This window comes from Elephas maximus, chromosome 12, assembly GCF_024166365.1.
Source record: "Elephas maximus indicus isolate mEleMax1 chromosome 12, mEleMax1 primary haplotype, whole genome shotgun sequence".
Taxonomy (NCBI): Eukaryota; Metazoa; Chordata; class Mammalia; order Proboscidea; family Elephantidae; genus Elephas; species Elephas maximus.
In genome coordinates, this window is record NC_064830.1 from 59,614,794 (window position 1) to 59,730,740 (window position 115,947).

At 49.9% G+C, this 115,947-nt stretch overlaps 3 protein-coding genes across 6 annotated transcripts; 2 read left to right on the forward strand and 1 right to left on the reverse strand.

Moving 5' to 3' along the window:
* Positions 1–1,571: 1,571 nt before the first annotated feature.
* On the forward strand, positions 1,572–75,281 carry PDPK1 (3-phosphoinositide dependent protein kinase 1). 3 transcript variants are annotated; one of them, XM_049902638.1, is made up of 15 exons: positions 1,572–1,714; positions 2,993–3,205; positions 42,925–43,191; positions 46,392–46,434; positions 46,686–46,823; positions 49,198–49,342; positions 49,983–50,080; positions 60,281–60,356; positions 62,927–62,995; positions 63,242–63,338; positions 64,160–64,333; positions 64,449–64,666; positions 69,184–69,241; positions 69,870–70,022; positions 70,346–75,281. In XM_049902638.1, exons 3-15 carry the CDS (start codon positions 42,982–42,984, stop codon positions 70,460–70,462), a joined length of 1,596 nt encoding a protein of 531 aa, XP_049758595.1. In that variant the 5' UTR covers positions 1,572–1,714; positions 2,993–3,205; positions 42,925–42,981; the 3' UTR covers positions 70,463–75,281. The 3 variants fall into 3 exon arrangements, with proteins under 3 accessions (XP_049758595.1, XP_049758594.1, XP_049758596.1); XM_049902637.1 differs by lacking the exon at positions 2,993–3,205; XM_049902639.1 differs by lacking the exons at positions 1,572–1,714; positions 2,993–3,205 and adding an exon at positions 28,307–33,541.
* Positions 75,282–75,512: 231 nt separating this feature from the next.
* On the forward strand, positions 75,513–104,211 carry KCTD5 (potassium channel tetramerization domain containing 5). Its single transcript, XM_049902641.1, has 6 exons — positions 75,513–75,813; positions 83,115–83,223; positions 83,724–83,815; positions 96,192–96,287; positions 97,723–97,848; positions 100,953–104,211. The coding sequence occupies exons 1-6, from the start codon at positions 75,562–75,564 to the stop codon at positions 100,980–100,982; spliced, it is 705 nt and encodes a 234-aa protein (XP_049758598.1). The 5' UTR covers positions 75,513–75,561; the 3' UTR covers positions 100,983–104,211.
* A 1,241-nt stretch (positions 104,212–105,452) lies between these two features.
* Positions 105,453–112,933, reverse strand: PRSS27 (serine protease 27). 2 transcript variants are annotated; one of them, XM_049903562.1, is made up of 6 exons: positions 112,850–112,933; positions 109,318–109,344; positions 108,330–108,492; positions 107,026–107,297; positions 106,499–106,674; positions 105,453–105,878 (listed from the first exon to the last, which is right to left on the reverse strand). In XM_049903562.1, the coding sequence occupies exons 1-6, from the start codon at positions 112,893–112,895 to the stop codon at positions 105,573–105,575; spliced, it is 990 nt and encodes a 329-aa protein (XP_049759519.1). In that variant the 5' UTR covers positions 112,896–112,933; the 3' UTR covers positions 105,453–105,572. The 2 variants fall into 2 exon arrangements, with proteins under 2 accessions (XP_049759519.1, XP_049759520.1); XM_049903563.1 differs by lacking the exons at positions 108,330–108,492; positions 109,318–109,344; positions 112,850–112,933 and adding an exon at positions 107,541–107,565.
* Positions 112,934–115,947: the final 3,014 nt, after the last annotated feature.

Sequence of the window (115,947 nt, forward strand, 5' to 3'; positions counted from 1 at the left end):
TTTTCTCCGTTCACCATGATGCTGCTCATTGGTGCAGTTGTGAGGATTTTTGTTTTCTTTATGTTGAGGTGCAATCCATACTGAAGGCTGTGGTCTTCGATCTTCATTAGTAAATGCTTCAAGTACTCTTCACTTTCAGCAAGCAAGGCTGTGTCGTCTGTATAACACAGGTTGTTAGTGAGTCTTCCTCCAATCCTGATGCCCTGTTCTTCTTCATATAGTCCAGCTTCATGTATAATTTGCTTAGCATACGGATTGAATAGGTATGGTGAAAGAATACAACCCTGATGCACACCTTTTCTGACTTTAAACCGATCAGTATCCCCTTGTGCTGTCCAAATAACTGTCTCTTGATCTATGTAAAGTTTCCTCATGAGCACAATTAAGTGTTCTGGAATTCCTATTCTTCGCAACATTACCCATAATTTGTTATGATCCACATAGTCGAAATTAGTAAATGAGAAAGTAGTAAGTGAAAATTCCTCATAGTTAGCACTGAATAAATCCTAGCAGCTATTACTGCTATTCAACGATTCATTCTGGCCACTTGGGATCATGGATGAGTCTATCTTTTTGTTACTTCTCCGTATTGTCTAAACTGTTATTTAAGAAATAAATAAACATATATTCTGTTTGGATATAGAAATAAAAAAGGTTATTTTAAAATATGCAAACCCTTAGGTAACCAGGATGATCCTTATTTTGCTTAAAACAACATCATGGTCATCAACAACAAATAAATAAAAAAATGCATTTCTACCCGTGAAGCCTTCTTAAAACCAAACAATAGTTTAGCTTAACTAGTAAAAAATGTCTGCCTTGAGCATTATGCTCTTTCAAGACCTATCTATCTGGGTTCAGATTGACAACAGCAACTTGAAAGATTAGATAGGAACCTTAGGTGGCTGTGGGGCTTATGTCAACTGGGGAGGAATAGCTCAGAGAAGGAGGGTAAGAATGGTTGCACAACTTGAATGTAATCAATGTCACTGAACTGTATATGTAGAAACCGTTGAACTGGTATACGTTTTGCTGTGTATATTTTCAACAACAACAACAACAACAACAAAAAAAATCCTAGACACAAACGTTCTGAGGATGTCCTTGGGACTACTAACAGAGCTGAGATGCTTCGGTTTTCTGTCTCATACCTGTGTCTCTGTAGCCTGAATTTCCTTCCGTGAACACTTGGGAGTTTTGTAGCTAAAAAAGTTGCACATCTTCGTGTTTACGCAGACCGGGGCTCCAGAGTCCCAGTCCGGGATTCCCTCGGGCGTGACCTTGGCCCGGGCCCCTTGAGCCTCAGTTTCTGTGTCTGTGAGCCGGGGATGACAGCTCGCCCCTTCCTCGCCAAGCCCCGCCCCGTGGGCCCCCGGATTGGCCGCGCAGGCCCCCTCTCCCCGGCGGGGCCGGTCCGCTCCCGCCCGCCGTGCCCCAACCTGGAAATGTGTCTCCGGGGCCGCGGCGGAGCGACGGCGGGCTCGGCCAATGGGCGCGGCGGTGGCAGCGGCGCGACGGAAGTCCCTCCCAGCGTGCCGCGGGGGCGGGGCAGTGCCGGGGGCGGTGGGCGGTGGGGCGGGTGCAGGATGCGGGCGGCCATTGCTGGGGCTCTGCCGCTGGGAGGAGGACGCTGAGGAGGCGCCGAGCCACGCAGCGCTGCGGAGGAGGCGCCTGCACCAACGCGGGGTCCATGGCCCGGACCACCAGCCAGCTCGTGAGTGCGCGGCGGCGGCGGGGAGGACGCGCTGGCCGGTACTCCGGCCACCGCGGCTGCCCGGGGCCCGGCGAGGCGGGACGGCCGGGGTGCGAGGCCGGGCGGCCGCGCGGGCCGGGGCGCGGGAGCGGGCCGGGCTCCGCTCGTCCGCGGGGAGCGCGGGCCTCGGCTCGGCGGGCGCCGGCCGGGGGAGCTGACGTCGCGCGGCGGGCGGGGGAGGCCAGGGAGGTGTCACCGGCCGGTCGGGTGGAAGTGCCGCAAAGTTTGTTTTCGGCTCGTTGCTGCTCGGGGCTGCGCCGTTGGGCTGCTTTTCGGGTCTGCGCGGAGGAACCGCCACGGGCCTTCACCTGGAACCGGGTCCCGCTGTCTCTAGCGGCAGGAGGAGCAGGTGGTTCGAGTCCTGGCTCAGAGCACCTGATGCTCCCGGGACCCCATTTCCAAATTGCTAATTAGGACAGAGCCCAATAAACTGTGCCCACGGCCCGGCGGAGGGCGTTTGTGTGTTTTTCCTGGGGCTCTGCTCCCGGGTACGTGCATCCTTGTTGCGGGAAACCCCTGGGAGGCCACGGTGGAACACATCACCTCAGGGAAAGTGAGCTTGACAGGTGAGAGGGGATTTTAACCGGGGCGGGGGGGAGTGCTCCCACACAGCACTTGTTGGGCTCTGTGTTTTGCTAAAAGTATCATTAGTGCTTCTATGTTTTCTCTCTGTTGCTGAAAGTATCGCTAGTATTTTTGTTTTTATTGTTAGATTCTCGAATCTTGGAAAGATGGCTTAAGAACTTATATACCTTGTGTGCGAATGTGAAGTGGGTGGTAGAGAAACACTTAGACACCGTGTAAATTCCATTCAAAAGGCAAATCCCTTCAATGACGGAAAGCCCAAGAAATTTTTTGGTCCCTTATCTTCCACGTATGACTTTATGGAAGGAGCCCTAGTGGTGCGGTGGTTAAGCGCTTGGTTACCAACCGAAAGATTGGCAGTAACCTCAGGAGAAAGACCTGTTGATCTGCTCTTGTGAAGATTACAGACTAGAAAACTGTGGAGCAGTTCTGGTCTGTCAGATGGGGTCACTATGAGTTGGAATTGACTCAGTGGCACCTAACAACAGTGTGGCTTTATGATGGAGGATCTTAACCTTTTTTGGGCGTCATGAGCCCCTTTGACAATCATAAGAAAAATGCAGAACTTCACCAATTTTTGTAACTATTTCAGGAGGTTCTTGAACTTTCTGCAGCTCACCGGTGGCTCCAGGTTAAGACTTTCTTGTTTTGTAGAGATGGATGATACCAAATGAATCCAGAATCTAAAAGAAGGAAGACCTGTTCAGTTGAGAAAAATGGTGAAAGGCGAAAGGGATGTCATTGACTATTAGCCCTGGGCTAATGCACAAAAACCTGAATCAGGCTGCTTGCCGAACCTCCGGGTGGACATCTGTCGGGGTAGTTTGTGAGATGAACTTTCACACAGCAGTGCTGTTGTGATGCAAGGTGCGTGCTGCTTAGACAGCATCCTGGGAAGGGAAGAGGGCACGTTTTCTCATGGCTTGGGAGCTCTACATGATGGACACTTGACATCTGCCGTTTTCTTCACATATGGCAACTTTTTAGTGCAAAAATGCAGAAATCCAGTGGCGGGGTTGGGGGTGGGGTGGGGTATTACAGACCTCCATGTCAGGAAGTGAGAGGAACTAGGTTTGTGTCCTTGTCAAACAGATTCCCCCACATGTATATATATATATATATATATATATATATATATATATATATATATGTCTGTCTGTCTTATCTGTCTATCTGTTTATCCATGAGATGTGCCACTGCTCCCATCAGTCGTGGTAGAGACGCCCCCAGCACAGGTAGTCTCTGACATATGATGGGGCTCTGTTCCAGTGACTCCATCATAAGTTGGTTCTGATATAAGCCAAATACATTTTTTTTTCATTACTGTCTTTTATTATTATTGTCATTAGGGGTCGTCGAGTCAGTTCCAACTCACAGTGACCCTATAGGACAGAGTAGAACTGCCCCATTGGGTTTCCTAGGATCAGATGGTGGATTTGAACTACTGACCTTTTGATTAGCAGCTGAGCTCTTAACTACTATGCCACCAGGGCCCTGTTGCCTTTTATTATTAGTATCTTTATGAATCCAATCTTTATGGGTTGGAAAGATTACATATAAACTTAAGGATATATTTTAACATTAAATGTAGTACATATTACTAACAATAAGATGTACAAAAGACAGACGATCGTTAAGTGAGGTTAGTCTTAAGTTGAATAGGTTATAAGCTGTACTTGGTTTCTTGTCTAAGGATAGGTAATGGTGTGCCTGGTACCTGTGAATCTGCATCTGGATCTGAAGGTGGCCCTGAGGCGCTGTCCTGTGATCACTGCCCAAGTGTCTCTAGGTGTGTGTGGCCCATTGAAGGAGCAGTACAAGGGCAGGTTAGGAAGCGGCTGGCCCAGCCTGGTGCTCGGGGGGCCGATTGCTGTCAGTACCGTTCATGGAGCACTTACTTTAAGGCAGGCCTGTGTTAGGTCCTTACACCATGCTGACCTGCTTTGGGCAAGAGGGTTGTGGGGGAGGTATCTTTCTCATTCTACAGGTTTGGAAACTGAGGCACAGAGAGGTTAAGTACCAGCCTCTTAGACAGCAGAGCGCAGCTTGGAGCTGAGTCTGGGTGGTGGCAGAGGCTGGTGCCACCCTGCCCCTCATGTGCCAACTCCCAGAGAGGGTGTCTGCTGGAGCTCAGTGAGCACTCAGCCTAAAGCATTCCTCAGTGTCCCCATGGAAGGCAGGAGGGACATCTCAGTGTAGAAAGACAGCACACCTGTCCTTTGGGCAGATGTGGCCCAGACTTTGTGACCTGAAGTCTGTCTCAATCCCATGCTGTCAGAAGGCAGCTGTCTGGAAAAACACTCTGGTTCATTCTTACTTGAGGGCTGATCTTCTGAATGGATGAGGCTAGCGTCCTCTCTTTGGAAAAAAGAGCTATGTGATGATTTTGTTCAAGGTGGACTTGAGGGGCTAGGCATGCTGGGGTGGAAGGACTGCTGGATCCACGGGGGATAACAGTGGGAAGAGAGGAGAGTGTGGAATGAAGTGGCGTCTGATTTCCTGAGTCCTTCTGGGTAGTAGCTCCTCTCCTGTGGCTGCTCTGGTTTGAAGTGGCAGGTACTTCTGTCTCCAGTGAAGCCCCCACAGCAGTTACTGAGACAAGTCCAAGGCTGGGAAGGTGAGGTCCCAGTGCTAACAGGAGATGGAAGTGCTGAGGAGTCCCAGCAGCTGCCCTCAGGATGTGGGGCCTGGAGGAGACTTGGGCAGCTGGCAGGCAGGTCCTTGGCCTCCAGGCTACTTCAGGATGGTTTTGAAGGAGGCGGGAAAGGGGGCTCCTGGGTGTCTCCCCTTTTCAGTCTGCCCCTCCTCCTGTCGTGTTAGCCACCTAAGTCAGTGCTAGGAATGAGCAGGCCAGCTGAGGGACCCTGTCAGGAAGTGCCACAGAGAAGCCAGGCAGGGATGTGGGACCAGGTGCCTTGTCCTCCTGAGATGCTGGGTTTGGAAGAGAGCTTCACCAGGAGGAGAATCTGCTGGGTAAGTGGGCCCTGACAGGACCCCTTGTGCTGACTCAGCTCTGCGGCGAGGCCAGGTGGTTGCCGTAGAGGGCTCTTGGCACGGTGGTGACTGTTGGCAGGCGGAGGGCGCTCGGGGGCAGTGGTAACTCTCAGTAGATGGTTGCTGAAGAGGGTGGTCAGTGCAGCGGTGACTCTAGGCAGGTTCGCGGAACAGAATGTGCTCGCAGAGGGCGCTCGGCACATTGGTAGTTGCTGCAGAGGGGGTTCAGCACAGCGGCTACTTTCCACAGGTGTCTGCTGGGCGCCTCCCTGTGGTCACAGGTGGCAGCGGGTGCATAACACAGTTGTTTTGAAGGAAGGTTCAAAGGGCAGCCGCTGGGGAGGAAATGGCTGGTGTGGAAACCAAGCTTGTTGGACACTTGTTGCTCAGGCCCCTTCAGTGGTGTGTCCTTCTGTAACTGGGTCACAGTCTGGCTTAGCTCAGTGGGAAAGCAGGTCTTTGGTTTTCTTTTTTTTTAATTTTAAATATTTGAATATTAAGAAACGCTTGTGTATTCAATCTCTAGCTGTTTGTCAGATAAACTGCGTTTTCTTGAAGGGTAACCATTTGAAGAGTCACTGCATCATTGGGTGAGTCTGTACCTGAGTGAGCAGGAAGACCTGTTTGGGCTCATGATGGTCCTCAGGGCTTGTTTTCTGTGCTTGATGCTGGCTGCATTTACATAGTTCCACAAAGTCATGCTTTCATCCCTTAGCCTAGAAAATTTTCCTAAGGTTTAACCTGAAATTTTTACTCCCAGAAGTTTCCAGTCGTTTTTAGCTACAGCTGACCGTTGTTAAGAGAGATACTTGGTTCATTGTAGGCCACTTTTACGGCCTTCAAAGCCCTTTAGAGAGATGGTTTAGGCTTCTGTTTGAGCGTGCACAGACTCACAGGAGCTAGAGCAGACGAACTACAGACTCTGTGTATAAAGAAATGGGTGAGTCTGGTGTTAGCAGTCCACTGCTGAGCAGGCCCCTGAAGGATCAACACGTGGTGCTTCTGGCTGCAGATTGGCTGAGGGGCCTGGGGAAGGTGGGCGTGAAGTGTCAAGCCGCTGAGGAACACCCTCACCCGCACATAAGGTGGCTGCACTCTACCAGGCTCTACGGGGGACTGCCCTGCCCCACCAGGCTTCATACCAGCCTGCAGGGAATCCAAGTGTGTAAAGACAACAAGGATGGTGGTCCGGGGCATGCTCCTGTTCTGCATGGTTGTGGAGCTGGTAGCAGGTCAGCTCAGCCTGGAGAAGGCTAGTGAGAGGCTATGTGTGTTTCTCAGCAGTGTTTCAGTCAGAATTCATCAGGATAAGGCTTAATTTTTATGGTAAACTCATTGTTGAAGCCCCATTCTTCAATCTGTTTTCCTGTTGTGGAGTTCATCTTACTGCAGGAAGTGCAGTACAGGACAGCTGTATTGGATGCCGCAGTGAGGGCTAGTAAGATTTGCAGTGAGGACTTGAAGGTGCTCCAAAATTCTTGTTAGGGGCTTTGACATGCAATGGAAACTTGTGAGTAAAGGTGCCTAGAGTTGGTTTCTTGGTTCTCCCTTCCTGTTTCCAGGTGGTAGGGAGGCCAGGGCCTGTAGGTAGGCCTAGGAACCCTGTCCTTACCCAGGGGGGAGCAGGCTGTGTCTTATAGACCCTGCTCCTGAACCTGAGTGTGGACCCTGCTCTTGAGGGTCTGTAGTGCCCCATGGGCTCAGCTGTAGTACATGAAATGGTTTCCCTCCAGTGCAGGACCTGTGAGATGAGGGGTGTGACCTTGCATCTTCTCCTCCCTTGTCCAAGCCTGGGGTGGCTCAAAACACAGACGTGCTTTACATCCTAGCTCCCCCTTTCCTGCTGAGGGAGGAAGTAACGGTCCCAGCACTCCTGTCACTTTCCCCCTTGTTTTCAGGCCTAGTTCCTTCTGGTGAGGGTCCCTGCCTCAGGAGCCCTTGCAGCCTGGCCTCTCTTTCTAGTCTGCACGGCCCAGGATGTGTCCAGGATCTTCTGGGCTGCCAGCTTCTCTTCTTCTCTAGGCCCTTCCTCTTTGCTTGGAGAAATTCCCCTCAGTGGAAACCCCCTGCCCCCTGGCTGCAAAGCTTTTTCTGACCAATCTGCTTCTTTGTGGCTGCCCCCTTGTTATAGACTTGGTCTTCTGTTTTTCTAAAACAGGTTCTGTACCTCATTATGGCCTTATCTTCCTGAATGTTGAGTCTCTAGGTGGTTTCTGCTGTTATTTTTTTACTGTTTGTCCTCATGGTTCTCGTACCTGGGCTTCCTGTATGTGTCTGTGACACACACCTGTGTCTACTGTTTTTACTTCTTATTAACAGAAACTTGTCTGAATCCTACGTGGACATTCTCTGCATTCAGATTTCTGTGTATGTTTGAGGGATGAAGGATCTTACCTTAAACTTGTTAGCTTCCAGTTTAGTGCCAAACACAAAGACATTCAAAATTAGGAAGAAGTCAAACGGCCAACAATGTGGAACGATATTCCACTTCTTCAGTATCTAAGGAAATATAGCTGTAAAGACGATATCTTTTTTGTATATTATACTTTAATAAAAAGTTTTGAAGAATGGATAGTTTTAAAACACTTGGCAATAAAAATGGCAATACCTCACATTTGAAGGTGCAGGGAAATGATACTCATTGAGAGAGTGAATGTACACTGGTACCCCTTTTGGTGGGGATGAGGATGTGTATAAAAAGAGAGTGACACGCTATGTGATTCAACAATTCAGTTTGAAGGATTTTAAGCTTAAGAAATAAGGTGTGTGCAAAGATTTTGCTGTTAGAATATTTATCACAGCTTTTTTTTTTTTTTTATGAAATAGGGGAGAATTGGAAACATCCTGAAATTCCCTCAGTTAGAGGTAGGTTAGGAACATTATGGCCAGTCCCTGTTTATTTTCTTGAGAGATGGTTACAAAGTGTCTCTAAGTCTTGAAAAGACCTGGTTGCTAAGCAGTATGCCCAATATGACTTTTTTAAGGCACAGAAAAAAGCCTAGAAAGAGGTCTCCTCAGAAGCAGCGTCAGTGAATTCCTGGGTTGGGAGGAGCACTCAGCATTTCCACATTCATTGGTGGGCCAGGCCTTCAGCCAGCAGGTGGAGAACTGCTCTGGACAAGGGAGGGGGGTCCAGAACAGAGCATCATCCTTTCTCCCCGATTTGCATTCATTTATAGTGTTTCAGGTACTCTGTCTTCTTTAATCCTTCCAACATCCCTGAGATACATTTTTTGGGTGAAAATATACATAACAAAGCTTACACTCATTCAACATTTTTTACATGTGCAGTTCAGTGACAAAGGTCATGTACTTCCCGTTGTGTCACCATTCTCACTGTCTCCCCCACCCCCGTTTTTATTTTGAAAAATTTCCAGACTGCAGAGTTGGAAGAATAGTATAGTGAATGCCGTACCCCCTCCCCGGGAGTTGCCAGTCCTTAGCTTTTGCCTTATTTGCTTATGCATACTCCTGACCTTGCACGTTTTTTAATCCTGTTCTTTGTACTGGTGCTGAATTTGAAAGTAACTCGCAGAAGTCATTCTTCCACAGGTGCTTTGTGAGCACAAGGGTGGTCTGCAGAGCCACACCTGCATGGTCACGACTGTGGCATGGAACACTGATACAGCATTATCTAATACACAGTCTACATGCCATTTCCTCCAGTGGGCCTCTCAATATTCTCTACAGCTTTGCTTTTTTAATAGTCAGGATCCAAGCAAGGGTTACTCATTTGCATCTGTGTGTCTCTCTCATTTCCTTTCATCTAAAATAGTCCCCTTGCCTTTTTCAAAAACGACATGGACATTTTTTGAAAGATCAGACTAGTTGTCTTGTAAAAGACTGAATTTGTCTGATGGATTAGGTTTGTCTCCTCAGGCTAAATATTTATGTCAAGAAAACTACTTAGAAGAATGAAGAACACCACAGACACAAGGTAATTATGAGCCTAAGAGACAGAAAGAACCACATAAACCAGAGTCTACATCAGCCTGAGACCAGAAGAACTAGATGGTGCCCGCCCACAACCGATAACGGCCATGACAGGGAACACAACAGAGAACCCCTGAGGGAGCAGGAGAGCAGTGGGATGCAGACCCCAAATCCTTGTAAAAAGACCAGACTTAATGGTCAGATTGGGACTAGAAGGACCCAGGAGGCCATAGTCCCCAGACCTTCTGTTAGCCCAAGACAGGAACCGTTCCCAAAGCTAACTCTTCAGACAGGGATTGGACTGGAATATGGGATGGAAAATGATACTGGTGAAGAACGAGCTTCTTGGATCAAGTAGACACATGAGACTATGTTGGCATCTTTTGTCTGGAGGGGAGATGAGAAGGCAGAGGGGGCCAGAAGCTGCCCGAATGGACATGAGGAGAGAGAGTGGAGGGAAGGACCAAGTCGTCTCATTAGGAGGAGAGCAATTAGGAGTGTATAGCAAGGTGTATGTAAATTTTTGTATGAGAGACTGACCTGATTTGTAAACTTTCACTTAAAGCACAATAAAAATTAATTAATTAAAAAAAAAAATTAGTTAGATAACGCGCTAGAGGGTGTCTTAATTTCTTTCTTTTTTAAAAAATATACCAAGAAGAGTTTTAGATTTACAATGAATGAATTGATACAGATACCTTATTATTAAGTAAAGTCCATACTTCGATTTGCTTAGTTTTCACCTTATATCCTTTTTCTGGATTCTACATTAGTTAGTTGTCATGTCTCCTGAGGGTTGTCTTGGTGGTGACAGTTTCTCAGACTTTCCTTGTTTTTGATGACTTTGACAGTTTTGAGTACTGGCCAGATATTTTGCAGGAATCCCCTCTGTTGGTTTTTTTTTTTTTTCCCTCACGTTTAGACTAGGGTGATGGATTTTGGGAGGAAGACCAGAGGTGAAATGCCTCTAACATGTCCTGTCAGGGTACCTGCTGTCACTCATCACTGTTGACATTGACCTTGATCTCCTTATCAGCCTTTTCCACTGGGAAGTTACATTTCCCCTTTTCCACACTGTGCTCTTTGGTGGGGTCACCAAGCCCAGCCCAGACATAAGGAGTGGGGAGTCACGTGCACCCTTAGTGTAATTTTTATCAGCATATACTGATTTTTGGGAAACCCTGGTGGTGTAGTGGTTAAGTGCTACAGGTGCTAATCAAGAGGTCGGCAGTTAAATCTGCCAGACACTCCTTGAAACTCTGTGGGGCAGTTCTCTGTCCTATACGGTCATTATGAGTCGGAATTGACTCAACGGCAGTGGGTTTAGTTTTGGTTTCTGGATACTGATTTTTATGACGAGCACATTTTTTAATCACAGATAGTTGAGCATTCATCCAAAGCTGCATGGGCACTGATTCTACACAGGTTTCGGGTGCACTTGGGTACTTGACAATCACGTCACAGGTGTAGGGTGCACATGTGTGCTTGAAGATCACATTGTGTTTTCATAGATTTAGGGTGCATATGTGTACTTGAAGATCATGTTGTTGTCACAGGTTTAGGGTGCCCAAGTGTACTGGAAGATCATATTGTTGTGTTTTCACAGGTTTAGGGTGCACGTGTGTACTTGAAAATCACACTGTTGTGTTTTCACAGGTTTAAGGTGCATGTGTGTATTTGAAGGTCATGTTGTCACAGGTTTAGGGTGGACATGCGTAGTTGATGATCACATTGTTATGTTTTCACAGGTTTAGGGTGCACATGTGTACTTGAAGATCATGTTGTTTTCACAGGTTTAGTGTGTACTTGAAGGTGATGTTGTGTTGTCACAGGTTTAGGGCATATGTGTGTACTTGAAGATCACATTGTTATGTTTTCACAGGTTTAGGTGCACGTGTGTATTTGAGGATCACATTGCAACACAGTAGAACTGCCCCTTGGAGTTTCCTAGACTGTAATCTTTATGGGACGAGATCACCAGGTCTCCCATGGAGCTACTAGGTGGGTCTGAACCACTGACCTTTCAGTTAGCAGCTGAACACTTAACCCTTGAGCCACCAGAGCACCTCAGGATGATACCCTAGGGAAGGAAAATAATGATATTGTTAATCTGTTTTTGAACTTTTTTCATTTGGAAAAGGGAGATGACTAGGTTTTGTTTGCATAAGTGAGTTAAGGAAATATTTGGTTATGCTGAATTTAAGGTGAAAAGTAATCTCTAGTTCAAGATGATGCCTTTGATCTGTCTTTGAAGCAGTGTGTTTCGTTCTGGGGTCTCGGGACCTGGTGTGTGAAGGTCAATGGCTGAGCAGCTGCCTTCGGCTGTCATTTCCACACCAGCCTTCTGGAAGCGCGGGTGCTGTTCTGACAGTTGGGAACATGCCCTTTGTGGGCAGTAACTCACAACCTGACCTCAGAGATAGACACACGGGATCAGCAGGCGTGTGACCTCTGCTTCCAGCATCAGTGTGAGTGAGCGGGGGTGTCGCCGGTGTGGCCTCACCCGAAGTGCATCTGTCTTGCTGAGGGGAGTGGGCCCAACCACTGAATCTGAGCTCACCAGTGCTTGCAGTCCTTCATCACCTAGAATTTGTTTTTTTACTTGTCAGAACCTACTTGCAAAAGGCTAAATGTGAAAGCCCTTGGCTCCTTTTTATAGTATAGCCTTTGTTGGGAAGTTTTGAACCATCAAATGCTGGATTAAATCTGGGTTAGCAGAATATTGGGCCACATGTGCAGTATCTGAGCTGGCTCCTTGCTGGCCCTGCTGCCATGGTGGATGGCCTGCTAATGGACACTCCCCTCCCTGGCCTGGCCCTCCAGTCCCTAACCTGCAGAAGAGCAGCGTTCACACAGACCTTTACGTGGAAGTGTGGAAGGCCTGGTGTGATGGCTGCCTCTCCCAACAGGAGGGCTGTTCTTTGAAGATCCTAATTGAGGGCCAGGACCACTCCAGGGGTCCCTCCCCTCCCCCCACAGGCAGCAGAGCTGCCCTTGCCCCTCACTTGGAGGGCCAGTGGGAGCAATGGCAGCTGCGGCTCCTCAGTGCACCTCTCGCCCAGGCCTTGACTTTGCTCCAGGTTCTAGCGCTGTCCTGTGGTGCGAATGTTGCTTAGCCATTTGTGTTCCCGGATGTGAGAGCTGCCAGCGTTGGGTCTTGCTTGCCCTCCTGGCATGGTTGTGTGGCTGGCGGTCCTGGAAGACCCCATACACCATGTCAAGCAGCCTACTTCATCTTGAGGTTCCCCACTGCCACGTGCCCAGCATACTTCCTGCACGTGAGGTTCAGTAAGTGTTTGCTGAGTGAGAAGAGCCACAGCCTAGGGAGGGCAGGACTCAGAACCGTCAGCCCAGTTTGGGCAGACACTGGCTGCAAAGCGGTACGGCAGCTGCTTTTGGGGAACATGGTGGGGAGATTGCCCGAACACTGGCTGTGTGCAACATGTTCTTCGGCAGGAGGGCGACACAGGCCAGGTCCTGGGAGGCAGGGGGACCCCTAGAAAGCGGGAAGGCCCTGGGAGGCAGGGGGCCCTGAAAGCAGGCAGGCCCTGGGAGGCAGGGGGGCCCCAAAGCTTGGTGCCTGCCTGTTTCCAGGGGCAGTGTGTGTATTCATGAGCGCTTGGCCGTGCTGCCTTTTTCTCTCCAAGTGGGCCATGACTTATGGTGGAAACGAGGCTGAGAGAATAAACTTGCCTCTGCACAGTCTCAGGCACTCACAGCACTCGCCATTACTTTTTCTCTTGTTAACTTGTTTTTCTTCCTGCAGCTTGACATTTTTCTTTCATGGTTTTTTTCTTCTCATCTGTCAAAGTGACAAATTATAGTCTCTGCTACTGATTATTTATACGTAACTGGTTGTTATCAGATATGTAGTTTTAAAAATGAGCATCTAAATGTAGGTTGTATTTATGAGTAGATTTCATTTGTGAAACAAAAACAACACCTCGTGGTATAAATGAAGCTTTTTTGGGGGGGTGTTGTGGCGGTCAGAAGACTCCTGCTGAAAGGCTTTCACTGGGGTGGGAGGGGGTTAGAGTGGGTGGGTGGTACTCAGCGTTGGAAGAGGCCCCTGTGCTTAGTGGTTGGTGCAGCCCTTGGCGTCCAGGTCAGCTTTTGGGGTGCTCCCAGCCCCAGGAACCCCACCAACCAAGGCGCGCGATCCACGGGCTGGTGGGAAGCTGTCAGCAGCATGTGGACCAGCCTGCCAGGGGAGGGTGGCCGGCCTCCGGAGCTGCTCCTAACAGGTGCCCAGGGAGACCCTGGGGCCCCAGGTGGGGAAGCGCTCTCCTGGCTGGGCGGGCTGTGGGGGAGCCAGAGCAGGGCTGTGGCCGAGTGTGGAGGAGGTTCTTGGGAGGGAGGGCCAGGCAGGTCTTTGTACTGAGGCCAGTTGTGTCCAGACCTGACCTTTTTTGGACAATGCAAGAGGAGGACGTTGGTCATGTTAGGAAGTTCCCATGGAGCTTTGTCTGTGGTGGTGCCCTTTATTGAGCAGCGCTACATGTTCCAGTAAGGCCACTGAGTGCCAACTCAGGCACTGGTGCTCTCAGGTCCTTCAGGTTTGCTTGATTCTGTCAAAATAGCCCCCAAACCAAATTATCTGTAAAATAAACTTGATTTTTGATAGGTAGAAAAGTGGCAAAGACAATACAGAGACTTCTTCTCTCCTTCAGCAGCTTCTCCAGAGGCGAACATCTTAAATAGTCACACCACTTCTGTCACAACTAAGACATAGCAGTGTTAGCTAGCCCACGGGTCATTCCTGGATTTCCCATTTCCCACTTGGTCGTGGAGTCTCATTCTCCCCTGTCTTCAGGACCTCACATTCAGAGGAGCACTGGTGGGTGCTTTATAGAGTGTTCCTCAGTTGGGGTTTGTCTGACGTTTTCTTGTGACTGGTCTGTGGTGATGAGTTCCAGAAGAATCCCACACAGGTGTCCTCCTTAGTGTGTCTTACCAACGGCACATGGCATCCACAGACGGGCCTGTGTGACCTGTCACTGGCCGTGTTGAACCTGCGGCCCCACTCTGTGCTTTGATGCTTGCTGTGTGTGTCGTAGACCCTGGGTGACCACAGTGTGTTTGTATTGAGGGGACCTTTGTGGTCACCCAGCCAGATCCTTCCAGGCTCCTGACTCACATACAGGTCACATTTGGTGACTGCCAGGCAAACTGGAGGCTGATCCTTCTGTCCTGACCCCTCTCTGCAGCACAGAGTCCTCCCTAAGACCCGAGGGACTGCGTGGTCCCCAGGAGTGCAGAGATCTCACTTGCAGGGAGAGCAACTTTCTATTTGGGGGCCGCTGGTGGCACTGCAGGGTCTGAGGCTGCTCTTTCTGACCTCATCGGCCTTGGCTGCAATCTGCTCTGGTTCTGCTCACTTGTCTCCTGAGCTCTCTTTGTAGGTGGGAGGGTAGATTTGCATCACTGGCCTTTGTGAAGGGAGTGTGGTCAGCTTGATAAGGTCTCCTCTGGCCTTTTTTCTTTCAGGTAAAGTTACAATGTCGTTTATTTTCTAAAGGCCTTTTTCAGACTCACAGAGGAACCTACGGGTTGTTACTTTGTTTGAGGTGTTCATGTTGAACCAAGAAATTCTAGTGAAGAAGTTAGAAGATAGACACTTCAGGGAAATCATTACTTTGGTCCCTTTTCTCACCCGTGGACAGATTGGCCCCTGCAGCCTCCTTTCCACACAACCACTGCCAAAATGCCAGAGTGGTGACGGTTGTGGTTTGGAAGGAAGACAGGACGTGGAGATATTGGGAAAGGACTTTGGAAACAGTGGTGGTAGGGTCTCCAGCAGTTGGTAACGTGGGGCCTGTCCTGGCAGTGCACAGCTGGGCCTCAGAGCGCGGGGTGACCCAGGGTATTTAGGTTCCCAGAGTTGGCTACGAGAAGGTGCAGTGCCAGAGTGGTCCTCTCTCCTACCCTCCTTGCCTGTTTCTAGTCACTAAGCTCCACACTGGGGACTGGTGGGGCTGAACAGTGGAATGCTGACCTGAATTGGCCTTTCTTTGCACCGATGGTGTGAGGTTAGTCCTGCTCCGAAAGGTAGCTGTTGACATACTCAGTTGATGATACTGTCCTCGATAAGAAACTCTTGATTCAGAATTTGCAGATAGGGAGCCTGCGTAGAGAGGGCAGCTGTTTGTGGTGCTTTTCAGGCAGAGGGGCTGGCAGGCATGGTTAGGAGGAGATGCCTCTCCTGTACGGTCAGAAACCACCAGCGATGGAGAAGACAGGCTGCACTCGCCTACCAAAGGGGTCCCTGCTGGGTGACATTTACTCACGTGACCTGCGGCTTTCTGGGGCTGATTCCCCACCCCACTAGTTTAAGGAGAGAGTCGCTTCTGAGAATTAGTGCCACATTAACCTGGCATTTTCCTTACAGAATGACCATTAGAGTTACTAGAACTGGTGCCCATTGACTGGCTGCCTATTTCTATGCAGAAACGAATTTACGGAACTCTGTGTAAAGCTCCAGCAGATCCAGTGCTCCTCCCTAGGATCCTGCAGCTTGCCTGGGAGACCGTGTCCATGTGCCCCAAGAGGACAGAGAGCCACGCAGGCCACCCTGAGACGGAAGTGGCACCGAGGGAGGGGACGCAGAGTTAATGGGGGGCCGGTTTGGGTGAGGGGTAGGTGACAGGGGCTAAGGGTCCCCAGCCCACAGATGCGTGGCTGTCTTTGAGTGGGGCAGGGGGAGGGCAGGCGAGCCAGTAGGGACTGGAGGGGGGCCTGGTAGGTGGGGACCCTGATTGAAAGGGTCTCATTTCATGGCAGCGCCTGTGTGCTCTGGGGTTTTATTTGGATTTGACCCTTCAGTCTGGAGGCCGCAGGAGTTTTCTTGTGAGGAGCTGGGGCTGAAGCTGCAGAGTGGGGCCAGTGGCTATGGCAGACTCCTCTGGGTGGAAGAGGAGACAGCCTTGCTGTACCTGAGGAGCCGACATACTTCCGATCAAGCTAGAGAGTGCTCGTATCCAAACTAGACTGTGGGGAGATGTTTGCTGAGGAGTTTAATTCCCAAGGAGAGATTTGTATCTAAGTGATGTATAATTAGTGTGACATTGGGTTCGTGACTCCGGTTTTCTGTCTTTGTTGTCACTTAAATCTGTTAAATTATTAATTTTAGCAGAACAGAAGGCAAGAACCTATTGATATTATTGTTTTCTGACTAATAGATTTCACTGAGTAAAGCTTTTAAATGTGTATTCATTCTAAAATTTTATGCAGGGTTGTTTGGCTGTGAAATGGAATCTTAAGTATATGTATTGGACTAATTATCTTTAAAGTGATGCAGCTTTTCTGATGCAGGCCCAGGGTGGTGGGGTTTGGAATGCAGAAATAGAATGTTCACCCTGGAGCCCCACTGTTGGTTAATGACTTCTGCCCCCCCCTCCCATATGGTCTGCATCTAGAAATAGTAGCTCCTCCACTGCTCATCAGCAAGCAGGTGTTATACACCAAGAGTTCTGAATGTTCACAAGGTGTGTGAGCCCACGTGGTATTTCCAGTGTCCATAAGGTGGGTGGGTGCTCGGTCAGGCCTCTCCTCTTGCAGCCTCTCTTTGCCTGGAGAGACTCTCACCCCCACTTTCAGGTGTTCAGCCCCTGTCAGCCTAGCCATCCTTTCAGCAGGGAATGATAGGGAATGGGGAAGAAGAGAGAAGCAGTCTCACTCATTTCTCAGAGATGCTCACTGTGGGCAGGCTGATGCCTTTCCTTTCTTTCTAAAACCAAATGGTGATTTCTGTTGTATACAGAACAGAGTTTTCTTTCCTGCTAGTTCCACTTCACTTTTGTACATGAGCCTTTCTTTAAAGCTCCACTTCTGGTGGCTGCCAGTGACTGTGGACTATTCCTTTCTCCCGGGGAGCCATCATTAGCCATTTTGCTGTTGTTGGACACAGAGATAGGTTGTTTTCACTTGTCATGAGTAATTCCTTTTTTAAATTTTGTTTTATTTTTATTGTACTTTAAGTGAAAGTTTACAAATCAAGTCAGTCTCTCATACAAAAATTTATATACACCTTGCTTTATACTCCTAGTTGTTCTCCCCCTAATGAGACAGCACACTTCTTCTCTCCATCTTGTATTCCCCGTGTCCTTTCAGCTAGGTTCTGTCCCTCTCTGCCTTCTCATCTCCCCTCCAGGCAGGAGCTGCCCACATAGTCTCATGTGTCTACTTGAGCCAAGAAGCTCAGTCTTTGTCAGTATCATTTTCTGTCTTATAGTCCAGTCCAGTCCCTGTCTGAAGAGTTGGCTTTGGGAATGGTTCCAGTCTTGGGCTAACAGAAGGTCTGGGGACCATGACCTCTGGGGTCCTTGTAGTCTCAGTCAGACCATTAAGTCTGGTCTTTTTATAAGAATTTGAGATCTGCTTCCCACTGCTCTCCTGTTATATCAGGGATACTCTGTTGTGTTCCCTGTCAGGGCAGTCATCGGTTGTAGCTGGGCACCATCTAGTTCTTCTGGTCCCAGGCTGATGTAGTCTCTGATGTTTGTGGCCCTTTCTGTCTCTTGGGCTCATAATTACCTGTGTCTTTGGTGTTCTTCATTCTCCTTTGTTCCAGGTGGGTTGAGCAATTGATGCATCTTAGATGGCTGCTTTCTAGTGTTTAAGACCCCAGACGCCACTCACCAAAGTGGGATGCGGAATGTTTTCTTAATAGATTTTATTATGCCAATTGACCTAGATGTCCCCTGAAACCATGCCCCAAACCTCAGCCCCTGATACTCTGGCCTTCAAAGCATTCAGTTGTATTCAGGAAACTTATCTGCTTTTGGTTTAGTCCAGTTGTGCTGTCCTCTCCTGTATTGTGTGTTGTCTTTCCTTTCACCTAAAATAGTTTTTGTCTACTATCTAATTAGTGACTACCTCTCTTCCCTCCCTCCCTCTCCCCTCCCCACTCTTGTCACCATCAAAGAATATTTTCTTCTGTGTTTAAACTGTTTCTTGAGTTTTTATAATAGTGGTTTCATACAATATTTGTCCTTTTGCAACTGACTAATTGCACTCAGCATAATGCCTTCCAGATTCCTCCATGTTATGAAGTGTTTCACGGATTCATCACTGTTCTTTATGGATGCATAGTGTTCCATTATGTGAATAAACCATAATTTATCCATTCATCCATTGATGGGCACCTTGGTTGCTTCTGTCTTTTTGCTATTGTGAACAGTGCTGCAGTGAACATAGGTGCGGATGTATCTGTTCATGTAAAGGCTCTTATTTCTCCAAGATATATTCCGAGGAGTGGGTTTGCTGGATTGCATGGTAGTTCTACTTCTATTTTTTTAAGGAAGCGCCAAATCGATTTCCAAAGTGGTTGTACCATTTTACATTTGCACCAGCAATATATAAGTGTTCCAATCTCTCCACACCCTCTCCAACATTTATTATTTTGTGTTCTTTTTGGTTAATGCCAGCCTTGTTGGAGTGAGATGGAATCTCATTGTAGTTTTTTTTTTTTTTTAATAACTTTTATTAAGCTTCAAGTGAACGTTTACAATTCAAGTCAGTCTGTCACATATAAGTTTACATACATCTTACTCCGTACTCCCACTTGCTCTCCCCCTAATGACTCAGCCCTTCCAGTCGGTCCTTTCGTGACAATTTTGCCAGCTTCCCACTCTCTCTATCCTCCCATCCCCCCTCCAGACAGGAGATGCCAACACAGTCACAAGTGTCCACCTGATATTATTAGCTCACTCTTCATCAGCATCTCTCTCCCACCCATTGTCCAGTCCCTTTCATGTCTGATGAGTTGTCTTCGGGGATGGTTCCTGTCCTGTGCCAACAGAAGGTTTGGGGACCATGACCGCCGGGATTCCTCTAGTCTCAGTCAGACCATTAAGTCTGGTCTTTTTGTGAGAATTTGGGGTCTGCATCCCACTGATCTCCTGCTCCCTCAGGGGTTCTCTGTTGTGCTCCCTGTGAGGGCAGTCATCGATTGTGGCCGGGCACCAACTAGTTCTTCTGGTCTCAGGATGATGTAGGTCTCTGGTTCCTGTGGCCCTTTCTGTCTCTTGGGCTCATAGTTGTCGTGTGACCTTGGTGTTCTTCATTCTCCTTTGCTCCAGGTGGGTTGAGACCAATTGATGCATCTTAGATGGCCGCTTGTTAGCATTTAAGACCCCAGACGCCACATTTCAAAGTGGAATGGAGAATGTTTTCATAATAGAATTATTTTGCCAATTGACTTAGAAGCCCCCTTAAGCCATAGTCCCCAAACCCCCGCCCTTGTTCCGCTGACCTTTGAAGCATTCATTTTATCCCAGAAACTTCTTTGCTTTTGGTCCAGTCCAGTTGAGCTGACCTTCCCTGTATTGAGTATTGTCCTTCCCTTCACCTAAAGTAGTTCTTATCTACTAACTAATCAGTAAATAACCTTCTCCCACCCTCCCTCCCTTCCCGCCTCGTAACCACAAAAGTATGTGTTCTTCTCAATTTATACTATTTCTCAAGATCTTATAATAGTGGTCTTATACAATATTTGTCCTTTTTCCTCTGACTAATTTCGCTCAGCATAATGCCTTCCAGGTTCCTCCATGTTATGAAATGTTTCACAGATTCATCACTGTTCTTTATCGATGTGTAGTATTCCATGTGTGAATATACCACAATTTATTTACCCATTCATCTGTTGATGGACACCTTGGTTGCTTCCAGCTTTTTGCTATTGTAAACAGAGCTGCAATAAACATGGGTGTGCATATATCTGTTCGTGTGAAGGCTCTTATTTCTCTAGGGCATAATCCGAGGAATGGGATTTCTGGGCTGTATGGTAGTTCTATTTCTAACTTTTTAAGAAAACGCCAGATAGATTTCCAAAGTGGTTGTACCATTTAATATTCCTACCAGCAGTGTAGAAGAGTTCCAATCTCTCCGCAGCCTCTCCAACATTTATTATTTTGTGTTTTTTGGATTAATGCCAGCCTTGTTGGAGTGAGATGGAATCTCATCGTAGTTTTAATTTGCATTTCTTTTTTTTTAATGGCTAATGATCGAGAGCATTTTCTCATGTATCTGTTAGCTGCCTGAATATCTTCTTTAGTGAAGTGTGTGTTCATATCCTTTGCCCACTTCTTGATTGGGTTGTTTGTCTTTTTGTGGTTGAGTTTTGACAGAACCATGTAGATTTTAGAGATCAGGCGCTGGTCGGAGATGTCATAGCTGAAAATTCTTTCCCAGTCTGTGGGTGGTCTTTTTACTCTTGGTGAAGTCTTTAGATGAGCATAGGTGTTTGATTTTTAGGAGCTCCCAGTTATCGGGTTTCTCTTCGTCATTTTTGGTAATGCTTTGTATTCTGTTTATGCCTTGTATTAGGGCTCCTAGGGTTGTCTCTATTTTTTCTTCCATGATCTTTATCGTTTTAGTCTTTATGTTTAGGTCTTTGATCCACTTGGAGTTAGTTTTTGTGCATGGTGTGAGGTATGGGTCCTGTTTCATTTTTTTGCAAATGGATATCCAGTTATGCCAGCACCATTTGTTAAAAAGACTATCTTTCCCCCAATTAACTGACCCTGGTCCTTTGTCAAATATCAGCTGCTCATACGTGGATGGATTTATATCTGGGTTCTCAATTCTGTTCCATTGGTCTATGTGCCTGTTGTTGTACCAGTACCAGGCTGTTTTGACTACTGTGGCTGTATAATAGCTTCTGAAATCAGGTAGAGTGAGGCCTCCCACTTTCTTCTTCTTTTTCAGTAATGCTTTACTTATCCGATGCTTCTTTCCCTTCCATATGAAATTGGTGATTTGTTTCTCTATCACCTTAAAAAATGACATTGGAATTTGGATCGAAGTGCGTTATATGTATAGATGGCTTTTGGTAGAATAGACATTTTTACTATGTTAAGTCTTCTATCCATGAGCAACGTATGTTTTTCCACTTAAGTATGTCCTTTTGAATTTCTTGTAGTAGAGCTTTGTAGTTTTCTTTGTATAGGTCTTTTACATCCTCGGTAAGATTTATTCCTAAGTATTTTATCTTCTTGGGGGCTACTATGAATGGTATTGCTTTGGTTATTTCCTCTTCGGTGTTCTTTTTGTTGATGTAGAGGAATCCAAGTGATTTTTGTATGTTTATCTTATAACCTGAGACTCTGCCAAACTCTTCTATTAGTTTCAGTAGTTTTCTGGAGGATTCTTTAGGGTTTTCTGTGTATAAGATCATGTCATCTGCAAATAGAGATAATTTTACTTCCTCCTTGCCAGTCTGGATGCCTTTTATTTCTTTGTCTAGCCTAATTGCCCTGGCTAGGACTTCTAGCACAATGTTGAATAAGAGCGGTGATAAAGGGCATCCTTGTCTGGTTCCCGTTCTCAAGGGAAATGCTTTCAGGTTCTCTCCATTTAGAGGGATATTGGCTGTTGGCTTTGTATAAATGCCCTTTGTGATGTTGAGGAATTTTCCTTCAATTCCTATTTTGGTGAGAGTTTTTATCATGAATGGGTGTTGGACTTTGTCAAATGCCTTTTCTGCATCAATTGATAAGATCATGTGGTTTTTGTCTTTTATTTATGTGATGGATTACATTAATGGTTTTTCTGATATTAAACCAGCCTTGCATACCTGGTATAAATCCCACTTGGTCGTGGTGGATTATTTTTTGATATGTTGTTGAATTCTATTGGCTAGAATTTTGTTGAGGATTTTTGCATCTATGTTCATGAGGGATATAGGTCTGTAATTTTCTCTTTTTGTAATGTCTTTACCTGGTTTTGGTACCAGGGAGATGGTGGCTTCATAGAATGAATTGGGTGGTATTCTGTCATTTTCTATGCTTTGAAATACCTTCAGTAGTAGCGGTGTTAACTCTTCTCTGAAAGTTTGGTAGAACTCTGCAGTGAAGCCGTCCGGGCCAGGGCTTTTTTTTTTGTTGGGAGTTTTTTGATTACCGTTTCAATCTCTTTTTTTGTTATGGGTCTATTTAGTTGTTCTACTTCTGAATGTGTTAGTTTAGGTAGATAGTGTTTTTCCAGGAATTCATCCATTTCTTCTAGGTTTGCAAATTTGTTAGAGTACAATTTTTCATGATAATCTGATACGATTCTTTTAATTTCAGTTGGTTCTGTTGTGATGTGGTCCTTCTCGTTTCTTATTCGGGTTATTTGTTTCCTTTCCTGTATTTCTTTAGTCAGTCTAGCCAATGGTTTATCAATTTTGTTAATTTTTTCAAAGAACCAGCTTTTGGCTTTGTTAATTCTTTCAATTGTTTTTCTGTTCTCTAATTCATTTAGTTCAGCTCTAATTTTTATTATTTGTTTTCTTCTGGTGCCTGATGGATTCTTTTGTTGCTCAGTTTCTATTTCTTCAAGTTGTAGGGACAGTTCTCTGATTTTGGCTCTTTCTTCTTTTTCTGTGTGTGCATTTATGGATATAAATTGGCCTCTGAGCACTGCTTTTGCTGTGTCCCAGAGGTTTTGATAGGAAGTATTTTCATTCTCGTTGCATTCTATGAATTTGCTTTTTCCCTCCTTGATGTTTTCTATAACCCAGTCTTTTTTCAGGAGGGTATTGTTCAGTTTCCAAGTATTTGATTTCTTTTCTCTAGTTTTTCTGTTATTGATTTCTAGTTTTATTGCCTTGTGGTCTGAGAAGATGCTTTGTAATATTTTGATGTTTTGGACTCTGCAAAGGTTTGTTTTATGACCTAATATGTGGTCTATTCTAGAGAATGATGCATTTGCGCTAGAAAAAAAAAGTATACTTTGCAGCAGTTGGGTGGAGAGTTCTGTATAAGTCAATGAGGTAAGTTGGTTGATTGTTGTAATTAGGTCTTCCGTGTCTCTATTGAGCTTCTGACTGGATGTCCTGTCCTTCTCCGAAAGTGGTGTGTTGAAGTCTCCTACTATAATTGTGGAGGTGTCTATCTCACTTTTCAATTCTGTTAAAATTTGATTTATGTATCTTGCAGCCCTGTCATTGGGTGCATAAATATTTAATATGGTTATGTCTTCCTGATCAGTTGTCCCTTTTATCATTATGTAGTGTCCTTCTTTATCCTTTGTGGTGGATTTAAGTCTAAAGTCTATTTTGTCAGAAATTAATATTGCTACTCCTCTTCTTTTTTGCTTATTGTTTGCTTGATATATTTTTTTCCATCCTTTGAGTTTTGGTTTGTTTGTGTCTCTAAGTCTAAGGTGTGTCTCTTGTAGGCAGCATATAGACGGATCGTGTTTCTTTATCCAGTGCGAGACTCTCTGTCTCTTTATTGGTGCATTTAGTCCATTTACATTCAGCGTAATTATAGATAAATAAGTGTTTAGTTCATTGTAGTTTTGATTTGCATTTCTGTAACGGCTAATGAATGTGAGCATTTCCTCCTGTATCTGTTAGCTACCTGACTGTCTTCTTTAGTGAAGTGCCTGTTCATATCGTTTGCCCATTTTTTAATTGAGTTATTTGTCTTTTTGCAGTTCAGTTTTTGCAGTATCATGTAGGTTTTAGAGATCAGATGCTGATTGGAAATGTCATAGCTAAAAACTTTTCCCTGTGTGTAGTAATCTTTTTACTCTTTGGATAAAGTCTTTGGATGAGCATAGGTGTTTGATTTTTAGGAGCTCCGAGTTATCTAGTTTCTCTTCTGGTGTTTGTGCATTGTTAGTAATGTTTTGTGTACTGTTTATGCCATGTATTAGGGCTGCTAGCGTTATCCCTATTTTTTCTTCCATGATCTTTATCGTTTTAGATTTTATATTTAGGTCTTTGATCCATTTGGAGTTAGTTTTTGTGCATGGTGTGAGGTATGGGTCTTATTTCACTTTTTCCCAGATGGATATCCAGTTAAGCCAGCACCATTTGTTAAAAAGACTGTTTTTTCCCCATTTAACTGACTTTGGGCCTTTGTCAAATATCAGCTGCTCTTATGTGGATGGATTTATGTCTGGATTCTCAGTTCTGTTCCACTGGTTTATGTATCTGTTGTTGTACCAGTACCAGGCTGTTTTGACTACTGTGGAAGTATAATATGTTCTAAAATCAGGTAGTGTGAAGCCTCCCACTTTGTTCTTTTTCAGTAATGCTTTACGGTATGAGTAATTTCTTAATGATTATTTTTATGATCATCTTAGTCTGCGGTTTTCATTGTTTTGGCTAGATTCCTAGCGGGGGATTTGCCGGGTCAGGATGGTGTGAGCTGAGGGCATGGTGATGGTGCCGTTCACTGAGCGCCTTCCAGGGGGCACTGCCCACTCAGGGCCCTGCCCTGGCACACGACACCGTGGCCTTGGCTGGCTCACAGCCCAGGTGAAGAGCATGAAGTTCACGGTTCACCTTGCTGTGATGGAATATGGCTTTCCCGCTCCACAGTGTGACTTGAACGAATCACTGCCCTGTGACTCAGTGTCCCCACCTGTAAAAACACCCTGTAAAGTTGTTTTGAGGATTAACTGTGATAATACGTTTAAAATGCTCCGGATAGTAGACACTCAGTAAATGGTTGTTCATTGCCTTCAAGTGCATTCTGACTCATGGCTTCCCTACATGTGCTCCATAGGGTTTTCAAGGCTGTGACCTTTGGGAAGCCCATCACCAGGTCTGTCTTGCTAGGTGCCTCTGGGTGGATTCTAACTAACAACTAACATAACAGAGCCCTGCCCTGGTTGTAATCCTTCCTTCCCTCTAGTCCAGAGGTCACCCCCAGCCTGATTTTCATGTTAATGAATTAAAGGTGTTTAACATTATACCTTTAGGCAGTTCCAAAGTGCATGAAGTGAGCTAGGCCGGTGCGCATTCATTGAGGGCCTGGAGTGCAGCTCCTGGTGGTGACCTGTGGTCAGTGTTGGAAGTGTAGGTTAGTAAATTCAGAGAAACCCTGTTCCCTGAGCCCTGCTGTCAGTGATACGGAGGAGTAGGCTCAGGAGCAGGCAGCCCGGCCTGTCCCTCTGTCTGCTTCTGGCTCAGGGGAGTGCTCCAGAGGTGCCGGGAGAGAGTGGACATGGGCAGTGGCGGGGGGCAGTTGAGGATGCCACACTGACCACTTCTTCCCTTTATCCTTTCCCCAACTCGCCCATGGAGCAGTAGAAACCATCTTATTCTCAGGGTCTTGTGTAAAACCAGCACCCAGCCGCTTGGCGCTGCAGCCCGGAAGCAGGGCTCCCATCACTGGGACAAGCTGCGTGCAATGGTGTGTCCCGTCAAACGAATGGTGGTCACCACTGTGTGGTATGACTGAAGGCCAGTGCTGGCAGAGCCACGGCAGATGAGCCTGGGAATTCGCCCAGTTACTATAGTCAGTAGCCACGGGGCAGCCATGGACCGGTGACCCTGATGCTCCTGTCTTATGGGGCCACCCAGCAGCCCTCGGGCAAGTGGATGCGATCCGCCTCATTTTGTAGAGTTGTAGATTGAGGCTCAGGGAGACTGTGGCTTGTGCAGGTCCTCAGTGCTGTCACTTGGCCACAGCTGTCCTCTTGGTGGAAGTTTCCAGGATGTGGAGGGCCGCAGTGAGGCAGTTAGTCTTCAGTCTCTCCTCCTACTTGGTAGCTGGCTGGGCCTGGCTGTGTGCGCTTTCTCTGGGCTGGTGGGATTTGGTGGCAGGGGCCTGGGAGCGGTGCCTGTTGCCAGGTCAGCACCCCAGGGCACCCTGCCTGTGCCAGTTTTTCGCTGAGCCTTGGAGTTGGATTTCTTTCTCCACTGGCCACCTGGGAGCCAGCCTCTTGACCCTACAAGGCCTGCTTTCCATTGGATCCCTCCCATCGCCTGTCCTTCACAGCTCACGTGGGCCTCCTCATGCTTGATTTGATGAGTAAACAGCCTCTGGGAAGAGGGTAGGCTTCATTTTTGGCCTCAAAAGGCTCATTTTAGGATCTGATGACCCTTGGTTGGGAAAGGTGTCCGCGTGCGCACATGCTTTCTGTGTTATTCAGGCATAAAACAGTGCTTATGCTGAGCCAGGCTCTGCTGGAGGGCCTCACAGTCAGCCCACTAGGCCCACCTTTCCAACGGAGAGGCTGAGGCACAGAGGGGTTAGATAACCTGCCCTTGGTGAAACAGCCAGTTCCTGGCAGAGCTGGCCTCACTGGGCAGCACTTGGCCAAGCCCCACCTCGATGCCCTGTGCATGCCAGGGTGTTTCACAGTAATCAGAGTTGAAGCTTTTGGATCTGTTTATTCCTGTGACATCATGGAGTTAGATTCTTCCTTAGCAGGTTTTTAAAAATTAAAAAAGAAAAAAAATCTTAAGAGCCATAAGTTGTTTAAGCCTATTTGTGATTGCTTAAGTGCTGGGTGTGTGAACCCAGCCCCTGCCCCACCCTGGCGGCGCCCTCCACCCTCAGGACCCGCTGACTGCATCACCCCCAAGCTCATTTATAGAGAGACCTTTACTCAGTTTGCACTTTATCTAAAAATATAGAGACAAAGAGATAAAGATCCCAGGTCTGAGGACTATCACTCTTTCCCTCTTTGGCCTCTGACCCAGCTTCTTTTCTTTTTTTTTGTCCCTAGGGCTCAAGGAATTGGGCCCCTGCTAGGTGCCCAGTGACTATGTTTGGGGAATGAGGGGTTAAATCATTTTTCGTTGTTCTAAGTCACCTTTCAGAGCATTTTGAAAATAGAAGAGGAAAAACCACCCTGACATAACCAACCCCTCTGAGGCATTTCTGAGAAGAACCCGCCCCTTCACCTAGGCTCCCCCTCAGCAGCCTCCCAGGAGCCCTAGGAAGTGGCCAGAATCAGGGGTGAGGGGGTGGGGTGGGGTTGAAGAGTGTGGGGAGGGGTGCTGCCCAGCCGAAGGCCCTGCATTTCCCCATGGACACTTGCAGTGGCCTCGAGCACTGGGGTCGAGGTCCCTTCTCTACTTCCTCATCTTCCAGATGCAATACTGACCTCCTGCTAGATAACTAAGGATTGTGAGGTGTGCTTTCAAAATGTGTAACTCTGTATTTTAAAACCCAACCTTCAGTCTGCCTGACACTGAGTTTCTGAAGGGTAAAGGGTGTTGGAAGCCACGGAAGCCAGGAGTCCCAGCATGGGAGGAGGTGGGGTCTGGCCTTGTGGGACCTGATGGAAGAGAGGAGGAGTCTGTGGTCCACTTGTTTTCCTTTGGCCCCAATTTGTTTACAGTTTTAATCTCTCTGCCAATCAAATGTCTTATCACTTTCAACAGTTTTGACTGTTGGTTACTGGGTATTTTTCTAAACAATCTTTAGTGAGTGAGACATGTGCTAAGTATTTGAGCTTTGATGTATTTTTGGTGGATATGAAAATGTAACTAGATCGCAAACGAATTTTCCCTTGGGAGAGAGATTCTACTTCTAAGAGGAGACTGCTGAACTCAATACCTAAAAAAAAGTCAAAGAGCTCCTACAACTCAACAACAAAAGACAACCCAATCAAAAAACAGGCAAAGGGCTTGAATAGACATATCTCCAAAGAAGATATACAAATGGCCAGTGAGCACATGAAAAGATGCTTATTAGCCATTAGGGAAATGCAAATCAAAGCCACAGTGAGATACTGCTTCACACCCACTAAGATGGCTCTTACCAGGAAAAAAAAAAAAACAGAAAATAACCAAGTCAGAAAAACAGAAAATACAAGTGTTAAGGATGTGGAGAAATTGGAATCCTCATCCATTGCTGGTGAAATTGTAAAATGGTATAGCCGCTGTGGAAAACAGTTCTATGGTTTCTCAGAAAGTTAAACGTAGACTTACCATTTGACCCAGCAATTCCGCTTCTGTGTATCTACCCCAAAGATTTGACAGCAGGGACTGAAACAGATGCTTGTACACCAATGTTCACTGCAGCACTGTTCATAATAGCCAAAAGGTGGAAACAACCCAAGTGTCCGTCAACAGATGAATTAATAAAATATGGTCCATCCACACAATGGAATATTACTCAGCTATAAAGAGAAGTGAAATTCTGATGCATGCTATGACATAGATGAACCTTGAAAACATTAAACTGAGTGGAATAAATCAGATACAAAAAGGCTAGTATTGTATGATCACACTTATCAAGAAAAGGCAAATGCATAGAGACCAAAGTTTATTAGTGGTTACCAGGGGTGGGAGGGAGGGGGAAATGGGAAGTTATTGTTTAAAGTGCACTGAGTTTCTGTTTAGGGTGATGAAAAATTTGGACATGGATGGTGTTGATCGTTGTACAGCATGGTGAACCCAATTAATGTCACCAAATAATACAGGTAAACATGGTTAAAGTAGCAGATGTTTTGTTACAGATCAAAAAAGCCAAAGAAATTCTTACGTACAAATTATGTGAGACACATTGACCTCTGCAGAAAATGCCCCGCTTACAAATGGGCTGGGTTTTTTTTTTTTAATTTAACATCTTAGGAGAGAATTTATTTCCAACGAAACCCTGGGCTTACCATACAAGTTTTTGTGTGTGTGTGTGTGCTTTAAGTGAAAATTTACAGCTCAAGTCAGTTTCTCCTACAAAAATTTATACACACATTGCTATGTGACCCTTATTGTTCTTCCTATAATTTGACAGCACACTCCTGCTTTCTATCCTATATTTCCCGTGTCCATTCAACCAGCTCCTGTCCCCCTCTGCCTTCCTATCTCGCTTCCAGACAGGAGCTGCCTATTTAGTCTCATGTTACCTACTTTAGCATACTCTTCACAAGTATCATTAAATGTCTTATAGTCCAGTCTAATCTTTGCCTGAAGAGTTGACTTCAGGAATAGTTTCAGTTTTGAGCTAACAGAGAGTCCAGGGGCCCTGGGGTCCCTCCAGTCTCATTCACACTGTTAAGCCTGGTCTTTTTACAAGAATTTGAGATTTGCATCCCACTTTTCTCCTGCTCCATCAGGGATTCTCTGTTATGTTCCATGTCAGGGCAGTCATTGGTAGTAGCTGGGCACCATCTAGTTCTTTGGTCTCCGGCTGATGGACTCTCTGGTTTATGTGGCCCTTTCTGTCTCTTGGGCTCATATCTTCCTTGTGTCTTTGGTGTTCTTCATTCTCCTTTGCTCCCAGTGGGTTGGGACCAATTGATGCATCTTAGATGGCTGCTTGCTAGCTTTTAAGACCCCAGACGCCACTCACCAAAGTGGATGCAGAAAATTTTCTTCGTAAACTTTGTATGCCAATTCACCTAGATGTCCCCTGAAACCATGGTCTCCACACTCCTGCCCCTGCTACTGTGTCCTTTGAAGTGTTTGGTTGTATTCAGAAAACTTCATAGCTTTTAGTTTAGTCCAGTTGTGGTGACTTTCCCTGTATTGTGTGTAGGAGTCAGTTGTTCTCCGTCTGACCAAGGGCTCGGTTGTAGAGGTGCGGCCTGGGCCTTATGCACCCATGCAGAGAGCCGCTGAAGCCGGCCGGTATGGTGTGGCAGCTCTGAAAGAGGAGGAAGCATTGCTACGGGACTACGGACCAATTCAGCACAGCAGTGGATAAACAGGAACCAAACCAAACACAGTGCCGTTGAGTCGATTCTGACTCATAGTGACCGTATAGAACAGAGTGGAACTGCCCCGTAGAGTTTCCAAGGAGCGCCTGCCGATTCAAACTGCTGACAGTTTGGTTAGCAGCCGTAGCACTCAACCACTACACCACCAACGTTTCCTGGATAAACAGGGAGCAAGGAATTCTGCTGAGTGTTGAAGTGGCTAGAGCACAGTGGAGTTAGAGGAGGATGTGGTGACTCCCACTTGCCCAGAGATTCCAAAGATGCCATCCGGGCAGCTTCAAGGACTGGATGCTGCAGGCACGGATTCTCCTCTAAATTCACTTTAGGGCATTGCCCTTTCTTGTTCTTGTTGGGGCCACACCATGAGCCTGCCTTCCATGTTTGTCAGTGTCAGGAAGTTAACAGAAGCCTGTCCCACAACTGGGTACAATGCTGCCATCCCCGACAGAGGAGAGAGACTGGTGGCTGGTGTTGGGAAGCCAGGCGGGGGGGGAGGGTGGGTGGCTCCTGGTAGGGAACGAGCATCAACCCTAAGTATGCCTTGGCCATGGGCGGCCACAGCAGCCTCAGGTGTGAGGCCACCCAGCCTTCCCTTAGGTATGAGGGCCTTGTGTTGGGGGGTGTGTGCATGTGTGTGTGTGTGTGTGTGGTGTGTAAATGAAAGGCCAGCGGTCCTCAGGGGGCTTCCCCCGTGATCCTCACAATAACACTATCTGCAGGACTGAGCAGAGGCTGCGTGCCCAGCTGCTGCTCTGTTAGGTAACTAATGAGGACGGATGGTGGGCAGGCATGTCAAGGGCTTCGTTGCTTTAAATTTCTCCAGAGATTTAAATTTCAGAAGCTATTGAGTAAGCAGGAGTATTTACTTACCATAATTTTGGGTCACGAAGTGGGTGGCATGCCGGCTGGGCTCTGCCAGGAGATTGTGCCTCACTGCGGTGAGTCTGCTGGGCTCTTGCAAGCAGGGCTGCATCTGGGTGGAGGGCTAGGGTGGCACTGCAGGGGGGGTGCCCAGAGCCTGGCCAGACGCCTGACTGACGGCAGGGGCTGCTGGGCAGCGAGGGCCCTCCAGACGGTGGCAGACGTCCGCAGAGAGCTGGCTGTACAGCTTACTTGGTGCCAGAAAACTCCAAAGAGTTAGTCATTTAGCATTATTACAGCTGTCATTTCAACGAACACTTGAACTTCTCACACTCAAAGAGGTTTTTTTCCTTAGGCCTTTCATTTCACTGTTGATGTGTAAAAAGTGCTCTATCAGGTAAGACTGCAGCCAGCATTTCTCTCACTGCAGTCTTGAATTTGCTTATTGAAACATCCCCCACGCCAGTATGTTATGGCTGCCCTGAAGAGAAGACCAGAGCCCCTTGCTGACCTGTGTCAGGTCTGAAAGCTGGTCTTGGCTGAGGTGGTGACTGGGGACCGTGGCTGTGGCAGGAGGACATGCAGGACTCTTAGAAGGAGGAAGGCTACCTGTGGACAGGTGCCCACGTCATATACTAGGGCTGGGGGTTGCCCGATGTGGCCAGGACACTTCCAGAGTCCAGGATGAGGGACTTGAGCCTGTGGTTTGGCTGGCACAGGAAGTTGAATTCAGGGGGCGCCTGGGCCTCTGTGGCCAGCTGCATTTATCGGGCTCCCCATCCCTGTGGTTTGACGTGCCCCAAGGTTTCTGCTCAGCACCCAGGGACGCTGTCTGGAAGTGGCCTGTGATGTGGGCTAGGCTGGACAGCTGTGAGTCTAGAGCTGCTCCTGCCACGGGGTCTTTGCACTGGCCAATCCTTGCCTGGAAAGCTCCCTGTGTGAGCTTTCCCCACCTCCTCCTGTCCCCTTCTCAGAAAGGGCTTCTTTGGTGACCTCTCATCCAAATGCAATCGATTCTCTTTACCTGAGGTGGTTCTGTTCTGCAAAGCTGCTGCCAACATTGAATTAGGGAATACAGAATCATTGCTCCTGGGAGAAGACAGGGCTGGGGTCCTGTGAGCCTCTGGTCATGTTTTCATCAACTGGTCAGTATATAACCTTATTTTATGTGTGTTTCTGTTTAAAGTCACCTTATTTAATATATATTGTTGAATCATCAGCATTGAACTCAATGGCCAGCAACATTGTAACACATGTCTACATGAAGCTGGTCTAACTCGTATTTTCTCATAAGGCACACAACAGCCTTCTTGTGCCTAGCAACATGAAACAGCACTTCAGCAGGATGCTGGGGGCCATTTTAAGTAAATCGCCAACAAAAAGCACAAAAATGCAAAAAACGTGGCACCATACAGACTGTGGAGAGGACACTTTTTTGCAGTCTGAGAGCTGAGACAAGAGCAGAGAGTGTTGGCTTGTTCGACCTCAGTGGTGGACGTGTGCATTGGCATCTCACCTTGCCCACTCTGTGGGTGTCTGCAGGTGACCAGCAAAGTGCCACGGGTATTGATTTTGGGGTTACAAATAAATTTTAACAATGAAGCGAAATCACAGATATGGCATCTGCATATAATGACTGTATTCTTGTCTCCCTTCCCTGTTTTTTCTGCACAGTTTATCACTGTCCAACATACGGTAAATTTTCCCTCTGCGTGTGTGTGCGCGTGCACGCGCATGCACCCGCCCCACTGGAATGGGCCGGCTTGAGGGCATGGGCTTTGTTTTGTTCTTTGCTGATTCCCCGGTGCCCAGAGCAGTGTGCAGTGTGCGGATGTGGTAGGTGCTCAGTAAATATTTGTTGATGGAATGAATGAAGTGGATAGGCTTGAGGGTGTTGTGTTTGCTTTCAGTCAATGAAGCTGCTTTGAGATGGCTGGTGGAGGACCTACAGTAGTTTCATATAAAGCATGTGATGGAAAAGCGCATGTGTGTGTGTGTGTGTGTGTGTGTGAGAGAGAGAGAGAGAGAGAGATCATCATCTGTTATTGCTATTTTAAAAATGCAGAGTTCTTTTTACACTTACTTTGGATGTTGATTTCAGAACAACTGGCTTCTTTCTGACTTGTGAAACTGCTGTCTTTTGAATGTAAGCCTTAGGGGAGAGTGACACTTCACGCCGTGTGGTGGGCGTGGAGGTTTTAAGTCGCACTGTCTTCCACATGGGACTATTTCCCTCTCTACTTTTTTTACTGCATGGCGCTGTCTGAGCCGTCCCCCCCCCCCGCCCCCACCAGCGTTTAGCCCTTGACTGTACCACCTGAAGCCACTCCTTGCCCCTCACCACTCCAGGCTCTGCCCCATGGCAGCCAGGGGTCTGCTCTGGACCCTCCCAGTACCTACCTGCCCGGCCTCAACTGGGAAATTCTGTAACAGATGTCAGGTTCCCCAGTGGTCATGCTTGTTGAGTCATTGGGTTCGTAGTGTAGTTAATTTACCTCCTGTAAGAGACTTTGACTAGCTTACTGAGCGGATGTACGGTCGTGACTTCAGAGAGTTGGCACCCTTGCAGAGACGATTCCGCATCTCGAGCTGCTCAGTGGGCTGGTCCCAGGTCTAGAACTGCCCTCAGCTTTTCTGGGACCAGTGGAAATGGGGTTGCGGAACATGCCCTGAGCACTGGCAGACAACAGACATGGGCCTGCTGGCCAAGGTGGAATGAAGATGTGGCCGCTGAGATTCTAGATGAAGGGGAGGAGGGTGTTGGACGTTGTGGGTTCTCAGCAGCCATGCGCTTGTCAACACACCACTTCCTCTCCCTTTCCCCCTGTGGTCCTGCCTTCCGGCACCCTCCGGAACATGCACTTTTCCTCCCCTCTGACCACGGAGGGCCCTACCTTCTACCTCAGGGTCTCCCAGACCAGAGCACACACAGCTTAGCTCGGCCCTGAAGCCTTCTGCACCCTCTCCTCTCATGCCAGAGGCCAGCAACCAAGTCGGAGAGAGTTCACCTCGGTTGATTCTAAGGTGAGTGTGCACCTTCAAGGAGAGGCTGGTCAGCGCCTTAGAGCCTTCCTTGGAATTGTGCTTTTGTCCTGGGCGTGCTTGCCAGGCAGCCCCTAAAGGTCAGAGTTAGCTTTAGGTGCGGTCCTGTTTGCAGATGAGAACCCGCGCTTGACCTTTATCTTGGGCTGGGCTCTGTGAGTTCTACAGAGTGCCCTCCCATCATGGGTCACCCACAAGGCACACATGCTAAGAATACCCTCACAGCAGGCTGTCTTAATGCCTGGGTCGTCTGTAAAAGGTGGCCCGTCCCCTGCAGGAAAGCAGTGGCCCCAGTTGGCTCCTTGGTGTGACTGTGACCGCTGCACCCTGTTGTGGGTCAGCCGTGCTTGGCCTGCAGTTCTCCTTTTCGTGCTCTGGTTTCCTGCCACGGCAGCGTGTTCTTTCTCTGTAATGGTTGCCTTACTGTGGGACCAGCAGGGCGTTCCACACAGGAGCTGAGGCTGGGCTTCTAGTTGTGGTTTTCATCCCTGCTTGGTGTTGAGAATTTGCTTCAGTAGTAAAAAAAAAAAAAGTCTTAAATCAGAAAAATTGCTGGGTGTAACCTTGCAGCAGTGAGCTGTCAAAGGCTGGCCTTTGGGCACAGTGTTGTCAGCGGGGCCCCTGTGCATCCCTGCTCTTCTGTCACGAGGCCCGCCTCCCTGAGACTTTGGGATTAGTGGCATCTTTGCCAGGTTAGTGCTTGTGACGCTCTGGGAGCTGAATGTGGGTCACAGCTGTGAGGATGTTGGGTGTCACCACTCACCACTAGAGCTGTGTCCCCCCCCTTCCGCCTGCCTCCACCAGCTGCCCCAGCAGTGTCACCAGCGCTGCCCCCCTGAGCCCACAAACAGGCATAAAGCTCAGTGCACTTCTGCTCCAACTCAGTGCTCCTCAGTGAAAACTTTCCCCTCCCCTCGTCGAGAGCTTGTTTGTGAAGCCACATTGACATTGCTGTTTGCACAGTTTGTATCATGGAAATAAGTTGTTTGTTTCTCAGATGCAGTGCCAGGACTTTTAATATGCCTGTTTCAGCACTGACCCTCTCTGTGGACCCAGTGTCTGGCATCTGTCCTCTTCCCCCAACTCTGATGGCCCTTCCTGGGGAGGGAGGTCGAGTGTATGAGAACGGAGCAGAGCTTCTCACCTGCGTGACTGTGGGTGATCGGGCTCCCTGTGGTGGGGCATCCTGTGCACTGTAGGGTGTTGAGCAGCATCCCTGCCCTCACCCACTAGATGCCAGCAGCACCTCCCCACCTCCCAGCTGTGACAACCAGAAATGCCCCAGATACTACCTAGTATCCCTGGGGGTCAGAAATGCCCTGGTTGAGAGCCACTGGATAGGATACGTGAGAGGTGGGGCGGGTGGGGGGCAGGTCCCTAAGACTGGTGTGGGACAAGGAACTTGGTTTGGCTTCTGTCTTTGGTTTCTGAAAACAGCCCCAGAATGCTCAGCAGTCCCAGGTGTCTTCGTTTTTCTAAAAGGACCAATGAGATGGGACCCCAAGGACCACACCTGGTGAGCTAACTTAGGAAAGGGAGGCATATGGAACCAGTCGTTGGGGATTCAGCCAATTGCCCCTATGCATTGAGGCCCCAACAACCATTTAAAGGACCCCGGACCTGGCAGCTTTTTTTTGAGCTTCTGGATTGATGGTGCACATGACAGACCCTTCTAGACCTCGCATGGGAATCTCTTTCTGCATATGCTTTTGTGGTATATTAAAAGGGGTATAGCGAGAATACCCCTTCCTGGGAGTTCTGTAAATAATTCTAATGAATTTTTGAACCCAGCGGGGGCTGCCTGAGCCCTGGGGGTGCATTGGTTAAGAGCTTGGCTGCTACCCAAAAGGTTGGCAGTTTGAATCCACCAGCTGCTTCTTGGAAATCCCATGGGGCAGTTCTGTTCTGTCCTGTAGGGTCACTGTGTGTCAGAATTGACTCCACTGTAACGGGGTTTTTTGTTTGTTTGTTTGGTTAGGGGCTACCTGGCCTCTGCCTGTTTGTCAGTTGACTAGCGGGACAGAGTCCTGACTTTTGGAGACCCCAGCCTTGGGTGGCTGGTGGACAGAAGTGAGCTGTGGGAAAGTGAGATGTGAATTACCTTTGCATTTGGGGATCGGCCTTGTGCGGGTTATTACTTCAGCAACAGGGAACACGTGGTGGTGTTGGTAGTAGCTGTGTCTGCCCTGACTGGCTGTGCAGCAGGGGGGCCCGAGCCCCTGCAGCTCCTGGGCAGGGACAGGACAGCCAGGCCTGGCCAAGCCTCTCCTGATGGGGCTGGTGGGGGAGGCCCTCCGGTGTCTAGTTCTGGGCACCTGGCTGTTGAAGGGTTCTTGGATGCTGACGTTCTGCAGTGAAAACGGCTGTTCTGTGGTGGTTTTTCTGAAGGAATTGAGTCTTACTCTCTGCCACCCCCTCCCCCAAACAAAAAACAAGAGTAACAACAGAACACTTGTCCTGTCCTTCAGAACTCGGTCCTCTCCCACACCTGCTTAGGTATCTGGCTAAGTCTGCCTCTTCACTAACACAAAGCTCGCAACCTTTGAGTTCAAATGATGTTTGTTTATTTTTTTGAGCCCTAGTGGAACAGTAGTTAAGCGATCGGCTGCTAACGAAAAGGTCGGCAGTTCAGATCCACCAGCACCTCCTTGAAAACCCTAAGGGGCAGTTCTATTCTGTACTATGGGGCCGGTATGAGTTAGCATCGACTGGACAGCCCCGGGTTTGAAAATGTAGCACAAAAGAGAAATTTATGATCCTGCCATGTTCACAACCTCATTTCATTTTGTGGTTTCTGGTCATTCTCTTCCCCCAGGTAGATTTGTTACATTTTTTCAGTGTTAGTATTTCTATACTCTGCATTCTTTTATACATATGTTTCACTTAAAAAAATTAAAAAAATTTTTTTTCATTGTGCTTTTAGTGAAAGTTTACAAATCAAGTCAGTCTCTCATACAAAAATTTATATACACCTTGCTATGTACTCCTAGTTGGTCTCCCCCTAATGAGACAACACATTCCTTTTCTCCACCCTGTATTCCCCATGTCCATTTAGCTAGCTTTTGTCCCCCTCTGCCTTCTCGCCTTCTCATCTCCCCTCCAGACGGGAGCTGCCCACATAATCTCATGTGTCTACTTGAGCCAAGAAGCTCACTCTTCATCAGTATCATTTTCTATCTTGCAGCTCAGTCCAACCCCTGTCTGAAGAGTTGGCTTTGGGAATGGTTCCAGCCTTGGGCTGACAGAAGGTCCGGGGACCATGACCTCTGGGGTCCTTTTAGTCTCAGTCAGACCATTAAGTCTGGTCTTTTTAGGAGAATTTGAGATCTGCATTCTACTGCTCTCCTGCTCCATCAGGGATTCTCTGTTGTGTTCCCTGTCAGGACAGCCATCAGTTATAGCTGGGCACCATCTAGTTCTTCTGGTCTCAGGCTGATGCAGTCTCTGGTTTATGGGTCCCTTTCTGTCTCTTGGGCTTATAATTACCTGTGTCTTTGGTGTTTACTCGCCTTTGCTCCAGGTGGGTTGAGACTAATTGATGCATCTTAGATGGCCACTTGCTAGCATTTAAGATCCCAGACGCCAGTCACCAAAGTGGGATGCAGACTATTTTCCTAATAGATTATGTTATGCCAGTTGACCTAGATTTCCCCTGAAACCATGGACCCCAGAAGCCCGCCCCTGCTATGCTGGCCTTCAAAGCATTTGGTTGTATTCAGGAAACTTATTTGCTTTTGGTTTAGTACAGTTGTGCTGACCTCTCCTGTATTGTGTGTTGTCTTTCCTTTCACCTAAAATAGTTCTTGTCACCTATCTAATTAGTGACTACCCCCTCCCTCCCTCCCTCCCTCCTCACCTTCTCCGCGCCCTCATTACATCAAAGAATATTTTCTTCTCTGTTTAAACTGTTTCTCGAGTTCTTATAATAGTGGTCTCATACAATATTTGTTCCTTTGCAACTGACTAATTTCACTCAGCATGATGCCTTCTACATTCCTCCATGTTATGAAATGTTTCCTGGATTCATCATTTTTCCTTATTGATGCATAGTATTCCATTGTGTGAATATACCATAATTTATTTATCCATTCATCCGTTGATGGGCACCTTGGTTGCTTCCATCTTTTTGCTATTGTAAACAGTGCTGCAGTGAACATAGGTGTGTATATATCTGTTCGTATGTTTCACTATTTAATTAGCAGTAATTTCAAACCAATAGGAAAGTTGCAAGAATACACCCTTAAACCAGAATCACCAACCGCTTTAATTTTTTTTTAACCATGTTTCCACAGCTTTTATATTTTTAAGGGGTGCATAGTATTCCATTACACCTATATGCCGCAGTTTACTTCATCATTCTCTGTGTGTGCATCTGGGCTATTGTAAGGTTTTTTTTTTTTTTTAATAACTTTTATTAAGCTTCAAGTGAACGTTTACAAATCCAATCAGTCTGTCACATATAAGTTTACATACATCTCACTCCCTACTCCCACTTGCTCTCCCCCTCTTGAGTCAGCCCTTTCAGTCTCTCCTTTCTTGACAATTTTGCTGGCTTCCCTCTCTCTCTATCCTCCCATCCCCCTTCCAGACAAGAGTTGCCAACACAATCTCAAGTGTCCACCTGATATAATTAGCTCACTCTTCATCAGCGTCTCTCTCCCACCCGCTGACCAGTCCCTTTCATGTCTGATGAGTTGTCTTCGGGGATGGTTCCTGTCCTGTGTCAACTGAAGGTCTGGGGAGCATGGCCGCTGGGATTCCTCCAGTCTCAGTCAGACCATTAAGTTTGGTCTTTTTATGAGAATTTGGGGTCTGTATCCCACTGATCTCCTGCTCCCTCAGGGGTCCTCTGCTGTGCTCCCTGTCAGGGCAGTCATCGATTGTGGCCGGGCACCAACTAGTTCTTCTGGTCTCAGGATGATGTAGGTCTCTGGTTCATGTGGCCCTTTCTGTCTCTTGGGCTCTTAGTTGTCGTGTGGCCTTGGTGTTCTTCATTTTCCTTTGCTCCAGGTGGGTTGAGACCAATTGATGCATCTTAGATGGCCGCTTGTTAGCATTTAAGACCCCAGATGCCACATTTCAAAGTGGGATGCAGAATGATTTCATAATAGAATTATTTTGCCAATTGACTTAGAAGTCCCCGCAAACCATGTTCCCCAGACCCCCGCACTTGCTCCCCTGACCTTTGAAGCATTCATTTTATCCCGGAAACTTCTTTGCTTTTGGTCCAGTCCAATTGAGCTGACCTTCCATGTATTGAGTGTTGTCTTTCCCTTCACCTAAAGCAGTTCTTATCTACTGATTAATCAATAAAAAACCCTCTCCCACCCTCCCTCCCTCCCCACCTCGTAACCAGAAAAGTATGTGTTCTTCTCAGGTTTACTATTTCTCAAGATCTTATAATAGTGGTCTTATACAATATTTGTCCTTTTTCCTCTGACTAATTTCGCTCAGCATAATGCCTTCCAGGTTCCTCCATGTTATGAAATGTTTCAGAGATTCGTCACTGTTCTTTATCGATGCGTAGTATTCCATTGTGTGAATATACCACAATTTATTTACCCATTCATCCGTTGATGGACACCTTGGTTGCTTCCAGCTTTTTGCTATTGTAAACAGAGCTGCAATAAACATGGGTGTGCATATATCTATCTGTTTGTATGAAGGCTCTTGTATCTCTAGGGTATATTCCGAGGAGTGGGATTTCTGGGTTGTAAGCTAGTTCTATTTCTAACTGTTTAAGATAACACCAGATAGATTTCCAAAGTGGTTGTACCATTTTACATTCCCACCAGCAGTGTATAAGAGTTCCAATCTCTCCGCAGCCTCTCCAACATTTATTATTTTGTGTTTTTTGGATTAATGCCAGCCTTACTGGTGTGAGATGGAATCTCATCGTAGTTTTAATTTGCATTTCTCTAATGGCTAATGATCGAGAGCATTTTCTCATGTATCTGTTGGCTGCCTGAATATCTTCTTTAGTGAAATGTGTGTTCATATCCTTTGCCCACTTCTTGATTGGGTTGTTTGTCTTTTTGTGGTTGAGTTTTGACAGAATCATGTTGATTTTAGAGATCAGGCGCTGGTCGGAGATGTCATAGCTGAAAAATTCTTTCCCAGTCTGTAGGTGGTCTTTTTACTCTTTTGGAGAAGTCTTTAGATGAGCATAGGTGTTTGATTTTTAGGAGCTCCCAGTTATCGGGTTTCTCTTCATGATTTTTGGTAATGTTTTGTATTCTGTTTATACCTTGTATTAGGGCTCCTAGGGTTGTCCCAATTTTTTCTTCCATGATCTTTATCGTTTTAGTCTTTATGTTTAGGTCTTTGATCCACTTGGAGTTAGTTTTTGTGCATGGTGTGAGGTATGGGTCCTGTTTCATTTTTTTGCAAATGGATATCCAGTTATGCCAGCACCATTTGTTAAAAAGGCTATCTTTTCCCCAGTTAATTGACACTGGTCCTTTGTCAAATATCAGCTGCTCATACGTGGATGGATCTATGTCTGGTGTAATTTCTGAAACTGCTGCAGTGGTATATTTTATAAATGTGGCCTCAGAGTAAGGCAAAAGATGATTACTTTATGCCCAAGGGGTTTTTGTATATGGGGGATACTTACTAGCTGAGCTTTCTTTAATGTTAAACTATTAAACTTCTACATCTGTTAAAGATTTTACTGAACACTTAAACACTACTAACAACTAGAAAATGAAAACTTTGTTTTTGCTAAGATTTTCTTAAATATTAATTACAAAGTTAACCATGTGCTCCTAAATATTTTATTGATATTGTGTGACTGATTAATTCCTTCCTATTTTTACGTGTATTTTTGTGCCTTGCCTGGGGTTACAATGATCGGAGCAGCCCAGCCTCACAGCTGCAGTCTACTGTGATGGCTGCTTGGCTGGGATCTGGGGTGGGCTCTGTCTCCCTGGGGCTGTCCAGTGGAGCCAGCCTCCTGGGCGCCCCCAGGCAGAACCGAGCTTTAGCGGCTGCTTCACAGGCCGTCCCAGGCTCTGCCTGTTCTTACCATCTAGTGCCTCCTTGCTCACCATGTTTGGGTCACAGGGTGTTCCATCTGGATTTGTTTTTCCTTTGTTAAGCACATTGCAAGTATGAAGATGTGCACTCCTGTTAGTGCTTCTCCCAGGGTGGCTGCACTGTCATCCTGCTGCACCTCATAAGGTACCGTGTGCCTACTAGACGGACCTGTCTTTCCAGTACTGGGTACAGTTCCTGCTTTTTCCAGAACCCTTGGCTCCCTGTGCCTACCCTTGCCCATTTATAAGGAGAGAGGAAAGTACTTGTCTATCCTTTATAAAGACACATACACACAATACAAGAAGCAAGCCTTGGAATGCCCACCCACCCCTGTTTACTCAGATTGATAAAATTGGGCATTCCATTGTGTTTACCTTGCTTTTATGTTGCAGTATCGATCACCTTTCATTATAGACTCTTGGCTTCTCCCAGCTTCAGCTTACTCTGATTACCTGTCATTAATATCTCCTTTCAGTGTTGAAGGGCCACAGTGTTTAAGGGCAGCCTCCCTGCCTCTCACCACTCCATGGGCCTTGTTTTCACACATAACAGGACATTCTAGGGCCATATTATTTTTCCCTGGTCTAAGGCCTGGAGCCAGGTGCTCTCCTGGATTCTTTTAGTGGAGAACTGTATTGTCCGCGACTCCGTGGGTGCAGAGTAGAACTGCCCCATAGGATTTTTGAGACTGTGACCTTTTGGAAGCAGGTGGTCAGGCTTGCCTTCCAAGGCGCCCCAGATGGGTTTGAACTGCCAACCTTTCAGTTAGAAGAGTGCTTAACTGTTTGTGCCACCCAGGGTCTCCTGGAGAACAGAACTAGAACCCAAAATCTGGGTGCTGGGAGTTGACTTCACGTTGTCGCACAGCAGTCTGGTGGCCAGTAGCTGTCAGGACATTTCAGTGTCAGAGCTGCACAAGCCAATTCTTTCTCCTGTTGTGAGTTCCACTTTTATATTTCAGCCCTTTCTTAATGCCCACTTTTAAAGTTGTAAGGGTGATTCTACCCTGTTTTGTGTCTTACGTGGCTCACTGACAACTGTCTTGTAGTTGTTTTTGTTGACAATTGCCAGTCTGCAGCGACAGGGGACAGGGGTTTCCTGTACCAGCCGAAGTTGTATGAGTGCACTTGCTGCCCTGGTCTTGCCAGCATTGGGTGCGCCTGTGTATTGTAAACATATTCATTTATCATTCTTATCTACTAGTTCATCCCCCACCTCTTTCCAATAATTAAAAACATCCAGTGCTATCTCTAGTTGCTTTAACTTGTCTTTGAGTACTGTACACATTTCATCTTTTGGTTACTTGAGCTTTTTGGTGACTACTCTTTGCCCATTTCTTTATTGAAAGTCCTGATGACCTGTGTGTCTGTTCTTATGCCAGTACCACAGTTTTGATTACTGTAGCTTTTAGTATGTTTTTATTTCAAAAAGTATGAGTCCTCCTACTTTGTTCTTTTTCAAAATAATTTTGCCTATCCTGGATCCTTTGCATTTCCATATGAATTTTAGGATCAGCTTGTCATTTTCTGGTGGCGTAGCTGTTAAGTATAATGGCTAGTAACCAAAAGGTCAGCAGCTCTAATCCACCAGGCACTCCTTGGAAACTCTATGGGGGCAGTTCTACTTTGTCCTGTAGGATTGCTATGAGTTGGAATCGACACAGTGGCAACGGGTTTGTTTTTTGTGTGTGTGCGTGTATCAGTTTCTGCAAAGACGTTGCTAAGATATAGATAGGGATTGCATTGAGCAATGTTTTTTAGAATTTTACAATCTATAACCTTTCAATTAGTTTGGAGTTACTTTGGTGTGTGGTCAGCAGTTTGACTCTGAATAAATTATTCCCAAATTGTTAACCAGTTATTCCAGTACCATCTTGCTGAGAAGCTTACTTTTTATCAAATGTGATTTTGATGTGTAGTTGGCGGTTCTTGAACGCTCTCTTTCCTAACATTATGTTTCTACTTCTGTTTCTGGCCATCGAGTAAAGTCCTAATTTGGGCCTCCTGTGTGTCCAGCCTGATACCAAGTGGGTGGATGGGCAGGGCGAGGGGCTTCTGCCCGGGTGCTTGGACTGGCAGCCACAGCAGACAGGGTTGGGACAGAGTGGCTGGAGCTTTGTGCAGTGATGAGGGAGGGCATGAGCACAGGGGATTGAGGGGAGAAGAGGGACAGCCTCTGGACTAGGGGCACAGTGTCTGGTGGGCTGCAGGGTGGGGCCGGCGGGGATTCTCCAAATGTCCCAGCAGACATCAAGTGGTCTACTGTGTCTCAGGCTTGGCTGTAACAGTTCCAGCATGTAGGATCTGACTGCTCTTGTGTGCCCCCAGTATGACGCCGTCCCCATCCAGCCCAGCGTGGTGTTATGTTCCTGCTCATCCCCATCCATGGTGAGGAGCCAGACTGATGCCAGCAGCGCCCCTGCTGTTCCCAGCAGCAGCAGCAGGCAGGGGCCCAGCATGGATGGCACCATGGTTGAGCCCAGGCCTGGCGCCAATGCCCTGCAGCACGCTGCTCAGCCGCCGGCCCAGCCTCGCAAGAAGCGGCCCGAAGACTTCAAGTTTGGAAAGATTCTTGGCGAAGGCTCTTTTTCCACAGTGAGTACCGCTGCTGCTCTTGAGGCAGCTGACCCTCCATGGAGCCTCGAGCTAGAAAACCTGGACGGCAGAGTGGTCCCCCTGGGAGAAAGCGTCTGTCCTGGGGTCTCTAGCCCCTCGTGGGTCCTGTCGTGAAGGTGACTGGAGTCTCCCACCCAGCTGCCCACCTGCTGCAGGGCATATGAACCCTAAGCTGGTTTTGTAGATGAAAGCTTTACAAAGTATCTCTTGATTTCTTTTTTAATGCACTAACTTTTCATTCTAGCCAAATACTAGCCAGATATATTCTGGTTACAGTCTGTGTTCTTAGGTCCCTTTGACAGAGGCCTTGGGAGGCTTTCTGTTCCTTAGATTGAAAGTCAGTATCAGTGTTCTTATTCCTTCAGAGATTTCTGGTACCATTTCATGACCTTAATTATTTCTCTGCTCTTTTAAAAGTGTGGAGCTGTGGTGGCTCAGTGATTAAGAGCTCGGCTGTTAACCAAAAGGTTGGCAGTTTGAACCCACCAGACACTCTTTGGAAACTCTATGGGGCAGTTCTGCTCTGTCCTATAGGGTCGCTGTGAGCTGGAATTGACTCAACAGCAACAAGTTTTTTTCTGTGTGTGTGTGTGTGTATTTTAAAGTATGGACAGAACAGTGTGCCCTTGATGTGTGTGGGGGTGCACCCCAGCATCCCTGAGCCCTTAGGCCTGTGTCCTCAATTTCATAAACAGAGAGATTTGCCAGGTGCTGTCTAGGCAGCACCGGGTTTGGACTGGTCTAGTCAGTTGTTAGCTCTCTGACAACCTGAGTGACAGTTTTGTCTGTTATGTGATTTTTTTTTCCTTCTTAAAGCAAAGAAATGCACCCCTCTACTGAAGAGGAAACAGCTGGGCCCCAGGCTGCAGTGCAGGCAGGGAACCAGGCGCACTCATCCAGCCCCAGAGCATAGTCTGCACCCGTGCCTCCACAGAACATGGCCACTGCCTGCTGGGATTCCGTGGTGGCAGCCGAGTGTGCTGAGGATGCCCCTGACTCTAGAGGCCTGCTTGCTGCAGGGGTGCCTGAGTGCCCTAGCTCTGTGGAGAATCCATAGTTGAATTGTTTTTCTCTTTTTGACATTTGTGAAATACTCCAGAATAGAAGAACGTGAAGAACACCCATGTACCCAACATCTTGTTTAAATTAATGTTAATTTTTTGCTCCTCTTAAATTTTCCTCACGATGGAAACACATAAGCCGTGAGCCTGCCCCCAGTAGCTCTGGAATGCACTGCCCCATCCTGTCCGAAAGAAGGCCTCTGGTTTGCAGAGAGCCTGGGGCAACGTACAGCCACTGACAGCAGCACAGCCAGAGAAGACGGAGCCTCCGTCTCTTCACTTGTGCTTTGCCAGATGTTTCCCTTGGCTGGAAAGCGAGGTGGCCCTCGGTCTCCACGGTGTGTGGGAAGGCAGCACGGCACCACTTTCTCCTCGTGCTGAGAAACTGTGGTCATGACTCATCACCCCTGTGCCCTATGAGTCCTGTGCTGGGGGTGCCCTGGAAAGCCGTGTGAGCAGGCTCATTCCTGGGCCCCTGGGAGCCCTACAGGCCTGGGTCTCTGCATCTGCGTGTCCCCTGCAGTCCTGGAATGGAAGCCACTTAGGGTTAGATTTCAGAGGAGGGGGCAGTGACAGTTACAAGCTGGCGGGATCTTTGCTGACAGATCCTGGTGCCAGTGCTGGACTGTCTGGAAGGCCCCCGGGGACGGTCATGATGTCCAGTCTGCCCTGCTATCACCCCAGTGGTGTGGACTGATGCGTCATGCCCTTTCCTCTGGAAGAGAAACCCTTCCCTCACGGGGAAACCTGCTTTTGAGCTGCTGGATTTACATAACAGAAAGATTAGGGAAAAACCTTGTTCAGAAAGGGACCCCGGTAAACTCCAGTGCTCACTAACAGCTAACATAATTCTTCGTTTTTGCTATTTACAAAGCTAGCACATGCTCCTGTGAAGAGACTTAAATATGCAGAAGTACATAGCCTGGAGAAGAATGCGCCTTCCGCCTCTCTCCTCCAGCTGCAGACAGCAGTCTAGGGTAGAGCTCTCTGGAAAGATCTCTGAGATTTTTCCACTCCAGTGTACACAGTCTGTCCTCATTCTTCTTCCTAAGGTCTGGTGTTCCACCAGCACTGTTCCAGGATGCTTCCGACGAGGCCTAAAGGGATCCCGTAATGGGAGAGCATGCCTAAGTGTGGGCAGCGGAGTTTGCAATGATGAGTCCTTCCATCTGGCTGGGGGTCTCTCAGGCACAGGGACAGGGCTGCATCTGTTTGGGGTCCACAGGCCACCCCTCTTCAGGTGACCAGCTGCAGGGGTGCCTCCACGGGCAGTGCTGGCACAGGGACAGGGCTGCATCTGTTTGGGGTCCACAGGCCACCCCTCTTCAGGTGACCAGCTGCAGGCGTGCCTCCACGGGCAGTGCTGGCACAGGGGGGTCATCAACTGTGTCACCTCAGGTCGCTCCCACGCAGCCCCAGGACTACTTGTGGAGAAAGGCTTCCTCCACTTGAGGGCATGCTGTGTTGAGGCTTCTGTCTCGAACTGGGATTTGAATACAAGACTCAGGTGTGCTACCCAGAGGTACTAGGTGGGCCTCTGACAGAGCTGTGGGAAGATAGCCCGCTCTTGGCTGGGGCTCCAGGAGGGCACACCCAGGGCGGACAGCTTCTTGTCCCTTCATAGCCCAGATAATACTGATGATGTCTGAGAGTGTCATCAGTAAAAACGTATGGCAAAAATTTAATGGAGAAAGCCCAAATTCAGGGTGGCATTTTGCAATGAACATCTACCAGAAGGACATAGCCTTGAATTTCTTTTTGGAAGAAATTTCCAGTACTCACTTGTGGTAGTATTAAGTACTACTTCTTCCTAATCTCCGAAGGTTCCATTAGTCTGGGATGTTCCTGAATTTATACTTTCACTGCCCCATGGGAACTATTGGCAGCAGATCAGCAACGTTCTGAAAACACTTGAGAGATGACATGTTTGCTGTTAATGATTAGAACCCACTCTCGTGGCACTCAGCCACGTTTGGTGTCATAGGACCAGAAATTGTACATGCGACGGCCAACCTTCAATGGGGGCAGGGGGAAGCAGGGTGGGGTGGACCCAAAAGTGAGGTAATGAGCACAGTGCCCAGTTACATGGTATGTCTTTTCCCTTCTCTCCACCACCAGGTCGTCCTGGCCCGAGAACTGGCCACCTCAAGAGAATATGCGAGTAAGTAAGAATGCCCAAGCCCTGTGTCGGGGTGCAGGGATGGTGTGGCCTTACGGCCTGTGCAGCTGGTTAGTGGGCATTCCGGAGTGCCATGCTGATAGCAGCATGTAGGACACTGTTGGTCTCAGAGACCAGCCAGTTTCCTGAAGAGCCTCAATCGTATCTGTTACATGTATGAGTTGTGTCTTCAGTATTTTATTTTATTTTTTACTGTTTCCAGTGGTAGTAACTCGCTTCTCTTTCACCCTAAGTTAAAATTCTTGAGAAACGTCACATCATCAAGGAGAACAAGGTCCCGTATGTGACCAGAGAACGGGATGTGATGTCGCGCCTGGACCACCCCTTCTTCGTGAAGCTTTACTTCACATTCCAGGATGACGAGAAGCTGTGTATCTTTTGAGTGCTCAGAGCAGTCTGGGACCCCTGACGTTTGGGAATCATGACCCTGTGGTCTGTTTTCCCAAGTAGCCCCTTCTCCTAAAAGGAAAAGGGCGGCGTATTAGAAATACAAAGTTGATTCGATGTTAACTGTGCTCAGGGAACCTCTTAGTTGATGTGTCAGGAAGCAGCAAGGGAGGCCTGGGCAGCTGAGGCTCCTGTTTTAAGGCGACGTTGGTAAGCACAGTTTCTGGAGGGTGGTGGTTATCTGACCCAGTGGTTGCAGGCATTTGTTCAGTCATTCTGTCTCAGTAACCGCTGCCCTTGGAGTGTCTATAGGTGTCAAGTCCTGTGCTCAAGTCAAGTGGGGTGGGAGAGGCACGTGGAGGGGCGTGTTCAACCCCCATTGAGCAGCCAGGGGAGGACCCTCAGGAGCTGAACACTTTGTGTGCCCCAAGAACCTGGCCTTCCTCTGCCCTTGCTGCTTCTGGTGACTCAGTCCCTCTCTTCTCCTGGGCTGTCTGGGCTGCTTCTCCTTCAGGGACCCCACGTTCCCTGTGCCTCCAGGGGCCCTCTTTCAGCCCAGGGCTCTCTGGTTGTAAGACACTGGGGAGCAGTGCAGGGCTGGCTTCACCAGAACCCACGGATGGTCGTCCTGCTGGCCGTGTGGCTCTGAGGTACCTCCCATGCCCACCTTGTCCTCCCCCAGGGCCACCTTCTGAGGGTAGTGCAGTGTCCAGACCAAAGTGACCACACTTCTTAATGTCCAGGTAGGGTGGCCGGGGAGTGATCGTGGTGCTTTGTCCAGTGGTGCATGCTGCCCTTGGTTTGTAACCCCGCAGCCTCTGTGGGGTCACATCCAGGACTGCTGCCCACTGGAGATGCTATGGCGTCTGTGGTGGGGTCCAAAGACAGGAACATGTGCAGAAGAGCCCGAAACGACTGCTGTCCTCCCACTAGCCTGATTTCCACATGACAGAGCTGTGGGAGGGTACCCTTCCCATCTAGCACGTGAGAGCTGGGCAGATCTAGGTGTCCGTTGCTCGGGCTCTTCCTGCACCTCCCTTGAGTATGGTCCTGCACCTTCTTGTCCCCTGTTGCAGTGTCCATCCTGAGGCCTCAGGTGACTGGGCTCCAGTCTTCTCTCTCCTTTGTTCTGTGACCTTGAGGAAGTTGCTTAACCCTTTGGTTCGGGGTTCCTTTTCAAAGTGCAGGCAGTGGGCTCACCACACTCCCAGGTTCTATGCCTCAGGGCTGCCTTCTCACTGCCCTGGGGCCTGGGCTGTGAAGTGTGCTAGGGGGATTCTGGATGAGTAATTCGGGCTGAGGCACGTGTGTGTGTGCGTGCATGCGTATCTGGAGCATTTTTTGGTGCTCTGTTCTAAGCAGAGAACTAGATGGGTCTCATTCAGGAACCAGAACCCGGTGAATAGTCAGATAAGGGCCCAGACTTGTGCCTCCATGGCCATGGCTGAGCCCACACAGGCTTCACGTGAGGCTCTGCACCAGCCCAGGTGGAACCATCTGCCCAGAAGTGCTTAGCTGGGTTTGGGGTCTGGCTGGCCAGAGCTGGGGGCTGCGAGGGCCTGAGCTGTGGAGGCCCTGGTGTAGGCAACCTGCTACCTGACTGGTGGCCTAGGCCCTCTTTGCGGAGTGAGTGGAACGGGGCCTGGCCAGACTCTGTTCCCTGGAAGTGATTCAGTGTTTTTGATTCAGGTCCTGTTGAAAGGTGTCTGAGCTGGGGGGCTCAGGTGGCCAGAGGTGGGCTACCAGGGCAAGCTTCCTGCTGCTCTGGGTGTCCCTCCTGTTCTCCTGGGCTTGTCCTCACCACACTGCAGCCGGGGAGGCATCTTAGTAAACAGAGACTAGAGCAGAACACAAAGGCCTCCTGCGCCTCAACCCAGGGCGGCCACTTCCTGGGGCAGTGAGGATGGGATTCACAGCTCCAGGGTGCTCAGGTGCCCAGAGGTGTCCCTTAGTAGATGTAAATGTTTGGTGCTTCTAGGAGGAAGCAGTTATATGGAACCCACATACTGTCTAACCTTAATCCCTTTTTGGGAAAAGGAGAATAGAAATAACCCAAATCACAACACGTTGGTGCCCGAGGGAGGGATGTCTGTACATCCGTCCCACTCCCAGTGTTGCCTCACAGATGGAAGAGAAGGTGTTGGAGGCAAGAAGCTGATCACATGGCTTTACTCTCACAAGATGTGCCACGGCGTAGAAAGGAACATTCCTTTGGGAGATGTTTAGCACAGCACATGGGGCACAGCAGGGGCTCAGTAAACATCAGCAGTGTTCTTTAATTAAAAAAATTCTTATGAGGGTTCTGAGGTAACTATAAAAGATGAATTTTACACCCTTCCTTAACGATACAATGTTCAGATTTTGGCCTTAGTTATGCCAAAAATGGAGAACTACTTAAATACATTCGCAAAATTGGCTCATTCGATGAGACCTGTACCCGATTTTATACCGCCGAAATCGTGTCTGCTTTAGAGTACCTGCATGGCAAAGGCATCATCCACAGGTAACCCTCAGGCAGGGACTGGACCCACAGTGATGACAGACTGTGAAGACTAACACTAGGCTAGGCTTTAAAAGGACCGCCTTCTGCCTTTGTTAAATCAGGGCCAAGGACTTTACTGCAGTTGATGCCAAAACAGGTGGTGCCCTATGGGGTCAGCTCTAGTTTATGTAATGAAGGTGTGACTAAGCTAACAGGTGATGCCTCAGGTGACACAGTTGTGGAGAGACACACGGGCTTTTAACCAGCACTGCCGAGCTCACAGCTCCTTGGGCCATCTTGAGTGGGATTTTATTCTGTCAGTTACAGCTCTATGTATCACTACTTCTGATAGAGTCAAATAGAACCTTCTCAAAGCTCTTGATTTTATGGTGAAAAACAATAGATCCTATGTCCCTCATCAGAAGTTCATGAAGCAACAGGTGCAGTCAGGAAACGCATAATGGGAATGTCCCCTTGGTTGCACTGGACGTTTGTTCGGGGTGGGCTTTCAGCCAGACTCACACACTTGGCTGTGACTCTTGGTTTTTAGTAAAGATGATAAGTATTAATCAGTCCATTTTGTTTTCAGCAATATTTAAAGCATGTAATAATGCAACTGCTTTAAAAATTTCATCTCTAATGTAGAAATCTACCTTTTCAGGGACCTTAAACCAGAGAACATTCTGTTGAATGAAGACATGCATATCCAAATCACAGACTTTGGAACCGCCAAAGTGCTCTCCCCTGAGAGCAAGCAAGGTGCGTGCGGCCGCGTGCCAGGCTGCGTTCATCCTGATGACAGGTGCTTTCTCAGCGAGATCTGCCAGATGTCTGGGGGTGGAGGGAGGCACTGCCTGTGGGGGACCGTCCCTGTTCTGCTGTTGCCAGTTCTGGTGCGCACCACTGGGGCTGCTCCCAGAGCTGCTGGGTGCTACCTGCGTTCCTGGTCACCAATGCAGGGCCATGGGCTTGGTGCAGCCCACGCCCACTGCCTCCTCCTTGGCGCTGGGGGTCTCCCAGTGCCCTCTGCTCCCTGTGGCCACACAGGTCATGAGACACAGGTTGAGGGGCACTGTCACGGGGTATAGGTCATGGGCCATGGGTCATGAGACAGTCTTGGGGTGTAGGTCATGGGACACGGGTTGTGAGACATAGTCATCGCGTATAGTTCGTGGGGCATGGGTCATGGGGTATATGTCGTGGGATGCGGGTTGTGGGATATAGGTCGTGAGACATGGGTCGTGAGACACAGTCATGGGGTATACGTCATGGGACATGGGTTGTGAGACACAGTCATGGGGCATAGGTTGTGTGGCACGGATTGTGGAGCACAGTCATGGGGTATATGTTGTGGGGCACGGTCATGGGGTATAGGTTGTGGGGCACGTGTTGTGGGGTATAGGTCATATGTCCTGGGATGCAGGTCATGGGATATAGGTCATTGGGTGTAGGTCATGGGGCACAGATCATGAGACATAGTCGTGGGGTATAGGTCGTAGGGCACAGGTCATGGGGCATGGTCGTGGGGTATAAGTCGTGAGGCCCAGTCATGGGGTATAGGTTGTGGGATGTATGTTGTGGGACAAGGGTCGTGGGGTATAGGTCATGGAGTATAGGTCGTTGGGCGCAGGTGGGGCATGGGTTATGAGACGCAGTCATGGGGTATAGGTTGTGGGACATAGGTCACAGGGTTTATGTCATGGGACACAGTCATGGGGTATATGTCATGGGGCATGGGTTGAAGGGCATGGGCATTGTTCATTCAGTGAGGTTCTGCACGGTTACAGAGTGAGTGTGCATTTACCGGTGGCTCATGTGCACACTTAACATCGCAGACAGACCCTCCCTCCAAGTCACTCTTCCCCGGGATGGTTTCCAGCCCCGGTGGTCTATGGTGACAGCTCCGTCACCCGAGGCGGTGTTGCCAGAAAGCAACCTGGGTTGTCTCAACCATGCAAGATCCTGACTGTCCTTCAGGTGTCTGCTAGATGAAAATCACAAGCAGAAGGGGTCAAGAGTGGCACTTTAACTTCTGGAGACTGTTTTAAAGTGTTGGGTAGAAGATGAAGCTCTTGACGATGATGTTCAGAGGAAACCGGAAGCTGCTAGGTGAGTTACTAAGTGGCCTCAAGGACAAGCCAGGTGCTGGGGAGGAACAGCATGGCGTTGGGCAGCCCTCAGCTGAGAGGCGGCCGCAGGGCCTCTGTGGGGTGCTTGCCCCTCTGCGTCTGGGCTTGCGGTTACTGCCCTCACCCGACCAGGCCTGTGAGCAAATACGCTGGAGACTGGTTTGGACTGGTGAGTCTGGGTGCTGGTGTGCTGAGGGGAGCAGGGTGTGAGCAGGGCGGCAGCAACAGCTTGTTTTGGCTGGAAAACATTCCTGGGAGGGATGGAGAGTAGTCACAGTGAGTGAAGAAGGTCTTCAAAACTCAGTCCCCTGATACAGCCACGCATCATCAGGGTTTGTTTGGTCGTTGTGCGAGTAGTAAAGATTAGTGAGTTGTGAGGACGTGGCTTGAGTGGTTTATTTTTACGTAGGAGACGCATGCTTGTGTGTTTCTGGCTTACTTTATCCTGCCTGTCCAAATTGCACCTACATGTGGGCAGTCTCTGAGCCATGCTTCACAGCCGTGTCCCTGAAGGTGGCGGCCTGGTGCCAGTGGACCCGGCCGCCAACCTGGAGCCACAGGAACTGCCGTGAGGCCGCCTTAGAGGTCTAGAAGGGTGCGCGTGTCCAGTGCACGTGGACTCCTCTAATGTGTGGGGTGACTTTTGTGTTGTCTGACGTGCAGAAACCTAAAGGACAGCAGCTGTTGTGGGGGCAGAGGCTGGATCTTGGGAAGAATCCCCTTGCTCAGATGGGCTGGATGAGTGGGGCCTGCTCAGCGACGAGAGTGCAGTAGTCGTTGTAAGTGCATGGCTGGGCGGCCGTGCCCAGGAGTCCATTCCTCCTCAGCTCCTGGGCGAGCGGCCCCCCGGAAGCCCTCTGGCATTTGTGAGAAGCCAAGAAATGTTGATGTGATCGACAAGGCATCGCTTTACTATCAGGTGATCCCACTTGTATGCATATGGTCCATGGGAACGTCGAGTCACGTGGGAACAGCTGTGTCCCCAAGTTTTCTCATTATGATTTGTTTGCTACTCTGTGTCTTATCTGCATACTCTTTTCCTACCATGGAGACTGACCACTGCTGTCTGATGGTGGTAGTGAGCACGAGGGTGCCAGGGATCCGCTCCCCCCACCCCCCGCCCCCTGCAGGGATCTGCACTCAACCTTTTTATCTGCGTGTAGACTGTCTTCAGAATCTGATACTTGGCATAGGGCTTGTCCTGTGGCCTGCAACCATTAAAAAATAGAATAGTTTGTGTGTATTGATGAAATTGTGTGATAAACTTGCTTTTCTTTCTGAAACTAGGCTGAAAGTTGCTTCAGGAATTACAGTTGTAAACCAGGGACAATTGCTTGTGTATATAGATAAATTGGTGTTTTTTATTCTTCTTAGAAGAAAAGAGAAATGCATGTCATTAATTGTGGGCAAGGTTCATTTTAATTCTTGCTCTTGTCTTGTGTTTGAGTAAACCTGAGGGCTCAGGGACTCAGAACCCCAGGAGTTCTTGCTGCATTGGCTGTTTCACTTTTCTGCAGAGATGCTTGCTGCAAAACAGCTTCAAAGCTTCCAGGAAAGTGCCTGTGGTGGCGGTGGCCGCAGTTGCTCCGGTGGTCGGGGTAGTGCTGTGTCTCCTCCTGGGGGGCAGCAGGCCGTCCGTCCTCACGGTCACTGTCCCAGAGGCTGCTTCAGAGCCCAGTCAGTGGGGGCCAGTGGAGGGAGAGAGGCTAGCAGCTGCCCAGGCGCATGGAGCTGATGAGGGCTGTCTGACTGAGAGTGCTCTGACTTCTGACCTCTGACCTCACTTGTGGGTCCCATGGCCCACCTCGGAGGAGCTCTTGTCTGTGCTGTGTCCTTGCCCTGTGCTCTCTGGGCCAAAGCTGCTCGGGGCTCCACAGGCTTGAGGTGCAGACTCAGGGTCTGGGTCTGGAAGCCCGTGTTCTGACCTGTGCCGCCAGGGTGCTCTGAGAACAGCCAGGTGCAGAGGAGAGAAGGGCTCAGCAGATGGGAGGAGGCTGTCCCTCCAGTCACACCTCAGTCCCCATCTGTGGGCACCATTGTCCAGACGTAGCCTGTTCAGAGCATTTGCTGCCTATGACAGAGGCACCATCTCAAAGCAGATGCCCCCTGAGTGGGACGTTTCAGAGTTTGCCAGACGGGGGTGGTCCAGACTTCCACCACTATACACGACTCTTCCCATAGTGATGTATTTGACTCTGGGCATCTCAGTATTTGTGTTTGTTTATCTGTAGCTGGAATGCAGATTTTTCTGTTTTTTGTTTTTTCTTAATCAGAGTACCTGCATATTGTAAAAAATTCAAACCGTACTTGTGACCTGACTTCTACCCTTGGTTTGTTTTCCCTGTAAATATTCCAGTCTGTATCTCCAAAATATAAAGCTTCCATTTCAAAAGGATAGCCACGATATCATACAATTTGTATGCATAAAATTAGAACAATTGCTTAATATTCAAAATATTCAGTGTTAAACTTCCAATTGTTTCCACACATTACATAATTTTTTTTTTTTTTAAATGCTGTTTACTTGAATCAGGATCCATTAAAGTTCACGCACTAAGCTTGGCTAATTTGTCTCGTAGATACTGTTTTACTCTATAGCTTCCACCATCTTGACATTTCCCTCCCAGTTTGTTGAGGAACCAGGTCACTTGTCCTTCTGAGTTTTGCAGATCTTGCTGATCGCGCCTCATGGAGTCATTTCATGTGGTCCTCTGTGCTCTGGTTGTTTGTAAGTTGGGAGCTGGCTCTGGCCGCTTGATCTCATTCAGGCAAGTCTGGCCGGGGGAGTGCTGTCCATGCGGAAGCACCCAACCTCAGTCAGCTGTGAGGCCAGCAGCCATTTGTAGCCATGATGGCCTCCATGCACTAATTCAGTAGAGATTGTGGAGTGGTCATAGTCAAATTTCATTCATGAGCTGGAAATTTTAAAGAGAAACTTCCCCTTGTCAGCTTTTTGGTTATCCAGTGGTATCGTTTGTAGAGGAAAAGCAGGATGAATGCTTGCTTCTTTCCCTTTTATTTGCCACTTTTGAAAACTGTGAATTGGTTTACCAGCATTATCCCATGATGACCAGTTCATTAAAAAAAATTATTACCGCTATTCCGTGCCATATACAAAATGGATAAGCGACCCGAATGTAAGAGCGAGTTATAATACTCTTCAGAGAAAATGCAGAGGTAAATCTTCATGACCTTGAGTTAGGTGATGGTTTCTTACATATAACACCAAAAGCACAAGCAACAAAAGAAAAAACAGATAACCAGACTCCATCAAAATTAAAAAACTTCTAGGTTGCAAATGATACCATGAAGAAAGTGAAAAGATAAACCACACAGGTGGGGGGCAGTTTTGCAACTCATGAATCTGGTAATGCACTTGTATCCATAAAGTATAAGAACTCTTACAACTCAATAATAAAAAGATAGATAACTCAATTAAAAAGTAGGCAAAGGATCTGAATAGACATTTTTCGAAAAAAGATACACAAATGGCCAATAAGCACATGAAAAAATGCTCAACACTGTTGGCCTTTAGGGAAATGCATATCAAAACCACAATGAGATGTTATTTTATACCACTAGAAAGGCAAAGAATATTGAATGTACCATGGACCGCCAGAAGAACAAACAAATGTCTTGGAAGAAGTATAGCCAGAATGGTTCTTAGAAGCAAGGATGGCGAGACTTCGTCTCACATACTTGTGGACATGTTATCAGGAGGCAACAGTCCCTGGAAAAGAACATCATGCTTGGACAAAAGAGGAAGACCCTTAACGAGATGGACTGACACAGTGGCTACAATGATGGGCTGAAGCATAATAATTGTGAGGATGGCACAGGACTGGGCATTGTTTTGTTCTGTTGTATGTAGGGGTTGCCCTGAGTTGGAATCGACTTGACAGCACCCAAAAACAACAACAGGAAGGCTATAATAAAAAAGATAGATAGTAAGTGTTGACAAGGATGTGAAGAATTGGAACTGTCCTAACACTGCTAGTGGAAATGTAAAATGGTGCAGCAGCTTTGGAAAATAGTCCGGCAGTTGCTTAAAAGATAAAGCGTAAAGTTAATGTATGACCAAGCAATTCCACTCATACCCAGGAGAAATGTTAAAATGCCCACACAGAAACATATGTACGTGAATTGAAAACATGTTCACACAAAAACATGCACACAAATGCTCATGGCAGCATTTTTCATAACAGCCAAAGAGTAGAAACAACCCAAATGTCCATCAGCTGATGAGCGGATAAACAGCATGTGGTCTGTCCATACAATGGAATATTATTTGGGAATTAGAAGGAGCAAAGGTCTGATACATACCGCATCATGAACCTTGAAAGCATTATGCTGAGTGGAAGAAGCTGATCACAAAGAATGACATCTTGTATGATTCCATTTATATGAAATGTCCAGACCGGGCAGATCCTAGATAGAAAGTGGATTAGTGATTGTCGAGGGCCGAGGGAGGAGAGGCTGAAGGAACGCTGTTTCAGTGTTTGTGGAGACAATCTGTGGGTTTGGTTCTCTATTCCATTGATGTGGTGTCTTACGTTGCATTGTATTTGTTGACCCAACCTTACGTTTTTGGGATAAATCCCTCTGGTTCACAGTGTATGACCCTTTTTATGTGTTGCTGGATTTGGTTTGCTAGCATTTTGTCCAAAGAGTAAGTCATGTTTTGTGGTATGTGGTTTCTGGGCTTCAGGTGTGGGTAAGGCAGGTAGCTTTTGATGCCCTTGGCTTTAAAGAGAGTTTAGACGTCTTCTGAACTCAAGTATATGCCTTCAAGTCCATCCTTCTCACTGGCTCCTCAGGGTTGACTCAGTCTGTGGTGACCAGGTGGGGTGGACCCAGCACACTGCTTGGTTTTCCCAACCACTTTGAGGCTGGAGATGACAAACCCACCTAAGACCCTTCTTTCAGGTAAACTTCTGTGTGTACTATTGATGAGGCAGTGGCCGTGAGAGGCAGCGCTGGGCTGGGGTTAGGTCTGGTTTCTAATAGCTGGTGAGGTTTGACCTTTGCCTGATCCCTGATCTTACAGGGGGGTAACTAGATGATCTCTGTGGACTTCCTGATGCTCCCTGTCAGGGGTTCTCAGCTTGGGTCTCATAGATGGACAGGGATCCATGAAGCCAGATAGGAGAAAAGGTGCTGACTCTCACCAGCCTTTAGCATTTCTTCCAGTCAGGGATGCAGCAAGTGCCCGTCACCCCAGGAGAACCCACACATGTCCTCATGTGCCATCACAGCTGGCTCGGAGATCTTAAAATGCTGTTTATACCCATCACTGCTTCAAAACAACTGTAGCTACCAGACCTGCTGCTCAGTCTTTTTATTGAATGCATTAATAAAGAACCATATTAACTGCATCACAGATGTGTTAGTTTGATGTTTTGACACTTGTATTTCTATGTGTTTTACGTTATGCATTTGAGACCTTATTAATTCTGAGAGGGTCATACATGTCATCAGCTGCCAGGAGCATGAGCTCCAGGTGAAGGAGAGAAGGTCCATTCCCAAGGGAGCGGGCTGCATCTCCCCAGGGCCAAAGGCCACCCCAGCTGCTGGGGAAGAGAAAGGGGGCACCCTTGCAGAGCCCTGAGGAGAAAAGGCCGATTTGGGGCCAAGGTTCTGGGCTGGGGCAGGAGGACGAGGGGATGTCACTGGGCTGAAAGGAGCTCTGTGGGGCCGGGACTGGGGGGCTGTCGCTGGGAGAAGGGCCTCTGCCTGGGAATGGAGTGGAGGACAGCAGGGGAGAGCGGGTGTTGTGGAGACACGCAGCCCAGGCCAGTGACTTGGCTGCCGGAAGCCTCAGACAACAGCAGCAGCAGCAAAACCATCTTCATAACACGATGGTTCCCTGCTAAAATGCTTTCACGGGGTGGGGTGTACATCCTTCTAGACTTTTATTTTTGTGCATAATGTAGCTGGCTTTATGGACCATTTTATAGCCAGAATTATTAATGATGCACAGTATACATCTTTCTACATGAAGACATTTTTCTAGAACTTGTAAATACTGGGATTTAGAGAAATAGCACAGAGAGCAGTGCCAAGGACATGAGGCCCACATGGAGGTACCAGCCCCTCGCAGCATGCTGGCAGCCTGCGTTCTTTCCCATGTGATGTGGCAGGCTCTTCTCTGAGGCTCAGGTACTAGACACGGAGGGCTGGGTCACAGGGCAGGCCCATTCTCTGTGACCTTTAGGCCTACGGGCAAGTGGCTCTCGAAAGTTACACCCTGGTGTACTCCACCTACCGTGCTGTGAGCACAGCTCCCCAAATCCTCACCTGCACTCTGTGCTTTCATCCTGCATGTCTGCCAGTGTCATAGGATATGGATGTCAGGGCCATGAGCTTGACAGCTTTGGATGTGAATTTATCAGTGAAATACTCTACCCAGGATGCGTTTGAGTCGGTTTAGGAAGGTTTATCCTTAAAGACAAATTATTTCCGGAATGTCAAATGGTACAGCCACTTTGGAAATCGATTTGGCGCTTCCTTAAAAAGTTAGAAATAGAGCTACCATACGATCCAGCAATCCCACTCCTTGGAATATATCCTAGAGAAATAAGAGCCTTTACACAATCAGATATATGCACACCCATGTTTATTGCAGCACAGTTTACAATAGCAAAAAGATGGAAGCAACCAAGGTGTCCTATCAACGGATGAGTGGATAAATAAATTGTGGTATATTCACACAATGGAATACTACGCATCGATAAAGAACAGTGAGGAATCTGTGAAACATTTTATAACATGGAGGAACCTGGAAGGCATTATGCTGGGTGAAATTAGTTGCAAAAGGACAAATATTGTATAAGACCACTATTATAAGAACTTGAAAAATAGTTTAAACTGAGAAGAAAACATTCTTTTGTGGTTACGAGAAGGGGGAGGGAGAGAGGGTGGGAGGGGGTATTCACTAATTAGATAGTGGATAAGAACTACTTTAGGTGAAGGGAAAGACAGCACACAGTACAGGGGACGTCAGCACAATTGGACTAAACCAAAAGAAAGTTTCCTGAATAAACTGAATGCTTCAAAGGCCAGCATAGCAGAGGCAGGGGTCTGGGGACCATGGTTTCAGGGGACATCTAAGTCAACTGGCATAATAAAATCTATTAAGAAAACTTTCTGCATCCCACTTTGAAGTGTGGCATCTGGGGTCTTAAACACCAGCAAGCAGCCATCTAAGATGCATCAATTGGTCTCAACCCACCTGGATCAAAGGAGAATGAAGAACACCAAGGACACAAGCTGATTATGAGCCCAAGAGACAGAAAGGGCCACATGAACCAGCGACTACATCATCCTGAGACCAGAAGAACTAGATGGTGCCCGGCTACAACTGATGACTGCCCTGACAGGGAACACAACAGAGAACCCCTGAGGGAGCAGGACAGCAGTGGGATGCAGACCCCAAATTCTCATAAAAAGACCAGACTTAATGGTCTAACTGAGACTGGAAGGACCCTGGTGGTCATGGCCCTCAGACCTTCTGTTGGCCCAGGACAGGAACCATTCCTGAAGCCAACTCTTCAGACATGGATTGGACTGGACAATGGGTTGGAGAGGGATGCTGGTAAGGAGTGAGCTTCTTGGATCAGGTGGACACTTGAGACTATGTTGGCATCTCCTGCCTAGAGGGGAGATGAGAGGGTGGAGGGGGTTAGAAGCTGGCAAAAAGGACACGAAAAGAGAGAGTGGAGGGAGAGAGCAGGCTGTCTCATTAGGGGGAGAGTAATTGGGAGTGTGTAGCAAGGTGTATATGGGTCTTTGTGTGAGAGACTGACATGATTTGTGAACTTTCACTTAAAGCACAATAAAAATTATTTAAAAAAAAAAAAAGACAAATGATTTCCAGCCACAGTGTTAAAGGCATTGAGGGAAAGGACAGCTCCATCTGCTTCATAAGGGCTTAGGTGAAAGGGGCTCATTTGTCATGGGGCACGAAGATTTTAAACCTTGGAGTCTTGTCTCCTGTCTGGTGGGGGCTTGCTGGGGTGGAGACAGGCAGTGCTGCTGCTGTCAGGACCTGCTGGTGGAAAAGGTGGTTTCCTTTCAAACTGCACCACTGTGGCAAGAGGGAGGCTAGCACCTGGTTTCAGGTGGAGATGGCTAGTACACGTGTGGAAGGGCTGTGGAAGTCACTGGGGAATCTTGGGTGATGACGCATGTCACGGACTCTTAGAGAAGCGATGTGCTGTCTGGGCATCTGGCTCTCAGAGCCTCAGAGCCTGCGGACAAGGCCACTCCACGGGGTGCTGCGGGAGGACAAGGGCTGGCAGCGGGCTGACTTGCGCATGGGCTGCCCTATCGGCTGCCTCTCAGGGAGGGTGGGTCTTCAGGGCTTCTGATGCCACCCAAACCTGAGAGCCTGCCTGTGAACCTGGAGAGACTGCATGGTTGGAGAGGGTAGGATGAAGGGACTGGAGGCTCCTTGGACCCTTGAGTTGGCGCTTATCCTCAAGAAGTGAGCTCCTCCCACCCTGGGGTCCTGCACCTTCCCATATTCCACAAGTGGTACTCACCTGCTCCCTGCATGTCCTTTGCTGGAATGAGCAGACCCCCATGGAGCTTCACTTTGGTGGTGGTGGGGCACAGCTGACCAAGGCTCAGTGGGTGCACCTGGGGCAGGTGGCAGGTGAGGGGGAGGGCCTAGGGGAGGCCGTGGACAGGGGACTTGGAGTATCAGGCCAATGAGGGGTGCCCACTGCTGTGTAGACGAGAACCCGTTACAGTCATACCATCTCAGGGTGTTTGGGGAGGTCATGGTGTTGGAGCTGTGTGTGACCTTACCCCTCTGTCTTCTCTCCAGCCAGGGCCAACTCATTTGTGGGAACAGCCCAATACGTCTCTCCAGAGCTGCTCACAGAGAAGGCGGCCTGTAAAAGGTAATCGCTTTGCCTGCTCTTGTCACAGTGAGAAACCAGTATTGAGGAGCATGCTTTGAAAGAAACTCGAGTTTTGCTTCTTAGCCAGTATCTTTCCTTTAATGCACGTGCCCATGGCAGTCCCCACATGAGAACAACCTGCCCAGGTGTCCACAGGGCCCCCGGGTGAAACCCTCCTGTGGTGGGGCACTACTTACAGGTTTTCAAAATGTCCCACCCATTACCTCAGAAGGAGCTTTTCTTTGCTTTTAAACTTTATTCTGGAATGAAGCAGCTCTTTAGCATTGACATGGAAAGATCTCCCATGTCCATTCAGTGAACTGAAAGATGCAGACTAGCATGTGTAGTACCTACCTTTTGTGGAAATAAAAGGAGGAGGTCATGTATGTATATTCTATTTGCTTGTGTGTGCATTTAGCATTTTCTAGAAGTATGTATCAGAACCAGGCTGCAGAAGTTTCCTGTGTGGGTAGGGGGGCAGGGTCTGTGAGAGAGCCGTCATTGTTTATCTTTTTATGCTTTTTGACTTTTTTAAAAATGTGATACCTACTCAAAGATTTTTTTTTTCTCATTTAAAAAATTATACCATTCATTGTCAAGAATTCTTGGAAAATCTACAGACTGAAAACAAAAAGCACCCCTAGTCTCCAGGCCCAGGAATAATTGTGGGTAGTAATTTGACATCTTTCCAGTCCTTTATGTGTACACTTTGTATGTGCTTACATAATTCTTATATGACAGAGGCCATCGTGAATAACTAGTTTAACGGTGATGATATAATGAACACTTGGCAGTTATTTATAGACTTTTGTAATGCTGTATGGTTTCCCAGCAGATGGCTTTGTCAGAGTTCCTCCAGCTCTTCCCTCACTGTCAGGTGCTGAGATAGTTCTGGGTTATTAGCAAACTTTGGCCTGCCTACCGTGGGCCACGATCAGTGGTGATGACCAAGGTGGCCCTGGCCTTGCTCCGGCCACGTCCGCAGGTGGCTACCCTGAGCTGTGGCACAAGTGCTGCCCGCCCGGGCCTCTGTTTGGACTTAAAAGTCGAATGTCTTTGTCCAGCTGTCTGAACATTTTACAAGTCTTTAGTACTTAATGCTTTTCAGAAGAGTTATGCTGGCTTCCCCTTTATTTTTTATTGTATTAAAAACCATCCTAAAGGATAAAATACATGCATATGATAAAACATTCCAATAACTCACAGAGGTAGAAAGTTACCAAAAAGCCCTTTGCTCTCGCAGCTCTCCTGTCCAGAAAGAGACCCCAGCCAGCAGCCCTTCCCCTGCCTCTACCCTCACGGGGGGAGTTTCTGTCCTGCCTTTCCTAGCTCCTCTTTTAAACTAGACTAAACAGTATAGAAAGCCAAGCGTGAACACCAGTCACTGACTGAGTGCAAGCTTCTCTTTAACTACCCACTCTGCTGTGACTCAGGTTTCCAGTCCCCCACACTGAGCACCTCGCCCGTTGAGGGCCTGCGGGTCCCAGCCTGGCCTGGCTGCCATCTCTTGCACTTACTTGGACCCCATCCTGTGACTTGGTTTCCAGAAGGCCAGGCTGGGGTGGCCTTGGAGGGTGGCCACTGGAGTGTGGGGCAGAGTTGCATCTTGATGCTTCACAGGGTTGAGCTGGGCGTAGAACACAAAATCAGAAAACCTGGCTATGTTCTGGAAATGATTTAGAGGAAATCAGAGCTGCAGTGTACCTTCTGAGATGTGTAATTAAGATGTTTATAAAGGAGGGGCAGGGTTTTCACCACCAGGCCAAGCAGGGCAAGGTAAGCCTGCTTTTATGCACAGCCTGTGGGTGCTTGGATTCAGCTCCTCTCAACACATGTTTACATTGGCATCCTGAGGGTCAGCACTGAGGGGGTGAGGGAATTAGAGTGTATCCATAACGCTGCCAACCTTCTCATGACATGGGCAAGTTCTTGCAGCTCTCTCTCCCCTCTGTCTTTCTCCCTCTCCAGAGCGTGCTCTCTCTCTTTCAGTTGCTCTCTTTCCCTCTTGTGCTCTCTCCCTCTTTCTCTCCTCGCACTCTCTCTTGCTCTTTCTCTGTGTCTCTCCCTCTCTTGTCCTCCTCCTTGCTCTGTCTCTTTCCTTCTCTCTCTCTTACTCTCTCCTCTATCTCCACCTCTCACTCTCTCCCCCCTCTTTCTCTCCCTCTGTCTCTCCCTGTTTCTCTATGTCTCGCTCACTCTGCACTGATGGAGGTGCTGAGCTGTGGCCCCCCACAAGCGATCATCACTGGAGTCCATGTTGGGACTGTCCTAGCTCCCCCGCCCCTGCTGTCTCCGAGAACAGGCATGTGAGGAGGTTGGGGGGCCCCTGCTGGAAGGGGTGAAGTGAGGGACTGCAGGGGCAGCTGTCTGTGGGTGCTTTCGGCCCAGACCCAGGAGGCCCCCCCTCTGGAACGGGCCAGGGCAAGTCCCCCCGCCAAGTCATTGATTTTCCAGGAAAGGAGGCTAGGGGCTGAGGCAGTGTGGGTGACAGTACCCAGAACCGAAGTGACCCTGCTGGTTGTTCATGTTTTACAAATGTCCTTTTTCTTTGTTTTTCCTCCACCCTAAAGTTCAGACCTTTGGGCCCTTGGCTGCATAATCTACCAGCTTGTGGCAGGACTCCCACCGTTCAGAGCAGGGTAAGAGACTCCAGGCACTGTGTACAGTGATTGCAGCCGCCGACACGACTCCAGGGAGGGAGGGACTGAGGGTGGGAGGTCGGTGCCACCTGGGAGTGTGTGTGACTTTTGCAGCAACGCTGAACTCCAGCCTGGAGCGTTGTGGGCAGCTGTGTGAGTGAGCACGTGGCAGGGAAGGGACAGTGGTCACCACACTGAGGGGCTGAAAGGACCCCACCAGGAGTGACTGCTTTTTTTATTTTGCAGAAATGAGTATCTTATCTTCCAGAAGATCATTAAGTTGGAATATGACTTTCCAGAAAAATTCTTCCCCAAGGCCAGAGACCTTGTGGAAAAGCTTTTGGTAAATATTCTGAATTTCTTCTCAGCCCCTGCGTCTCTCTGCTCCTGTGTGCAGAGCAGGTCTCCTGGAGCCCCCTGTGTCTGATGGCATGCGCCTTCAAGTTGATAGTGACCGTGGATAGGCTCGTTCCTGACGTCTCATCCCAGAATGAGTTCTTTTCCGTTTCCAAGTCCCTGGTCCTGACCACTTTGCGTTTGGTCATCCGTTGCGATACAGCACTGGAATGCTGATGCTGGAGCAGGGGGCTTGTTAAGGTAGAGTCACCTGGGAAAGACACGTTGGTTTACGTTCTAGAAACGGAAGTGTCTGACTATGGTGTGCTTTTGACCCTGGAGAGGGAGAGGATGGCCCAGTGCAGTCTGGTGGAGACAGAAAGCTCCGATCACCTTCCTCCTTACCCTTGGCGGGGGAGGGGCTGGTCCTCGTGGGAGCTGGTGGCAGCGGGTCACTGGGGAGGAGACCACTCAGCAGGTGTTGGCGGTCAGGTGCTGGTGGTACACGTGGGTGCGTCATTCCACGTCCGTGTGAGGCACTATTCAGGCCAGTTACTTGTGCCCTGGTTATCCAGGCCAGCAAGTTAGGTTTTCCACTGTATTTTAAGAATACAGTCACAAGGTTGTGATTCATTTTCTCCTAAGAGGAAAGTGAGATACGGAGGGACCCTGGGGGCTGACCCAGGCCTCCCCCAGCCCATGGCGGGGAGGGGACAGTCAGGGGCCCTTGCTATCTCCGGGCAAGAATTGAGCAAGATTCCTCAAAATCATTTTCGATGCCAGAATGGCCTTTTAACCCGGCCTGCCCTGTCTTCACCTCTGTCAAAGGTCTTAGATGCCACGAAGCGATTAGGCTGTGAGGAGATGGACGGTTACACGCCTCTGAAAGCCCACTCGTTCTTCGAGTCTATCATATGGGAGAACCTGCACCACCAGACGCCCCCAAAGCTCACAGCCTACCTGCCAGCGATGTCCGAGGACGATGAGGACTGCTACGGGAACGTATGCAGCAGTGGGGGGTGGGGGTGAGCCCTGCGTGTGAGGGCTTGCTGTGCACAGGGCGCTCACGAGGGCAGGTGTGCTGGCACTGAGGCACCTCTCTCGCTCCCTCTCACAGTATGACAACCTCCTGAGCCAGTTCGGCTGCATGCAGGTATCCTCATCATCCTCGTGCCACTCCCTGTCAGCCCCGGAGCCAGGCCTCCCACAGCGCTCTGGCAGCAACATCGAGCAGTACATCCACGACCTGGATTCGAACTCTTTTGAACTGGACTTACAGTTCTCTGAGGATGAGAAGAGGTTACTGTTGGAGAAGCAGGCTGGTGGGAACCCTTGGTAAGGACTTACCTGCACGTAGAATGGTGGAGGGTACCTCCCCTTATGGTGAGCACAGAGACTCGGGCCGCCGTGCCCTCCTTGCTGCTGCCTGTGAGTGTTTGGCAGCCCGTTAGACTTCCAGGACTGCCACTAACGCGCCCCAAGGAGGATTCGTGGGTGCAGTTGGGGGTGTGTCGGGGGGAGGGGGAATGGGCTGGGAGCTCCAGTCCTCGTTCTGCCCCTGCTTCATCAGGCAAGGCCCTTGACCTGGCATTCCAGGTATGTCTGTTGCTTCACCTGGATCAAAATACTCACTGCCCTGTGGTTAGACACTTGGAGGCGTTTCCAAGTTTTTGCTGCTGTAAATAATTCTTTGCACAGTCTTTCCCCACTTGTCTGATTCTTTCTTTTAAGATGAAGTTGCTGGGGTGGTGGCTGGGAGTGAGGGTGGCCTGGTAAGGCGTCGGGATTTGTGTCAGCAAGATGTGCCTGGGAGCCCATGTGCCCAGCAGTCTGGCCATCTGTGAGTGCTTGGGTGCAGTGAGCTGGGCTCATGACTGTTGAGGCTGACATCTTGGGTGCTCACTGGCCATGTGAGGTATTTGGTATCCTTTAAATATTTCTCTTTTTGTATGTTATGTGTTTTTTTCAACAATTAATGTTTAAGAGCTACATATATAAAGCATATTTCTCCTTTGTTGTATATTTTGCAAATGTTTTTCTTTATCTCTTTAGTCTGTTGATGCTAGGTGTTTTTTCTGGAGGGTATGGGAATTGCAAACTGTGAAGAAGGCAGACCTGTGTATGTTTTTGACTTAATCTTTCTATCCTGGGCGCGTTCGAAAGGGCTTCCCCGGGTCCATTATTCACTGGGCTTTTCTTCAGCATTTTCCTGTGTTCGCTGTTTGCACAGGCAGAGCGCTGGCCAAGGCAGGTGTGGAGGGTGGGTGCGCGGGGAGGGGGGGGTGCGCTTGGATAGAAGGGTGCAGGGAGATGTAGGGAGAAGGCAGGAAGTACTTCTGGCTTGGGCAGGAGAGCAGACGCAGATAACTTAGGAGAGGACATGTGGGGGAGGAGAGAGGAGGGCCAACCAGCGCGAGGCGCAGGGGAAGAGGCAACAAGCAGGGAGAAAACTAGGATGTTGCCAGACTCTAAAAAGTGGGTACTGATGCCAGCCGACAGAGTCTCCAATTGTAGGGGGCTTAAATTTGTCTTTTGCATCAGTATTTCCTAATGTGATGTTACTGGCGATGCTAACATACACTGCGGTGGGGAGGGGGTGGAGTTTGGGCCGCCTCAGTTTGAGAAATGCTGGGCCGAACGGCTCTGTCCAGGCGTGTGGTGGTGGGGGGCATGTGGGGACAGGGGGCACACAGGGTTGGGGAACGGGAGCTGCGTGAGGGCATGGGGCACAGGAGCGTCCTCTGCGCACGCGCACCGGGGTCCCCAGAAAGCTCACAGCCTTGATAGCCCCGTGGGGTACAGTTCTACTCTGACACACTTGGGGGTGCCATGTGTTGGAGTGGATGCCACGGCAACTGGTTAATGCTTTAGAGGGGGCAGGTGTTTTCCTCAGGAGAGTGGGAATGCCCTTTTGAAATTAAAAATTTCAATAATTCCTTTAAGCAGTTCAGTTTTTCCAAGTAGATAAATAGCTTGAAAGCTGCTGGAAGCTAACTGGTTAATTAGCTAAATGAGTAGACTCTGGTGTTTATACTGATAGCCGAGCTGCCCTGGCCTGTCTCTGGCCTCTCTGGGTTTGCCCAGCCACTGGGTCTGGTCAGGAGTCTGCTGGCATCCAGTTGGCTTTGCAGCCTCAGCTGAGGAGGTGAGGGTGGTGGGGCTGTGTGTGTCAAAGAGGGTGCTCATGCAAGGGGGCTGATGTCGGTCAGGATGAGGTCCTTACGCTGCGGCGTGAGGAATGTTCTGTTGCTGAAGCATTACTGTGGCTCCAGTTTTTCTAGAATAAACAGTCCTGCTGGGACATCTCTGCTCCTTATCCCTCACCCCTTAGGATGGGTTTCTGGACAGGAGAAGCCTCCTCAGAGAGCCCTCATTTCAGGGCCACCATAGCTGGGCAAGAACAGCACTTAGCCAGAGTCCACTCAGCGTTATCCGAGCACCAGTGCACCCCAATCCCAACAGATGACAAGTGGGGCTCTATGTCATTTCTTTTTTGAGGGCCATTGAGAAGCTTCTCGCTTTACCTAATTCCTCTCTTGGGAGTGTACCCAGATTTCTGTGGCAGCTCTAGGCCTTCCAGATCACTCTGTAGACAGTCTGCAGAGTGCACATGCCGACCCTATGTGAGTTGAATATGCTGAAAATCTTTCCCGACTTGCTTGCCTATATTTGTTTTTATGTCGTCATGTCTGCTGCCCTATATTTGGTGATTTGTTTTGCTTTAAGCTTAGAGAGTAATCCCTCCTGTTTAGGCTTAAAAAATATCTAGTTCTCTTTTTTTTCTAGTTTTTCTTTTGTTCAATTTCTAAAACCCTCTCGTTTATCCATCTGGCACTTACATTGCTACATGTGAAAGCTGAGGCCCCAGAGGTCCCCTGTGACCCTCTGTCCCCGTGCCTTTGCGGCTGCTCTGGAGGTCCACACCTGACAGAGTGGCTCAGCCACAGCCAGCAGCAGCCACTAGATGGGCTTAAGTTGACCCTTCCCCTCACACCTGACTGTCCCCCAGGATAATTAAGTATAGTATGAGATACATTTATAATATAAAATATAAGATAAGTGCCTTACCAGGATTAATTTGTGACTCTTCCTTTACTGAGTTCACATGTAGCCGGGCCTGTCTGTGATCAGCTTTCTGTTCCGTGCATTTTTGTGCCTTCCGTGCAGTGCAGCTGGCCCCCCTCACTGGACCCCTTTTCAGAAATCTCCTTGGTGCTCTCACCTGTTTATTCTTCTAGCTGAACTTCAGAGTTGCTTTGTCAAGTTCTATAAAACAAATTGGATTAAACCCATAAAAACAAATCCAGGAAGAACAATTGTCTTTATAATGTCCCCTCTCCTGCCAGGGAGGTGGCCTGTCTCTGTCCAGCCTTGCTTTCTGTTTGTTTGGGTTTGTTTTCGAGTGTCTAAGTCAAGTATCACTGTCTTCCTAATGGAGGTCACAGCACATTTCTCCTAAGTTCTTCTTAGTTCTTAAGATTTGCACTGCTTGTGTCAGGGTCACTTGCAGCTGGCCCCTCAGTATGAGACCCCCAGCACTCTGAGCACAGGTGCGGGGCCCCACCAGCTCTGCTGACCAGGCCTTGCTCAGTAGGTAAGGATGGCTTAGGCTTTGGGTCAGTCTTTTTACACGAGCTGCCAGTCCCCAGTCCCACGGGAGCTTGTGAATGGTTGGAGAAAGAATTCCTTTTCTTTGTTTTTCCAGTGACATGGCAATCATCTTAGGCCTTTTTCACTTATACATAGCCAAAACCAAACGCACTGCCGTCGGGTTGGTTTTGACTCATAGTAAGCCTATAGGACAGAGTAGAACTGCCCCATAGGGTTTCCAAGGCTATAATCTTTATGGAAGCAGACTGCTGCTACATCTTACTCCTGCCGGGTAGGCTGGTAGGTTTGGACCACCAACCTTTTAGTTAGCAGCCCAGCACTTAACCACTGTGCCAGCAGGGCTCCTTTTTAGTTATATAACATAATATCTCTATAGGAGAACTCAGGTCAGGAATTTTGGTAAAATCAAAGGAACATAAAGCAGTAACAGTTGGCTCTAACTAGAAAAAGTAACCTACGGACATCAAAGCACCACCTTTATAATCATAAAGCAGTGAGGTGTACTTCCTTCCTTGGGACGTGAACTCACGTGCACTGAACCAGAGACTGCATTGGGAGCTTCCCCTGCACAGCCCTGCCTTATTTGAATGCCATTGCTTTGTTGCTGTGGTAAAAAGGCCAGGTGGGAAGTTCTTAGGCCAGTTCCAACTCTGGCCTTCTAGGGGTTTGTGATTCTAAACCGCTCTGTAGACTCAAGAGCCTGAATGGGGATCTAGCTCGGTGCGGGTTAAGAACAGCATTCTGCGTGCTGGGGGTGGTTCCCAGCAGCACCCACCCTTCAGTGGGTCTGAGGTGACAAATGAGGGTGGCTCCAGCTCAGCTCTGTGGCTCCGGTTTCCAAGTGACAAGCGATACTGGGTGATGGTTCCAGTGTCTAGTCTCTAGACCAAATCCTGAAGAGAAACTCTAACGCAAATGGGTGCTTTCGTGCTAAGTCACATTTTGGGTTTTCTCACCTGATTAAAGCGGGGCTTGAGCAGCAGAGGAGGAGAGCTGGGTGAGTGCAGACTTCATGTGGGGGTTGTTTACAGGGTGGGGGGGGTGGTTTTGGTAAGAGAGTGGCTTTAGCTGTGGAGGGGCGTTGACCATTGGGGGAGTGTTGACCGTAGAGGGGGAGCGTTCACTGCAGGGGACATCGATCGTGGGGGCTGTTGACGGTGGGGTGGGGGCTGGGGGCTGTTGAACAATTTCTGTCCAACACCCTCCATGAATTTCTCATTCTTGTTTTCTTCTCTATATAGGCACCAGTTTGTAGAAAATAACTTAATACTAAAAATGGGTCCAGTAGATAAGCGGAAGGTAAGTCCGCCACTGCCCCTGGGGTGAATGCACACTCTAGCACTGACTGGGAACAGGTCTTCGCCAGCTCTGGTGCACTGCTAGTTCAGTGCCTTCATTCTGGTTCACCTTTTAGATATGGTCTCTGGATTTAATAGTGAGAGGACATGTGGGGACACAGCCTGTCAAACCCACATGGGAGGCAGTGCTTAGAGTCCTGAGCAGGGCTCTGTGTCCAGGGGAATGGCCTTCCCTGCTGCAGGCCATTGGGCCAAGGCCACCGTGCTGGCTAGGCAGATAGCCTAGTATTTCACTGGACTTGTTTTGCACGAGTTGTTAATGTTGTGCTTTATGGAGATGCAAATGGAGCAGAGTTCTCAAAAAATACTAGGCTTCCCAAATCTCCTGCCTTTGTGACCCTGCTGAACCTCAGCCACCCTGTGCCCTCCAGCCAAGGCAAGACCCGCCCCCTCAGCATGAGCAAGGGTGGAGGAGATGCTGCAGATGCTGTTTGAGCAGCCTCTCAGCCAGGGGCTGGGTAGCGCTCCCTGTGCCCGGGACTACCTGAAGGGGGTGCTACCCCTGGGGAAGCATTAAGTGCAATCGGCACCCACTTCTGAGCTTTATAACCGGGCCTTTTCTTTTTCAGGGTTTATTTGCTCGCCGACGACAGCTACTGCTCACAGAAGGGCCACATCTATACTACGTGGATCCCATCAACAAAGTCCTAAAAGGGGAGATCCCATGGTCACAGGAGCTCCGACCAGAGGCGAAGAACTTTAAAACCTTCTTTGTTCACACAGTGAGTGTGCTCCCGAGGGCCCTCCTGAAGAGCAGGCTGTTGGAGTGCTCTGACCCGAGGGGTGGCTGAGTTCAAGGGCGTGTGTTCCCCTGGCCCATGGCCTCCTCATTAATGGCTCAGGCCTGAGTCGGTCTGGGAGTTCGGGGGTGCACTAGGGATCTGTAGGCACATTCTCTTGCGAATTTAATTTAGGAGGAATGAAGAGTTCACCCTGCAGTGTCTGGCAGCAAGTCGAGGCTGCCTCTCTGTGCCTCTGCCCTTAGGCTATAGGTTTTCTTTGGTGGGTGGTCCTCTAGGAGCATTAAACTCTTCCTGCCTTGCAGCCTAACCGGACGTACTACCTGATGGACCCAAGCGGCAATGCTCACAAGTGGTGCAAGAAGATCCAGGAGGTGTGGAGGCAGAGGTACCAGAACCAGCCGGACGCTGCTGTGCAGTGACATGCCATGGCCAGGTGGCACTTGCTGCCAGGACATGTGCCCCACGAGGGCTCGCCGCCACGTCACCAGGACTCTCCTAGACCACCTGCTGGAACCTCAAGGGGAGAGCAGACGTCGGACACCTTGCAGCTTTCTTACTTAAGAGAAAAGAAGAAAAAACCAACAACACAGAGAACAAAACCAATAACAGACATGCAGGAATTCAGGGTTGCTTTGCTCACTCTGTGCTTCTGTGGAGGCTCCACCCACCCTCGCTTGCGCGGACCCCGCTTCGTGCATGGTGTCTCATTCCCTCTGCAGACTAGTGGGCCGACCTGCATCCCAGCTTCTCCCCATGTCAGTCAGCTGAGGCCCCACTCCTCGACCCACCCCCAGAGTGCTGGTCCTGCATGGGCCTTCTGTGTTACCACCAGTCCTTTCACAGGCAGCTGTGGCACACTGTGCTGGAGGACAGTTGTCAGTGCAGTCGTTTGTGCTCTCTGCCTGTGCCCTCACTTCTGGCCCAGCCTGACCCCATGCAGACCAGGCTGCAGGGTCCCTGTGGTCCTGGCCCTCATTATGTGGGGTTAGATGCCATGGGGTGAGGTGGGAACGCAGGTTGTCAGGAAGTGGTCAGATCTCAAACCAGGGAACAGCGTGGCTTGGAAGGGAAGGAGCCCTGTCATGGTGAGCCTGACTGGCACAACCCTGGTCATGTTACAGGTGGCCCCTGCAAGCCACCTCATGGCCTGGGGACAGTGAGACGTCTGGTCCCTCCCCCGTCTGTTGAAAAAGCGTTAATGTGGCTCCGCATTGGTTAAGCATGGCTGAGAGGAGCCTGGGGTCCAGCAGGTATAGCCATGCCCTTTTCCTGTGCTGCTGTGGCCACTTGTTCTGGGCAGCCTGACACCCAGCTTCTTATCTCACATGGGGCTGGCCACTCATCCTGTAAAGAGCCAACGTTGTCTGGAAGGAAGTGTTTTCCACTCACCATTGCATGAAAGAGGCGAGAACCCCCACCCCCAACATACACCTATTCCTGAGTATACCTGGTCTGAACCCTGCACACACCTGTACCTGTGTATACCTGGTCTGAGCCGTGCATACACCTGTTCCTAAGTACACCTGGTCTGAACCTCACACACACCTGTACCTGAGCATACCTGGCCTGAACCTCACACACACCTGTACCTAAGTACACCTGGCCTTGCTCCCTCTTCCCGTTTTCAGGTTGTTACGTGTGTACTGGTGTTGTACACACGGTCCAGAACTTGTCGGCTATTTTATTCTTTGCCCTGCTCAGGTGGAGAGGACTCTCGGTGGTCTAGCAGACTCGGCCAGTCCTTCCTTTCCCTGCCCCAGGTTGTCCCCATAGGGCAGCCCTTGACACCACCACGTTCACAGTCGGCTCCCAGACATGGCTCTGAGTTCAAAGTCCCACGGGATAAGAACTTTGCATTTCCCTTAGATTTTCACAAAGTGGCAGGGGCAAAAGGCTCAAATAGAAAAAGTTCCCACTCCCCCACTCCCTGTCTGGAATGAGCCACCTCTGGCCCTGGGTATCAGGCCAGGCCCACAGTGAGGGAAGGTTTCCCTCTCAAGCACCTCGCTGGGCTGTAGGGGAGGTGGCCGTCACACTGGCCTCTGCCCCTCTGGCAGCCCCACTACCTCCTGGGCTTCACCGACATGCTCCCACACAGCCTGAGGCTCAGAAACAGGGTCCTGGTGAAGCTTGTGGCACACAGAGCTGTGCATACTGCCCTTTGCCTGAGCTGATGAGCACTGTCTGTCTCTAGGCCATTCTTTCCTTCCACCCGTAAGCCCTTTTCCTCTTGCTGTTTTTGAAGGTCCACACTTGCTGTTTCTTGTTCATGTCAACCTGCATTTTATCCAGCCCCTCCCTGAAGCCATAGCTCTGGCACACAGGTGCCTTACGTTCTCATGTGTATACTTGCATGTCTATGTGCATGGATGCACATGCATGGAAAAATAAAAGTGGCTGTTACCTAGGTATAACAGATTCAGGATGCGTGTGTCAGAGCGGGCAGGAACGTTCCCAAAGTCTGAGCAGTGGGCAAGGAGAGTGCAGGGGCAGCTGGCTAAGATGAGGATGTCCCCTGCCTTCTTGTGGACCGTGGAGGGCCATGTGCAGTGCCTGTGGACCCCAGGTCATCCCATCCCTGGTGGGTAGTGATGCTGTGAGGCTGCTGCCTCGCGCCTGCTAAAGATATCTTTGGAAAAGGTGGCTGGCGGGAGCTTCTTCACCTGCCCCAGCGTTCTTCCTGGACCACTCTGTGGCATTTGTGGCCCAGGCCTGGTGGAATTGCAGAGGAGACAGCACATGGCACAGACCCCCAGGGCTCTCCAGGGGCTCCGGGCAATGCTGTGCTCTCTTAGAGCCCACATTGGTCTTCTAAAGTCAACTGGAGGCTTGCCGCCAGAGGAGACTGCTGTGAACATTTGGGTGTAGGTCTTGCCATGTGTCCCCACACACATTGGTTTGCTTTGCTGACCAACCTTGGATCTTACAACATAGATTGTTTTGCACCCAGTGTTTGCCCATGTCATAAACAATTTTTCAAAAACATGTTTTTAATGATTGTAGAGTTTATGGTTGTGAATTTCATCACGATCTACTTGACCTGCTGTGACACACTTAGGTGGTTTTGTTTTCTCACTATTTGGATAACGCTGTGATGAATAGCCTTATAAACCTTTGATTTTGACTGATTTTTTTTTTTTCCTCCCTGTAGCTTCCAAGAAGTGGTATTTTTGGGTTAAAGAGTTTGCTCATTTTAAAAGTATTCTTTCTCCCTCTCTTCTTGATCCGATGCCTCGCTTCTCAGAGTCCCAGGAACACCCTCGTCAGTTCTGTCCTGCAGAGTTCAAACATAAGTTTCCGTAAGCCAGATGTTCCAAAAAAAGTTTGAATAAGCCCGCTTTATTTATTTTATTTTTAAATGCTAAAAGTCATTGCTGCAATCCATCTGTGACAGGTTTTTCTGAAAGCCGTTCTCCTTGCTTTCATTGGCAGAGTCTGGCTGTGCCTGCATGCAGGTTCTCTCCCCGCTGCTCTCGCTTCACGTGCTCGGCGAGCTTTTCAGAATCTTGTACTTGGTGTCCACAATGGTACTGAATTTATATCTGCACAGTCAGCAGAGATATAAGTTGTTGAACTGGTCTTGCCACATGCTTAGTGGGTGATTTGTTATTACACATATTGACTCAAAGTGTGTCGGTCCACTTGGAATCAGAAGAGCCTTTATGCTCAAAAAAAGAAACCATGTAGACTGGTGGGGTTTTACAGAAGTGTACTTGAGCCTCCAGTCTTTGAATTGTGAGATTTGGTCAGAACGTTTCAGCGGTCCAGTGGAGCACAGCAGCCCAGTCGTTTTTGCATTTTCGGATGTGGTTGCCCTGGCTGGTATGAATATATGTGCCTTCTCTGTCCCCTCCTGCCCACAGTGCTGAAGGTTGCCTGGTTGCCTTCAAGGCCAGACCATCCAATTTGGTTTCATTCTTAATTTTTTGACTTTGTGTGTGTGTGTGTGTGTGTGTGTGTGGCCGTGTGGGAGGGGGGCATAGATCCTGACTGTAAATGTGCATGCCACGTTTATCTGTGCGCCATGCTCAGTGGCACTTAACTCCACCAGAGGCTATGATTGAGTTGTACAGAGTTAGGTCTCCTGCCCTCCTTATGCCCTGAGTCCTCTCACCCCTAGCTGGCCCACAGACCAGGCAGTACAGGTTGCACCTGCTGTGAGAGTATGGTGAAGGTACTAGTCTTTGAGATTTTGCCATACACGTTTTCCCATTTTGCTTCTTTTCATCCTCTCACCTAACATGAACTGGAGGTGACTCAAGTGGGTGTGGCCTTTGCTTTTCAAGCAGCATACCTGGCAAATGTCCTCTTATCAGGCTTGGGTAGAGCTTACTGGCACAAGATCGCAGGGTTGTAGGTTAGCCTTCCTGTGGAAGGCTTGTCGGGAGGATGCAGCTTCAGCAAAGAGCAGTTTGATCAGTAGCTCAAACAGCCATGGTGGACAACTGAACGAGGCTACCAGTCTACCTGAATTTCCCCATAACACTTCTTCAATATGAAGAAATACCAAACTTGATGTACAAAGAGCTTTTTAGAAAAGGCAGACCTTTTATAGCTGTGCATCCACCCTAATCTAATCTGTGTGGCTGAATGACATGAATGGGGGTCATCTTGCTGGTGAAAAGCTTCTCTCTTGACCACAAGTTTGATTGGATGTTGTTAAAATTAAATCGTGGTGGTATTTAGAGCTACTATAGCTGTTTAACCTAAAATAGGATGAACCAATAGTGTGTTAGCTGGCTTTCCGGGTGGTGGCAGTTAGAACATGTAGTGTAATATTCTCTGCTTGGTCTGTAGGTGTAACTGTGATGTACAGGCAAAGCAAAAATTAAAAAAAAAAAAAGAAAATAAATTCAATGATATTAGGATACACACTTTTTTGTATTTTATTCTTATATGAGGTTATTTGCTGGCTATTGTTGGCCTCTAGTTCAGTCTATGTTATTTAAATTCTAATATATGAATTATTTGGATTGAATTCATGTTCGGGGCCACGTTGTTGTATGTATTGATGTACAGCCTTGAATGTGAATAATAATTGTAAACTATATTTTACAACTTTTTTTCTGGCTTTATTATATAAATTTTCTATTTGATCAATGATTTAATCATATAATTTAATGAATCTGTTCTTTTTTTTTTCAAGTATTTTGTGGTTTAGATGTAGTGACCAGATGATGAATTTTCCACGTATGCTCAAGTAGTCTTGTAATAAAAAAAGGCATGTAGCGATGTAGACGTTCGCTGGCGTGGCTTGTCGTCATTTGAGGGGTCGCGGGCCGGAAGTCGGGCGTCCACGGGGCTCAACCCTGGTAACTCACCTCGGGCCACGCCAAGGCCCACTCCGGCCGGAAGGGGGCAGGGCCGGCCGATATTCCGAACCGGAACTTCCGCCTCGCGTAACGCCGGGGCGGGCGCGTTACGAGGGCTAACCCGTGGGCGGGACGAGGCCTGGAGGACCGTATTAAAGACCGGACGCTTCCGGTGGAAGGGAGCTGTGGCCGGGCTTTCTGGGAATATGGCGGAGAGTCGTTGCGAGCAGCTGCGTCCGGCCCCGGACGGTCTCCGGGCAGGGCTGGAGGGAGGTCTGTGCCGCCGTTGCAGCGCGGGGCTCGGCGTCCCGGCCCAGCGCCCCGGCAGCGTGTCCAAGTGGGTCCGGCTCAATGTCGGCGGCACCTGCTTCCTCACCACCAGGCAGACGCTGTGCCGTGACCCGAAATCCTTCCTGTACCGTTTGTGCCAGGCCGACCCCGACTTGGACTCAGACAAGGTGAGGGCCGGGCGGGCCAACCGCGAGGGTACGGGCCACCCTGCCCGCGCGCCGCGCACGCCCCGGCTCCGGGCTCCGAGCCCAGCGCTCTTTCGTGACCAGCGCGACTCGAACCCTCGACTACCCGTCCTGGGCCCGGGAGGGAGAGGACGGCGCCCCGGTGCCCACCACCCTCGAGGATCCCCAGCCGCTTCTCCTCGGGGCGTCGCTCCTTCTTGCCTTCCCTGCACTTCGGTAGAGCAGACTCTCTAGATCCTGGATCTACTTTTCCGCGCTTTTGCTCCGGGTGTGTGAACGCCTGCTCTTCCCGGTCCCGGTGGCCTTACTGGCTCTGGAAACGGAGAAGAGCCGTTGCATTCTTCTCGTCTCTTTACGCTCCGGACATTTGGCTCGGGGTTTGATCCGGGTGGCCGTCCTTCCCCAGTGACTTGCATTTAGAGAGTTGGTGCTGATTCTTTTAGGCGCTATAGCAGCTCTCAGAGGTGTGGTTTTTCCAAGTGAATATTGCTCATATTAGAGGGCTCAAGGAGGGGGCTAGGAGGAAATCTGTTTTTGATAGAACTTAGTTTTCCCGTTGTCCTCGCAAAAGGCTAGGGGTTTTGAGTTTTGGAGCGCGTAAATTAAAGGCTCCCACTGTTGTGCAGATTGTGGTAGACGCTATCTTGATTATTACCTTTGCTTTACAAGAATTGTTTGGCCGATTGTGTGGCCGGGGGAGATCATCACTTGGGAACTGTACAGGATTGAAACTCAGCAAAGGCCCTGCTGGAAGAATCGTTGTTACCTATGTTTATCCTAGGCAGTTCCCAAGCCTTATGCTAACTTTACTGGGTCTTTCAGTTGAGCCGACTTAATGGCACTTGGCTGTATGCCTGGCCAGGTGAGCGTGAGGCTTCCCAGGAAGGCTCAGATCCTTCTTTGAGTTCAAGAAGCCTGACAGAAACCTCCTCAATGTGCCATGACCTACTGATCAGGAAATGAGGACTCTTTATGTTACTGCAAAACCACCCAGCCCATGAGAAAGTGGGGTTTGAGATGCCAGCGCTCCTGCCCCCCTCTCCCAGCTATTTCCATTACCCTCTGCTGAGAGAATGGCCTCGCAGAAAGTGACAGGCATCTCCTGGCTAGAAACAGGCTTTTGTTAGCTGTGGTTCCCCTTCTGTAGTGTGGGTGTATGTTTTACTGTCTTGTTTTTCTTTTTAAACACGGAGTTTAGTGGTTGCACACTTGTATTTCTTCTCAACCCTTCTAGTTCATGTATCAGGTCAGCTTTTAAATTGCTCCTGTGCATTGGGCGGGAAGCCCTGGTGGTGTAGTGGCGTAGTGCTATGGCTGCTAACCAAAAGGTCAGCTGTTCGAATCCGCTAGGCACTCCTTGGATATCTGGTCCATTGGGCTGTCTTGAGGCAATGGCTGTATTCACTCCTGGATCAACTGATCCAGAGGCTGATTAGTTTGAGTTTCCACGGTTAAGTCAATTCTTTATTTTGCCGCCTCTTAAAACGACTTATAAAAATTATGCTTTCTTGTAATAGGAATCCCTTGGGGGACGTAATTAATCTATCAAGATCTACCTGTGCTACCCAGTACAAAAAAAAAAAAAAATTGCCTTTTTCATCATCATCCACCTAATTACGTCTGATTTCCAAATGGTAAAGCCAAGAATTAGTGCATGAAGGTAATACTGCAGATAGTCTGATAGTAAATAAAGGTTAGTTTTAGTCACAGTGTCAGCTTGCTAGCAAGAGTGCTGCTACTTCACATTAGTCACGTTAGTGAATTGGTTTACTTCAGTTGAGAACATGTATGAAATTTGTCTTCACAGATTTTTTTTTTTGATTGTTGTTCTGATGAAAGAATGTCACAAGAGATTTTCTCCCAGGTTACTAAACCCTGAGTAAAGGATCTGAGGATGAGGGTGGAGGGGCAGAGGTGTTACAGGGAATGGGATGCCATTAATTACATGATGGAAGACAAACAGGATGTTGATTCAAATCTCTATGCCCTGACCACATCATCAGGATTAATGAGCAGATACCTGGTGGATAGTCCCATTCCTGAACTTCAGCGCAGAGGGCAGAACGTTTTCTGCCTGCCTTCCACCAGCATCCAGCGCACATCTGGGCTTGCAGAATGTGGTGTTGGAGATCAGGTAGGGGCTGGGTGGAGGAGTTCCCAAGAAACTAAAGACGCAGAACCTTCCAGGAACCTGGTGGAGTTTGGAGGTCACTCAGGAGTCCTGTGGGTGGCTTCCAGAGCATGCTCTCAAATGCAGGATATCTATGGTGAGCGGCAGCAGTGATGCCACGTGGAAGAGGAGGAGGAACGCTTTTTATAGAAGTTGACAGGTTGTTAGGATGGGAGTGTGACCCAAGCCAAAAGCCAGGGTCCTCGTGCCCAGGACATTGAAGTTGCCGGGCCCCATGTCTATGCCTCTGTCAGGGCTATGACTGGTTCGGTGGCCTACTTGTTCTCCCCCGCCCCCCCGCCACAGTCTTCATACCCCTGCCCACCATGCCCCTCTGTGCCCAGGACCACCACCTCCCTGAAAGTATCTTTCTTGACAGCCCACTTGCATGTTCTGACTTCCTCTCAGGACTTCCTCTAGGGACCAGCTGTGCTGCGCATTTCACTCTTGGCTAGTTTCAGTCTTCGCAGTCCGCTGTCCTGTGTTGCTGGGTCTTTCCTCGGGTGGGCGTGGTCAGGTGTAACTCCCTCCTTCCCTCGCTCAGAAGCGCCTGTACTAAGTGCTTTGCCAACACTTGTTGTGGGAATTGTTTTGCTGACGCCTCTCAGAGTACATGGTCCTGGCCACAGCGCTGTTGAAGTGAGAGCGTACTGTCTGTTGCCAAGTCAGCCCCTGTGGAAGTGTGGGGGTGCTTCAGGAGTTAAAGGGAGACTGCTTCTTGCCTTGTGGCTGGAAACACGCCGGTTAAGGAGGGTTTGAGGAGGTCCTGTCCCGCAGTGAATAAGGCTGACTGCACACAGGCATCAGGCATGTGAGCGGGGCCTTCACCGGCTTCAGGAGTGCAGAGGCAGCGACAGATGGGCCTCTGGGGGTGTGGCAGCCTCTGCCGGTGCCCACTCAGGGGTGCTTGGTGTTGGCTGCAGCTTTAGGATTTGGAAGACAGAGAGGAGTTTTGCCAAGACCGCCCAAGTGGCGGGTGTGGGTGGACGGACAGTCTTTTAAGCCACTTGGTGAGAGAAATGGGAATTTTTGGAGTGGAAATGGTGGATTATGTTCAGAGTAACTAAATCCAAGGAAGAGCTCCCTCACCGAGTTGGAATGAGCACCCTGTGCTCTGAGGACACCTGCAGCAGCTTGAGCGCAGCCAGGGGCCCAAGACATTGATTTGTTTCACTTAGCCCTTCAGTTGAGGACAGGACTCTGAATGCTATTCTTAGCCTTGACCATGGGTACGTGGCTTACTTGGGCCTGAGTGGGGCAGCAGCACCTCCGTGCCCCAGCTGGGGTCATCTGTTGGCAGGGCCCCTGGGTCTGCACCAGCCCATGAGCCAGTGCTGTGAGGCCTGAGAGGAGGGCCTGCCTTTGGTGGTAGTAACAGGCCTCTCTGGGCAAGGTTGTTGGGGTGTCCAGCACAGACACGTGACCTCCAGACGTGCTCACCGTTGGCCATGCAGGCCCAGAGGAAGTGGTCGTCTGGTGCAGAGAGTTCCTTTTTCTGCTGAATGCAAATGTAGCCACTGCTGCTGTTGCCCAGCGGAACAGTGGTGGGTCTTGGTTTAGAGCAGGGGTCAGGATACTGTGGCCTACCCACCTGATTTTGCACATAAAATTTTGTTGAAACGTAGCTACGCCCACTCCTGTTCAGCTGCTTGTGCTATGCAAGAGCAGTGTTGAAAAGTCATGCCATACACCTGTAAAGCCCAGTATACTTCCAGTGTGGCCCCTTCTGGAACACGCTTGCCAGTCCTGGGTTTGGGGTGCGCAGTGGTGCAGTGGCTGGCCCTGGCCGTGTGGGCTGTTGGCCATCTCGAGCCGCACTCCTGACACTCCGTGAGCATGTGCGATAGCTCCTCTCCAGAACCTTTATTGACACTTTGACCCTCTTAGCATCCCCACCTCTGCTGGCTCAAGGACTTTGTCCTGCCAACAACCACAGAACCAAGAGCCTCGGAGTCGGGGAGGCACTGAGTCGTGGGAGGTGTGAACCGGCAGTTCCTTCTGCCCCGGCTTGCTCATTCCTGTTCTCACCATGCCTCCATCAGGCAGGCTGTCCCGGGGCTGCAGGGTGCCTGGGCAGCCACAGCCCTGGGTTGGTGTGCTGTGGCATTGGGGTGGGAGGGAGCCATTTCCCTTGGTGGCAGAGTTAGTTAGACTTGAGACTTGGCCTGAATTTGGATCTGCCTGCCACTTAACCTGCTGTGTGATTCGGGGCAGGTGAACGCACCTCTCTGAGGCTTTGGTTCTCTGTAGAGGGGAATTAGGAAGATGATGAACATAACCTCACTGGTGCCTGGTGCTGGGTCATGGCAGTAAACAGAAAGCACTTTTAGCCGATTTTTGTTATTGTTGTTGTTACTGTTTTTGTTTTTAGAAAGAGAATATACCAAAGGTGTCTTTTTCTGTCCCTTGAAATTCGTCTTTGTTTAATGTCTGTTGCTTAAATGTGCTTGGTTGCCATCAGCCTCAGGGGCCAAGCCATGGAACTCCTGGGGCACTGGGGAGAGGGGTGGAGTGCTATCCTGAGGGCCAGAGGGTGGCTGGGAGGTACGCCCTGTCCTGTTGCCTGGCTTCCCTGCAGCTGCTTCCTTGCCCGCAGGTCCTTCCCTCCCATAGCTCCCTGCCAGTGTGAGGAGACAGAAGACAGGTGTGTGAGGGCAGGGCACAGCACAGTGTCCTGGGCAACTGCTGCGTTTTTCCCACAGGAAACCTGACACCTTCAAGCCTAAGACCCCTGGTGCCAAGGTCCCAGCACAGCGAGTGGCATGTTTGGGACAGGGCTCAGAATGCCCCGAGCATGGCCAGTACCAGCCGCGCCCCCAAACCCATTTCCTGGGCAGTTCCTCTTCCCTGTAGCTGGGCCTCAGGCCTGTGTCTGGTTTTGCAGGCAGGCTGGGGTGGCAATAGCTTGGGGCAGTGAGCCCAGTGGCTCCTCACTGCCCACAGGCTGTGGGAGGAAGAGGGAGCAGGTGGTGGGTGGGCAAGGGGTCAAGGAAGCCGGCAGCCCCGAGGGTGAGGAGAGCAGAGGCTAGCCCAGGGACAGCTGGCTGGGTGTGGGCCTGTGCCTGGTGGCTTTCTCCCAGTGCCTGCTGATCCATACGGCTGGTAGAGGCTCCCTGGAGGGGCATCCCAGGTGGGCCAGGGCAGACACACGTCTCCTCATGTCTCCATCTGTGGGTGTTTTTCCCATGTCAGCAGTTTCCTCTCAAGCACACACACTGCTGTGAGTGCTGTGATAGCCGGAGGCCTTGTTTGCTGGTTTCTATCACTGGAGTGTCTCTTGGGAGGAAACCGCCACAGAAACCCATGGACACAGACATAGCCTGTCCATGCACAGCTGTCCACACAGGGTCACGCTTGGAGCCTGCTCTGGCCCGAGACGGTGATTCCAAGGGATCAGGCACAGTGAGACATGTAAGCAGCGTCATTTCCTGTTTGGAATCTCCCATGGGAGCAGTGATCTTGACTCCCTTTTATTGGTGTTCTTGAGACCTGTGGCCGTGTCCAAGGGGACACTGCCTTTTAGGGACAGCAGCCATGCTCTTTGCCCTTGATACTTTGTCGCAACTCCAGGGCCGTGTGGGGAGGTGATGAGGGCTGTGGCTTTGGAGTCTCACTGGTGATTAAGAGAGAGGGCCCTGGGGTAGTGGAACATTGCTTTCCTGTCGGGAGGAGCAGCTCCCAGGGCGTGAGCTCACTGGCTGGCCCAGGAGTAGGGCATTGGGGCATACCCAGTGGGGCTGAGAGGCAGTGGCATCTCCAACCCAGAGCCATACTTTCCACTCACAGACATCACGGTCCAGCTGTTAGCGCAGGCCTGGGAGGAAAAGCCACTTGGGTTGCGTGCACAGTGCAGCCATAATGAGCAGTGGTCCAAAGGATGAGTGCACCAAAACATTCACCTGCGGATCCATGACAGGACGGGGCTTCCCTTCTCCTTCCTTTCTGCCTTTCCCACGGTTTATGTAACAAGCATGTATTACAGTCCTGTGTTGTTGCTGGGTGCTGTTAAGTGATTCTGACTCATAGCGACCCTATAGGACAGGATAGAATTGCCCCATAGGGTTTCCTAGCCTGTAATCCCAGTGATTAAGTACTATGGCTGCTAAACAAAAGGTCACCAGTTCGAATCCACCAGTCCCTCCTTGGAAGCCCTATAGGGCAGTTCTGCTCTGTCCTTTGGGGTCTCTATGAGTCAGAATCGACTCGATGGCAACAAGTTAATCTCTATGGAAGCAGATTGCCAGGTCTTTTTTCCCAAGGAGCTGTTGGGTGGGTTTGAACCGCCAAACTTTGGGTTAGCAGCCGATCTGTTAACCATTGCTTCATCAGGATTACTTACAGTTATATAGTGCGGAGACTTTCTTTTTGATTGTGAAAGCTATATTTAAGATTGCTTTCTTAACAATTTCCCTGCTTCCCATTGAGCCAGTGTTTGGCCTACTTGTCTCGGCCAGAACCAAACCAAACCAAACCAAATCTGCTGCTGTTGAGTCTATTCCAACTCACAACGACCCTATAGGACAGAGTAGAGTTGTCCACAGGGTTTCCAAGGCTGTCGTCTTTGTGGAAGCAGACTGCCACGTCTTTCTCCGCCGGAGTGGCTGATGGGTTCCAGCTGCCAACCTTTTGATTAGCAGCCAAGCGCTTAATCACTGCACCACCAGCACTCCTTTTTGTTTCAGCACTGGCTTTAAAAATACACACAACCCTAAAGACATTTAAAAGAAAGGGAATGCTGGACTTAGGACTTGAGTATTTAATGAGAACCCCTTCCCCGCTCCGTTCTCACACTTGGGGTGGGGGCTGCTGCTGCCTGAGTCTTCCTGTCTCTGACTTCTAGAGGCTCTACAGCCCAGGTTGTCTCAACACAAAACAGCTTGAACTTGGCTCAGACCTGACGCAGCAACAGGTTTAGGGGGCTGAGGCTGCTGTGGCCAGAGCTTCAGCATGGTGGTGGACTCCCTCCTGGGCCGAGAGCGCTGCTGTGGTCACAGACCCAAGAGACACAGGTGGCTCAGATGCAGCCAGCCCCCGTGAGTGGGGCGCGGTTGTGGTCAGCTGCAGAACCTTGCTTCTCCCTGGTCTAATGCTGCTGGAGCTCTGTTCTTTGTAGGATGAAACTGGTGCCTACTTGATAGACAGAGACCCCACCTATTTTGGGCCCGTGCTCAACTATTTGCGACACGGGAAGTTGGTGATTAACAAGGACCTCGCTGAGGAAGGTAAGTGAACAATAACTGCACTCTGGAGAGTTCCTTTCTGGGGCAGGGTCCTGGCATCAGACCCTGGTTGCCTGGACTTCCTTGGGCAGCGGGCACAGGGTCCTAAGGGGTCACCCTGCGCCACGTTTCCTGCACGGACAGTGGTCTCCTGCTTCAAAGACATAGGCCTTCATTCTTGGGGAGGTGCGAGGGCTGCTTAGATCCCCTTCCCTCCCTCCTCCAGGAGACAGTGGCTCTTCAGACCCAACCAGTGGGTCAGGACCCTTTGTAGCAGGGGGCACTGAGGGCCACGGCTGATGCGCACTCTCCTCCCACGTGCCTGGTTACGTGCTGGTGGGGGCTCCTCCCCTGGGAGACCACTTGAGGTAACCGGCACACTGGCTGCCATTCCGTCAGAGGACCCTGTTTCCTGGGTATCAGTCAGTAAGTGCTTGCCCGCCGCCTGACCTGCCCTCCTCCTCTGATTTGGTGGGGGTGACGGTTATTTTCCTCTCTTCCAGGAGTGTTGGAAGAAGCGGAGTTTTACAATATCACCTCGCTAATAAAACTTGTAAAGGACAGAATTAGAGAACGAGATAGCAAAACATCACAGGTGAGTGAGTGACTCATGTGCCGGAAGCTTCCGGGGCGAGGCATGTGGGCAGGACTCAGCCTCACCTCCAAGGGAGGCTCTGGATGGAGGTGGACTTTGCCCTGGCCCCTTTCTCCTCCGTAGTGGCTCGTGCCCACCTGGCAGCCCACCCTCCAGCTGTCCCTCAAGGCTGCTCCCTCCATAGGGGGCTGGCCTGGTGCCCACTGGTGCTGAGGGTCAGCATGAAGGGCACCTCTGTCCAGTTCTGTGCCCAGGCCTCTTCAAGGCCCACCGAGCCAAACAGGCCTGGCCCTGCCCTCGGGCCCACACCCCGTGGACATCATGGCGTGAGAACGGCCTTGGAGGAAAGGAAGGCCCAGGAGGAGCTGGGGCGGTGGGGAGAGCAGTGTGGCCTGCATTGGTGGGGGCATCAGGGGGAGTGGCAGGTGTGAAGGGCCTGGGGTGGGAGCAGACTCAGCCACGCTGGTGGCCAGCAGGGACCAGTATGGCTGGGATGGGAGAGTAGGGGAGCTGGTGATGAGGCCGGCGCTGGGGCAGAAGGGCCTGTGGGTCTTTGCTGCCATGAGGAGAACCTCATCGTTTACTGGGCAAGAGGGTGGGGTTGATGCTTCCTGTGTGATGTGTGCCCTGGTGAAGCAGATCCTCACTTGCCCATCCATGGCTGCCACGGGCTAGCACTGTTAGAAGTTGCCTGTGGGAATTGGGGCCAAGATGGTGGAGTAGTTAGATGTTTCTAGTGATCCCTCTTACAACAAAGACCCGAAAAACAAGTGAAACGATTATGTATATGTCAAGCTAGGAGCCCTGAACATCGAGGGCAAAGTTAGGAAATCAGACTGAGCCGCAGTGAGAAGGACGGACAGTTCAGAAGTGGTGAGGAGTTGCCGGACCTGACTCAGCAGGAACCAGCGCCTCCTAGGCACAATCCCCTGGAGCTTCTGTGGTGGGGCTGGTGGTAGCCTTCAAGACATGATTTCCTCAGGGAGAGACAGTGAGCCGCACAGACTACTCTCACCTCTGGAACCAGAGAAGAACAACGCTCTTGGCAAAAGCAAAGTATTTGCATTTATTTTACCATGCCCCCAACCCAGCTTCAGTGGCTGTTGATTTCCCTGGGCCTGGGATAGGTCCTGCTGCACACCCTGAGCCATTCTTCCAGCCTTGGGGAAGGAATAAATTAACAACTGGGGGAAAAGATAATCTGCCAGCTCCACTAAGCTGGGGAGCTCAGGACAGAAGAGGCTTCCGCCCAGGCACAAACAGTATGCAGACTTTGAATACCTTTCACCCCTGCATGGACCTGTGTGGGCCCATTTCAGGAGATTAGGCCCTTGTTGGCAGACTGCAATGGTGCGCATGTGCTTGAGAACTGACTTCAGCTGTTTCAGCTGTGTAGTGGAGAGGTGGGGTTCTGATGTTTGACACTGCTTTGCCTATGAAACAGGGTCCTCATCTACTCATACCAGGGGCCTTAAGACTGATGGCTTCACCCACGTCACCTAGCCACCTGTGACAGTAGTCCAATGATAAGGGGTGCTTCCCAGGCCTTATAGCCAAAAGCACTGGCTGCCCATGGTCCAGCTACAGAACCCACCCACCTGTGTGCTCTAGGGACCAGGGACGTGCTTTCCTCACAGACACCGGGGTGGGGGGGTGGTTGTCAGCCCCCTGCCTTGTTCAGAGCATGACCCCCTGCTGCAATCAGATACCTGTGTCTACACCAATCATTCCTGCCCGTCTAAACCTCTAGGACAGAGCCTGTACCACACACTTGATGACCGCCTACCTGTATACCTGAGCTGAATCCATACAAGAAAAGTGAATGGACTCCTACGCTCATATACCTGATAACAGCTCTAGCTATCTGGTGACAGGACGTTAGAGCTTCAAAGGTGAAAATAGTCAAGCTAGCTCACTCACGCAGCCTAATTGGGCATATGAAAACAAAACAAAGCAAGAAGCTAGGATACAGTAAGCAAAAAACCAAACCCATTGCCGTCAGGTCGATTTCGACTCATAGCGATGCTATAGGACAGAGTAGAACTGCTCATAGAGTTTCCAGGGAGCACCTGGTGGATTCAAACTGCAGACCTTCTGGTTAGCAGCTGTAGCACCTAACTACTATGCAACCAGGGTTTCCACAGTAAGCAAACATAAAATAAATACAATAACTTATTGATGGCTTGGAGACAACAGTCAGTAGCAAATCACATAAAGAAGCAGACCATGATCACGTCAACAAGCTCTCAAAACAGAGTCAGGGAATATTTTGGATAAAGATGTTTTCTTGGAATTATCAGATGTAGAATACAAAAGATGAATATACACAACTCTTCAAGAGATCAGGAAGGAGATTAAGCAAAATGCAGAACAAGACAAGGAACACAGAGATACAGCAGTTGAAGAAAGTAAAAAGATTACTCAAGAACATAATGAAAAATTTAATAGGCTGCAAGGATCCATAGAGAGACAGAAATCAGAAATTCAGAAGATTAACAATAAAATTACAGACTTAGACAACTCAGTAGAAAGTCAGAGAAGCAGAATTGAGGAAATGGAAGGAAGAATTAGTGAGATTGAAGATAAAACACTTGGCACCAATATATTTGAAAAAAAATTAGGTAAAACAACTTAAAAAAATGAAGAATTCCTAAGAACCATGTGGGACTCTATCAAGAGAAATAACGTGCAAGCAATTGGAGTACCAGAACAGGGAGGGATAGCAGAAAATAGAGAATTGTTGAAGATTTGTTGGCAGAAAACTTCCGTGATATCATAAAAGATGAGAAGATACCTATCCAAGATGCTCATCGAACCCCATATACAGTAGATCTCAAAAGAAAGTCTTCAAGACATAATCAAATGCCAAAAACCAAAGATAGAGAATTTTAAGAGCACGTAGAGAGGGGTAAACAAAAAGTCACCTACAAAGGAGAGTCAATAAGAATAAGCTCAGACTACTTGGCAGAAACCATGAAGGCAAGAGGGCAATGGGATGACTTATAAAAAACATTGAAGGAAAAAAATTGCCAGCCAAGAATCATATATCCAGCAAAACTGTGTCTCAAATATGGAGGTAAAATTAGGACATTCCCAGATAGAAGTTTAGGGAATTTGTAAAAACCAAACCCAAACTACAAGAAATACTAAAGGGAGTTCTCTAGTTAGAAAATCAGTAATATCAAATATCAACCCCAGACTGGAACACAGGACAGAGCAACCAGATACCAACCCAGACAGGGAAATCACAATATATCATGATAAAAAAAATGCTGAAAACAGGGAAACAGTAATGTCATTATGTAAAAGATGACAACATTAAAACAATAAAGAGGGACTAAAAACATGTAGCCATCAATCCTTCATACGGAGAGGAAGTTAAGGTGATATAAAAAAATAAAAGTTAGGCTTAAACATAGAAAAATAGGGATAAATATTAAGGTAACCACAAAGAAAAGTAACAATCCTACACATCAAAATAAAATACAAGAAAAACATAAAGACTCAGCAAAAAAAGCCAACAATAACAAATAAGAGGAAAAGACAATATATGAAGATAAACTACTCAGCACAGAAAATTAAGTGGGAAAAGGAAACTGTCAACAACACACAAAAAAAGACATCAGAATGACAGCACTAAACTCATAAAAAAAAAAAATACCTATCCATAATTATACTGAATGTAAATGAAATAAATGCACCAATAAAGAGACAGAGTGGCAGAATGGATAAAAAAAACATGATCGATCTATATGCTGCCTACAAGAGACACTTTAGACTTAGAGACACAAACTAAAACTCAAAGGATGGAAAAAAATATATCAAGCAAACAACAATCAAAAAAGAACAGAAGTGGCAGTATTAATTTCTGACAGAATAGTCTTTAAAGTTAAATCCACCACAAAGGATGAGGAAGGACGCTATGTAATGATTAAAGGGACAGTATACAAAGAGGTTGTAACCATATTAAATACTTACACACCCAGTGACTAGGGCTTCAAGATACATGAAACACGCTCTAACAGCATTGAAAAGTGAGATAGACAGGTCCATGATAGTAGTAGGAGACTTCAACACACCACTTTAGGTGAAGGACAGAACATCCAGAAAGAAGCTCAATAAAGACACGGAAGATCTAAATGCAGTCAAGCAACTTGACCTCATAGACATATATAGTACGCTTCACCCAACAGCAACCGAGTGTCATTTCTTTTCCAGCGCACATGGAACATTCTCTAGAATAGACCACGTATTAGTTCATAAAGCAAGCCTTAACAGTATTGAAAACATTGAAATATTACAAAGCAGCTTCTCTGACCATAAGGCCATAAAATAAATCAATAACAGAAAAAACGCAAAAGAAATCAAACACTTGGAAACTGAACGATACTCTGCTCAAAAAGACTGGGTTATAAAAGACACTGAAGATGAAATAAAGAAGTTCATAGAATCCAATGAGAATGAAAACACTTCCTATCAGAGCCTCTGGGACACAGAGGAAGCAGTGCTTCGAGGTCAGTTTATATCGATAAGTGCATAGATACAAAAAGAAGAAAGGGCCAAAATCAAAGAATTACGCCTACAACTTCAACAAATAGAGGGCAACAAAAGAAACCCTCAGACACCAGAAGAAAGCCAATAATAAAAATTAGAGCAGAATTCAATGAAATAGAGAACAGAAAAACAATTGAAAGAGTTAAAAAGACCAAAAGCTCATTTTTTGAAAAAATTAACAAAATCGATAAACCATTGGCCAAACTGACAGAAGAAAGGAGAGGGAGCAAATAACCTGAATAAGAAATGAGGTGGGTGATACCACAACAGACCCAAATGGAATTAAAAGAGTCATATCAGATTACTGTGAAAAATTGTACTCTAACAAGTTGGAAAACCTAGAAGAAATGGGTGAATTTTTAGAAATACGCTACCTACCTCAACTAACACAAACAGAGATACCCGTTGAAAACTTAGAAAAACTAAATAGACCCATAACAAGAGATTGAAAAGGTAATCAAGAAACTCCCAACAAAAAGAAACACTGGCCCAGACGGCTTCACTGCAGAGTTCTACCGAACTTTCAGAGAAGAGTTAACACCACTACTACTAAAGGTATTTTAGAGCACAGAAAAGGATGGACTACTCCCAGACCGATTCTATGAAACCAGCATATCCCTGATACCAAAACCAGGTAAAGACACCACAAAAAAAGGAAGTTACAGACCTATATCCCTCATGAACTTAGATGCAAAAATCTACAACAAAATTCTAGCCAATAGAATTCAACAACATATCAAAAAAATAATTCACTTTGACCAAGTGGGATTCATACCAGGTATGCAGGGATGGTTCAACATTAGAAAAACAATAACGTAATCCATCATATAAATAAAAGGCAAGAACCACATGATCTCATCAATTGATGCAGAAAAGGCATTTGACAAAGTTCAGCACCCATTCATGATTAAAAAAAAAACTCAACAAAATAAGAATAGAAGGAGAATTCTGCAACGTAAGATAGGGCATTTATACAAAGCCAACAGCCAACATCATCCTGAATGGAGGGATTCTGAAAGCATTCCCCTTGAGAATGGGAACCAGAAAAGGATGCTGTTTATCACCACCCTTATTCAGCATTGTACTGGAGGTCCTAGCCAGAGCAATTAGGCTAGATAAATAAAGGGCATCCAGATTTGTAAGGAAGAAGTCAAAGTATTTCTGTTTGCAGATGACATGATCTTATGCACAGAAAACCCTAAAGAATCCTCAAGAAAACTACTGAAACTAATAGAAGAGTTCAGCAGAGTATCAGGATACAAGATAAACATAAAAAATCAGTGGGATTCCTCTATATCCACAAGGAGAATTTCGATGAGGAATTCACCAAATCAATACCATTTAAAGTAGCCACCAGGAAGACAAAATACTTAGGAATAAGTCTTACCAGAGATGTAAAAGACGTATACAAAGAAAACTACAAGACACTAATGCAAGAAACCAAAAGAGACCTAACCAAAAAAAAAAAAAAAAACCAAACCCAGTGCCGTTGAGTCAACTCCATCTGATAGCGACCCTATAGGACAGAGTAGAACTGCCCCCATAGAGTTTCCAAGGAGCGCCTGGCAGATTCAAACTGCCGACCCTTTGGTTAGCAGCCGTAGCACGTAACCACTATGCCACCAGGGTTTCCAAAAGAGACCTACATAAGTGAAAAAACATTTTGCTCATGGATAAGAAGACTCAACATTGGAAAAATGTCTCTTCTGCCAAGTGCAATCTATAGATATAATGCAATTCCTCTCCAAATTGCAATGACATTTTTTAATAAGATGGAGAAATAAATCACCAACTTCATATGGAAGGGGAGTAGGCCTTGGGTAAGTAAAGCATTACTGAAAAAGAAGAACAAAGTGGGAGGCCTTACTCTACCTGATTTTAGAACCTATTATACCACCACAGTAGTCAAAACAGCCTCGTACTGGTACAACAACAGATACATAGACCAATGGAACAGAATCGAGAATCCAGACATACATCTATCCACATATGAGCAGCTGATATTTGACAAAGGCCCAAGGCCCGAAGTCAGGTAAATGGAGAAGACAGTCTCTTTAACAAATGGTGCTGGCGTAACTGGATATCCATCTGCAAAAAAAGGAAACAAGACCCATAGCTCACACCATGCACAAAAACTAACTCAAAATGGATCAAAGACCTAAATATAAATCTAAAATGATAAAGATCATGGAAGAAAAAATAGGGACAACGCTAGGAGCCCTAATACATGGCACAAACAGTATACGAAACATTACTAACAGTGCACAAACACTGGAAGAGAAGCTAGATAACTGGAAGCGCCTAAAAAACAAACACCTATGCTCATCCTAAGAATTCACCAAAAGAGTAAAAAGATTACTGACTGGAAAAAGTTTTTAGCTATTTCCGAGCAGTGTGTGATCTCTAAAATCTACATGATACTGCAAAAACTCAACTACAAAAAGACCAATAACCCAGTTGGAAAATGGGCAAAGGATATGAACAGGTGCTTCACCAAAGAGGACCTTCAGGCAGCTAACAGATACGTGAGGAAATGCTCACAATCATTAGCCATTAGATAGATGCAAATCAAAACTACAGTGAGATACCATCTCATGCCCACAAGGCTGGCATTAATCCAAAAAAACACAAAATAATAAATGTTGAAGAGGTTGTGGAGAGACTGGAACACTTACACATTGCTGGTGGGAATGTAAAATGGTCCAACCACTTTGGAAATCGATTTGGCACTTCCTTAAAAAGCTAGAGGATAGAACTACCATAAGATCCAGCAGTCCTACTCCTCGGAATATATCCTAGAGAAATAAGAGCCTTTACATGAACAGATATATGCACACCCATGTTCAGTGCAGCCCTGTTTACACTAGCAAAAAGATAGAAGCAACCAAGGTGCCCATCAACGGATGAATGGGTAAATAAATCATGGTATATTCACACAATGGAATACTATGCATCGATAAACAATGATGAATCCGTGAAACATTTCGTAACATAGAGGAATCTGGAAGGCATTATACTGAGTGGAATTACTCAGGTGCAAAAAGACAAATATTGTATGAGACCACTATTATAAGAACTCAAGAAATAGTTTAAACAGAGAAGAAAATATTCTTTGATGGTTACAAGGGTGGGGAGGGAGAGGGGTATTCACTAATTAGATAGTAGACAAGAACTATTTTAGGTGAAGGGAAAGACAGCATACAGTACGGGAAAGGTCAGCACAACTGGACTAAACCAAAAGCTAAGAAGTTTTCTGGATAAACCAAACACTTGGAAGCCCAGAGTAGCAGGGGCAGGGGTCTCAGGACCGTGGTTTCAGGGGACATCTAGGTCCGTTGGCATAATAAACCCTATTAAGAAGACATTCTATATCCCATTTTGTCGCGTGGTGTCTGGGGTCTTAAATGCTAGCAAGAGGCCATCTAAGATGCATCAATTGCTCTCACCCCCCCCCCCCCCGGAGTAAAAGAGAATGAAGAACATCGAAGATACAAGGTAATTACAGGCTCAGGAGATAGAAAGGGCCACATAAATAAGAGACTACATCAGCCTGAGACCAGAAGGACTAGATGGTGCCTGGCTACAACCAATGACTGTCCTGACAGGGAACACAACAGAGAACCCCTGAGGGAGCAGGAGAGCAGTGGGATGCAGACCCCAAATTCTCATAAAAAGACTAGACTTAATGGTCTGACTGAGACTAGAGGAATCCCAGCGGTCATGGTCCCCAAACCTTCTCTTGGCCCAGGACAGGAACCATTCCCAAAGACAACTCATCAGACATGGAAGGGACTGGACAATGGGTAGGAGAGAGATGCTGACGAAGAGTGAGCTACTTGTATCAGGTGGACACTTGAGACTGTGTTGGCATCTCCTGCCTGGAGGGGAGATAGGAGGGTAGAGAGGGTTAGAAACTGGCAAAATTGTCACGAAAGGAGAGACTGGAAGGAGGGAGCGGGCTGACTCATTAGGGGGAGGGTAAGTGGGAGTATGGAGTAAGGTGTATATAAGTTTATATATGACAGACTGACTTGATTGGTAAACTTTCACTTAAAGCACAATAAAAATTATTAAAAAAAAAAAAAAAAGATCAGACTTAACGGTTGGACGGAGACTAGAAGAATCCGGATGGCCATGGTCTCCAGACCTTCTGTTAGCCCAAGACTGGAACCATTCCCAAAGCCGGCTCTTCAGAGAGGGACTGGACTGGACTATAAGATAAAAAATGATACTGGTGAGGAGTGAACTTCTTGGCTCAAGTAGATACATGAGACTGTGGGCAGCTCCTGTGTGGAGACAAGAAGGCAGGGGGAAGAGAAGGTGGCTGAATGGACACGGGGAATACAGGGTGGAGAGAAGATGTGCGCTCTCTCATTAGGGGCAGAGCAAGTAGGAGTACATAGTAAGGTTCATACGAATTTTTATATGAGAGACTGACTTCATTCGTAAACTTTCACTTAAAGCACAATAAAAAGAAAAAAGTGGGTTGTGCCTGACACTCTCCATAGAGGGCAGCGCTGGTGGGTCTGAGCACCAGTCTCTGTCCCCAACCTGCTCTGCGATTGGAAGCGCAGCAGCTGACCCCCCCCCCCCACGAGTCCTCCTCTTCTGGAGGAAGGCTGCTGAGTGGACACTATGCTGCTCGCGCACATCCTTAGCATAGTCAGTCCGCTTAAGATCCTTTCACGTCCTGCCTCCTGCCCCCCATAATGGGCTTTCCCTCTGGGGACCCAAGCTGGCCTGGAGCCTTTTAAAAAGACTGGCTATGGGATATAAGATAAACATACAAAAATCAGTTGGATTCCTCTACACCAACAAAAAGAACATCAAAGAGGAAATCACCAAATCAATGTCATTTACAGCAGCCCCCAAGAAGATAAAATACTTAGGAATTAATCTTACCAGGGATGTAAAAGACTTATAAAAAGAAAACTACAATATACTTCTGCAAGAAACCAAAAGAGACTTAGGTAAGTGGAAGAACATACCTTGCTCGTGGATAGGAAGACCTAACATAAAAATGTCTATTTTACCAAAAGCAATTTATACATGTAATGCAATTCCGATCCAAATCCCAACGACATTCTTTAATGAGATGGAGAAACAAATCACCAACTTCATATGGAAGGGAAAGAGGCCCTGGATACATAAGGCATTACTGAAAAAGAAGAACAAAGTGGGAGGCCTTAAACTTTACCTGATTTTAGAACCTATTATACCACCACAGCAGTCAGAACAGCCTGGTATTGGTGCAACAACAGATACATAGATCAATGGAACAGAATTGAGAATCCAGACATAAATCCATCCACATATGAGCAGTTGATATTTGACAAAGGCCCCAAAACAGTTAAATGAGGAAAAGACAGTCTTTTTAACAAATGGTGCTGGCATAACTGGATATCCATCTGCAAAAAAAATGCAACAAGACCCATACTTCACTCCATGCACAAAAACTAACTCAAAATGGATCAAAGACCTAAACATAAAATCTAAAACGATAAAGACCATGGAAGAAAAAATAGGGACGTTAGGAGCCCTAATACATGGCATAAACAGTATACAAAACATTATAAAGAATGTAGAAGAAAAACTGGATAACTGGGAGCTCCTAAAAATCAAACACCTATTCTCATCCAAAGACTTCACCCAAAGAGTAAAAAGACTACCTACAGACTGGGAAAACGCTTTTAGCTGTGACGTTTCTGATCAGCGCCTGATCTCTAAAATCTACATGATACTGCAAAAACTCAACTGCAAAAAGACAACCCAATTTAAAAAATGGTCAAAAGATATGAATACACACTTCACTAAAGAAGACATTCAGGTAGCTAACAGATATATGAGGAAATGTTCACGATCATTAGCCATTAGAGAAATGCAGGTCAAAACTGCAATGAGATTTCATCTCACTCCAACAAGGCTGGCATTAATCCAAAAAACACAAAATAATCAATGTTGGAGAGGCTGTGGAGAGATTGGAACACTTGCTGGTGGGAATGTGAAATGGTACAACCACTTTGGAAATCGATTTGGCGCTTCCTTAAAAAGCTAGAAATAGAACTACCATACGATCCAGCAATCCCACTCCTTGGAATATATCCTAGAGGAATAAAAGCCTTTACACAAACAGATACATGCACACCCATGTTGATTGCAGCACTGTTTACAATAGCAAAAAGATGGAAGCAACCAAGGTGTCCCATCAACGGATGAATGGGTAAATAAATTATGGTATATTCACACAGTGGAATACTACACATCGATAAAGAACGGTGAGGAATCTGAAACATTTCATAACAATGAGGAACCTGGAAGGCATTATGCTGAGTGAAATTAGTTGCAAAAGGACAAATATTGTATAAGACTACTAATATAAGAACTTGAGAAATAGTTTAAACTGAGAAGAAAACATACCTTTGTGGTTACGAGAGGGGTATTCACTAATTACATAGTAGATAAGAACTACTTTAGGTGAAGGGAAAGACAGCACACAATACAGGGGAGGTCAGTACAATTGGAGTAAACCAAAAGCAAAGAAGTTTCCTGAATAAACTGAATGCTTTGAAGGCCAGCATAGCAGGGGCAGGGGTCTGGGGACCATGGTTTCAGGGGACATCTAAGTCAATTGGCATAATAAAATCTATTAAGAAAACATTCTGCATCTCACTTTGAGAGTGGCGTCTGGGGTTTTAAACGCTAGCAAGCAGCCATCTAAGATGTATCAATTGGTCTCAACCCACCTGGATCAAAGGAGAATGAAGAACAGCAAGGACGCAAGGTGATTACAAGCCCAAGAGACAAGAAAGGGCCACATGAACCAGAGACTACATTATCCTGAGACCAGAAGAACTAGATGTTGCCCGGCTACAACCGATGACTGTTCTGACAGGGAACGCGACAGAGAACCCCTGAGGGAGCAGGAGAGCAGTGGGATGCAGACTCCAAATTCTCATAACACCAGACTTAATGGTCTGACTGAGAGTAGAAGGACCCCGGTGGTCATGGCCCTCAGTCCTTGTATTGGCCCAGGACAGGAACCATTCTGACATGGATTGGACTGGACAACGGATTGGAGAGGGATGCTGGTGAGAAGTGAGCTTCTTGGATCAGGTGGACACTTGAGACTATGTTGGCATCTCCTGCCTAGAGGGGAGATGAGAGGGTGGAGGGGGTTAGAAGCTGGTGAAAAGGACACGAAAAGAGAGAGAGGAGGAAGAAGGGGGGGCTGTCTCATTAGGGGGAGAGTAATTGGGAGTGTGTAGCAAGGTGTATATGGGTTTTTGCGTGAGAGACTGACTTGATTTGTAAACTTTCACTTAAAGCGCAATAAAAACTAAAAAAAAAAAAAAAGATTGGCTAATGGTCCAGCCACTTCAAGTTGCTGATCGGCAGCCAGGTGGGCAGGGTAGGAGACCAGCACCCATACAGCCTAGGGCCCTCACCCGCTGGCCCGTGGGGAGCTGGGGGTGGGAAGGCCGTGGCACTGCCCCACGGACTCACCCTGATACTTGGTGTAGAACAAAAGCAGGTGTCCTCACACATTCATACTCAGTCACTGGTGCTCTCAGATTCCAGGAAGATGACTCATTTTATTTTGGGATTTAGAAATAGAAATATTTTTGGAGGTGCATGAGAAAGCAGAAAATGGCAGCTGCTATGGGTTGTTTATTTTGCTTTTGTGGACATGTCCAGGTTGCTTTGGGCATTTGACCTGAGCCTTGGCGATGAGAGGCGCGCACCTGGCTCTGGGCCGTGTAGGCAGCTGGTGGCATGGTGGGGGTGCAGAGACAGCTGCCCACTGACCCTGGCCCTTCCGCAGGTGCCAGTGAAGCACGTGTATCGCGTGCTGCAGTGCCAAGAGGAGGAACTCACGCAGATGGTGTCCACCATGTCTGACGGCTGGAAGTTTGAACAGGTGAGGAGCTGGCCAAGCCCTGGAGACAGCTGGTGATCTACCCTGCTGGTGCCGTACATCTCATGATAAGGCACAATGTCCGCAGGCGGCGGGCCTGGGGACCAGCAGTGAGGCACTGGCCCCAATGGCCTCGGTGCCTGCTTAGTTACTGGCCTGACAGCACCCCTCTTGGTTTGCATTCAGGCCTGCCTTTTGGGAAACGCAGGGCCCAGGCTGCCCCTTATCCCTTGCCATCTTGTCTGTCTACCTGGGGCCCAGTCAAGCTGCCTACCGTTCTGCAGGTTTCCTCAGGTGGCCGAACCCCTCCCTCAGTGCCCCCTCGAGTAGGCCTGCTTTGTGCACTGCTCCCCGACCTGGAACCCACAGGGAGACCTGGAGTGAGCAGCCCTTTAGCCACATTTTGGCTCCATAATTCCACCATTAGCATCCCCTCTAACCTTTTAGTGGTTTCCTTTGGTTCATTTTGCATTTTGAAAGTGTTTGTAGCTGTGTGGGGGTACCTGGCCAGAGGAACTTTTCAGCTCTTAGCCCTGGTGCAACTGGCCCTAGGCCAGAGCCTGGGTGACCCATAGGAAGTGGTGTGTCCAGGGCTGGGCCATGGCTGGACACAGACTGAGAAGTGGGGGAAGATGACTCCCTGTGCCCACCTCCCAAACTTAGGCAGCCCTGTCTTCACTCTTTTCTGCTGGGCTCCAGTGCCAGCCCAAACCCTGCCTGTCTCCCCTTCCACTCCCCTGGGGTCTGTCCTCGAGGTCACTGAAGGTCAGTCTGCAGGTCCTGCCTTCCCCTGGGAGCTCACACACAGCCTGGCACATGTGCAATGCATATACACATGTGGACCGTCCAGTAGGAAGCTTCTGTCGCTTCCTCCCTTGACTGCTTTGCTCCCCTTGCCCCAACCTAGTCAGCATCTCCTTGGGCCAGTTAAGATACTGGGACAGAGAAATGTTGGGGGTCCACTGAGGAGAAGAGAGCCTGTCCCAGCATGCCGCAGGATCGTAGTTATGTGTGCATGCATGAGCGTGTGTGTACGTGTGGAACACAGATGTGCATGTGGACATTTTGGGAGTCTGTTTCCCGCAAGTTCATTGAGAGCCTTTGCAGAGGCCAACCCTTGTCTTGGGCACAGTGTCCCTCTATGGGTTGTGGAGGCCGTGGTGCTCCCCAAACTGATGTCCAAGCCATGTCCTGCACTGGTGTTAGTGCCTCGGGTGGGCAGCTGGTGGGCTATGTGTGTTTAGGGTGTGTGGCCGCCAGGCTGCATGGGCTTGGGGTGGGTGGGCTGCGTGGTTGGGTGGTAGGTTGTGTGGGGTAGGCGGCCGGCCGGCAGGCTGTGTGGATCTGGGGTGGGTGGCTGACGGGCTTTGTGGGCTTGGGGTGGTCAGCCGGCGGGCTTTGCCCTGAGGACATAATGCAGCCTGTCCCTTCCTTCTAGCTGGTCAGCATTGGTTCCTCTTACAACTACGGGAACGAGGACCAGGCCGAGTTCCTCTGTGTCGTCTCCAAGGAACTGCACAACATGCCGTACGGCATGGCCAGCGAGCCCAGTGAGAAAGCCAAGGTGGGTGTGGTGGCTGTAGTCTTCCAGGGGTATCCATAGGGTGAGGCTGTCTGCTGGCCAGGTGAGGGGCTCGTTTTCCTCTGCTCTTGCTGAGCTGTGACACGCAGCTGCCTGGGGTTGTCGTGATATTTCTTGGGCTTGTTGTCCTGTAACTGGCCTCACTTGTCAGCAAGGGTCCCTGGTTCGAGGACACAGTGAGGCTGTGGGGCCAGGCAGTGAAGCCTCTGCTTTTTTGGGCAACGCAGGTCCTTGTTCCCAGGGGCAGCTTTGGTATGAGGGGGCTTGAGCCTCCATGTAAGCAGCCCTCTCGGTCTCGTCTGCCTGCTTGTGGGGGGCTTCGTAGAAGGAGGGTCACCTGCAGCGTCTGTGACTTCTGGACCCACGGAGAGGGCCTTGGCCAGTCCCTGTGGAGTTTGCATCCTGAGGATGCTAGGTACCTCAGGGTGAAGGACGGGGAATTGGCAGGGCTGGGGGCAGCAGCTGTCCCAGGAGTGACAGATTCCTGTGGCCCACCGTCAAGGCTGGGGGTCCTTGGCAGAGTGAGAGGTAGAGTGGGGTTCTGCAGGGGCCAGTTTGGGGCGCAGCCCAGGTAAAGGCTCCGGGTATTGCCAAAGAACATTCAAGAAGCAGTCAGCCATGTGGAACTTTTAACTGACGGCAAGAGCCAGGGCAGTGGCCTGCGTGGCCTCTGGCCACCACATGTCTGCTCCTGTGGCCATCATCCCTGCTAGAAGCAGCCCTCCAGGTCTCCCTCTGGAGTCTGGTCATTGCTCCGTGGTCACAGCTCCCATGGCTACTGCCTGGTGCTGTGCCTCTGGGTGTGAATGGGCTAGCACTCCCTGCCTCACATCAGAAATGGTGGGAGACGGGGTGTCAGACTCTCCAGGTATGGGGCTGGGTGGTAACAACCCAGAAATTCACATGCCTAGAGGGGTCCCGGCCAGTGAGGTGCCTTTGAGGAAAGGCTGGAACTAAGGGACAGTGGGTGCGGGGACTCTGCGCCCCTTCTCCAGTGTGATCTGCACCCATGAGCAGAGGGGGATCTGTGCCATGGAGCTGGGCCCACCTGCTCCAGAGCACCCCTGCCTGGGTTCTTGTCCACCCCGTGTGTGCCTCATTGCTGCCTCCATGGGCTGAGACCCTGTGTGGCTGGTTCTTCCCCCTGCCTCCCATCCACCCCTCACTGACCAAGCTTCTCTCCTCCCACTGCCGCTGCAGCCAGAGCAAGGAGGAGCCAGGTCCCTGTGGCAATGAGCCCAACTAGCGTGAAGGTCATGGTGAGACTGCAGTCTGAGACCTCCCATACTCTTTTGTTGTCTTTCTTGACCCGCACCTGCTGGCCCTGCCCACCATAGCGCCTATAGTTGGCAGAGATCTCCCCACTGTCCGAGGTGCTCACCTTGTAGATTGCAATAGGAGCCACCTGGTTGTGAGTGCACTCTGTTCCTGGGGGGGGTGTCCTTCTCACAGCATCCCCAGAGCAGAGGGACTCACTGTGCTGCAGTGGTCTCTGGGTCTCTGTCCAGCTACCTGTGATGGAGATTTCACTCCCTTCCAGCCCCCCATGCCCGGGCCTGTAAACAGCAATGCCCCGCCACCCCCGCGCGCCCCGTGCCCAGGGCTGCAGGCAGCATACAGCAGGGCCTGGTGGAACCAGCTAAAATAGGCGACAGTGTGTTAGAGGGGCGACAGGGGCCGCTCCCAGGCCTGCAACCTCATGTCACGGATAGGGAAATTGTGGCCCATGCCCTCCCGGGGAGAATATCATTCTGGTGGCACCTTGCTCCCACTGGGCCCACAGGATGGGAGTCTCACCCACTGCCCTGCTTAGTGCTCGGTATGCAGGAGAGCCTGGGGCAGGCATATGCCAGCCATGGGCCTGAGTCATGGCACCCAGCAGCACGTGGGCGCACCAGGGGTTGGTGGACCTGGCGCCGTCACTGCCTGGCTCTGTCCAGCTGCAGGCTGAGTGTGCGTGCGTGTGGTTTTAATGGCCAAGTGCCTAGTGACGCCCTCGGTTTTGCCTCCTGGCCCTTGGAGAGAAGCTGGCTGAGCCCAGGGTTAGACCAGCACTGTTCTGTGGAAACCGTGTGCTGCACGGCAGCGGCATGCAGTTTCTAGTTGCCGCTTTAAAAATAAACGGGAGCAGGTGAAACTCTTTGCCAATAACATGAGCCCAACACAAGCAGAGTTTCATTTCAGCATAAACTACCAACCATCTGCCTTTCTTCCTGTCTCTTACTTGAAGCCTCCAGGTCTGGGGTGTCTTTGCATCGACAGCTTGCTCACCACGCTGCGGGCTCGACTGGCTCACATGCCTCCACCCCCAGTTATTTATGGAAAGCCTGCCGTCCAACGTGCCCTATCTCAGGGGGGTCTGGGCAGTGAGGGGGCTATGGGGGTACAGGACTAGCTGTGAGAGCAGCCCCCAGGACAAAGCCCCGCAGGATTGGAGCCTACCAGACCTCCTGCCTGCACGTGGGGTGCTCTTCGGGCACACAGGCCTGGTGCACTCGAGACTCAGGCCGTGGGGACAGAGGGGACAGGCCTCTGGACAGGACAGTGTGGCAGGCTGGTGGGGTGCAGGACAAGGGATCCTTGCTGTGCCTGGTCAGGTGGTGTGTCAGTGAACTGAGTGGCCACAGGAAGAGCAGGTCGGGGGCAGGGGGCAGTGCTGGCCAGTGGCTGGTGTGGAGGGAGGGAGGGAGGAAAGGAGGAGGTCCTTCTGAGCAGGTTGGGGTGCCTGAGAGGAGGGCCCCGGTCTGCTGGCTCCTTCCCAAAGCCGCCCACACCCTCCCTGAGGGTGGGTGGGTGCTGCTGCTTGGGTTTTCCTGGAGAAGGGAGTAGGGGACGGTTGCCCTGGAGGGGCTTGCAGGCTGGCGTGGTGGGAAGTCAGTGGGTCCCAGTGGGCCATCCCACCTCAAGGGCAGTGCCCTGTCTCAGGCGCCTGAGCCTCGAGGTCTCAAGGAAGCCCAGGGGCCTTGAGGTCCCAGGTGGCGGGTGTGGCTGTGTGCAGCGGCCTGAGCCTGGATGTCGGCTGTAAGGGACGTGCTGCCGCTTCTGCCCAGGCCCCCGCTTCACTCTCTGTACTTGGTCTTTTTCAGATTTTGCAAGAGCGAGGCTCAAGAATGTGAAGACAGTATTGACAGCTGAAAAACTTTTTAATTTTCCCAAGATGCAGCTGGCTGCCACACCGAGGGAGCCTGGCCATGAGGAGGAACCTGCTTGTGACAATTCTCTCTAGAAAGCAGGTCTGAGGGGTAGTGAGGACAGGTTGGGTTGAGGCTGGCAGACTGGGCATCAAGGCCACCCAGGACCTGCCAGACGCGACTGACCCGTAGGGAGTGACTCTTTTTTTAATCATTGAAGATCACTTAAAGAACAGCATTCTTGGTGCTACTTAAACAGTCCCTAAAGAGCAGTGTGCCCCCACAGAAAGTAGCTGGTTGCCCATCTGCTATGGGACGCCTGGATCTGGGCATCCTGGGCGCCTTTCTGCCACGTCTTTATGCTCCTGTGGACCGAGGATCGATGGGCCAGAGGCACCTGACTGACGCGGCCTTGCATCTCCTGCTCCTGCCTCTGCCTCTGGTGGTGGGTTTTCCTCTCAGCCATGCTTCCGGCACAGCTGCATGGATGAGCCGTGGCGGCTCACTTTGTATTTTCCAGGCAAGAGAACCGTCCGTTCTTCCTAGTGTGGTAGATGGCCAGGCGTTTTACTTTTTAGAAATGCCTGTAAGTACTGCTGCACTCTAGGTCGGTCCTGTCCACTAGCTTAAGGAGAGTCAAGGTTTGCCTCATCCCATAAACGGGCTCATGTGATGCTGCTTCTGTGGGTGCCTTTGTTGTGCCTGTTATGGTGTCGGGCAGGGGAGGCTCCTGGGTAGAAGCCCTGGATTCCTTGGAAAGTTCTGGGTGTTTACACACATCACGTGTGTCTGTCTTTCTTGCCTGCTCTCGTTTCCTTTGTCTAACTATGCAGTTCTCTCATGTTTTGGGACGTTTGAGACACACGCTGCCTGCACAGGCTCGACTCACTTGGCGAGCCACGAGCTGCTGGGACCCTGCCACCGACAGCCGTTAGCACGCTCCAAGTTTACTGCACCGGCGGCGGGCATCAGAGGTGGAAGGACGTGGTGGGCTAGGCTGATTCTGCTTCTCAAGCCCTGGCTGTCCCAGGCAGCTGTGCACACTGACCACTGGGGCTGCTGATTCGTAGGTCAGAGGCTCTGACACCCTCTAGTTTCAAATACTTCTGGAGACTTCTTGCCCCTGCCCTCTTCTCCTTTGCCAATAATCTGGCTAACTGAGTTCTCCAGCATCTAGACTTACCTCCTTCTTTTTGTACAGTCTATCGTACGTTTTTACGTGCTTGGCTTAAATGGTTTATATGGAACCTTTCTATAAAGCGGATGTAGCTGTCACTGACTGCGCCAACTCAGCGGAGCCCGGGGGGGAGGTGGCCCTTTTCTTGGCAAGGGGGCGGGCTCTGTAGGGAGCTGCTGGCCATTTGGCGGCACTTGACTTACGACCTTGACATGATAGATAGGTTTGTGGTTTTTTAATTTAAAGATGTTAAGACTTAATCCGCTAAAATTTATTCCAAGGGGATATTTATACTTTTATACTTTTTTAGGTGTCCACGTTTTATCAGCTTACAGTTTAATGCCTAAGTTCCCCCTGAAAATAGCAAATAAAGTTGCGTATTTATGAATGAGCATAACAGCTGTTAGTGTCGTAAACTACACCAAGAGGCCACAGGAACAGCCTGTGGCGGCCCCTGTGCTGCTCCTCCACCTGCCACGGAGCCCCCCAGGTTTCTGCTGGGCGAGTTGGCAGTGTCTGCATGTCCATCCGTCCGTCCGTGGGTCTGTCTGCTGTCAAGCTTGAGAGCTGGCAGCTCCCAGCTCAGCCAGGTCAGCCCGGCCACCTTGCTGACCTCCTGGTCAGTGTCAACTCATCCAGGGGATGAGCACCCTCATCGGAGTGACTTTTTAAGTGCCAAGACCTCCAGTTCTCTTTGTCCACACATCTGGGGTCTGGCCCTTGGGCAGCTGCTCTGGCTCTCCCTGGTGACCACTCTGCACAGGTGTCTGGACCTGGCAGCTGCAGCTGGGTCCATGTCCCCAGAGCACTGTGGCTCCAGGAGGCCCCGCGATGTCTCTGGCCCCAGGGTGCTGGAGCTCCAGCTTGGTTGGTGTCTGCAGGCCACCCCGCACTCTGCGTCCTGCCTGCCCGCGGGGAGGGAACCCAGATTCTGCTCTGTGGAGTTGGCTTTCTGAACAGCCCTGACCTGCCATTTGCTGCTCGCCGGACACCCGCAGAAACCTGCACTGCCCTCAGTGCCTGGGGCATCCCGGGGGAGCCCTGAGCACCTTTGCCTATGTGCAGGATTGACAGGGACCTGGATCATTCTGTCCTCGCTGTTCTCACGGCCTCTGGGCAAGGAAGGTGCCTGCCACTCCAGGGCCCTCAAGCTTGGCCCAGCTTGCCAGCCCTAAGGGGAGGGGCAGTGACAGGGCCTGGGGGGAAGTCAGCTTGTGGGTGCTCAGCACTGGGACTCCTGTGAGTTCATGCCTGCAACCTTCCAGGCACCGCCTGGGGCCGGCACCGCCGCTCCTCAGCCCCTTGCTTCCTGCACCTTCCATCCTCCCCGTTGCTGAAGGCCATGGCTGGCCTGGAGAGGGCCATGTTGTCTGCCCCAGCCTGCACCTCCAGTCTGAGCCAGTCTGTTCTCCAGAGAAGTCACTGCAGCTGGAGGGCCCTGCGAGCTCCCCTGCCCATCACTGAGGCTGCTGCTCCCATCAGAGGCCCCCACCCCAGGAGAGGGCAAATGGCATCTCAAGAACAAGCCTTGCAGGTCTGTGGTGCTTCTTTCAAGTACATGTGACGTTAAGCTTCTCTGGACTGTCAACCACAAATAAACCTGTTCTCCCCTAAAACACTTGGTCTGGGCCAGGGCATTCTCCATTCCTGCGGATGTCTGCCGTGGGCCTCGGTGGCAGTTCAGCAGATGGTAGCTGTGAGCGGTGCCTGGCCACATGCTGCTCACTGTCTTGCACAGCCTGACTCACCCTCCCAGCGGCAGGCACTAGGGATGCAGAAGCTGGGTGTGCACTGTCGCTCTGGGGTCTGCACACCTGGCCACAGCCCCCGGTCCTTTCAGCTCTACACTCCACTCTAGTAGAGGCAGGAGGATGAGGAGGGTGGTGGGGGCCAGGGACAGCAGCCTAGAGGGGCAGATGGGGTGATGAGCCCCAAAGAGCAGACACTAGTCCTTGACCCAGTGGCAGGCAGGCTTCACCCCAGGTCTCCCCACTAACACGGTTCCCTTAGGCGCTACAAAAGGGCTGCTGTACTACCCAGGGTCCACAGCATCCTCTCCAAGACTGGGGCCTGGGTCAGCTCAGCCAGATGGCCCAGAGCTTTTCCTCAGAGCCTACCCTCCAGGACTCTCAGCCGGTCCCCCATTTGCTGGGGCCGCACTGCACCTGCCTCCCCCATGGGATGCTGAGCACCTGGAGCCCCAGGACTGGGGTCACCCTGTCCCTGGTCTCAAGGAGCTCTGCAAACACCCAGAGAGGGCCACTGCGCGGCCAGTGGGGGGTGGCGCATCCTTCCTGCCTCTCAGCAGAGGGGACATGAGGGAGGTGCACTTGTTTGTTCCACTCCGTCCCCAGGGCTAGGTCACAGCAGGTGCTCGCCAAGTGGTTATTGATTCCTTCCCTAAATAGCCAGTGCCAGTGCCTCCCAGCACTGTGGTGGGCAACTGTGCCTGTGTGTACATGCATGTGTGCATAGGTGTTTATGGGTGTGTGTGTGCATGGGCATGTGTGTGTGGAAGGGTGTGCATGCAGGTGAGTACGCATGGGTGTGTGCAGGTGAGTGCATGTGTGTACATAGGTGAGCATTGCATGGATGTGTTCATAGGCATGCATACGTGTGTATGTGCACAGGTGTACGTGTACCCAGGTGAGCGTGTGCATGGGTGTGTGTGCATGCTGCTGGACAGTCTGCCACATGCAGCAGAAGCTCCCTGCTTTCAGGAATGGGCCTGCATGAGTAGGGGGTGCTGCCCATCTGGCTGCAGAAGAACACCCGTGGGCAGTCCTCACCCGGCTAAGACACAGGCCACATCGAGCGGGGCCGGGTTGCGGGCAAGGCCGGAGTGTGCAGGTGGATGGAGCTGGAGACCTGTTTGCGCTGGATGTAGAGTAACCAGCGGCAGGTGGGGAAAGGGCGGTCCAGACGAGCCTGACAGGTGTGGGCAGAGTGGGCGGGTGCACTCCCTCTATCTGTCGCTCAGCCTGGCGGTCCTCCGCAAACACTCAAGGCAACAAACAGGCTGACACACGGGTGGAAGCAGGGATTACTCGAGTCATGCATCCGGGGGCGAAGCCTCCTGGGAGGGGCCGGGCACAGGTGTCCCTGGTGACACTCCAGCCCCTCCCGCTGGGAAGCCCCGCCCCCCCACTTTTCCCTTCTCCTACTAAGGTTCCTCGCCTCTTACCCCACCTGGGGCATCGGCCCCCAACTCACAGCTCCTTCGGACCTGTGACCCAGCTCCTGTCTTCCCCCTAAGGACTCTCACGGCAGCAGGCCCGGAGGTTGGGAGTTTATTGGAGGATGAACATAAATAAAAATACTGGGCATGGAGGGTGGAGAGAATTGGAGAACTATTTACAAATGTACACGGTGGCCGGACTCTGCGGCGGGCTCGGGGCTCAGAGCACCGTGAGCAGGGCCGAGAGGACCAGGAGTACGGCGTGGGCGCCCAGGCAGGACGCCAAGTTCCGACCTTGCGGGTGCTGAAACGGGGGGTGGGGAGGGTCTCGCTTCTGGCCCCCTCTGGCGTCCGCAGCCTGGAACTGCAGGTCGGGGATAATCCGGTGGATCCAGTCGTGGTGGGCAGTGACCCGGATATAGACGCCTGGGCGGTTCCGGCGGGCGCAGCCCTCTCCCCAGCTGATCACCCCGGCCTGTAGCCAGGACTGGTCCACGAGGCACACCAAGGGGCCCCCCGAGTCACCCTGCGAGGGGAGCAGAGGCCAGCATCAGGGCATAGATAGGGGACCCCCGAGTCCACAGGGACCTAAGAGCCAGTCTCTGCAGGTGCAAACGTGTACACACGCACACACGCGTGCACACACGCACCTAGACACGCATACACAACATACATGCACATATACACACGCACACATGCACGAACGCACATGCTCACACATCCATGCATGCATTTGCATACACACCATGTACACAAAAGCGTGTACTTCATCCCTGGGCCTGTCTTCCTTCTCCTGCCTGTCCATCTCCCGCTTAACTCCCCTCCCTAGCTCCCTTCCTGCCCAGCCCCCCACCCCCTTGTTAGTCCTTTTTTTCTCTTGTCTGAGGCGCCTGTTTCCTGCCCTAACTCACCTAATGATGTGTATTAAAAATGCAGATTCCTGGGCCCTGCCCCAGACCCATTGCATCCGGCTCTCCTGGGGTGGGCCCAGGAATCTACTTTTTAAAAACAGGTTCCCAGATGGTCGAGGCATAAATGGGCCTGAGAAGTCCGTGTAACCAGCGCCTCACCCTGACTGGACCAGCTCCTCCCATGACCTGGCTAGTGGGCAGGCTGAGCCCCCGGGTGGCTGGCCCCTTGGCCCACCTTGCAGGCATCCTTCTTGCCCTCAGCGAAGCCGGCGCACAGCATGTCGTCCTTGATGGTTTGGGGCTGGAAGTCAGAGTTCATGTCTGTGTCCTTGCTGTAGAGCCAATTGCATTTCAGTGTGTCGATGATGGGCACCCCCAGCTTCTGCAGGACTCGAGGGCTGGGCAGGGGGTCTGGGGAGGGGAGAGGCCACTGCCGCTCAGAAGACAGTCCAGTCAAGGACCCCAGCTCTGCCCCTCCCTACTTCTTGTTTGGCTTTAGATCTTCTCCTCTGGCTCAGGGCTTTGAGGAACGGATTTCCTTGTTCCCTCCTTCCAAGCTGCAGCCTGGGCTGTTTCTCTCTCCCTCTCTCTTCTTCCCCATGGCTCCTCCTTCTGGGCTTGCTGCCTCTTTCCCAACCCAACCTACCCATTTGAGTAGAAAGCATGTGTACCCATATCGCAGAAAAAGATCGTTGGTTCAGAGTGGCCCCCAAGCTGCCCAGGACCTTCTCAAGGCATTCTTTCCTAGCTCTGCCCCTTTACCTTGCTCACTGGGGCTGCCCCAACCGGTGACGAAGCAGTTCATGCCAGCCTTGAAGACGACTGAGGGGTCAGGCAGGCACACAGGGATGATATAGTCTGTGAAAGTTACTGCATCCTCCAGCTCCACCAGGGCCACGTCAGCACTGGAGGCCATTCCCTGGTACAGGGGGTTGCTCTCCACCCGCTTTACCCAGGCATACACAGCATGTGGCCCTGGCTTCACCAGTTGCCGTGCCCCCAGCAGGACCCGGTACAGGGACATTTCAGAGGTGCTGGCAGGAGAGAGCAGAGAGCTGGTGAGGCAGCCCCTCTGGGGCCTGAATGGCGATTGGTGGAGGTCGAGTGGAGAAGGGAGGTGGGGAAGCAGCAGGGGTTGCCCCTTACAGATCCAGAGTCTCTGTTTCCATGCAGACACTGCAGCCAGGCTGCTGTCTTTAATTCCCAGCCCCACCTTAGCCAGCTGGGTAACCTCAGGCAAGTCACCTAGCAAGCCCTCTGTGATTCAGTTTCCTCACCTGTCAAATGCGGACAGAGACAGTCCCCACCTGAAAGTCCTGCTGCCAGGATTGAAGGATATGGCCTGGCTTGTGCCCTTGAGGAGGGGGTAGCTGGGAGCCAGTGGCTTGGGTGCAGACCCAGCTCTGCCTGTGCACCTTGGTCAGGTGGCCTGCTGTCTCTGAGCCCAAGTTTCCCAACTTACAATGTGGGGTTGAAAGAATTGCCAACCTGTGGGGAAGGGAGCTGAGATGTCTGGAAACCCTGGTATGTGTGGGCTGCAGGGTTCAGAGCTCGGCAGCAGATTGGGTGGCCTGACCCCTTGCTCAGGGACTGCAGAGCTGAGTGCAGACCGGGTGGATGGAGGGAGGGACATTGTGGCCAGTCTTTGGGCTCAAATGTGCCCACAGAGTCCCAGCCAGGAGGGGAGGAGTCTTGGATTTGAAAGGTGGGAGGGGAGATAGTGAAGAGGGCTGGGGCGTGGAAGGAGCCTCTCTCTCTCGGGGGCTGGCAGGCATTTGCAGAGACAATGCCCCGGGGGACCAGCAGTGGGGGAGTGGACCCTCCCTACTGACCGGAGCAAGGCTGGGAGCAGCGGTTGCAACTGGAAGTTAGCCCTGGGGTTGGCCCTAGAGGAGCTTCTGGCTGGGAAGGCGGGTCAGGGCTGTATAAGGCTTCCACGGGGGTGGACAGTTTGGCCAAGTTTGAGCGCCCCAGCCCCTCTGGCCGGCCCGGGCCAGCTGTGGAGGGCGGGGCCGCCGGGCGCTGTCCGCGGTGCTGAGCCCCGGCCGGGAGGGACGAGGACTCACTTGGAGAAGCAGTGCGCGGCGGTGAGCACCCACCGCGCGGTGATGAGGCTGCCCCCGCAGAAGTGGCTTCCGTTGCGCTGGATGCTGACCTGCCACGGCCACTCGCGCTCTTGCGCGTTCTCCCCGCCCACCATCCGGTTTAGCATTCGGGGGCGACCGCAGGCTGGGGGGACACGGAGCGGGAGGGGCGCTCACCGACTGTTCCCAGGCGCTCGGATCCCAGACCACAACCCCCTGCCCCACCTCCCACCTCCGACTCAATTCCGGGGCCCTCCCTGCCGCTGCCCTGCTGGAGCCTCAGGTATGGGCTGACCCCACGAAGCCCGCTCCTCTGGGCCCTGACCTAGGCCCTATCCTGAGGTCTTCGGGGTGCGGGGGGGAGAGGGCAGATAATGCTTGCAAAACTCTGATCCCAAAACCTGACACGACACAGGGGCTGGGGAGGCTGGTTGATGTGCGGAGGGTCCTGGAAGGGGTGTGGTATGGCACCTTTGCATGGAAGACAACCAGAGGGGACTGTGGCAGCAGTGAGGAGGCAGAATTGCATCTGCTGTCAGAAAGAATTGCTCCCTGTTCTTGTGGCTTCCAGAAGCCTGTGGATTAGCTGACACGTAGAAAATAGTTATTTCTAAATGTTTGCGGTAGTGCTAACCGTGCTGAATCTCCTGTGTAAAAACCCCTCACACAATCCAAGCTTCAGGGCACACTGCACTTTCACTTTGTGCTGCCCAAACTCGAGTTGCTATTTCTTGATAAGGTTCATTTCTTCTCTGCTCCTAACAGAATAAGAATTTTGTTCCTCAACAGTGCATATGTGCATATGTGTGTGCACATGTGATAGTATATATAAAGTGGAGACAGGTGCTTTCCCCATTGCTTCAAGAGTCAGAATCCCCCTGTGGCTTATTCCGCAGCCAGTCTTGCAGTTCTCAGACAAGCTGGATCTCACCCACTCCCCCCCGCCGCCCCAGGGCCTTTGCATGCTCACCTCTTGATGCCTTGGTCCCCCGAGTCCCTGGAAGTGAGGAAAAAGGGGGTGATCAGCAATGTTGCAGAAGCCAGGGTCCACTCCTTCTCTGGCGAGCCCTGCCAGCAGCCCAGCCCCTCCCCTCTCCCACCCAGCCACAGAGGGACCTGGTAGGAGAGTCCCATTCAGTCCCTAGGCCTGGCTCTCTGGAATGTCCCCAGGCCCTGGCTTGTGGCCAGAGCTTGTCTGCAAGGCTGGGCAATCTCCTTGCCACACAGGGGCTGACCAGAGGACGCCAGTGAAGAAGAGCTCCTGCTTGGAGAGATGACTCTGCTCTTGTCCGCCAGAGGGTCTCTTCTCCAGACTCCACAACCATCATCATCTGGAAGGTCTGGGGGAGAGCTCTGGCCTCCAGCCCCCCAGAACAGCTCAGAGCTGGGGTACAGGAAGTATTCCTAGTGGGGGAGAGGGACTGCTTCTGCATTTCAAAGTTCTGAGCCCTTCTCACGGTCTGTTCCAGCAACTCTCCTCTAAGTTCTTCCCCAAGTCTAACTTCCATCCTGATAGCACAGCCCCAGCCCCACAGGCTCTCTGGCCCAGAAGTCATCATGGGTCCCCCAAAGGTGCAGGGTTCCCAAGAGCCCTCAGGCCTCCCAGTATGCTCTGTAGTTGGAGCCCAAGACCCCCTGGTGATCATGGCACTCCTCCCCCAGAGGAAGTCAGGGGACAGGCAGAGGAAAGAGGATGAAGGCTGTTCCCCATTTCTGGTTCTCCATTTCCCCAAATCCATTACCTCCCACACCACTGGAAATAGGAGCAGGGCCTGTTACTTGGCCTTTAACCAAGGATTGGAGCCTCCAGCCCAGCCTTGAGACCCCAGCCAAGGCTACAGCCCCCAGCCCAGTGACACTCAGAAAGTATGTGTCCACGGAGACTCTTCTCAACCTACCCACCCAGTCTGTCCAGTTTACTGGGGGCAGATGTTGTCAGAGCTGGAGTGGAGCCCTCAGAACAGGCCCCCCCAACCTCAGCCTCAGCATTTCCCCTAAACCTGACTCCTTCTGGGCTCCGAGGATGGGCAGCCGCTACTGGCCATCTCTTTGTTCTTTGACCAGAAAAGAAAACCAACTGGAGGGAGTTGGAGGACCATGAGGACAGGAAGTACCAGGCTGTGGCCATGCATCTCCATGGGGAGCCTGAGGACTCCAAGGATTTTTACAGAATCCCTTTCTTTCTGGTGGGCTACCAGCCCTAGGGGCCTACTCCCCAGTGCCATGGAGGGGAAATGAGGGTGCTGGTGAGTGGGGGCTGGGAGATGAAGCAGCAAGGAGGAAAGAAAGGGTCAGCTATGATGGGGCAAGAGGAGGGCGTGGACGCTGGGTGGCTGAGAAAGCACAGGGCAGGGACTGACCCTTTTTCAAAGCAGGGGTGCCAAGCATAAGGCAAAGTAGTGTCAGAAGTTGCCCTGGGCATCCTGCTCATGAATTTGTGTTAACAAGATGCCTTTTTAAAATGCAAATGACTGCAGAGGGGTATTCCTATCAGCCCTTCACTCTGTAGTATAATAGAGTTTGATTAGATTTATGACACCTGATCTCTCCCTTGCTCTTTCTGCCACAAAAAGATGCATGGATTCACTCATGCTCTGTCCTCCCTGGCATTAGCGTACTTTAGGTTCTTTTGCTCTTTCTGGGATTTTGCAAGAACCTCCCCTTGGATGTCCCACCTGAAGTGGCAGATCATATTGAGCCGTCCCTACTCACAGTGCTCAAGGCTCCCAGGATCAAGTCCAAACTCCTGAGGCCCAATGGGCTTTCTGAGGCTCCCTCAATCCAGACCACCCCTCTATCTGCTGTTACTTGTCAGTGCTGAGCTTTCTGGCCCTGGGGGTGGCAGGGGTTTGCTACGCCACCCTCTCTGCCTGGATTCCCCCTCCCAGGCTCTACAAGTCCAAATCCTAGTTGCTGATCAAGGCCAAACTGAAAGGCCTTCACCTCCTCTGAGAAGTCTTCCTTGCTTGCACTGCCCATCTGGGAAGCTTTCCTCCCTTCCCTGGGCCTCGAATGGCGCTGCCCAACTCATTATAGAGCTAGAAGCCTCCTTTTAGCTCACCCATGGGCCTGGGAGCTCCGTGGAGGCACGGCTGCATCTGGAGCCTGAGCTCATGGACTGCTTTGGGGGCAGAAGAAGAGTGGCTGTGGCCCATGGCTAACCAGGGAGGGGTAGCTGGGAGACCTGGGTGCTCCCGGGGGCTTCCAGTAGGGGGCTGGATGGGATGGCCAGTGTGTCAGGCCTGTCATCCCTGAGTCCAGGGCCCCAGTGCTTCCGGAGCTGGTTGGGATGCAGCTGGGCTGGCGGGGACAGGAGAGGCCTGGGGCTCTAGCAGAGAAAAGCCAGAGGCCCGGGGGAGGGGGGGGGTGCTGCGCCAGCAGTGGGCTGGGGGTGAGGGTGGCGTAGGAGTCCAGGCTCCTGGCCATGGCCTGTTTGGGAGGCCCCTGTCTCCACTTTGGCAGTGACCCCAATTACTCAGCCCCACCAGAGCAATCCCAACATACACACCCTAATGGAGCCAGACTCCCTCAAAGAATGCTATTATCCCTGTGCCAGGAGGGAGCAGGGGCAGGGGCAGGGAGGTGCGGCTCAGGCCCACTTGGGGCCCTGGCAGCCTGGGGGCCTCCTGTGGATGTGCCGACCTGGCATCTTTCTACCACTGAGAAGGAGGAAGCCTGGAGCCCGGCCACAGCCTGGGGTTACCGGCCCGGCCTGGGAGGTGACTTGAGGTCAGGGAAGTGTGATGGCTGCCAGGCTGGCTGGGCTGGCCCAGGAATGCGGAAAGATTTCCTTGGCAGAAAGGGGCCAGCCCCTCAGGGAGGGACCTGGTAGGGGGGCCCCCCGTGGCTGGCACCTGCTGACCCCACCCAGGATTGGGAGAGGGACCAATGCAGCTTTGCCTGCTCCTGCCACCACCCCCTTCTTCTCTGGGGGGACCCTCTGCAGCCTGCACCCTCGATCCAAGCTCTCTGCCAGGCACCCTTCACCAGCCTCCTAGGGCTTCTGGGATCAGGCAGTGGCAGCAGCTTCGCTACACAGCCCTGTCTCAGCTGATGGGGTCCAGGGGTTTGAGTTCAAATCCTTACCAAGTGACTGGAACACTTGGAGCCTCCAGGTTTGATCCGGGAGATGGGGAAGCCATAGCTGCTGCCCCAGAGTTTTAGGGGGATGCAGAGAGGCCAGGATGAGAGGAAGCAGGAGAAGCCCCAAGCACAGAGCTCCAGAAAGGGGGAGGCAGGAAGGGAAGCCCCAGTCGACATCACTGCTTGAGGGGGTCTCTCAGGCCTGCATCCAAGCCCGCCTCCCCTTCCCCACCCCATTCTCCTCCCCTCCCCTGTGGGTTATATGGAACCTTCTTACCGCCCCAGGGCACTACCACTGAGGAAAGAAGGGAGGCCTGTCCTGCAGCCCAGACCTGGCCCAGCCAGTCGGGGACCAGGCAGAGCTTGGGCTGGGCCTGAGAAGACCCCTAGGGGGGCAGCAGGGCTGCACCTGGACTCACCTAGCCTGAGCACAAGCAGCAGCAGAGCCACGGCTGGGGTCCTCATGTTCTCGGCCTGGGTGGGGGCACCGGGAGCACTAGCGAGCTGCAGGGCTCCATGAAGTGGGGTTTTATGCCTGTGGTGCTGCGTGTGGGTTCAGCTATGCTGCCTGACTTGTTGGCCCAGCCCGCCCAGCTCCTCTCCTGCAGGAAGGAGGTGCCCCAGGAGCCCCAGCTCTCTTGGCCTGGCCCTGAACCCACTAAACCCGGTGGGGCCAGACCTCCCACCCCACCCCAGCACCCCTTGGAGTTCTGGTGCTGAGGGCGCTGCCTTCTGGGTGCTGGCGGCCTTGACTTACCCCATTACAACTGACCATGGACACCCTCAAGCAGCCCCAGAACCCCCTCAACTGACCACAGGGCCCACATGAACTGACTGTAGGGAGAGACCGTCCCCTTTTGGTTCATTCATTCAATATTTATTGAGCGTCTGGAAGGGCAAGCATCGGTGGACAAAGACCCGGCTCAGGTGACACTTTGGTGGGGCAGAGGTGAACCATCAAGGTAGCTCGTGCTTATGGAGAAAAATGAGCCAGTGAAGGGTGGGAGGTGTGGGGACCCCGGCTGGCGCCAGCGCTCCTCCCGGGCCCTCCTCCCCAGGAAACTGGGACCCAGAAGCCCCCACCCTAGGGCGCGGGCCCCGCCCCCTGGTGGCCTGACCCAGGCCTGGAGTTGGGGGCTTCCCGGAACCCACAGCTGGAGGGCGGGGCGGAAGATGGTTCTGGGAAGGCCGGGCCCGGGTGACCGTCGCCAGAATCACGGCCCAGGGCGCGGCCGGTGGCTCGGGACGTGCGGCGGAAGCGGCTCCCGGAGGAAGTTATCTGGGGCACGGGGTGACGTCAGGGCCGGAGTCGGTGCTTGGCGGCCTCGCCCGTCGGAGCGGGGGTGGACGTCCCGGGACACCGCCGCCAGCCTGGGGACGCTGCGAGCGAGGAGAGCCCTGTCTCAGTTTCCCCATCTGCGCCGTTTTCGTGCGCGGGCTTGGGTGCGCTGCAGCCCGGCCCGGGCAGTCTCGGGGGCCGGGGTCGCCCCTGGGTCCGGGTACGGTGAGGGTTCCACAGTCACCCGCGCTCTGGCCGTGGCCTCCCGGAGCGCCTGGGCCGCGCAATGCTGCCGTCTGGTGGCCAGCGGGAGCAGCGCAGAGCAGCTGGCTGGAGATGGGAGGTGAGGGTAGGAAAATGGGGAGATGGAGGTGGGAGACGGGGAGGGGGGAATGAACTGAGAGAGATGATAGGATGGAGTGGGAGAGATGGGCATGGGGATCTCCCACAGCTCCCCGTCTCTCGCCCTGCCTTTGGACTCATCCCACCCCCCAGAGGGCAAGTGTGGGCACCTGGTGGGCTCTGGGTCCACGCATCTCACTTCACTTACCCAAAAAAAAAAAAAAAAAAAAGACAAAACCCACTGCTGATGAGTCGATTCGGACTCATAGCGACCCTACAGGACAGAGTAGAATTGCCTCATAGGGTTTCTAAGGAGTGCCTGGGGGATTCAAACTGCCGACCACCAGGAGTCCCCAATTCAGGAGTGCAGCCCAGGTGCTGGCCCCCCTCTTCCCAGCTTCCTTGCCCTCCCTTACCTACCGCCCCTTGTACCCTGGAGTTCCAGGTGGAGGCCGAGCTACCTCTGAGGGGCTGGAGGGAAGAAGAGAGAGCTGGGTATGGGAAGAGTGACCCCATGTACAACAGAACGAAACACTGCCAGGTCCTGCACCATCCTCACCATCATTGCTCTGTTTGAGCCCCATTGTTGCAGCCACTGTGTCAATCCATCTTGTTGAGGGTCTTCCTCTTTTCCACTGACCCTCTACTTTACCAAGCATGATGTCCTTCAGGGACTGGTCCCTCCTGGTCTCACATACATGTCCAAAGTATGTGAGACAAAGTCTCACCATCTTGCTTCTAAGGAGCATTCTGGTTGTACTTCTTCCAAGACAGATGTGTTTGTTCTTCTGGCAGTCCATGGTGTATTGAATATTGAATATACCATGAGAAGAGCTAGGACTCCAGATTCATTCATTTATCCAGTAAGTATGCACAAATTCAGGGAGGGGACTATGGAGTGAACAAAACAGACAGCTTACAATGTGAAGAGGGAGACAGCAAGGAATAATTTAAGAAAGAAAATCTATATACTGTGGGAGGTGTTTCAAAAACAACGGGGTGACCCCAGTTTTCCAGGCTCCCAGAGTCACTTGATCTCATTAGTGATGGGGGGGGGGTTGAGATCCTTTGAGACTAACTACTTCCTTTTGGGCACCTTTCTCTGTTTCCCCTGCGTTTTCCCTTAAAAGCCAGTTATTCTAGAGGTGATTGTACCATAAAATCAAGCAAGCAACAAAAGTCGAGATGCGGATGAGAAAGTAGGGCTGCCAGAGAAAGCTGGACTTCTGTGGAACAGCATACTGGGGTGGGAAACTGGGTGGGAGTGAGGCGTGTTCAGGAAGCTAAGCCCCCTCCTCACACTGTCCACCAAACAGATGTGGAAGAGACTGAATCCAGAGGAATACGAAGACTTAAGTATTTTTCAAATATCAAGTCTTCCTTCAGAAAAAAAAAAAAAGAACTGGACATTGATCAACTCTTTGGAAGGGGAACAGTGTTCAAGGTTAGAAGTAATAGAAGACATCACAAAAGAAAGCATGTGTGGTCCACAGGTTAAAAAACACAACCAAAATCGCTTACAAAATAAAAAGGCAAACCAGTAGGTGAAGTGTTTTCCGGAAATACGGCAAAATGCTGGCACCATTATCATGTGAGATGCTGGAGAAATTGATCACAAAAACAAGAAGACCCTAAAGATTAAATGAAGAAATGGCACAAATAGATAAGTCACCAAAGAAGAAACCAATCTGGCTAATAGGCTTGCCAAGAAGTGTTCAGCCTCTGTAATTAAATAAATGCAAATCAAAGCCACAAGTGAGGAGATGCTAGTTCTCCTGTATTGAGTTAACCCAGCACTGAAGGAATGCTATTACTCAGGGCCATGGCGAAATGGGCCAGCAGGTGGACATGTACCTGGCACAACCCTTTTATACACTGGGTTGTCGGTATGTACCC

Coding starts and splice junctions, on each gene's coding strand:
- PDPK1 (XM_049902637.1), top strand. CDS start 1,691: ATGGCCCGGACCACCAGCCAGCTC. Junction 62,996..63,241: donor CTCCCACCGTTCAGAGCAGG/GTAAGAGACTCC, acceptor TTTATTTTGCAG/AAATGAGTATCTTATCTTCC. Junction 64,667..69,183: donor CAGGCTGGTGGGAACCCTTG/GTAAGGACTTAC, acceptor TTCTCTATATAG/GCACCAGTTTGTAGAAAATA.
- KCTD5 (XM_049902641.1), top strand. CDS start 75,562: ATGGCGGAGAGTCGTTGCGAGCAGCTGCGTCCGGCCCCGGACGGTCTC. Junction 75,814..83,114: donor CCGACTTGGACTCAGACAAG/GTGAGGGCCGGG, acceptor TGTTCTTTGTAG/GATGAAACTGGTGCCTACTT. Junction 83,224..83,723: donor CAAGGACCTCGCTGAGGAAG/GTAAGTGAACAA, acceptor CCTCTCTTCCAG/GAGTGTTGGAAGAAGCGGAG.
- PRSS27 (XM_049903562.1), bottom strand. CDS start 112,895: ATGAGGACCCCAGCCGTGGCTCTGCTGCTGCTTGTGCTCAGGCTAG. Junction 106,675..107,025: donor GGGCAGCCCCAGTGAGCAAG/GTAAAGGGGCAG, acceptor TCCCCTCCCCAG/ACCCCCTGCCCAGCCCTCGA. Junction 105,879..106,498: donor GCAAGAAGGATGCCTGCAAG/GTGGGCCAAGGG, acceptor CTCCCCTCGCAG/GGTGACTCGGGGGGCCCCTT.